A 117839-nucleotide genomic window follows, 5' to 3' on the forward strand; every position below is an offset into this window, starting at 1 on the left:
GGGGGGTGCGCGTAAACGATGTCACGGATGTTATTGTGCTCCCTGCAGAACTGATCCCCCGTGGAATCGAAATAGAAACTTCGGTCTTTCGCTGGGTCAGTTTTAAATAGGCCGGATACATAATTGGGCCTCAGCCATTCACGATATTTTCGCGGTACCCCCATAATGCCGATCGAGTGCTCACATGGTGAAAAGATCGAGGACAAAAACGCGTGTGACTTCTGAAGTCCCTCTATTCCAATTGTGACAGATTCGTAGAAGAATATTGCGAACGATATTATTTCTTGAAGTGTTAGTTTCAAGAGAGAAAGAGAATACAATTACCGTATTAGTTACATATGTTACATAAAAAGCAGCCTCTACTATACTTCCAAGATGTTATAAGATTTATTTTACAAGAATATTTTTGATTTCTCCAGATTTACAGATTCATTCGTCCCACAACTCGTAGGCTACGAGACGCAATTACACGAATCGAAAGTCACATTAAGAATATTAATAAAGTATTATCAACAAAAATTATTTTCTTGTAATAATAGATCAAATTAAAATATATATATGTGCAGTATCGACGCATTGAATTTATTCTAATAACCCGTTTAAAAAAAATGTCCAAATGTCTTGTTTTCCCGCCAACTGAATATGTGTAAACCGCGTGCATAGACAGGTAACTAGGATTGACTCCAACAGATTTTCATATGTCGAGTCATTCGAAATCCATTACGTTTTCCAATATCGAATGTTCCACGGATTGCAGAAATGCATAGGCAACGTGTGTAATAGGATTACAGATTGACTAGAAATATCAATGAGTGTATGATTGTATGGTCAGTGGAGATTACCTAAAACACCTAGCATGGACAAAGGGTTCTGTGGATCACTCTAGATAACTTGCAGTGAGCAAACAATAGCATATTACGAGAAAATAACGATAGAGTTGACTGGGTTTCATTTATACGAAGTGGAATTCTTGTATAGCAGCGGGAAGTACTATGAACAGCTAACTTTAAGTTAGCTGCTCCGAAACTTCTTTACTTACACGGGAGAGTCTCTATCATTTCGGACAATTTGGACTGAAAATGAATAGTGGTCCCATGTATTATGTACTTACTACTTACGCTTACTGTTTCTCTCTTCATTTGTCGACCATGTGATGTATAGGTTTCGTGCAATAATCGAAGTTCTACGAAATCTACTAAGCGTGAATTTTAATACCATGCACCCAACGCCTCCGTTACTTCATGAGTGTGTACCTCCAACAGCCATCGGAGTCCAGTATGGCTATCCTATAGGAAAGAGTATACCTTAAGACTTGATTCAAAAACTGGAATTTTTACATGCGAGCGTTTACGAAGTATACCGACGAAAGCGGAAGCTTCGATGAAACGACTATTCGATCCAGAGAATGCCAAAATATTGAGAGGCATTCCTCCAGCTCCTCCACGGAACACGCACCGAGGAAGACACAGAAAGGGCCTCCCCGCGATAAATGCGCCTGGCTAACCTCATTTTTCATACGTCCCATAAAAATCGTCGTCCATGTCTCTGCCGGTGAATGGGGCCCCCACTGAAAACCTTTCAGTGGTCCCCGGAGAGGCGAGAATCACTGAATGCCGCTATTGGCGGGCACAGGAGCGTAACATTATATTTATGTTGTCACCTTGCGTGTCAACGGCACGGCTACTGGGAGCTCGTGAGAGTAAGACGTGAAAGGTGAGAGGGGACGAAAAAAGGGCAAAGACGGAGGGGGCCTAACGGGGAGCCTAACTGGGCCTTGTCTGCAAACACTGCCATTGGCGTCCCTCCGATCATGCTACTCATGCCACGACCAGGACAATAGGCGGATCCTTTCGTTACCTGTTTACGAAAGCCAGTCATCGTAAAACCATCGAATCGAATCGCGAAGAAAGCACACCCGACGCGGTTTCCGAGATTCGCCCTTTTTCACTTTTCCGTCCTGTTGGTTTTTTACCCGGGACACCCGGAGAAGATGCTGTGCCTTTATAATCCCGCGATGATTCTCGAAGTATACTTTTAACGACCCTTTCGATAAGTTTGCTTTTTTAAACAAAAGTGTTTGTAGTTCTTCACGATCTACCCTATTTCGATTAGTTAAACGCAATTATTTGACATTCAAGGATCGGTTTAAAGATCAGTTTACCTATAGAGTGACCATTCGAGGTACTTGCACGAGTTGAGGCCCTGGCAGACGTAGATATCGCATGGGGTCCCTTCCGGTTGGTCGCGCGTGCCCCTTGTTGTCGCAACTGTCGCGAACAGTTGGCCCTCCAATGTTCTCGAAAATGTCTGCGAATCGTCAGTAAGGGTCGTCGCGTCAACAGCATCCGGTTCTACGATTCGTCGTCGGTCGTTCAGTCAAACCGCTAGGTCACACGGCTCTCTGGTCTCTTTTAAAGCTTTGACAAGCTTAACGACACCGACGGCTCGTGTCGCACGGACGGAAGTCTTAATTAATAGTCCGTTCGCAAAGTATTACTGAAAACCCAAAGACGTTTCGAAGTATAACAGATCGGGACACTTAACAGCGAAGCATTCGAATTCCCACTGGGAATCGTGGAATAATTTTAAGGGTAGAGAGCAAGGAATAGCGGTAGAAGGATCGATGAATATCGAGCAGGACTGTGTGCAAGGCCACGGAAGATTGTGCAACAGTCAATAACTGTCGTTCGTAGGCTGGCATAAGTCGTACGTGCTCGTGAACGTTATACGCGCGGACAACGCGTGCCAGTTTCCATCAGGAGTGACGGTAACAGCTGTTGCACGTCCATTTCGAAAGCTTTCTCCGTGGAAACTCTCCGGCGGGAAATTGGCGGCGCTGATCGTCGCGTAAACACAACCTAAAAGCAGTAGATCACTCGATTCCTCTTCGCGCGTTTCTAAACACGAGCTCGCTGATACGCAACGGCGGATCTATATATACGAGCCTCCTGCCAGTCTGAAATAGAACTGTCGATCGATTAGAACTTTTTTTCAGCGCCTACGTGACACCCATAAAAAGCGTATCTCTTCAGTCCAAGGGATTTGAATTCGTTCGAGCTTACCTCGTTTCAGTCAAAAGCCATTTGCATTTCTGGTTACGGCGCTGGACTCGCGTCGATAAATTCATGCTCATCTTCTAACGATGGGCAAAACGATTAAGTTAGAACTAAATCTCGAAATTAATTATATTTGTACTTTTAGAATCAGTTTTTACGAAGAGTTTTCCGAAAGGAATTTTCTTGTTTGTCTCGCAGTGTTTTGTGATTGTATATATTTTCTTAATTGGTTCCGCCATTTCTCAGGTAATTTCACGAAACTCAACTTGAAAACCTTCACGTGTTCCAACGTTTCCATGTTGAAGCACGAGTCATTTTTTCGGAGAATAACGGAAAATCACAAATAATCAATTCTTATTCGTTCTCTTAGATATCGTGCATCGTCATGCTTTTACTATCAAAACAATGTTGTTTTTCTATGCGAGATCTGTCACTTTGAAATAACGCCTTAGATTTTGACAAAATTTGGATACGTTGTAGTCTTATAGTTTTGGTTACCTATCATTTGATACAATTATAACTACTATAACCAATCAAGGAATGCAAGGAGCTTTCGCGAGCTTACAGCAAAGACATTAGACTACGTAATAAAAATAATTTCAGTTTAAACATTAATTTGTTCAACAATTTTTTGTTTTGATGTTATAAACATATGCCCCCTGGCTTTCGTGCCACGGACACTTTTAAAAATTCGAAAAGAAATGAGAATACCGTCAGTGATAGACCGTATTTTTGTTCGGCGAAGTGCGAAAGGGAGTTGGAGCAACAGTTCGCGCGACTCATTCATGAAAAATTCGTGGAGTTAGCAGCGCAGTTACATTTCAGTTCGACGGGCGTCAACTTTTTCTCAACGCGTTGGAAAAAAAAAAAAAAAAAAGAAAGTGACACGAACGAGCGCGAGAATTGATTCAAGTATTCCCTCCTCCGATCGCTGGGAGAGTGTCGTTTCATATTCGTCGAAGAGTAGCCAGTCAGAGACTCGAGATTGCAGGAGAAACGCAGGGCGGGTGTGGGGCTCGAAGGCGCGAGAGGGGCAGGGGGGGGGGGGTGAGGAGGAGGCTGGGGCCGGTAAATTTTCATTAAAATACAAGGGAAAACATTTCTACTCCGTTAGACGGTGGAATTTGCATGAATTAGAATTTCAAGTGTCGCGCGCGAAACCAAGGGGCGGCCGTGGCCGGCGCTTTGGAAGAAAAAGGAAATCGACGTATCCTGTTGGCGTGCATACGGGGGTGAAAAAAGCACGAAGAAAAAAACGAAGCGACGGGCGACCGGGCGGGACGGGGCGGGGCGAGAGGGGCAGGTTGAAAGCGCGGATATTATTTTTCAAACGGGGTGATATACGGCCGAACGACGATTTACGAAGTTACACCGATTGCTTCGTTTTTACGGTCGGCGCGAGGGGGGCGGGGGGCGGCGGGGGGTGGGGTGGGGATGAACAAAAAAGACAACTCGATCTTTTCTGCATTTTTTTCACGCTGTTTGCTCTCCTTGCTGTTCCTTTCCTGTAAAATTTTTTTTTTCTGCGCGTAAGCTCGTGTTATTCCTTCATTGGTTGTATTTTTTTCCTTTGCCCCTGTAACCGTGCGCGCTCGCGATTCTTTGGAGTTTAGGAAATTTTTTGCGAAGTTGGGCACGCGCAAAAAAAAAATAAAAGGAAAACGATCGAGGCAGCAAAGAAGAAAGCGTTAGAAGTTGGAAGGGGAACGAAGCGGCCGCAGGACAATGGGACTCGGTGCACCAACGACGCTTTTAATTTTTATGAGATTCTCTCGGGTTAAAAAGGCGCAGTGCGGCCCGTTTTTTCCTTCCGCCTTGCGCCTTCCTTCGTTTGGAGCGCTGACCGTCTCTGCGGCTGTTTTATTAGGATCGTAAAGTCCCTGCGGAAAGGAAATTTTTTTTTTTTCGGTTCCTCGTCAACGGGTCCTGTGCCAGGGATGGGTTCCAAATTTTGGGGCCTAGCGGCGACACGCGCGCGACGCGATGGAAAAACTCGCGGAAAAAGTAATGGAAAAACTCGCGGTTGAAAGGAGCCGCGGCAAAAAGCGCATAATGAACGCTGATGTCGTGATGTCTTGTCAGGCGACCCTACCGGTTGAGTGATAATCGACGCATTCCGGTGAAACCGCGACGGAAATTGCGTTCCTTGGTGTTTTGTTAAGGTTTCGCTGTAACGTTAAAGAGTACTTTCAAAAATGTAAATAATTGAAAAAGTGAACGAGGGAATGTGTCGACAATATCAGGTGGTCTTCTACATTACAGGGCATTCGTTTTCCTAATATACAATCAAAAACATTCGTAAAATTAATATAAAACTACTTTAAAAGGAGCCTTATTTTTAACATCTCTGAAAAAATGACGAGTAACCCCGGCCACCATCAAATCTAAGACTCACATCGTTATTTTGTGATGCAATTGTGATAATTGTGATACCGATATGAGCCATTTACATTCACGCAAGCCTCAAAGGCCTAACCTTTAGAAATATAGCGCTGAATCCAATCCTCGTCAAAAATTTCACTATAAATAATATACTGAGTTTTATTTCGAGACTCAGACATAGATGCTTTACGTGAATTTTCACGTTTTTTTTTATTGTTTATAGTAACTTCTTAGCACCTTTCCACTTTTCTATTAAATACTTCGTATATGGCAATAATATCAAAATTTTGCTTCCCCAAGTTCTTCTTCGGGGTGTAAGTCTATCGTCTTTTCGCAGCATTCGCGTGAGGCGACACAATTTTAAGTATGTCGCTAAATCCAATAAGAAAAGATAACGTAATGTGCGCGTGAATCATGTGCGTGTGCACAGACTGTTGGCGAGTCCTATTCAGTGCCATGTGTCTCCTTGTTTCGATTGGCAGAACCATATGAAATATCATGCGAATAACATTTATTAAAGGCTATTACCATAAGTAACTCTCGCGATAACAATTAAAAATCGTTGTTTTGCATGCAAATATTTTGAGGGGGAGTCTAAATTTTAAAAGAGCTTTTTTTTTTAATATTAAGGGGTGAGGGGAAGGCACCTTTTAAAATTAAAACTTGAAACGCAATAGTCAACCAAAAGTCGTTAATAGTTTCATAGACCAAGAGAAAACCTCACAAAAATTCCAAAACTCTACGGTTGTAATAAAAACCAGTACAAGTTTCTGCCCGTGATATTTCGACGAAATTCAAAATTTCGCGAATTCGTGGATCAATCCGTTTCATTGATCACTGGAGCGTAGGAATCTGGTGTAAAAATTGGAAATTTTTCCCCAGACCGCGGAAAATCTCTCTTTTGACGGTAGTCTATTTTGCGCGTCCTTCGGGAAGATCGGAACGGTCCAACGATAGCCGTTGCGTCGATATAGAAACGATGCGAAACAGAGGAAACACAGAAAGGCTGACCGATCGGTGTGCTCTCCGGCATTTCGCTCTGGTTGCGAATCAGTTGCTCGCTGGTTACGCGAGCCGAAAAAAAATCGACTATTCATGCGCAACGTCGATAAAATCTGAAAGCTGCTAAAAGCACACGCGATCGTATCGCCAATAATGTCGTTTCCGCGGCGGTAAATACAGAAGCAGAGCCGTATTTAAACCAGCTTCCTGCCGAAATTTAACAATCCTAGCACACAATAGACCACAGTGAATAACATAGCCATAGTACGACCAAGGATTTATACGTCTGGCTCATCGATCCATGATCTCCCTTCGTTTAGTGCTGCCTTCTTTATGTTGATTCGCATCCTATGGGTTCTTTGTGCCACTGATCTTCCACGCTAATAACTGTCACGTGTTTTTAACAGATATCATGGCCACCAGTGTTCTTTCGTATAACAACTTGTTTACTGGGAAGCAGAGTTTAAACATATATTGGGTATTCGAAAAAGTTCGTGGCGTTTCTCAACCATTTGCATGATTTCATCGCATCGTTCTGTGATTGGTCGACGAAAGCGTGATGCATCTTTGATATCAACATTTTGATAGAGCATTTTGTCCGTAAACACCACAAATTTGTTCACAAGCCTGCGTAGCATTCTCGCCTTGATCGAAGTGATATTGTAAAATGTAGCGAATTTTCGTATTACTTATCTCCACGTTCAAGACGTTATTACTGTTAAGCCAATAAACAAATTTGATACCTGTTTTTTTCTATCCATAATATAAACTGTAACCTTATAAATGGCATCTAGTATGTTCCAATAGGTTACGTGTAAACAAAAATATATGCTACGTTAAATCCATCTAGCGACAAAACGCCACGAACCTTTTTGAATACCCGTTATATGAAAACTACAACCTGAGTATTTGACTATCTCAAGAAATTAAACCTTACACCGCTATAAACCCTAACATTTTCAAAGATCTACACTTTGTAAAAGTGCTATGAAAAAGAGACTCGATATTTTCAAAGTTCTAGACTACAATACCCCTTTAAACTCCGAGCTACACGCCGAACCCTTTTCAGTTTTCATAATTCGCAACCCCCTAAACGTACACGCTGCAATTACCATCCGTTCTCGAGGGAAACAAACACAGAAAGAAGTACGGACACTCGCGTTGGAAGAAATTTTGAATGGGGGCTCAAATAAAGAAGAGAAAACGAAACACCAGGAGGGTAAATCCTTGTAATTACTCTCGATTCCGAGGCCCGTTGCGAAATTCGGTAGTTCCGGGCTGGGTTCCGCGCTCACCGAGAGGGAAAAAGATATCCGAAGATAGGATCTGAAAGCTGCTGAAAGCGCGTGATCGTATCGGCCGGTAATGCTATCCCCCAGCGACAGAATGGCGCAAAATCTGGCCCCCATTGTTGGCCCTAGGGCTCAGACCGGCGCGTTCCTTCGACAGGATGTGCTCTCGATTTTCTCGAATATCGTATAATGTAGTTTACGCCACCAAGAGCAGGACGGGGGAATGGGAGGGGGCCAAGACGCGTAAATCCGGCGATTTAGCGTACCGAGAGAGAGAGAAAAGAAAAAGTCTTCTGATCGGAGTAGGTGTGTTCTATTGAGGATCTGTTCTTGTTTGATCATGCTTTGAGAAGATGTGACAAAACTCTACGTTGTTGATATGTAGTTTTGATAAGTCCCTACTACAGAGACTGTTATAGTTTGGGGTGATAGTAGAGAAACGTGGCAATTGTGAGCTGAATTGCTTAATTTTGTAAGAAACTTTAAGGGTGATAACACGGCAAGACTGAAATCACCCGAAGGTTATAAATAAAAATTAATTTGGTTTTAAAAAAGAAGCTTTTTTAGTGAGTAATACACCTACTTGTACGTGATAAATGCGTTTTTTGTGGCAAGGTCGAATCCGACCCACCGTAAGGGAGGAGGGTTAAATATTTTAAAGAAATCGAATGATTCTCTGGGGTTGAACACCGAAAACATTTATCCTCCCCTTAATGGATTTATTTTAATTTATTTATTTAACTTCTACGGGAATCCGGCAATGAATTCAAAATAGGTAATAGCTTTATAGTTGAATGTAGTGGCGTCATCGGTGGCAGTCCTCCCAACTCTATGTATAACTCAACCTCTCGGTCGATAACGTATCGTTCAAGCATAAAAGTAATCAATTTATTACCTTGATAAATTATCCTCCTTACAATATTTTTAATCTATAATTATATTAAAAATGTATGAAAAGGCAAAATTCTATCTCCAGAAAGTTAAGTGAATAGCAGTTTTGAGTTAGTAAAAATAATAAAGATCAATTTAAATTATTATCAGTGATAATTTATCACATATCACTTATAAATTACTATTTACTAACATTTCAAATTACAAATTATTTTTAAATTGTATTTATATGAATAGAATTCAAATAGTTTATCCTTCTAATAATGAATTCTGAAACCACTGTATATTATTTAAGACATGATATTACCATAAATTTATTTATAATGGGAAATAAGATGAGAAAATCAAGAAGTATAACGGAGAATAACATTTATTCGAACAAATTTTATTTTACGAATAAAGATACCTGTTTTATCTGAAGAGTATTTCAGCCATCGGATAACTTTCCTATTTGTAACGGTAGATAACCACTGACAAGAGCGCGTTGGTGACTTTCATAGGGAACTGCCTTGTCGTTCTTGGAGCCAATACCCAAAATCAATCATACAGAAAGAGCAGGGCATCCTTGCAACATGCACTGTTGAATAAAAAAACAAACAAAATAAAAGAAAATAAACCAACCAACCATGTGTATTATGTTGTGATTGTGTGAACAAAAGAGAACATGATGGTTTGTTTTGATAGTTTAGTGATTATGATAATGTAAACTAAATGTACCTAAATGCGAATAATATAAAATGACGAAAACTTGTATAGTTTGCAAAAAACAACCTATTCCTGGTGATCACACTCGTAGTTTTCACAAGTAAGAATTATATGTACAATGTATTACAATAATTAAATATTTATATATTATGTTGCATCATGTAAATAATAATGTTAGGTTATGGTAGTTTTGCCAATCTTTATTTTTAATTATGACTATTTAAATAACTGATATATTCCTTAGATTCTTTATTAATTGCAATATTTTTATAAATTGTAGATTTCCTGCAAACAATGAACTGAAACAGAAGTGGATGCAAGCTATTGGAGTAACGGATATTAAGAAAATCTCAACTGTTTGTAGCGATCACTTTGAAGATGATGCATATCATCAAACTGATGGATATACAGTCACCAAAAGGCTGTTATCAACTGCAGTACCTATTCTCAATAAATGTTGTATAAAAAATATTACTAATAATATTGTGATACCATCTGTAGTAGAAGAGACTTGTGATAAGATTTGTAAGGAAGAGGTGGATGAATTTTCGTTCAATAATTCATTGGAGTTGTCAACAAATACAAATAATACGACTACAGTAGGAGAGATTTGCAATAAGATTTACAAGGAAGAGGTGGATGATCTTTCCTTTAATAATTCATTAGAGTCATCAAGAAATATAAATAATATTGTTACTGATTCAAGTATTCAAGATAATACTTACAGTAGTGTAAATGAAAGTGATTCATTGGAAGATTGTGATATAAAACCTGTAATAGAAAGTTCTTTTAATGACTCAACTTCACAACTGGAACATATTGAAAAGACTTCAAATGACAAGAACAGTACGAGTTCGAAAAGGTAAATATTTCTTAATATTTTGAATTATTAATATTAGCATTAATTATTTTATACTCAGAATTGTATATTTAAAAATATTTTCAGAAAACGAACAATAAATGAAGCTGAAAGTGATATACCAAATAAAAAATTTTGTTTTATGGATGGAGTTCAACCTTCTCATGTCTCAAAACAAGACTTTGTTTCAGATGAAGCATGGAGACGTTTTGTTAAATTGATGCTTTATAAAAATAGACAAATAGCAGGTGCTAGGAAAAAAAGTTGGAGAAGGAAGAAACAAATTGGTACTTTTAAAGAACTTATCAAGAGTTTACAAGATAAAAATGCTTTCTGTGGCTCTGAGTTTTTAGAGGTCGTTTTATAATATTTTCATATTTTTTAAACGACCATTTTAGTGTAGACATTATTGGTTATCAATTTTGTATTTATACAGTGATCCACGATCAGAAATTTTTATAGTAATTGTGATATTTGTAAAATAAGATTTCTATAGATATACAATTTATTGTATAATTTAATTTTAATTTTAATGCACAAGTGTGTAAAATGTGAATGCCCTAGATTAGTTAAGTTTTTATTATAAAAACTTTTATAATAAATTAGGTTTAGTTAACGAACGTACACACAGATGATATTTACATATCTCTGGATACCCCATGCTTATGATTTTTTCCCTTCTGCTCGCGAACATAAATTTATCTTTTATAATTAACTTACTTTCCGTTCTTGAAAGATACACTGATACATTAAAAGTATAAAATATTTCGTTAATGACGCTGCTAAAATGATTCATCTGTTTACTTTTTAAACTGTTTAGAGATAGCATGAACTTACCTTCGGAGACGACTGTATATCCGACAGTGAATTTTATATTAGGAACATATAAATCAATTAATCGTTTTCAATTTATTATTTTTTCTGTAAATTCAACATTTGTGCTTCATTGATGAATATATTCCTCTCCTGTTTGAACTTATTACATACCTTAAATTACGTTGCGAAGCATTGTGTACTTACGTTACATAGCAAACACAATAAAGCATGAAAAATAAAATGTTCAAACGTTTAGTTTTGAAATGAAAAATATCTTACTTTTTCGATAACAATCCTATGTCCTATACACAAATAATGAGTTGTAGCAAGTTTAAAATAATCCAAATAAAGTAATGTTTTATTATTTTGCACGTGTAAACGATTCGATGATTCCTTGATAATTTCTGGTTGCTCTAGTGTTCGATAAACGATTCTCAGTTTTAAATAAATTCGAAAAAGATCTATCTACGTGAGTCTGATTATTTTTGTAGGTATCATATTTACTTTTGTAAATATATCTTTACATAGTTTAGGGGGATCGCTCACGTGGAGCATTGGTTGCCAATTAACACTGGATATATTATGGAGAAAAAGGATTTTAGTAGTTCCTACTGCAAAGGTGGTATAGACCGGGGTTAAAAGTGACAGAGGGCGAAAGTAACAAGCTGAATGTTTGAAAATGTGTTATAGACGCGTACGCCAGCGTTGAGTGTAGAATAAAGAACAATAATTGCAGTTTGCAAAGTAACTTTTCAATGTCATCAAGTTTCTTTTTCATAGTAATTTACAAGGAACGTCAGCCAATAAATACTTCTGATTTTTTTTTTTTACTCAAAACTCCATTACATCTGACCTAGTATAGAGATCAATTGGAATATTTTCTTTCTCTTTGACTTTTCATTAATAATTTCGATTTTATTTACAGCAAGACTGAAATATCACGACTATGATGAAATTATTACTTTCGACCCCGGACCACGTTACGCAAGAATTTCGCTCGAATAACCCTTTGACTGCAGGGGGCGCATATATCCGCCCTCGAAAATTAGAATCAGAGAAGTTTTTAACTTCGTCAAAAGAATTTTTAAAAAGTATCACCTTGTAGAGAATGACAAGATAAAACATTTTATATTTATAATTTACTAGCTTTTTCGACGCTTTAACGATAACGATGCTTCTCATTTTCATCGATGTAAATGTAATCGGATTTCAGGAAAAAGGACTTTTAAGTTTTTAATATTTATTTTTGAAACTAAATGTCGTATGAATAAACTGCAAATATAAACATGTTTCATCCTATCATTCTCTATAAGGTGATATTTTTTAAAACTTCGACCGTTCGAGTGACGCGCCTTTTAGAATTTCCACAAAAATCGTCCCGTGGCCAAAGGGTTAAAACATTTTATCCGGTTTATGTGAGAATTGCAAAACACAAGCGTTCCTGTTTTTAAATTTCATTCTGTTTCAGTGCTCTGATACATTTTCTACATACTACGACCCCGGCGACGGTGCTATAACCAGACCTGGGTAAAACATGCTCGTCGATTGCTACATAGATTATTATATTTTTAAGATATTTCGTGTATTTCGAACGTTCCAATAATGAAAAGAAAAAGATTCGACGTTACGAAAGTGTAAACCGTAACGACGCCGTTTACTTGATTTTAGAAATCATCTTGTTCCGTCGATTTTACTTTTACCCAGCTCAGGTTGTAACGAACCGAAGTGCGTTCGACACTCGCTATTCAAAATTTGATTTATCGATTGTTCCGTTAGATTGTTTGCCGCGGTAAAGAGATCGATTCATGGGGTCGACGTACTGCGTGAAGTTGTCGCCAATAGCTGTCCGGTAAATTATTTTTGATTTTACGCGTTTAAATATTTTTCATCTTGAAAACACTTTTTTTTTATCGTTTCGTAACGACTATAGTTACAGTCGTTATAGTATTCTTTGTTTTATCCCTTATTCTGCCTTCGACTATTGGCCCACGGCAAGCACAGTGTTTTTTACGCTTAAAAAATTGCGTGCATCCCGGTCCTATGTTTTTATTCTATACATCAAAATCGCCATTCTTTCGTCCTCGTAATATCGTGAAAAATAATACGTACGTTTCGCAAGGTGGATCGCTCGCTTTACTAAAATCCCGAATCGAACGGAAAAAAAAAACGTCATTTCTCGATTCGTTAATTCGTCTTTTCTTCTTTTTTCCTTGTTTTTTTAATTTTTTTTTAATTTTTTTTTTTTTTTTTTTTTTTTTTTTGGTTCGGCTAGATTTTGTAACACGACAACGATAAGGTTAAGACCGCACCAGGCATTTCTTTGTCACAATTTTTGACAAAACGAATACAACGGAAACACCACTCGATGCAATCTTACGGAAACGTTTACTATTCCGAAACAATCACTCTAGAAATACAGTAGAGCAACCGTCGACTGGTACGAAGACAAAAATGTTCGGATACGAGAATTTGTACGTAACCGAACAAATGGTTAGCACATAATTTTACGAAATCAAACAGGAATTAAATGATCTGAATACGATATGTTTGTGGAAAACTTCATATATATAATGCAAAAGAAGAATGAAACAATATCGTGCAATCTTGTTTCTTTTTAATGAAATTAAAGAATTTTTCACGAGATTCTTTTACTCTCACACACACACACACACACACCCCTCCTCGAGACCCTTACGTAATTAATGAACGGCCCTTTACGATATACCAATAACATGCAATAAACATTTATTTTGTTCAGAATAACGTGTGTGTTTCTTTGAAAGAATTTAAATGGCCTTCCGAAGTGCTTTTATAGAACAATCTGGTTCCCCAAGATCCATTTTTCCCCCCAAAATTGGATTACGACGGTGATTAGAAATCTATGTTTGAGAAGTCGTGAAGTAAATAACTTTGAATATTGATACATTGCGAATATTGTATAAAAATTTCTAAATATTAATGTTACAAGTATCCCGCGCATGCGACATACAGCAAAAACAAATATTTCACAGGAAAATAGTAAATAATTTTAAATAATCCAAATAGCCTTTTTCTAAGAGTGTAATGTAGTTTCACAATATCATAAGTGAATAAATTATGAGTAATCATTTATTATCAATAAGTAAACGTTTTTCTCAAATGAAAAGAAAAAACTTATCGTTGTCAAAATATTAATTAAAAGTAGCTTGGAAATAACGAAATTTTCTTTGTTACTATTTATTAATGTTACAGAAAGCGAATTACAAAACAAACAAATAATTTGTCGTTAATGAAATGAAGAAGTAATTTAGAAAACTCATTCTAGAAGCAAGTATCGCATCGATATAAACAGGATAAGTATATATAAGAACATGAGAAATTTTTATAAATATTACATTTAATAATAACGTTTGGTTATGATATGAATTTGATGAAATATAGAGCGAAGAACAAAAAATAAATTCCAAGTAGCATTGGAAAACAGAAAACATCGTGTAATACTTACACTTCGAAACACCGTAATGTAATTATTTCGGCCAACTAACGTGTTCGAAAATTAACAAACTCGTAAGTTGATCAACAGCGTAGTTACGAGAAACTAGGTAAATGGTTGAAATAAAAAATTCACTACGCTTCCCATAAAGGTCGACAATCGTACCAAAGATCTCAATAATACGACGCTACTTGTATCACTGAATAAACAAACGTACTAAATGAATAAAATAATAAATAAAACTTCCGCAAGGTTGCATCGCTACGAAATTTTCCATGTTGCCCATCGCGGATTAAATTCAAACGCGCACCTCGGAGCGGTCCAACTAATCCTCAATAATATAAAACATGAACGTGATTGCCTGGTTCGAATTACGAAGAATGAACGGTGATGCGCATTGTCGCAGATTATAATATGTATCGTATTATTTATACGACCAGTCCGGCGATTCGTTTACCCTTCCATTGAATATTCTCCTAAACAGTGACGATGATTACAGTTAAAATGCGTTCGATAACTGTGTCGCTTTCTGTTTTTCTTTTTTTCTTTCTTTTTTTTTTTTTTTTCTTTCCGTAAAATCCCACTGCCAGAGAGCTCTCGACGACAATGATACGTTACGATCGGATTATATGTAATTATATCTGCGATTACGACGCATAAATTTCGATAAAGTCGAATCTCAGTTTAAAACTCGGGAATTCATTCAGCGCGGTACTTCGTTATTCACGATAAGAATATGTATATACAATTAATCAGCATAATTGGTTTATGTCAGTCGTTATTGAGCAGGACGTTATACTGATCCGACATTGTGCTATATCCAGGCATGTCCACGGCGGCGGGGTAGGGGCGGTAGGGGGCGGTAGGGGGCGGTTGGGGGAGGGGGGTGTGAGGTGCCCCTTATGATGGCTCCGTTTCCTTTTTCACGCGTCGCTGTCGAGAAACAAAAATCACCGAAGCTTGGAGATGGGCAAAATTCTCCTCTACATAAAAAATGTCGAATTATGAACGAATGATAAACTTTTAGTCTATTATTTGTTTCATACAAAGTGTCAAATAATAACGATTAGAAAATTAAATGGTGTTTCATACCGAACGAAAGCCATGAGAAGGCAGGACGTGCTCCCGGGCGCAGTATTAAAATTAAAGTAAATTAGATTATAGCCATGTTTTCTAGATAACATACTCTGACGTTTCACCAGCATTGTTGACAGCTTATTAAATGATCGGATGATTTTACTTTATGTTACAGTAACATTAACTCTTATGTTAAATAATAGCACAAATATCTCGTAAAAAATTAACGCAAATAATCTGTAACTGTAACATAATCGTTATGTTGATTACTTAGAATGTTTTATCATTACAGATAACATTACAAAAAATCAAAACTGATTAGTATAAATTAAAAAATATCTATTTAAATGTTGTAACATTTGATTCGAATTACGTCTAAACGTTATTGAGTCAAAGTAACACAATTTTTACATTGTAAAAACATAAAAATTAAATGTTACAAGTAATGCGTGAAAACTTTTTTATGTTAAACTAACGCAGACAATGTGTAATAAATTTAAACCAATTAACCAATGGAGTTTTATACGCAAGACTAGCGAAACGTCAGATGAGTATCTTCATTGTTAAAAATCGGACCGTGAGAGCCACAAAAATCATATCATTAGATCAATTACTGTAAGACTACATATTATGCATAAAATGATCTATTTTCCCAATAAAACGATTGTGGAAAACTATTTCTTGTTGCATTTTTATCTTAACAACTAATATTAAGATGTCGGTTCGTCGTTTATAACTGAAAACTGAAAGTTCAAGTTTTGTAAATTGTTGTCACAATTTCTCCTTATCTTCGAATTATTATATTATGTCGACGATAATAGACATGATCGCAAAAAATGGTTACACGTAATTCGATTTTTTATTCGAAAATTCCAGATAATGTAAACAATGCATATTTACGTATTTACTGCGAGAAGAACGTTTCATTGTCGTCCTGGGTTTCGAAATATCTATGCACGGCCCTGCGTTGAACAAATAATAGTTATCCGAATAACTGTTCGATCGAATAAAAATTGTAAATAAAGCGTTACACAGTTTTTATTTATGTTCTACTATTCGAATCAAATTTCGTTTAATAATCCGTTGAACATTTTGCTCGGTAAAATCAGAAACAGACAAAATTCTCATCTAGATAAAAACTTCTGATGGCGAATAAAAGATAAACCATCTTTAATTCGTTACTGGTTGAATGAAAATGAAAATTTTAATTACAGAGCGAAATTATATCTCGTATCGAAGGGATAAACATTTATCCGAGAAACGGTTCGATCGGATAAATTTTTATTTTTTTATTTACCACGAATAAATGTCCGTACAATGTTTTTATTCGTGATCTATTATTTCAATGAAATTTTGGCCATCTCTGGAAAAAATAAATGACGGTACCCTAATTTTGTTTGGAGACCTTGGAATTTGGCGCTCATCCTACATCGCGACATCGGAGATGGATAAAATTCTTATCTAGATAAAAATTTCGAATAACAAACAATAGATAAACAACCGTTTATCCGTTACTCGTCGAATAAAAATTAGAATATCAAATATGGAATGAAATATTTCACAATGTATAAACAAGAATGTAAACCGTTGAAAATTGTCCGATCGAATAAATGTCACGAATTTATTGCTATACGTTGGTTTTTTGGGTTATCTATCAAGGTTAGATTAATCTAATTGCACCTTGCCTTTTTCCCGAACGTATACTTATTTTTATTTCTATTCATTAATTTTCATTCTCTTCACTCCATACTAAATTTCTTAATGTATACAATCTTGGTACAATAAAGTCTTATTATTATTATTATTATTATTATTATAATTATGATTATTATTATTACCATTACCATTATTATTATTGTTATTATTATTAATATTAATATTAATATTATTATTATTACTATTCGAATAAAATGTTGCCCATCTTTAGCTGGCGTGTGGTATTATGGTAACGTGACAGAGTGGGGGGAGGTACCTAAGCTCCGGAACTAAAGTTTGGACATGCCTGTGCTATACGAACGAATCTGAGAATGAGCAAAATCAAAGGCGTGCGTATACAGCGTAAAAATGATGGTAAAATTAGCACAACATTTTCACGCAATAGTTGCACTATTACACGCTTGATATTTTTCTTCCGCCTCGTGTTGTTCTCTCGTCCCTTCGATCTAAGCTTCTATAAATCGAACTGGTAACGAATCGGTAGCGGTTTAACGACAAAAGATGAAACACGGAACGTCGAAGGATTCGGGAACTCGTTCTACAATCCTTCGTCAAATAAAATCTATTTGTGCTCGCTAACGTTCGATAGAAATTTCGTTCGCGCGAAAGACGGGAAAAAAAGGAGTAAAATGGATCCTCGTCGAATCCGCTGTAAAAAGAAGTACGCTCGACAGAGAATCTCGTTTGTCGAATCGTCGGGACTCGGCAATCGATATGACAACGATTAAACAAAGCACGCATGGATAAACTAAAACTATTTCCTTCGCTTCTTCCTCATACTTTGTTTGCTCCTTCGTAATTTGCAACATACTCTTTTTTTTTTTTTTTAATTTTTTTTCTGTTTACTTTTTTTTGGTTTCTTTCAAGGGTATTGACAACGCTCGCGATACACTTGCGCGGAAATAAAGTTCTATGCTCCGTGTCGGTGAATCGCTTTCGTTAGATCCGTTTCTTATTTTTTTTTTTTTTTTTTTTTTTTTATTTCTTCCAACTTATATACTTCACATTGAACGATATCCTCAGTCTCGACCGATCGATGAGCAATACGAGAGATCCCGGCTCAAACCGAGATCACGAAAAGTCCAGGGGATAGAGTACAACAAATTTTACTGTTTCGCGTGGTACCTACTACTGCTCGATCGCAAATTATTCCCTACGTGTACCATTCGTGATAATTGGTATCGCAATATCGGTTAATTGTGTACACTCGAGATCGTCGTTTACAATTTTCGTTTGATTTCGTTTCTGTTTTTTTTCTTCTTCTTTTTTTTACTCTTTTTTTGTTCATTTCACTTCAAATCAATGTTGATCCTTTAAGTGGAAAAAGTGTTTTAACGTTGACTTACTGTTACTGTAGACTGAGGACTTTTTTTATACACAGGAATCATTGTTGCATTAACGATTTACTTGTCAATTATATTACGTATAATATTTATAAATTTATTCGGATGTAGTTCGTTAACAGGCCGTGGCTATACAGGGCCCACTACATTGATTTTCATCCTGTGGCGCGCGGTCTTCCGATTATGTTACAGGTGTATATGAATGTGTGTGTATGTAATATGTTACGTGCTCGCTCGCTAAGAGTCGATTCCTTATACCATTTTCATCGCCATTTTTGTTCATTTTATATTAGTTTTTACCTGATATAGTTGAGGAATATATTAGGATGTTCCTTATTTCAATGATTTTTGAAATCTATGTAACGCACCCACTAAATACCTTGTAAATATATACAAAAAAAAACTTCTGGCAAAATTTGAGCTGTCAATTTTAACATTAATGATTTGAGATTTGGCAGAGTTATTACTTATAATAATAAAAACAAGCCCTAAAAATTTCAATTATTTATATTAATTATTTCCGTGTATTCCAGTTCTGTAAATATGGAACTACATATTTTCTCTACTTGAAATATTTTTGTAATATTACTTTAAATGTTTTAAATATGCACTTATCTATGATTTCTTATAAAAGTTCCACTAACAAATATTCTTTCATACGTAATTCAAAAATTTGACACATCCAAAATTCTTCAAATTGTTATTAAACAAAAAAAGTGAGAAATCATTTTAAATTAAACAATTTATATAATATTAATCAAATTCGTTTTACAGCACCGATTTAAAAAATAATCAAAATATTTAAAATAACATTACAATATTACATTTTTCATCAATTTCATATCATCAATTTTTACCGGAGTTATAAAAAAAGAAGGTAATCTCATGTATTCTCCATTTAAATCTTTCGGAGGGTTGAAGCACGTGTTAATGTTAAACTTGAGAGCTTTGATTTTCCAAACATTTTTTTTATATATATATTTGCAAGGTATTTAACGAGTCCGTAACAGAGATTTAAAAAATCATTGAAATAAGGACCACCGTAATATATATGTCAACTATTTCCGGCCATACAAAATGTTGTCATTTCATTGCGCTTTTTCGATCTTTACGATATTCGAACTTCGGACACAGATTATTGAAAAGTCTTTCGTCGAAATGCACGTTACTGTTGTTACATAGATGTGCAGGGTTTATACGGACCATGTTTCTTGTATCGATCGTAATACACGACACCGCGGTTACAAGACATGATCTTCCGCATTCTTTTCATCGTTATCGACAGTGGCGCCATTTCCATCGGATCTTGACCAAAGGGGATCCCAAACTCAAGTTTCACAATTCGATAACCGTATTATTAATTTAACCTTCTGACTACTGCGAAAGACCCATCGAGGACTCCGGTATGGTTATTCCTTTAACGATGTATTTGCTCAATTTAATTAGCACCTGCCGTTCCGGGTATATCTCTTTCGCATTCCTTTCAATTTTATACCATGATTACGTGTTTTTAAATTACTTCAAATCGACTGAAATTGAAAAATTTAAACCTAGGTTCGGTTACCAAAGATCGGACGCGATGCTGTCCCAGCAAAATTGTTAATTATATTTTTAGGAGGTAAATTAGGTAGATATGTATGTTTTCAGTTACTTTTTAACGATGCACATCAGAATTAAATATTGTTTGCTACTATAAGTAGTTTACAATATTATTTTCTTTAATAAACAATATTTATTAATGCGACATCTGCCTAGTAAATATACGAGTATTAATATTCGTCGACATTCTTGGGCAGATGACTTTTTTTATCGGGTGCCGTTATAGATCTCGTCGCATAGTTTACGTACAAGTATTTCGTACTACTACGTTAATTGAACGATTGCAAATAGATTTCATCCTATAGAAGGAAATATGTAAACACTTGTACGTTTATTTATATACAGTGTTCTATTAGAAAATGTATGGTTTGTGCAACATCATGTTCACATAACATTGATTCTACCGTAGTAAGTTCCAACGCTGACCTAACGAGATCATTTGCTGACATAAAGAATTAATTTAAAATGTTTAAATTCATCATGTATGCTAATTTAATCTGATAAGTACTTTACTGTATCTAGTTGATGCACGACGAAATGTTTCTTTGGTAATCGTGTACAACAGCTGTATATCGGCATTTGAAATTTTATACGTAATTAATGGACTGCCCTCGGCCTTCCTCACGAAGTCGGGGATGTTTTTCCAACGGTTTCTCCGACGAGGAAAAAGAAAAGAAAGAGATGTACCGCTGTATGGGACCACCGAAATTTCATTTCATTTTCAGCCTCGACGATGGTAGATCTACGCCACTGGTCTTTAAACGTGTCGTGGAAAAATAAGCAAAGAGATTATACAAATTGGGTAAAGATGTCATAGGAGACTCTGTAAGTGTAAATGTGAGATGGTAAGAATGAGAAAAGACATCGCAAGAGTATCTCTGTTTCTGTCTAAGTTTGCGTACGATCACTCGGCGACGACCAATCAGGATCGGGCAACGTTACTTCGTGACTTTGATTAGAGTGTCTCTACCTCTATTTATACAATCCCTTTGAAAATAACGGACAGAAGACACAAGAAACAAAGTTCGTTCGATACGAGCGACAAGACCTCGAAGTTAGATTCGAATGGAAGCGATTTCAATCGGGCGTTTCCCTGTCGGTACCCGAATCCATGGGACTCGGTCACGTTTACCGAAGCGATCGTCTATTTATTCAAGCCGACGTTTTCCTCACCTTGGAAAAGGTAGGTGGACCAGTAGCCGAGATTGAACATGATAAACGTGAGAGGGAAAGCGATCCGTGAGATGAAATCGATTCTCGCGCTACCCTTCGCCCGACAGGTGAACCATCTGCGAGGTAGAAGACCCCAACAGCACCTCTCGGAACGTGAGAATGACGGCAATCGTTGAAAATGGCGTAAGTCTTGAAGGGGGATCGTTCGCACGTTGGACGCGGGTGGCGAGGGTGTCACTCTACGCGACGTTGTAGGCGAGGGCGATGGCGAGGGTGACGGCGACGGCGACGGTGATGATCTCGCAGAACTTCTACGGGAGTGGCGTGCGCTTCTCGGCGAACATCTACCGCTTCCTTCGTTGTGCAAAGACGAAAAGGACGCCGATCGTGGCTGGCTTCGATGCGCGTGGTGCCGCTGATGCTGATGCTGATGCTGATGCTGATGTTGATGGCACTGCGATGGCAACGGTCGATGTTGCGGCTGCATCGCAACTAGATCGTTGTGTTGGTGATAGTGATGACGATGCCTATAACGATAGTGTTGCTGAAGAGGACGCGAACGATGCGATTTGGTGTGATATTGATGGGGATGGCCGCGTGCCACGTTCCTTGATCCGAGCGCTTCCTCGTCGACATTTACTCGTTTTCCTCTTCCTTCCGAAACAGGTACGTGGACCAGTACGCGAGGTTGAAGAACGCGAATACGATTGGGAAGAAGATCCGTGAGATGACGTCGATGCGCTTGGACCTCGTTGGGAACTTGGACAGCCACGACCTGCAGCAGTTTTTTTTTCGTGGTTGCATATGTAATTCGCAGTGCTGCATTCTATCCACCGACATGGTATCCTCCGGCTGTCGGACCAGAGGTTTCTGAAAAAATGATTACGATAGTGATCCGTTAGACGCGCGATCGTACCTTTCTACGGATGCCCTTTCATTGCTTCGTATAAACGGAGAAAAGAAAGCAAACCGTTCTTAAAATTACCACACAGTGACTCACAGACTTGATTCTGTGGCAATGTAGTTCTCGTCTCCGAGTATGCTTGCGTAAACAAAATTATCTGCGGATCGTTTCACGCCAAATTGATCACTTTTTCAAAAACGACTCGGGGAGTTTAGTTTGTTCAAACTATTGGGTCGAACATGAAGATTCAACAGAAACATATTTCATTGTTTATTCTGGAGTGTATTCGCCATCTACTTCAATTACTGATTCCCATTTGCTTGGCAGACGATCGATTCCACGGGCAAAGAAGTTGTTGTTCTTAGAGGCAATCCATGCTCTGACATCGGTCACCAAGTCATCCAAATAGTCGTAAATTTTATTCGCCTCGTAGTTTTTAGCGAGCGATGGACGTGGGAGCTTCGGTCGGTGAATGTGGCGTACGTGGGAACAGATCCCATCTCTTGTTGGCGATGGATTCCACGACACGATGCTCAACACGCGGACGTGCATCGCGGTGAAAGACAATATGGTTTTTTTTGCGCGATCTTTTCGTGTCGATTACTGCGTGTAGACGTTCGATGGGAAGCAGTAATCGAAGCATATGGCGAATACGCTCCAGAATAAACAGTTAAATATGTTTCTGTTGAATTTTTATGTTTCTTTTTCATAATAAAATTAAAAAAAGCAATGGCGGATAATTATGCACCAACCCAATAAAATACAGCGAGTCACAAATTTATCCTATTTAGTTTACTTTCCAAATACGAGCTTTTACCGTTTCGTTTGAATCGCGCAGGAAAGTCTTTCCAACCAATCTTTTGCTTTATTCGTAAGGTCGAAAATATTCAAAGTATTTTTGTTTCGCAACTTCAATTCTCAAGTGGCCTTTAAAAAACGTACAAAAATATTTCACAAGGAAAGTTTGGTAACTCGAAAATTCCGACTTTTTTTAAACTTTGCACGTTTGTTGGAGACCTAAAACAAAATTTTTAACCATGTTTGTCATCGGCCACAATTCGTTTCTTCGTGGTGAAAACACCTTCTATGTATTTCTCTTCTTTGTAGGCAAGAAAAAAAATGCAACTTCGTGCGCGTCTGGCATCCTTTATGTTCCGCGCACAACGTCTGGTAATATTTTTTTTGTTATTCACTAACGTGTTATTAACCGCTACAACAAAAATCAGCCATTTCAAAATGATGCGACCTCATTTTTTTCAAAATACGCCCATGCCTCGTTATTATACTTTTAGAAAGAAAAAATGCTATCATCGTTTTAAAGTAACGTAAGATTCGGCGGTGCGAACCGCTCTCCTTGGTCACACTCGAAAATTCCGATGTCGAAAATGAATACGTATAAATTAATTTTTGGAAAAAAAATATAATCGACTTCGAAAAATATTAAAACTGCACTAGAAAGTATGAAATAATTTCTAGCTAACTTATACGAATACTCACCAGCTCTAGATATAATTGCTTAAAAGTATGAGAAAATGCAGTGAAAAGTATGAAGTAATTTGTATTGAAACTGCATTATTACTCACCAGATCTTGATGAATTTGATTAAATTATCAAATACAGCATATTAAATACAATGCAACCTTCTCGGAGGCGGCGCGAAATTAAAATATTTTAATTCCGGCTTGGGTTAGTTTTGGGAAGGGGACGGATAATACGGAATGCTGTTAATGTACACATGTATACTGTCTACGTGGAAATACTGTCTGAGAGGGTTTCATGTATTTGGTTTGGCGAGGAGGGGGTGAGAGCAATATTGCATACAGGTAATGTGTATACCATCTATACGGAAATACTGTCTGAGCAGGTTTGGTCATTGGTATATGTCGCGTGTCTCGGTTCGGTTTAAGGTACCTGTGTTCATGTCACGGTTCATTGGCTACCGATCGCCAATATTGAATTATCAGTGTTTTATTTGGCACCTAAAGAAACTATAGTAGTTCTAAAATATTTCAGCACATAGCATTAATAATTCTTTCAAGCTACACCATTCGAAAAATATTAAAACAGAATTTATTTATACGACAAATTATACTATACGCAGTGTATGAAATATACGAGAAACGTGGCTATGGAAACAATGTAAGTACGTTCTATTCCGGCAGCCATACAGAAAGTGAGCAAGCCGAGCACTTGCTCAAGTTCAGTTAGATACGAAAGAAATAGGAACAAGCAAAATCGAGAGACACACCGCTTGAGACAATGTCCTTACTCTACATATGTACTTGATGCATTACTTTTAGTCAAAATAATCTGTGAGTCACTGTATCGTTTGAAAATATGTACATGCATAATCCTGAAGCTTGAAACAACTTTAGTAAAAAAAAGTTATGGAGCTTTATTCGTTGCGGCGTTATTGGATAATCTTCGACTGAACTTGGTTGCTTAATTGTTTGAATAATTAAAACGAGTCCAAGAATTGATTACCGAGGAGATTTAAAAGATCTACACTTAAGCTTTCATACTATACAAAAATTGACCGTACATCGTGAAAAAGTACATTTAATATGTAAAGCTGATTGCGGTGCAATTTTGCTTAAAATATATTGCATATTTTTGGTGATTTTTTGTCGAACTTTCGCGTACATAAATGCATTGCGATTTATATCGTGACTTTTATTACAGAGGAAATGTGTAAACATTAGGATAACATTCTAAGAGCAATATCGAATGGAAAAAAATGTCTTGTATGAATTTGCTTTCTTCACACTTACAGAAATCATGCAATGTGATACGTCGGTAGTGCCTATATTAACTACACGCACATCCAGCTTTGATCAACGATAATTGATAAAGTTAGGTATATGAAAACATCAGAAACTCATTTTAAGCGCATGAAATTCTAATGAGTCCATGTGTATTCGTTATAGACAGCTACAAAGAAATAAACATTCTACTCGGTTATATTACTTGCAGGAAACTCTTCAAGATTATAATCATAATTTTCTACTGTTGTGTTCCTACAGATGTTTATTTCTTTAAATATTCATAAAAAAGAACTACGAAGTCACCACTGAGTCTTGGTAGCTACATAATAATAATATTGAACGCACTCGTTATAATAACATACTATCGATGTGTGCGTTAATCTTTCATTACCCATTAAACTATATATATATATATATATATATATATATATATATATACGTAATAAATCTATAAATTTGTTTCTTATCGTCATCGAATGTTGAAACTCATATTACCGAATACGTAAATTAAATATAAGTAACTGGATTTTAAAGGGGATTATTTACCTGTAGAGAATGAAGTGGTCCATCATATCCGGTCTAGCAGTTTACAATAATAAAAATAAAATAGTAGAATGAATGTACGTTATAATAGCCATATTCAAGATTTTTGCAATGATACATTTTGGCTAACTATTTGACGAAATATGTAACGTGCTTCGCGTATAACGTCTGTAGTTGATGAAATGCTCGCGTATACGTTATACGGCGTTGGAACAATTACTAAATAAATGAAAAGCAAGCTCGAGACTGAAAAAGACTTGATTTTCTCTTACTCTCCCGTTTGAGCGTCGCATACGATTTAAACGAACGGAATAAACATTGCTTTTATCACTGACCAAAGATGAATGCTGCCAAAAGATAATGAACATTAAGCTGCGGTAATATCGTGGGATACTGACCATAGCGAAATTCGACGAGTTATCTTGCTCGACTTGATCGGATGATGGATCGATCGTTGATGATTGTTCCGTTTCAGACGGTGGATACTTTTTCTCTATATTATCACTGTGCATGTCGCTCCGCGATGCATAATTTACTAGGGCGAATTCGAGGAGAGCGCCGAATACGAAAGTCAAGCATACGCCTGTCCAAATATCAATAGCCTTTGTATAAGAGACTGGTGGCAGTGAGGCATTTATTCCTGACGTCTGCGTGGCCATCGTCAACAGTGTTGTCACGCCTGTTTTGAGAAAGTCATTCGTGTTACATTATTACAATCAAATGCATCTATGTAGGTATACAGGGTGTCCCAAGAATGTTGTAACACCTTGAAAGAGGTGGTTCGGGAGGCGATTTGAAACAACTTTTTCCTTAGCGAAAATGTTGTCCGAGGCTTCGTTAAGGAGATATTAACAGAAAACCCCAACCAATCAAAACGCGAGTATGCCGGTGGAGCGGCCGCAGCAGTGTAGGTTACGAGCTAGGCGGTCGTGCTCTGATTAGACGGGGTTTTCTGTTAATAATATCTCCTTAACGAAGCCTCAAGCTTCAAATCACCCGAATTTCAAATCACCTCGAACCACCCCTTTCAAGGACCTCTAACATTTTTGGGACACCCTGTATACCTGGTCAATCACACTGAATTACATTAAGACACGTGGTTAATTATTTCTTCTCCTAAAATTTACTAATGAAATAAATAGATGAAGTTTTATTTTGAATTTGTTAATTACACTGGCTCTATGGAGATTTTCGAATAATCACTTGAACGTTACCTAACGATACTCGAGCTGGTACAGCACTCTGATCGAGCCAGAATGATACCCAGGATACAATGACGAGCATGCAGCAGGGAATGTAGATTTGAATAAGATAGTAACTGAATTCTCTCTTGAAGAGCAAGTCCACCTTCAGACAGCTGTACTCTCCTGCAACCGAATTGGTTTGTTCGTTATAGAGGATTGATCAAACGCAGAAATAGGTAATTAAACGATTTACCGACCAGTATTTGTTTTGCTATTACAGTAATCGGTAAGAAATTTCTCCAATGTGAACCGAGGTAGGTGGAGGTTTTTAACAACTTGGACTGGATCACCTTCTTTCCACTCGAAAACCAAATCGTTGGTTGTCCAACCATCTGTAAAGATAATATCATGAAGTTATCCATTTAAGTTTATCCATTTATCCATTTAAGTCAGAACAACAGACAACTTTGTTCCCTTGTAAGTAAGTCTATAAATGATTATTATACATTTGGTACTTACAACTTGCCATACGCAATGAACAAATTTGTCGATCCAAAGGGTACAATTTCAAGTTCATTGGGCACGATAACGTGAGGGATATCCTACAATCCAAAGAATGAATATTATAATATTTAACACAAATTTACTAGACTTGATCTGCAATTTCTTATTTAAAATCGAGCGAATATTATTCTTATTTTGAAAAGTTTTATAGTTTACCGTATACTGTATAGAACGGAACCATCGGGGAAAATACGAATGTATACATTCGGCATAATAATATTGTGAAAATGTCCATCTTTCTCGTTCGAAAAGAACAAATCTGGCATCCAAACACGACTCCCATCCGTTAACGTTAAATATTTTAGACGACCTGTAACGTTACACACGAATCGTATAATAAAATATCATAGCATATTGCGCATTTTAAGACAGTAATACGTGTTGTGAACTTTTATTTTAAGTGAAACAAAATATCAAGTCTCAAGTATCAAGACGGATGATATAATAAATATTTCGTGTTTTAAGACGGCACTGCATAAAATGGCCCAAATAAACCGTGAAAAACGGGTACGGATTAAATACTATAACGGTTGATTTGATTTATTAACAATTATTTTGTAATCAGTATTGTAACATATCTTAACGTTATAATGTTAGTATAAATAAGATCAATGTTATAAATTTCACAAATTTATAATACCAGTAGGAAGAATATTACAAGTTATATTTACCATCAAGATCATCAAACTGTAATCGTTCATCCAGCCATTGTTCCCGGAATGTTAATTGTACAGAATATTCCTGCAGATGAAAAGAAACGGAAATAATTAAGTCGAGTAAATTAATTTTTATAATTATAAAGTGAATAGCAAATTAATTAGACTCAGAATGACTATTGGGAATCTCTATGAGAATAACCGAATGTAAGAGTTCGTTTCTGAGTCAGTATAGCAAAAAAATGGGCAATTGGAGGAATATTAAATGAAACGTTGGAAAGTTGAATCAGCGGGAATGTGGTAATAGTTCTATATTCTGAATAAAAATAATGAATAAACAATTGAACGTGATACTTTCATCAAACGATTTATAACAATTGTGAAAGAAATTTAATCGATGAAATGCTATCTTGCGTTCAACTTAAAATTCCTACGATCACTTCTAATTATAAACTTAATTTACGTAAATCGTTAAGGACATAAATTAACAGGGCTACAAAACAAATCGTTTACGCATTCTTAATGCTCTGTTTCCAAATAACGGAAGTGAATAAATAAAACTTGTGAAGTGAAGGTGAAAAGAAAAGTTAGCTAAGAACGAAATATACTTCTATAACCTTTTAGCAATTCTGTAATCATGTCTCGGCTATCCTACCTATTCAATTCTGACATATCCTATTACATCATCCGTTCAAGTTAAAGATGAAAAAATTTAACAGCGGATCGTTATATCATAGAAATTTCATCGATCGGTTGAGAAATGGTCGAAAAAGGAGACAACTCGTGTTTCTAGTCACCGACCGTTTATTTCTAATCGTTATAACACTTTTAACCTTATCATAAGTCTTCATCGGTAAATGTCTTTTCGATAAATTTATGAATGTAAACTTGAAGCGATATAAATATATAAATTGTACATATTTTTTCATGACTATTCTGAATTTCTTCTAAAACGTTTTAATACACGAGGGATATAATGTACTTCACAAAAGTTATACTACTTGATAGTAACGAATAATATTACAATTTATACACTGTATCCCACGAATTCGACAGCTGAATAGCTAAGTTATTTCGAATAATACGCGAAAATGTGTCGTGCAAAAGTTGTATGGTTTGAACAAACATATAATTTGAAATTAATGGTTTTCCTACAAGTATAAGTGTAAAAGAGTAGAGTCGAATTTTTTTTTTTTAAATAGTATGATCAACTTTTTATGGTCGATTTCGATAGAATGGCGTATTTTGTATAAAAAAAAAAAGTAGTAAAAGTGACAAAAGTGGACCTTTCAACTGTTGTATCGACCATTGTCTCGGATTGTTTGAAATAACGAAGATACTCAAAAGATCGCAGTCCTTGGGATACACTGTATGCAGAAATAGTAATTTGTATACATTATATTTGCCGCAATCGCGTTGTTCTGTATCTTCATCGTTACGTTGAACGGATAATAATAGCATTTTAAATGTAATAAGATACCTCGTTCAGTTCTTTAACGCTCCACAACTACTTAAAAATATGAATGCGATTAATATAAGACAAATTAATCGGCTACTTTCACTTTGCTGTGATTCGTTTTCGCGAGTATTACCCAAGCACACCATATTGTTATTTCTAAAATCCATATTTGCCACTGGCATATCATTACCAGATAAACTTCGATAATTAAACCACGTTGGAAAACCGAATGATGAGTGTTTTTCGTGACTTTCTTTTTTTATAGAGAAAAATTCTTTTAATTTTTTTTTTTTTTAAACTTCTTTAAACACTGATATCTTTTTAGCATATATTCCAGACATTTAAATTACGGAGATATACAGAAAGTTTGAAGGAGATCAATCGATTAGTTTTTCAGTTATCATATGCGGTGACCGATGCGGTAACCATTACGATGTCTCAAATATTCACAACAATATGGAAACTCGGGATTTCGTTTCGGGGGTCGTTTTTACTCGTCGGGTCGTCTCTCGTGATCGAAACGAAAAAATAGTTACGTTATTATCGTCACTTGAACTAGATTTCTGGAAAGTTTCAAACTTCTGCCGACCGTTGGAGTCGCCGAACTTCGAACCCTCGAATGCGCGAACGAGAACGAGACAAAGGGCCAATCGTTAAGGAAGCTATTCTTTCTCTCTTCTACGAGAGTCTACGAGATTGGTCGCAAAAAGATTAGCCGTGGAACCGTTTCGGAGTGTGGTTCAAGTGAAGTGCACACTTGCTGCTGCGAAAGGTCGCGGTTATTTATCCTGTTTTTTGTTTCTTGACCAGGGAGCGTTAAAGAACGAAGGCCGGTGTCGATATCTTGCTGAAATGAAAAGTCATGTTGCAAGGAACGGCTGAAATGTAAGTAACGAATTGTACGGTATATATTTATGTACACGCTGTGAAAGACAATGTAAAGAGTTCATGCAAGAAGCAACGTCGAAGCTAGCTACGTCTCTACAGAAACGATTCGAACTAGCAGAGCTAATAGTTGAAACTGGTGGTAAGATACACGCGCGCACACCCATTCGCGCACACACATGCGCGCACACACGTACACAGATATATGTATGTACATAGCAGTAAACGACTAGCATGCACGTTAGCTCACAGTTTTATTCTCCCAGCCTGGTTGGATTTGTCCACATCGACGGCATCCTGTTTTTGTTTTTATTTTGGGAGAGGGTGAGGGTTAAGGCAAGTGCTTCCATATCTGGTTTGGTATCTGTTTTAAATATTTTATCGATCGTCATCTCTGATAACCCATCCTTTATTCTTGGCAGGGTACAACTTCGACAACCGGAATAGTCGAAACCTAGCCTATCCTTTCGGTTTTGTTTGTTTAATAACGGGTTAGTTATTAAAGGCCAGTTCCTAGTCGCAAACAGTTACGATTGTCCACAAGAGTTTCTGAAAATTGAGCAACACGTCGCAAGAATGGAGACACTTTTCTGAAACCTTCAGCTGATCTTTTCGTTTTTGTCTCTTTTTCGAAATTTGTTTGCTCGCTAATCTCACGCCGAAATCGTACACCGTTTGCGTGAGTTTGTTCGTTTCCAAATTCGGTTTGATACACCGGATCGCAAAATATAGTGAGCGAAACGTGGCGAAAATGTTCCTCGTCCACTCAACATTCTCTTAGAAAACTGTAACTATGTATCTTCGGCAAGAAATAGATTCTACCGAAAAAACGATACACCAAAACGCTGAAGAATATTTCACGAAAGAAACGTGTAGTTGGTTCTATAGGTTGTACTATCAGACACTGTTATTTGATAATAAAAATACAAAATACCGCCATACTTATAGATCTCCTGTTTAACTTCTCCCAATGGATTGTATTATTTTTTAATGCGGTATTCTTCATTCGCAATTGTCCATGGAGGAAGATAATACTCGATTCATCGAACACGTTAATTCGTTCAGATTTAATCGTCGTTAACCATTAGACATTTTTCGAAACCTCATCATTTTACAATGTGGTATGCAGACGTTCTTTAATTTCAAAGATCTAACCGCTGAATTTGTTACCGAATAAAAATATGTGAAAAAGGCTTAAAGCACCGTTATTTTTATTATTATTGTTACTATTTTTATGGTAAAATTGTTTCGGTTTTTCTATTTATTTCACCTTTTCTCTAGAATGCATATAGCGCGCATTATGTATAAAATGTAAACAAATGATGACATAGCGCCTTGTAATGTAATTCATGGATGATACTTGATCGTTTAAAATCCCTGATCGACTTAACACAAAGCGATACCTTGTCGCTTCGTTCGGCTCGTTCGCTTTCACTTTCATGAATACATTACACTCGAGTAGTACACGACAGCTAATAATCAGCCTTCGGTAAAGATCGCATTTTAGAACATAAGAGATTTTATCAAGTCAACTTAAATGTTCGAGTTTTATAACTATCTTATCTTGAAATTTAATTATTAATAATTATAAAAGTTTTTTAGCAATTGCCGCTTGGTTCAAGCATTAATATTCGTAGTGATTGTGAAATATTATATCTTTACTTCGATCGGATATTGAAAATTGTTTCAACATTAATTAATAGATACACAGCGTTTTAAAACAATCGGTAGCATAGTTATTCACACAACAAAATTCCAAAGATTGCCTCAGTTTTCGCCCGCTAAACTAGCATAGCTCCTTAGTAGCCGATAGTGTATCTAAAGGTTTTATAGTCAATACTGGTAGTATTTCACTTTGGTAATAGTATTTGCAAGCTTTATTTAGAATTCTTTCGATTGTATATTTTCGGTCGCCTGCAATAATGAAAAATAATGATATAAATAATAATATATTTTACTTGATACCTGATCGTTTCGCACGGATTAGATCAAGCCTTGAAAATCTTCAGATTAGCTCCTACTATAGATTTTAGGGCTCGGAGGATCGAAACACAGTTTGATAGAAGTGCAGAATATGAACGTAAGTAGAGCTAACAATAAGTTAATGATCGCAGTTTATGCTTGATATACTTTTGTATATTTGTGTTATCCAAAACAGCTCCTAGATTCTAGAGCCTAGACGAACGAGATAAATAATTCGTTAAAATTTTAAAAGATGGGTAAAAACATGGCTAGGCAAATGATCAAAGTTAATACCGTAATTGACCTTTGGGAAAAGTGTTTCGACGAATTGCAATCATGGATCATTGGTCATCGAAACACCATTTGAAAACCCTGTATTAAATCCGCCGTTTTTAATTCCTGATTTTCAATTCGGATTCGCAATCATTTAAATCGACTCACTCTTCACATTTTGTTCGGTCACGTAGGATCCGGCACGTTGAATTTAGTAATTTTTAGTTCAAATTTAGAATCAACGCCCTCCAACATCTCTGTATACCGAGTTTCATAAAAAATCGTTTTAAAAGGCAAAATGCAGGTATATTTATACCTACCTCTTCTCATGAACTTTGATGGGTGGTTTCATCTTCTAGATATGAAAACGGGACAATATAAAAAAGATACACGTCAAATGTTTTTCGATGTTCTCCACACGTCCAAAATTTAAAAGATGCTGGAAGCGGACGCCGAAAGAACTTTCTTTGTAAACGAGAGATCGCCCAGTTGGGCTATCCACGACCAGTCGTATCTAGACTGCGGATTCTCATGCATTTATAGAAAATATTGATATGCAAGAAACAACAAAATGTACGCAATATGCGACAATATAAAAAAAATATTGAAAGCGAAGTTCATGTTATAATATTTTCAGAGTAAAATACATTTCTATTTAGGTTGAATTTTTATAGGTACCTTCGCAAAGATCTTACTTTGCATAAAGATCCACAGTCTAGGCATAGCAGGATAACAATCACGAACTACAAAATATTGTTTCATAAAAAAAATGTAATAGCCAAAACAGAAGGACACTTGCTTAGAAAACAAAGAAAATCATTAGAAATAATGAAACACCCGAATAACCTCGTAAACTACTGTAGGAGTCTAAACGAAAAATAAGGCACGGGGATTCGAGAACCCACGATCCTCGGATCCACAGTCGACCGCTTTACCTACGCGACCAATCCCGTATCCTACGTTTCGTGTTCTTATTTGACTCCTTATTGTTATGGGAGGCGCGGACATTACACTACTATCCCAGTTCTATTCGTAACACGTTTTTCCTTCAGTGTTTAATCGATGGCAAGTGGACTATGAGATCGAGCTGACCAATGATTCATGACGCGAACACCGAGACAGTAAGGGGGAAAACCACATTAAAAGCTTAAACATTAGGTGTTTCTCGTGATTTATTTTACGGTCAACAATTTTCTTAATTTTTGTTTAACTTCTTCTCTGTAAAAAACGTATTCCAAGAAACACTTAATACTTGGACTCATAATGGGGTTGGAGTCGTTTGACGCCTGTAAAAGCTAGTTGTAACGTTTCCGAAATCTCGGTACATGTTCCTGTAAAAATCATGAAATCCTTAAATAATAAGTAAAGTTTGCAAAGACTACTACCAAGACAAAGTTTAATTCCCTCTTGAGGCAGTTAGTTTGGTTATTATACGATTTTGACATCATAGATCGGATGATCTGCGCGATATTTCGTATTCATTTAAGTAAAGTGTGCGTCCTGTAAGTAAAGTGTATGTGTGCATGTGCATGTGTGTGTGTGTGTGTGTGTGTGTGCGTGTGTGTGTGGTAAGTATTAAAATGAAAGAAATAGAACGTGAAACAAAGACTGAAAGTAAGGAAAGAATATCGTTTCACTGAAATGAATGGTACATACCATGTTGTCCTTTTAAACGTCGAGGAAAACCATACGAAATGTTCCTGCATGGAAAAAGTGATTTTTTTCTATACATAATTACGGCCAAGCTTCTAGCAACGAGCTAAGCATATTTGCAGTGATTTTCCTTTTAGAGTTTCCTTCGCCATAAATAATTATCCACGTATCGCCAGACTGTCTTTGGTAATTCACGATGACAAACTAACCGTGAAATTCCCAAAATATCGCAAACGGTTCTTTAATATATTATAAATGACATCTCGAAAGTTGTCGTATCTTGTCATCGAAAGGAGTCTTGGTCCGAAACATTGCTTGGCCAGGTACCGCGTGTTATATTGATGTCGGAAAGTACCCCGACGATCGCGTAATTACTAATTACTATTCAAGACGTTTGCAAGTTTTACAATCGCGCTGAACACGTAACAAGAGTAGGTTATCGCCTCACGGACAACAATTTCGCTTCCTAAAGTAGCTCGAAGAGCAATCCCTCTGCCAATGAACGATATCGATGGTGCGATCGATACGCATTTCTACTAGGTTGAGTAAACGGTTCGTTCACGTTTTCCAGTTATTCGTATCACGTTCGTACGAATAACGAATATGCAAATACAGTGCCGTCTTAACGTGCGGGCAACGTTAAACACATTCGTGGCAGTATCGGTCGCTGCAATTTGTTACCATTTTCTCGCACTACGTCTACGTTCGTTCGACAAAATTATCGATGGCGGCCCTTCGGTCTTTTTTTTTTTCGCCTGCGATATCTGAACGAGACAAATTTAATAGGTGACCCCGTCAAGACGGCCCTGTGTGCAAATACAGTCTGACAACGATCCGTACTCGGTTCTGTTCCGCATTTCTTAGTCATGCTTAGCATTATTTCGTCGTAAACCCCAAGCAAGCATCTACGATTCGATTAACGCTAGGTTTACGGAGATTTCGTATCAGATTTCTGTTACTGAGCTAATGCTTTAATAAAATCAGGTCGATTTACTAAAATTAATTAGAAAGCTTGAACGAGAACAAATTCGGTACACGCTTGTCTCTTTGTATGGATAAAAGTCGGCATGAATGGCTGACGGATGACGTTAACGATTTCTGTAAAATCCTGTAAAATTTGAAATTGGTCAAAATGACCCGTGCTCCGTAAGCCTACTGTTAATTTAAAGACGATGCACCTACGATTGACAATCGAATATTCGAACGAACCTGTTTGCTCATCCCAAACGAGATTCGCAAGAAACACCGACCCTTTGCTTGTTGTTCCGTAAACAATTCCCACGATACGGTCACGCATCGCGTAGACCAGCCATGATCCTTTACCAGATGAGGCCTACACGATTTGGCTGATGGTTGAATGAAATTTGATACTCCCCACGACTGGATGCTATCCAATGATAAATGGACGACAGCGATACAGAGATAGACAGATAGAATGGCGCAAAAGAGAGAGAGAGAGAGAGAGAGGGGGGGTTGGGGGTGGGAAAGGGTTAAAGAAAAAACGGATGGTGAGAATGTATAAAGGGATTGATGAAAGGACAGGGCTGAGTGACTGGGATATACATACATATGTAGCATGCAGTTATAGAAAAAAAACGAATATGCATGATCTGTGATATGTTTCAATAACAATCATTTTCTGTCATCTGAAATATGTAGAATATTGACAGGATACGTTATCTACGCACATGGAGAGCGCAAGGACTTCGGGATCACTGATGTATAAGGTGTCCCAGAATTAGTGCAAGAACCAGAAAGAGAAGATAGCTGAAACGATTCTGAACGACAATTTCCTTTGCAAAAATATCGGATGGTGCTTCGTTTTTGAATTATTAACGATAAACCACCGACCAATCACAACGTTCGAGTAGCGCGCGCCCAGCCGCGGAAGCTTGGCTCGAACCAGGACCGAACGCAAGACTGAGCTACCTCCTCTTTCCGGTTTTTACATTAATTCTGGGATACCCTGTAGGTGAAACTTTGCGTACTGGTAGATTTCGCGATTCTTTTTACGAAAAAAGTAGCATATACGTAGACATTCGATACCTTTTTGGATATTTACGAAATATTAGGTTGTCTCGAAAGTTTCTTTCGCGAGTTGCACTCGATTATTTGATGTGGTCGTGTTTATATAAATAGACAATCTAATTTCGTAGATATTCGTGTTGTAACAATAATGGAGCAAAACGAATCGTGCACAATTTAGTAATGTAACATAAAACATAAACAATTGTGCATGTATTACTTATTAATAAAGCGAAAGAAACTTTTCGGACAACCTAATAATACCTTCTTGGGTATTTAAAAGCGATCGAAATTTCATTACTTCGTTAAAGTATGGTTCTTGTAAGAATAATTGCGAGGTATGATTGTGGAAATTGTACGTCGTAGGGTAGTGTTCGAAGCTTCAGCAGTTTATGTACCTGGAGCCTATAACTAGGCTTCTTAACTTCGGTACCCATCGATGTAGTCCACATACGAAGCTCAATTTGAGGTAAGGCTTTTGTTACACCTAGTAACAATACGTAGAAATTAACGTATCATTTATTATTAATATTTGCTAATGCAGAAATCCTCTTCTGAATTCGAAACTCTTTTTAAATGGAGTAGTTAAGGTGCAGTAGTTAAAGTGTTAATGTAGTAATGAAACTTCGTCCATAAATATCGAAAAAAAGTGTCGAGTTTCTATTCTCGTAGATAGTACTACGCTTTTGTAAAATTAAAGACAAAATTTAACGGTATGCACAGTTACAACTAAATAAATGACTCGAAGATTTGTTGCACTCTCCTTGTTAGACCTCGGTACATAAATATAAAACGTGTCTTGTCAGACTGTTCACGTTTCGACCACTCGGTGTGTGGTCCTCTTCGGGAACAATATCAAGTCTCGTATTAAATTTTCAATTTATATTAGTTTCATATATTAATTTTTAAGGGTTATCGTTTTGCTATCGTTCGCGAAGGGAAACACATCGAAATTGGATTCGAATAAAATTTTATTCGAACAAATTTCCATTCGAGCTGTTCCATTCGTCGCCAAGATCATTCGAAAAACAAATCGAATCGTATTCGAATAAATCTGGTTCGAATATGTATTCGTTATTATTCGTTCGTTATTCGAAACAAAATTTGCCCAACACCGGACGCATGCCAGTGTGATCGAAACGCGAACAGTTTAATAACGCGCGTTTCTATTCATGGTTGCTTTCGCGTCTAAAGTTAAATTACGTACAATGTCGACATATTGTTCGATAGTACATTCGAGTAAAAACGAAAAACTACAATTTCGAGTATATCAAATGTCGTCGATGGCAGCCGATATGTTGCACACTAGGCAAATCCATCGATCTAGCTGGACAAAACTTTGAATGAAGAATTTTCCTCTACTTAACGTTAATTTCGTATCAAATACGAATAATACGGATGTTTTCATAAACCTGAATTAATTCTTTCACTTATAGGTTACGTTTTAGTAATTTAGTTGTTCGTCGATTACTGGTATGGTCAATGTAAAGTAAGAAGAATGAGTGAAACTCGCGAGACATAATCCGAGTTATAATCCGACTAACGATTTCGTATTCAACACTACGAGAACTTGCTTTTCAGCATAAACTATATAACTCGTTGTAAATTAATCCGTGCAGCTCAATGCATAACTACACAAAAACCTATGCTAGCGCTTCCTATAAATTCATATTTTTCATTAAATTGACCAGTTTTCAGTCAATAAAAACATGTTTAACATGGAATATTGACAAAAAAGCGATGTATTTGATTACAATAGCGCCACTTCTATGTCTTGGTACCATTTCTATTCAGAGCATGTTATGCACTTGTCGATAGCTAATTTTCGAATAGTTTGTTATAGCCCTCTGTCCCAAAAATAACCGGAATTGCTTTAAAAATAACAGAACTAGCTAGAAAATCTTGACATAATCATTTTGTTTATTCAAAATATTCTCTCTCAGCCGAAATACAACGATTTGCATGTTCGAAGAGTAAGTAAGATTTTTAAATAGCATTAAATATTCTACATTGTTTCTGAAAGTAGGTTCCATTTTATAGAATTACAAAAGAACACTCCACTGAGATAATACGCGTTTGCAAACGAAACATACCTTTCTTGTACTCGGGATTCAAAATGATTATTATCAAGCAACGGTTACCATTGAAATAAATACCAATGAAAATATAACAAATGACACCTTGTTGTCTGGTTTTCTCCAAGTCCTATTATACCGACACCCAGCGGCCGTTTTTGAGTTTTTGTCCACCTAGATCGGCAGTTTTGTCCACTGCGCGCTGTTGAGAAAAAGGTGTTCACGCGACAGGTCACCGTTCCATCATGCTCTGCGATACGACGTTAGAGAAGCGAGGGCAAACGATCGAATCACCTTTGAAAAGAACACCACCGACGCGACGGTACGCGTTGGATGCGCGATGAAGTTGATTCTAACATCATCGCCGTCAGACTCAACCACATGTTTGCGATGTTATGGCAGCAAACGTTGAATTTCGTTCGTCGAGATCGCACGATGTTATCGAAATTATCAACAGAGAGGCTTGTCTACGTAAAATGATGAGGATCGATGTTTACTAGTCTCAACATAAGTGTCGAATAATGTTAAATGTTAAATTCGTCTCTTTGCTCTTTTTTTTTTTTAAAAAAAAAGATCTGATCCACGTATCAGTTGTGGGAAAAATATAGAAAAAGATTTAACTTTCAAAACAATCTAAACAGTTGCATTGAAGGAACCCTATCATCGAAATTGTGAAAAGAAAGGTGATATTTACGATTTTTTTTTTTTTTGTCGAGAAAAATATACGACACGAAGTAAAAAAAGCGTCTGACATTTAATCACAAAGTGTTAGAGAGCACAATTTTTTTTAATTAATGTTACTGAAATAGTACATTTTATAGGTGGCACTCAATCAACAGCTGTAAATGAAAGAAGCCTAAGCGATGAACATGATATCTCGATGCAGGATTATCTGAATTCAAAAATTGTATTTGTATTTGTATTTGTATTTGTATTTGTATTACACAAAAATGAATTAACTAAGAAGAAATTTTGCTATATTTCATATAGCTGTTCATATGTCGTTTATCACGGATATACATCGACTGTGGCGACAGGATAATAAATTCGAAGACACGAGAGGAGTAAAAATATTCGTTTGACAAACTAATACACCAGCACAAGGTGTGAAACGTTTAATTAATTCGACTGCGACACTTGTAAAACAAGAGTAAAATAACGTAATAAACGTTGATTGCGTGAATTTAGGAGTTCTTTACTTGTTTACAAGCCACTCTTTTGATATTTTCGAGATGGATAAAGATCGAGCAAATTGAGAGATCGTGTACATTGACGAGACGTGATTTCACACGTATCCTGACACCAGGACCATGATAAATGTTCACAAATTCAACAATAACGATTATACTTGCTCTAAATTAAAGATATAAATTAATAAATCGGTAAACGTGTACGACTGGTGTTTTCACTTTGAAAAACTACTGTAGCTGATAATAAAAAGAGCTCAAAGCTTCTCTTAGGGTGTCCAAAGAATCGGAATTTCGAAGCTGCCGAACATCCCTCGTCCTTCGTAACTTAAAACTAGCATTTTAAGTTCTATAATGTTCCAAAACGATTTCACCGACTCGGTTTTTCTGAAAATAATCGAGGTGATCATCTTTTTCACAAGGCTGCGGAGTTCATCCATATTTACGCATACGTTTATCGCAAAGGATATAGATTACGGGCTTTGTATTCCATCGCTGCCCCAGGCATGGTCCTGGCAGGAATGATCAAACGAATGTTGGAACAAGAAAGCATTCACGGGTCGAGTCTGTTTGCATCCGTTTAATTATCCGTCACGCCTCTTTTCTTTCCCGTTCTCTAGGCAAAGATATTCCAACAAGGCACAGAGAGACGAGGTTGCAACGCACAGTCAATCGAACGTTCGTACAGTCAACGTAACATAACAGAGAGACATATGCCGATTATGTAGAATAGTAACATGACAGTCAACGACATCGAGAAAATCAACGAGGTGCGACTTGATAGCACACATCCACTGTTCAGCGCGGCGTAATGGAGAATGTAGACATTTAGACGTATGCACGCGAAGCGTTTCGCGTACGTATACACGGGGTGTCCCATTTTGGCACGACCCATCTCGAAACTTTCCATTGCTTTCAACGGCACGAAAAAACGTCAGACGTAATCTTACGTCACCGTAAATCTACCCACTACCCGCTGCATACAAACTATATTCGCAGTTTCCTGGACGTTTTCATACTGTACAACTTTCGTCTAAACAATTTTGTTCTATCTGTTACCAAATACGAGATATTATGCAATATAGATACGTGTCCTGTAATGAATTTCTATTATTGCGATGGGAAACTGCGTGTCGTTGGATGAAGAATTTTTACAAAATATAAAATTATCGAAAGTGGCGATTTTGGATTGAAAGTTTTGTTCGTTGAAGACCTCATGGAACCCTATGGAAAATGTGCAGAAAGTTTTTCTCTAAAGTGAAAACTCGATTTTTTTAAAAATCAAAGAATGATCTTGATCAATATCTAAAATTTGGTGTCCTACTATAAACTTAATCTTATTGAACACGTATGGAACGAATTATCCAAACATCGATTACATCGATAAACGAATTTAAAAAAAAACGTTTCGAAGATAAGTGGAAAAAGATCAGCATTGATTATATAAAAAATTTTATTTTATATTTATTTATTACTATGCCCAAACATGACTATGTTTACGTCATGTCACCAAACATAAAGGACACCCAAGTAAATATTAGACCATCCTTCGTTACTATAGGTGTATGTATACAGGGTGTCCCAAAAGTCGGGGAGGAGCCGGAAATGGGGGAGGTAGCTGAGACGATTCTGAACAACAATTTCCTTTGCAAAAATGTCGGAGTTTTCGCTTAATATCTCCTTAACGAAGCCCCATCCGACATTTTTGCAAAGGAAATTGTTGTTCAGAATCGTCTCAGCTACCCCTCATTTCCGGCTCCTCCCCGACTTTTAGGACACCCTGTATAACTACACTACCACTGCATTAAAGTCTCTCATATTAATTATTCGAATATCAAATTTTACGCGTAGAATTCAAATATAAAAATGCAATTATCGACGACGAATATGTTATTATTTATGTATTTTTAATATAGAGCTGCATTTCAATTGTGTTGCATTTCAACCACGTTGTAATTCAATTACATACATGATTACGGTAATCAGCAATCGAGCTAATTGTCAAGTTTAAATGACGTAATTCGATAGCAACCTAATTGTAATGTGATTGAAATGTGAATGCGATTAAACCTCGTAAATTGTACACGTAATTGCGATTAGTTAATTTAATTAGAAGATATACAACTGCTGGCGTATCATATTTATCGCGAACAGGCATTAGCAATCACCATTTCGAGAATTTTCTCTCACCTATCACGATTACGTACACTTGTGTTCGCATGATCCTAGATTTTCCACGTTCAAGGTCATTCAAAGGTCATATCGCCACATTTAATTATTCTAATCCTGACGTCGATAACAACACCGCAGCGACAAACATGCGTAATCCTATTTGAAAAAAAAAACAAAAAAAAAAAAAAAAAGGAAAAGAAAAGATGGACAATCTGAAAATTTCGGAAAAGATGATTTTAAGGAAAATATTTGCCAATCGCAACATTCGCCATTTCCTCCTCCGAACATTTCTTCGTATCATCGAAAGCAACGGAATATATATTCAAGGCGCTCGAGTCAAGCCGGACACCCTGTACATACATATAGACACGTAATACAAATACAAGTACAAACAAGTGCAAGTCTTACGGCATCATATACACGTGACGTTAATAGATATACACAATGTGTGGATATACAGATCGTATATAGGCCTTGTTCATGATTACTTATATTGCACTCACCATCTTATAATCATCTATTTTGCTGATCGATCGGAGAAAGATGTTGACCATCACAATTGTCGGGAGATCTAATAGGTCGACCGGAACAGAACAAAACAAATCGATTAATTAAATCAGTTACCGTGTACCGAGATTTGCATAGTTTTATTTTTTGTAGTTCTTTTTTTTTTTTTTTTGCTGTGTTGTTTGTTTGTTTATCATTTTTCCTTTCACTGTTAAACCGGGATACACGGTACAGCCAGAGAGCCAGCGACGATTTTACTTGCGTCATTTTCATGTGAAAATAAGCTTTCTTTTTACGAAAGTATAACTGACGATCACGGAAACTTTCGTCTGGCAGTCGTTACAACGACGACATATTTCGAAGAAAGAACGGAAATTGTGTTCAAATGGCTGATTTTTGGTACGGTGATTAATTGCACGTTAGCGAATAAGAAAAAAATATTGCGGAACATAAGGACGTGCACGAAGTTACAGTATTTTGCGCGTCTGACGTCTCGTATGTTTCGTAATATTTTTTTCCTATTCGCTAACATGCAATTCATCACTATACAAAAAATCAGCCATTTCAAAATGTCGTGACTTCATTTTTTTTTTTCGAAATACGTCGTCGTTTTAACGACTGGCTGTCAGACGACGGTATTCGTGATCGTCAGTTATTATGCTAGGGTGTCTCAAAAGTTTCTTTCGTGACTCGCACTCAATCGTCTTGTGTGCCAGTCTTCTTATAAAGAGACAACCTTATCTGTTAGAAGTTGATGTTATACCAGTAATGAAGTTAAATGGATCGTGTACAGTTCATTGCTTCGACATGAAACATAAAATATTGCGTATGTACTACTTACTAATCAAATAAAATAAACATTTGAGACAACTTAATACTTTCATAAAAAGAGGGTTATTTTCACTTGAAAATGACGTAAGTAAAATCGTGACTGGTTTTTCGACTAGTATGGAGGAACTATGAACGAAGAGGGCGAGAGGCTTGGGATCGTGATATGGGGGGTTGAATTCTTCTGAGCGAATGTATAAGAAAAGTGTCACTGGGCTGGTCTCGCACGCTTCGCTGGTTCGCCGATCCCGCGAAAACGGGTTTTTTTTTGCTTATACGATAAACCCATTTGCGACGATTACGCTTCTCTGAAAACAAGCAACGAGTGAAGTTGGAAATGAGGAGTAACTTGTGGTGGTGACCGTAGGTTGTGGTAGATGTACAGAGTGTTCGGCAACAGTTGTCGGAAAAGATATTTTCATTCGGTATCCATTTTTTTTTACGTTTTATCACCCTTTGGAATTTCTGACAACTAACCGAAGCTTCCGGATGTAAGCCGTATCCTTTGGATAAGATTACTCCGCTGCACACTTCGTTAGCATTGCAGCTAACTTCTTAAAAAATATTGAAAATATTGCTGTAAAATGACATGCTAATGCACATACACTTTTACGGATAGCAATTATTTTACACATAACTGTAGTAAGTGAAGAGGTACCGATTATCAGCGGATCAAATGAAACATCATTTTTCAATAGTTTAGAAATATTACCGATACCATTAGCGAGTACCGAATTGTATTTTGATTTATTAAAAGCACACGAACGGAAATAAAAACTTTATTAATGTTGGCCTATCTCAAAACCTACAGTTAGGGATCAAATTAAGTAGTCACCCGTCCATTATGGAAAAAAAACGTTGTAATTTAGCCTTTTTGTTAAATTAACTTTTTTTTTTTTTTTAATTCAATCGTAGTTTAGAATAGAATAGAATATAGAATAATGGTATTTATTTTAAACAAGTGTCATTTCAAACAGTGTAGACAAAATTCAGTTGATACAAATATATTTTTCATATTTCACGCTTTTTATTTTCCTTTAATAATTGGTACTTTGGTAGTTTCTTGCGCATTCAAATTTCCTATAAGTACATAAAAATCTGAAGTATAATCACGACTGAGTTTTTATCCTGAGGTCAATTACTTAGCGCAGCTTATATACCCTTATAATGGGGACAATATTGTAGAAATTCGTATAAATGCAATGCCAAATTCAGCGTATCACCATTTCAGAGACAGGTATGTGTATAAATGTATAACGTGACCGACGAAATATGTATTACATTTTACGGTATTTGTAATGACATTTAAAGGTCAAACAGTTGCCGCGTAGCGTATAAAACTAATCTTTATTCCGTAGAGGCGCTTCGACGAAAAATCAATTATTGCGTTAGAATGAGAAATGACCTTTTTGATACAGTAGTCTCCCTTACTTTGGTACTAAACAGTATAATTGAAATAATTTGTCGATCTAAAATTTTGTTCAGTTATAAATAATTATTGATCCATCGAGTAATCGAGAACTGATATCGTCTGATTTTCGGCGGAATCAAATCTGCGCTTCGTTACTCTTTGTGAGCGATGCGAGTGCTAATTAATCGTTGAAACTCCTCGGACCGTGCAACGTGAATTTCATTGCTCTCGTAAACCCGCGAGATGGAGTTTTCGACCCCAAGTACATCCAACCAAAACGACGGTTGTCGAAAATGGAATGAAAAGGAAAGAAAACTCAAATACTCTGAACCAATGGATTCTAAACTTCCTGGAATGCGACCTTACCCTAAAAAAGAGACAATTTCTCCGCTTAAAATTTGTAAGCATAATATTATTAATTGAATTAATTAGAAAGTAATATTAATATTACTCTCTTTTTAATAATTAGACTCGATAAAATGTTTTACTCGTTGAATATAACATTTCTGAACAAAGTAAAAAGCCCGTTTCATTTTTCCTATTCAACGAAGAACTTTTGATTAGAATCAATTTCATTGATTCGCAACTACGATGTTTTTATTTGTTTTCGTTCATAAAACGTTTTACTCGTTGAATATAAAACCTGAATTCAAGGTAAACCTGCAGTGGAGTGAAATGCTTGCAGAACGTTCGTACTGATAAATAAATTATAGAACAATCCGATAGAGATACGCGCACAGAAACAATTACCAATAATGTAATGGAGCCTATTTTCCTTGATGGAAAATTAACAGGTCAACGACCAATTTCAAACAATATTGAATGATGTTTAATTTCAGTTGAGTATCCAGGCAATATAGCCGTTCGTCGGGGAAGTAATACAAGTCCATTTCTCTTTATTTCGAGATATAAAATGTTTACGTCCCAATCGGCGATGAAGTGTGATCAAAGCTTTTAACCTTTAGCATTTCGATGTCCTCTCTGGCAGTACAATAGTTTAGCAAACTTTGTTAGCGATTATACATGGTTTATTTTAGTTGTTATGTTCTGTTTTATTTTAGATGTTGTCCAACTTGGAAGATGGGGAGCAGCTAGAGTATTTGTAAAATTGAGAAATTGGGTGACACGTGCACAATTTAAATTTTGTTGAAAGCATTTTAATTTAGTGTCTCCAAATCCAAGGAAGATATTCACATGTTCTGTTTTAAGTGGTCCACTGTGTGTATTGTTTTTAACGTGATTTAACAGAAACGTGATTTATCCGCAAGTTTTGAACCAAATATTAATGAATAATTTTCGAGATAACGTATGGTTGTGCATCTTTAATTCAATAGTTTATTAACTCGATAATTATGGATTCTAATTGTGGTTATTCGACTGCGTGACATTGGCAACAATGTTCGTTAATTAACAGGATTCTATCGATGGATTGGAAAGCATTATGTTTTCTATTTTCGTTATATAAACTTTCCGTAAGGAAACAAGGTCGAACAGGGCACAAGTTTATATAAACTTTTCCATTGTTTTCGTGTCCCTAATCCATCGCAGAAGTAAGTTACGATATACCATGGATAAACAGTGTGTATTCGCGCGAGTATCAGAGCGAGGAGTAATTACAAAAATTTAACGCAACTTCTGCTGTAAACAAAGTATGTATAAAAAATTGGTGATGTCGGTAGAAAACCAAGGGGGAGTGACGATTACTTTCCGAAATTAAAGCATGAAGACTATATGGTATGCTGTAGTTGTTGAACGTTACGAAAAGGAATCTTTTTTGTGAAAACCTTTAAAAATTATTTAGTTTAATCTAATTACTTGCAATTTATTACCGAGTATAATCGATTCATTCCAAATCTTTCGTATTGTCTTTGAAATTTTCGTAAAAATTCGATCTTCTGTCATTGCAACGGACTTGATCGATATGTCAGTAATTTGGGTTTGCTAAAGTATGAAACTTTTTCGTGAAAGTTCCATAAGAAAAATTATGGTCTGAATGACATCAATAAATGTCTTTGCACTTGCGATGACTTTCGTTACTGTTCTATTCAATTTTGTTCGTCGTTACGATCGACAGGTGAGCTGGAGATTAGTTTTGTTCCTTATTTAATAAATTTAATCGTAAATATACTTCATAACGTAAACAAATATATCGAAAAGAGTGATCCTCAAGCGAACGTAAAGAAAGATTTAGAAAAATGTATCAACCTAAATTGATCAAAGTAAAGCTATTAAGATGTACGGTAATACCTACGAGACATTGTGCAATAAATATAAAGGTATGTTATAGTAAGAGCGTTAGCGAGCAAACAATTTTTTCAGGTACGAAGAAAAAGAAATTACAATGATTGTACAATGATTGAAATATCTACAAACGACAATAAAAAATATACTAGCTATGAAAGAGATAGGTGACGAATTTTACCCGATAACACACGATCGGGATGGGTGACCAGCGCCGAAAAATCCATTAACACTTTGGCTGGCAGCCTAAAATTCGTAAAAATATCTACAACGTTATTGCAGAAATATAAATACATTCGTGTTTATAGATTTAAAACATTTTCGTAATAAATATTTTTGTTATTCCTCTCGGCAACGGAGTTTAAGCTAACAAGTTCATGGACAAATATTGACTCAAATCTTGAACGATAACAAAAAATCTGTTTGCTGGGATAACCATTACGTTTTATCAAGGGGAAAAATAGCGTTTCATCGAGAGATCAATTTTATCTGGATTGGCGCTGGTTACCGGTTGAATTACTTTTTCCTGCATATATATATATATATATATATATATATATATACATATTATTATAAACATTTTGTTAAATACCATGGTATGAAAATATCGGTAAGCTGTATAGGTGAAAATGGCTAAGTGCGTGCGGAGCAGCTGGAACGAAACGCTGACGATAATACAAACCGCAAAGAGCTAAACATGGAGTGTATTGTTCGTTCTTCGAAAAAATCTGTGCATTCATCTGTGCAACAAAAAAATGTTTCAAACAAAATTCACTTGCTCTTTCCTGTATAATCTAAATATGTAACGTTTTATAGGGGGTTCCATTTAAAATTATAAAGGTACCCTCGCCCCGCCCCCCGTAAAGGGGAAGGGGGAGCCACTTCACGTTTACGTAGTTAGAAAGGCCCTTTAGATCCATGCAATTTATGACCAAGAACTTTAAAATCGATGGTATAGTTTCCGAGATATTGAGCTGTTAAGAGTTACGTGGGCCACCCTGTATAATAGATGACACTCTTTGCGATACTGACATAGACTGGATACATGTATGTGTAATATATATAGCAGCACGGAAGAGACATACCGCACATAATTGATTATGCAATAAGGGATTAAAGAATAAGTTAGCGGCCGAGTCTGTATAATACATTTGAGTGTGCGTTTGCGTGTTTCATGTGCGGAGGTAGGTGTGTGTGTGTGTGTGTGTGTGTGTGTTGGTCTCTGTGTGCAGTAAACGATAAAGAGGATAGAAACGAACAAGAATTTGTAATATAGTGTGCGAGTACCTTGGTACGTGTGGTTGCGTTCAGCCACGAGGCGAAAAACCTTTGATCACCTTAATGGTTCACATGTAAATGTAGTAAAAGTATGATAAAAAACGAGAAAATTCCATTAAATCAACTACGACACAATAGCGTGAGGCGACAATATGTGATGTGGTTTTACGATTACGGCCAGCACGACGTTCTGTGATTCGTTTCGATGCAGTACCAAGCGCTTACAGTAATTTCAGCTTACAAACGGACTCGAGGTTAGATCGAAAGCAGCACTTTAGCCCTCGTATTTTTACTTGAATTTTCAACATATTATTACATGTATTTATCTTACATATACACTCGGGTGTGTCATTTTAGAGCAATATGTTCTTTTTTTCAAGTGCTGGGTAAAAAACTTATAGCAGATGACGAAACAACAATTTTCGCGCAACATACAAATTTTTATCTCTTTGTTACCGTATTTCAAATGGAAAATACTATTTTTCAATAAGGACTGTACAAGATCACTCGCATTACGTTCGATGTTGATTATTATCAATCGAAATAAATCGTGTATATTCGTAAAATATGAATCAAGATATATGCGTGATCGCGTAAGAGAATTCCTCATGGATGCAAAGAAAAATATCGAAAAGAATTCCTGAAAATTGACAACTTTTGAGTAAAATACCCCCACGTTTTATTAGCGACTTATCAAGATTTTGTTAACAAGAACATAGATATATCTGTTACTTGATTTTACATATCTCTGTGCGTTAATTTTCATTCTATTCGCCCTATTCTGAATTTCATGAAGAATTTCCTGCTATCCTTCGAATAAAATTTTTCATATCTCTGATTTTGTAGAGAAAATTTAGTTTCGAATCGAAGCCAATTAAACATGAATTGGGGTTTCAAATCAAGATCAAAGTTTAACACGCAAACTACACTGTATTTCTGGAACAATTATAGTCATACAGACTTTCTTAGATTCATGTCGAACGAATAATTCTGTCATTTATGTTTTTTCTCAAAACGAAGCAAAAACGTGGTGCTGTTCGTAACATCCAAAGTTTCTTCTTAGGCATACAAAACATATGCTTGCTGAATATAACATACGGTAGGAATGTAATTAAAAAAGTTACGATAGTGGGCCTTAAATACGCACGAGAGCCTGTTACAAAAGGGAAAAAACAACACAAAGAGATAAAGAGAAAATTTGTACGTGTGTGTTCTTCTGTATATATCGTGAGACAAAGAACAGCATTATAGAATACTATAGTAGCGAATTAACAATAAACATGAGTGTGTGTATATATAATACATTGGTTAATGTGTATGTATTATCATACAACCACATAGTATATGATATCCATTGCACGTCTAGATACGATTCTTTGGATACTATTCGATCACTTATTTGCTGTTTACTAGAACTAAACGTTCAATGTCTATTCACATACTATTCGAGTTCGTACAGAATGCTCCGGCGATTTTTTTCAAAATATTTCCTTCCTTTCCATTTCTTTTAGAGTGCTTTGTCAAGCGAAAAGTACAATATGTACCGATTCGTGGACAATTTCTAACTCTAAAACCGATGGAACAGTTTGCAACGTCGTTCGAAAAAGTGAACGCGCCAATCGCACGAAAGATCGACGATAGATATATCTCTCTAAAAGAAAGAATCTACGCGGTGCTCGTTCGAAGGAACTCTACTTTTGATAATCGCGTGAACATTTTTGTGTAACACCCGCGTTGCATAACGATTTTCAATCTTGTTAGTACGTTACTTTTCTTGTTTCTTTATTCTCTGCTTCGGGGAGACTATAGCTAACCGATCGCATTTTCTGCTCTAAAAGATTACTCTGTATTTATAATACATACAGATTGTACGGTAACGAACACTCAGTATGTGTAGGCGTGTGTCTGTGATTTCGGGGCATTATATTTTTAACTTACCATAGTAACGTCATCTATTTTTGAGATACTTCGAACAAATATGTTGACGCGGACAATCGCGGGCCCATCTAACATAGCAAACAGAATAAATAAAATTAATCAATCGTTGAGTAACATGAGACGTATCGAGAGGTGTGTGTAATGGAAAAAGAAAGAAACGCTTCTCGAGTTATACTTCTGATAACTGGACAATAGGGACAAAACTTTTCTTTTAGTACAATTAATAGGTTCTGACGAACCGAATAGAAATCGTACATCCGGTTCAAATCGCTACTCGTTCCTTTATAATAAAGCTCGAATTCGTGGCGACCATTTCGTTTCTCTTGCGATGCGTCGATGTTCTTCGAAGAATTCGTGGCTGGAAACTAATAAGAAACGATCAAATGATTCAGAGAACGAAATCTTTGACGAGCGCGCGCGCTCAAAAATAAAGATACAGGATGATCCGCGCAATTCAGACCGAGCTGAATCTTTCAGGGATCGAAAGGAACGGTTAAATTCGAATTTCGATTCTCAAACGACAGCGTCGCTTCGAATATTCCACTCATCTTCGATGGATGTTTTTACCTTGAGGTTATCCGGTTCTCTTTCGCCGATAAGTGAAAAGAGTAAATATGTACACATACCTAATTGCTTACTTGTAAATTTTACTGTTTCATTATATTATATTATAAATAAAACTATTTCACTATATCTGTAGTGTATACATACAAATTTTATTTTATGATATCGAATAATAAAAGTGATCAAACTGAGAACTTCTTTCATATCGATAGATGAAATGTTTATTCCTGTTACACGTGAATATTTGAAAAACCCTATTCAAACTATAGTTTATATTTTCAACAACTTTTAGTCATATGTTTCTTAGATCTTGAAACCTCGTGAGAGCTTTTTTTAAGAAAAATCATTCCATTTAAACCGTTTAAACAGGACCTATTGAAAACATGCTACGACTCTTCGACCTCTGGTATTTTCCGTTTGATAGTAGAAACTGTCGAAGGAAAAAAATTGAATAGTATAAAAAGCTTTAACTTCGTACATCGTTTTCCGTTAATGCAGCGACGCATTCGTAGAGTGCACTTGCATTTTCTCTATAATTGAAATTTTTCCGAGTTTTTCTCAGAATTGCGTAAATTTTTAAAGCGTCGGAATGTGAATATTTCACGCGACATTTAACATTTTTTTAATGATGATATCGTTATTTACCTTTGAATAATTCACTCCGACTAGTTCCTTCGAGTCACGCTAACAGATAAGTACGAATACGTTAAATGTATGTTTCTGATGACTACGTAGAGAAATTCTGTCTCTTCGAAAAATTCGAAGTATTTTGTACAATTTACTTCGCTATGTATAGACCTCTATATTCTATATTCAAAAGATTTCGAACAACTTGAGCGGTTTGAATATGCACTCAAAAAAAATTTATTCAAGTAATAAATTCACTCGGATGAATTAAAGGAAAAAAAAAGTAAGGAGATATATTTGTGTACAATGTTTCGATTAAAATAAAAGTGAATAATTGGAATAAACTGCGAAGAATGATAGAAATAATTACGGAAAGAAAGAATTTGTATGTAAGAGTCAACGGAATTACGTGAATATTATTTTTGATTTTAAAACACTTAATCAATTTTCGTTTATTGCAATATTAATTTTCATATATTTATCGTTCATTTATGATAAATCCCAATTAAACAAAATAAAACGAAGTAAAATAAAGGCGTTCAGATAACATCAACCTATTAAAACGATTAAAATATAATTATAAATTACAAAGCGAATACAACCGTAACAAAGATTACAGAAATTAGTATTTATATCGCGTATCGTTCGAATTTCAAGAGCAAAAGAAAATAAACATTGTGATTTATTTATTACAGAACTCTTGAATAGTTCTCGATGTTGAAGCTGTTACGTTTTAGTAAAATTTCGTTTAATTATTTATTTGTCGTAGTCCGAACAAGCCAGGCGTATCGTCCTGAGCCATACAGAGTGTCTGGGTAACATTCCGCCCTACATGAACCAGGACAAGACGTCGGACACGTTGCTCCCGTTGACATCGTTGCATATCAACCATACTCGATGAAGGTACGAGTAGAAGGTACACGCATCAATATTATTGGCGTCATAAACTTTCCAGTAAACGAAATAAAACAACGTTGTACGAACGCGTTTTAAATGCATAAACGTGTTGATTATTTTATACAATTGAGTGTAAGCTCAACTAAAGGTGAATGAATTATTTGATTTCAACAAACATTAAAATAGTGAAAAATTGTAAATATAACAGATTGTAAATATAACAGAAACGGTTAAAATAATTGCAAGAATCTTTAAAAGGATATAAAATTTGATGCCATTTAGAATATCTTTTGTAACAAGTTGAAAGAATAGAAAGTGATTTTTATATCACTTTGATCATCCTCTAATATGTAAAATTGCTGTTTACTTTGAAACGATAAATCTGATCGTAAGCGCCAGTGTTGGCTCACGAATTATTTGTTTTAGTAAGCGCTACAAACGTCCTGCAAGTTTTAAGCCATCTTTCAAAAGCACCTGGTTTAGTTAATCGGCCCTACCAAACGTATGGGTTTCTACATAGAATAGAGATACACAACTGAGACGAAAATTCTACGCGTTTCTTTCCCCGACAGATATGAAAATCGCGGTGATGTAATGAGAAATTATCTAAGTATAACCCCGAAAACCGTCCATACCTTGGAAAGTATCAGGGGCCGTTCATTAATTACGTAACAAATATGCTAACGACAGTATTCTGGGTTTAAAATAATTTTATGGTCGGAACACAAAGCGTAAAATAATAATACGATATGTGTTTTACGTAGAAATACGCAGTTGTCATTATTAGCCACCGTTATTGTCATTGACATATGTTATTGTATGTACTAAAACAGTGGTAATGTTTTATTATTATTATTATTATCATTATTATTTTGTATATATTAAACGTATGACGTATGTATCTTGCATATTATATTCTTCGTAAATATATGCAAATAATAAGTTCATAAATAAAGCCCTATTTTCAGCGTTTTACTTGAGTGGCCTCCTTCAAAAGGCAACACTGATCGAGACTGAACGCGAACCACCCCATTGTTGCACAAAAAAAAAAAAAGTATACGAAACTGCACACGGACTTCTGGTTTGGTTATAAAATGACCGAGTCCACTCGTGTCACCTTACACCTTGAATTCATAGGATATAACAAGTTAACCCTTCGAGCGTTCAGTACTCTTGTCGAAGAGTTAAAACATATCTTAACTTGAAAATCAGTGAGTCTACATATTTGATCTTAATAAGTGTAGCAAAAAAAAAAAATATGTCAAACACTGATAATTGTATCTCAAGCCGGAAATCGAAATGATCGAGAAACGCATATATGCGTTCATAGCGCACGGGGGGTGGGGGGTGGGGGGTGGCACGAAAACTTCATTTTCTACGTGTTCGACGCGAGCGAGGCGTACCAATTATCAAGCGTTACGAGAAACTCTACCAAATCGCTAAGTAAATCGAACGAAATCTGTGAAACCAACCGCCAAATAATTGTCTGTTCTCAAATTTCGTTTTCCTTTTCCTTTTTTTTTCTGTTTTTTTTTTTTTTTTTTTTTTTTATTCATACCCCAATCCCTCTCCCTCTCTTTGTCTCGCTTTTTCCTTCGTTTCCTTCGTCCCGCTGCAACGTCTGTGTTCCTCTATGTAGCGGTATATAAAACGTGTATATACATATGTGAACATAGAAGCTATAATGCCACATGCCTGTATCTATGCTAGAATGCTAGTTTATTTGTGTGAGTTTAGTATAGAGATTAAGGAGTTATGTATACATAGATGAAACAAATAACTGCATGTCTCGGGGTAACGTGACAAACAGGATCAACAAAGTAGACGATTCGATGGGGGTGAGGGGTGGTGTGGTGGGTGGGTGGGTGGGTGGGTGAGTGGGGGGGGGGAGACATACAGACTTCAACAGAGCCTACAAAGGGGTCTATGGTGAGTATTGCGCAACACGGTGTTCCCAGATCAAAGGATTCGTTTCCGCACAAAGGATACACGAGGGCTAGAGTCATATCGAATAATCGTTACTTCCGATGCAATTAAAGCAAGTCGGAAAGGAATCCATTCCAACATGCACGAAAGCATCGAACAGGCGTCTTGCGATTAATTGTGTCAGAACTCGGTTCGGATGACTCTAACCTGAGACTGATGACAACAATCTCGTACGTTAGCTTCACGTTTTCTTCGGTAATTTCATGTTGGTACCGACGATATCCATATCGAGTCGTTTCACGGAAAATCGGACACTAAGTGGAGCAGCGTCTCAGATTTCGAATAAATTTGAGCACGTTGCAACCTCTAGCGATACTCAATCGTGTCTTAAAGGATTTTTAGAAATTTCAACATTTCTGGATGTCGCAGCAACAGGCTGTCCCAGAGTTAGTGTAAGAACCGGAAATGGGAGGTAGCTGAGACGATACTGAAGCACAATTTCCTTTGCAAAAATGTCGGATGGTGCTCCGTTTTTGAATTATTAACGAAAAACCGTCGACCAATCACACCGCCTGAGGTGCGCGCGCTGGCTGCGTCTTAACTCGAGCCAGCCTCTCGCGGCTGAGTGCGCGTTAATCGAGCCCTGTGATTGGTCGACGGTTTTTCGTTAATAATTCAAAAACGGAGCACCATCCGACATTTTTGCAAAGGAAATTCTGCTTTAGAATCGTCTCAGCAACCTCCAATTTCTGGTTCTTACACTAATTCTGGGACACCCTGTATACGATCCTCTGTCGGGCCGTGTTGTCTGTGCGAAACTACCAATTGGATCTGATACCACCGACGGGACAGATGGTGTTGATATACAAGAAAAATGTAAACGGAGAAAGGGACACAATGCTAGCCTGCTGCCATTGCTGTTGTTGCCGTTCTCGTTGGTGCTGTGGCCATCGTTTCTTTTGGTTTTCGGCTTTTGGTTTTTTCCTTTTGTATCTTTTTTTGGTTTCTTAACGAGGCTCTAATACCTACTTGCGCCTACGTTATCTTGCAAGCAACAGAAAAATAAGGAAAAAGTACCCGCCAAGAGAGAAATGGCATTGCACCGCGTTAAAGATTATTGGACTGGCTTACGTATACTTACCATCTTGATGTCACTAATTGTCGCAATGCTTCGCACAAACAGGTTTACCCGGACAATGGCCGGCCCATCTAAGGGCAAAAACAATAGAGCCCCCTTTTAGTCAGACTTACAATACTCTACTGGATATCATTTGTTTCTTTCGTTTTACACAATTTCCTTCAATGTTTCTATTTTGTTTTGTTTTGTTTTTTTTTTTTTTTTTTTTTTTTTTTGAGCAGCCGTTTTTGGGGATTGTTCGGGAACAGACAAGGTGCGGGGAACAAAAAAATCAACGGTTCGTAAACCAAAAATCGTTGCGTTTCGTTCGAAGCGTCTCGTAATCACGAGTCGTCGGGTGACGTAGACGACTGGAAGACCGACCTGAACCGTGGATTGCTAACGAATGGCCAATTGTTAACGAGAGGTACATTACGGGCATTTGACAAACGGACAGTGGTTACACACATACCGAGAAGTGAAAAAAATACACGATGTACAGGGAGTCAGAAAATTATTCGCTCGATCGAAAATGTAAGAAAAACAAATAAAGTAATCGGTCAACAAAGAGAATTTTAATATTCTTTTATTTAGAACTACATAACTTACAGACCAATATAATAAAAAGTGTGCAGAAAATTTGTAAAATTCTTGCTTATAATCACAGAGAAACGAGTTATAACACCTCTTTACACGTTTTTACGTGAAAATATCTGCGATACATTCTTAAATGTTTCGATATTGAATGACATTAAAATATGTAAACATTCTATTACAAACAAAACTGAGTTGCAAAAAGTAGACAGTAATTACTTAAAAACAATAATAGAATCGACGCCAAAAAAACTTTCAAAAATTGTACACTACATTACATAACGTTAATTTCGTTAGACACTAGTTTATACAATGTGAGCAAATAACTTCGTCGCATGGAAACATCGACAAAATTATTATAACTCGTTTTTCTGAAATCGTAAAGAAAAATCTTTCAAATCTTTTGCACGATTCTGTTATATTCAACTCTGAACCATCTCTTTTCAAATAATAGAATGCTGAAATACACTTTGTTGACTAATTATTTCGTTCGTTTCTTTTATATTTTCGACTGAGCGAATAATTCCGTAACGCACAGTACGTCTACCACAGAAGCGGAACGTTTAAATGCAAATTCGGAAGCTAAAGGTAAAGTGCTGTGACGATTTGTCATCGATCGTAGTAGTACGTGACACATAGATCAGGCGTAGAAATAGGTTTTTATAGAGACCATCTAATCATAGTCATGAAATAACGTTGCCCCATTCTGATTGGTCGCTGTCATTTTTCTACTTAGTAATAAATATAATCACACTACGCAAGTGTTTACGGTGTAAATATGCCTTACCTGTACATTTGACGTTGTATATTGGTAAAAGGCTACGAAATGTTGCGTTATGTCTGACGTCACGAAATAAAGTCTCAGTTTTCATCAAGAATGGTTTTTACGAATTATTTCTTTTTCGAAACATTTATCGGAAAATCGTTTAGAATAACATATTCAATTGTAGATACAGATAGATACGGAACAAACATTTAGAAAGTGAAGTTGAACAATATTTAGTCGCCAAAAAATGACCCAAGATTCAGCGTACAAACATTGCAGCACTCTATACTTTTCAAATTCAATTACGTGAAATTAGCCGAAAAATGGCGGAACCCGATCTAGCATTAACGTTATTTTGTTACTCTGATTAGAGAGAGGATCTCTAGGTTTTCGCATTAAGGAAGATATATTTGCAAAATATATATAGATATAGATATATGTATATATACAGACAAACACGCAAGATTGGTTCGAGGAAGTTGGTGACAAACTTCAGGAACACGTATTGCAGAGTTTTGCAGAATTGCAATTGAATTACTCCGTGAATTAACATTATAAAATATTTTCCGAACCACCCTATGTAATTTTAGCAATATTTAATATGTTATACAAAATTTGCCATTATGCACGAAACTTAACTGTCAGTGAAAATTGTCAGTGAAACTGTTGGCAACGCTGTAAAACTGAAGAATATCCTAAATTGCTTTGTCTCATATAATGCCTCGTTTTCAATAATGACGTAGAAAGGCTGGAATTTCAATTTTTCCCATTATTTTATCTAACTATGTAAAATGAGAAATACAAAATTACTTAATACGTTACAAGGAAGAAAAATTGGAAAATAATTTTTGTTGACCCTAATGTCAAATTATCTTCGTCTCTATAATGTCTTAATGTCTCTATAGGTAAACTGATGTAAACAATTGTAAACAATTGTAAAAGTAAATTCTCCATGTGACGATAAATAAGAAATGTAGAATACAGTTTTTATATACGAGTCTTATTCTCAAGAATCGAGTGTTTACATATAGACTCCTGCAAAAACAGTTTCATCCCGAATATTCGACTTATAATTTTTTTCAAAAAATCATCGAAAATAGGAGAGCCCAAAGGTGCGTACCACTATTTATGTCCAATACTGTAGAACTCGATATCGATCGTTTAGATTGTGGCTAAAAATTGTAGACGGTTTTCCATCAAACTGCCACTTGGTTTTTTTTTTTTAATTAGAAAACATGTCTTTGATGTTGCTAGAAATTAGAATGTCCCGAATGAAATATTCGAGCTCGTTCTCCGATAATTAAGAGAAAACACAACATAGCAGCGGTGTGTCTGAACTGAAAACGTTAGAAATTTCGTGTAATGAGTCCAACGTCAAGCTCCAGGCGCCACAAAGTCGGCTGTAATTATCGATGATACGTATTTTTTTCTGACCTATCGAACAATAGAAATTCGCGGTCTAATTTTCGGTGGCGTTCGATGGCATTGTGTAATTTTCTTCGTACAGCGAGAGTATTAGGCAGGTGTATCAGATGGAAAGTACACCAAGTACACTTTCCAAGTGCAGTTCCAAGAACCAGTTTCCAAGTGAAACTTGGAATTAGCAAAAGTAACCAGTAGCAATCTTCCCTTACGTCGATCGTTATTAATCATCAATATCATTATTAATATATTTATGACGACAAGAGTACATAGATACCTGCGTCGAAGAAATTAATACATATTTATAAAAGAAGAAACGCGGGCATTGAACAGATTCAATTGGAAAAGAAGCGATCGATCGGTCGATATCAAAACGCATCGAAGAGAGTTTCATAGCGATACCTGAAACCTTAGTTGTCGAATAAAAAGGAATTGAAACACAGCGATATCTAAAGAATCACCGCAACTTTTGATATCCGATTAAAAACTTGAACTGCGCTACCGTGTGACATTTTTCGTAAGATTATCGGATGCGGAGTGGCCGAATAAGATCAAATTCAACGTAAATCTCTAGGTAAATGTACGCCTGAATTACGTAATTGTATTTGCACGAATGAAAAAGTCAGCGATGGACAATACTTCGAATAGTAAATGTATAACAACTTGCTCGCAATAAAGCCTCGATTATTTTTCGAAGAAAAAAATAATAGCGGAAGCAAAGTTGTCCACCTAAGTTCACAATTATTCTGATCCTTCTTTTCTAATATGCTCGCACACCGGCGTACGCGTTTGTATGTTTTACGTATGTGCCAGTTTATGCGCATAGCATGTCTGTTCGTGGCACGAACAAATCGTGCCATCGTCATTACCAACCATTCGCTGCCACGGAATGACAGCGCGACGTGCCAGACGGTAGTTGATCATCGTTATCATCAAGCTCCATCGGGCAACGTGCTGCTTGAAAGCGCATTTCGTTTGTAAATTTCAAATGGCTGACAATTTATAGGCACATTGCCAACAAACTGCTAACTCGGACACCTTGTTCATTGAAACGCTCGTCAATAGAGTTACTTTACATGCTGGTTGGACGTGAGGCACGGATCCCCAAACCGCCGTTTCTTCGTCTTAGATTTATTTTTCCTAGTTGGGCAGGTACCGCTAACGATTGCGCAAACCAATGGATCGACGTTCAAAGAATCGAATCGAGAACTCTGCGGGGTCGCGATGGCGTCGACTTCCGAATTCGATTCCATGTACGCTTCATCATAACGCCGTACAAGTGTTTTCTCGTTATACAGGGCAAATCGTGAAAAACAGAACACCCAAATATCTCTGTTGAGTTCGAAGGTACGAACAGTGTTGCGAAAGGAATTGATGTTTTCGTGGAATAAACATAGTTGTCATACTTTTTATTCTCGAAAGTCGATCTTTCCTCGAGTTATCGGGGTCATTAATGTCTTTTTTTTATGGCAATTAAAACTTTGTCCCACTTAAAACATTTAATATTTACACCTCCTAAGTTGTTTCACTCCAAATTTCTATATTGAAAATCGTATCCCGTTACATGGTTCAATTCCTGTCGATGTCTGTTACAATATGCAAAGTCTAGATACCGCAGTTCCATTGGAAAAAGATATTTTATGACCGTAACAACTCAAGGAAAGTATAACTTTGGAGAATGAAAATATGACGACTATGTTCATCCCATAAAAACATCTTACATCCGTTCGAAACCTTTTTCATATCTTCGGAGCCAATAGAGAATAGAAGACATTCAGGTGTTCTGTTGCTCGTGACTCAGCCTGTATAACTACTACTACAATCACTACTTGATTGTATTAACATTGTCGGAATACCGTTCAAAAAAATGGCGAAAAAAAGAAAATCGTAATTATTCTTAAGTAACGAAAGTAACTTTAGGTTGAAGATTTTTCGGAATTGTTCGACGCTAAACGTTACAATTCGTGTTTGGGACAACTAATTTGTTAACCGACACCAGGGAACACCAATCGTTTTCCACAAAAGCGTTACCATTCGTCGTTATCATTATTCGAACGCTTAGTAACGGTTAACTACGTTCATCTGAAAATAATTGCATTAGTTGGACTCTTTCGTCGCGATGGAGGTCGACGCAAGGAATAATTTTAATTTCGAATCGGAGCAAGGAGTCTGAAATCGGAAAGATAATTTTTAATTCTCATGTTTGGGTTCAACGAAATTCTTCTTACCGCACTTGACGAGTAACGAATATAATTAAATAGTAATCCATCGGAGAATATTTAGTCGCGATCAAACTACACGTTAATCGTATCAGCGATTAATGGACCGTCCAATTAAAATATTATCGTATGCTGGAAAATTGGTTACCGTTACAATTTTCCTTACAACTAAACGTGAGTGCAGTTTTCGTTAACAACATGACTGGAAAGTGGATTATCTTTTACCGCTGTATCGAGCTTGGGCGAATTTCGCTTTTTCCTTGATCGTTATTCGATTTTTCACGATACGTAGGAACCAGTGGTCGGTTTTAATAAACAAGATTGGAAAGTATAACTGACGTAAAAAATCAAATTGTCCACATAATCACCTGTTGCATTTTCTCCGCTGGGCCGGATACGCGCGTCGTAACGTCCTGGTCCTAGAATGTTGTCTAATACCTCCTTCTCCTTCATCCGGAAGTTCACCACCTTTGCACCAGTAGCACATCTGCAACCACAGGTAATCGGTTTTGCGTAAAAATGTGTATTAGCATGAATTTTACTCGTACTTACTAATCTACAAGTAGATTCGTACTGTAGTTACAAAATTCCAGGACAAATTAAAGAGGTGTTCTGGTTTGAACGACCGAAACGTAACCGATCATCTTCTTTGTATTTTTTTCATTGACAATTGTTTTATAATAAATACGAATACAACTTCTATATAATACATAATAACTAAAAATAGAGAAACGTAAATAAATAATTTTATTATTGTTTCATTTACGCCGAAATGAATTGAAAATATTACTAAATGTACTTTAAAACATGTCTAAAATATTCTCAAAGTTGTAAAAACATTATGTAACATCATATAAATTCCTCTTTGTAAAACAAAATATCCCAAGAAACATTTAATACTTGAACTCGTAATGTGGTTTCCTTCCTTAACAAACAGAAATATATAATAGAAGAAAATATGTTGTCGTTTGTCGGGAGAAATATGCTGTCTAAGTAGATTTTCCAGTACAAGAAGGAGTCGAAACACGGGAGAAATGTGGTGAAAGGCTGGCTACGTACTAGAAACGTAGCAGCATCACCGTGGCCAGCTCAATCGACTGACCTAAATCATATCGAACACGTATTGAGCGAACTAGGAAGTAGCGTTAAAAGCACAAAGCTTAGCAAGGGAAACGAGTTGTTGTAGCCTTTAAAAGATGAACGGATAAAAATTCCGAATCAATACGTTTGACCGTCTTAACGAGTCATTGCCTCCGAGATGTGGAGCAGTGATTGCTACAAAGGGCATGGCGCCAAAGCGTCAAAGCTCAATCGTAGCTTCTATTATTAGTAAACCGGAATTCTGTGTTTCTACCGAGAGCTACTTGTTATTTCTACTTCTAATAACTACGGATGTACTGCAGACTACGGATGTTTATGCAAATTCATATTTTCACAGATAAGGAGCTGAAAACATGAAACCATGTCTTATCTTCTAAACAATATAACGTATGTATTTTTGACGGCTGATATTTCGTATATTTTTACACTTGTCAATATCCTCCTAGATTTTCCTTTATATTCGTCCCTATAAATTTTACATGCGAGCATTCGCTACCGACAGAAACGTTTAGAAACGTTACTATCAGTTTTTCTTTTTCTTTTTTTTTTTAAATTGAAAGTTACACTTAACATATGCTAAAGTATATGTAAAAAAGTATATGTACCTTGATTCGTGTATCAGGATTGTTAGTAACACCAGTAAGTTCAATACTCCAGGCCACATTGCGGCAGCCTGTAACCCAGAAACAAACATGCAATTAATGATCGATATACCATTCGTTGAAATAATGCATATATATTGCAAACGCTAGTCCGACACTGGTATTCAATTTTTGACGATAATGAAATCGAATCGTACTATTTTCACTTCTCCGTTACACGAATAATATAAATCCGTCACTCTTGTTCCAACGAACACGGAAACACGTTATCGATGGGCTACCATTGTTACTCGGTAAGCGCGCTGAGTGCGATTCCCATCGAGTTTTGTGAATATTTCTAATCCAACTGAGCGACTTTATAAACCACGCGACTAACCTTCGTTCTTGATGCTATGGAATTAGAACCAAACGATTCAGCGAAAAATAGAAACGAGGAAGTTTTGTCTAGTTGAAACAAAGCCAATGTGTACGTACATACGTATGCACAGAGCTAATATTAATACGTATGCTCGTATTAATATTCGGACATTATAGTACTTATTCGTCATTGTCGTCGTGTCGTCGCGTGGTTTGTGGCTGGTCACAACATGGACCACGACGGAAATTAAATGCGGACTGTCTTTACTTCTTTGTTGTGAATTGATTTATTTTTTCAATGCGAACAGGTTAACACGAAGGTTGTATGGTTTCTGTTTTGAGCGAAGATTAAATCGGTTCTTCCTCGATACGCGAAGAAATTCGTTCGAATGTTGGATCAGTTCTGTGTCTCGTCTAGATCACCACCTCCCTCTCGATACCCTAGACATAGCATTTAGAGAAAGACGGAGTACGACGTAAGAAGTTTCTAAGCCCAAAAAGTGGCAGAAACTTCTTCCAAATTAGTAGCCGTAGAGGTGTGAATTTAAAATATTGTTTATGTTATGAAACAAAGCTTACTCGTAAACCGTGTGTATTTCCCAAAAATGCTTACTCGTCAAAGGGTTAAACCTTGTTATACCTATTTCATCAAAGTTTAACGAAGCACCAATTTTTCAACTCGAGAAGCTGTTCGATATTTCCACGTACGCCTGGAAATGCTTTGACCTATTCTATTTTCCGCGTTATAATTAGCATGCTCGCACGGTTTGTTCGTGAAATAACTACCCTTTTATATGTGTACATTAACTTTGATCAAATTTAAAGCTCCCGATACTTATCGAAGGTGGGAGGCGTTATTTAACGTTACTAACAAGAAGAAAAATTCGTTCAACTTCGCCGATAGCGCGTGTGCCGTGTGACCAGTAAAAATTGACTTCGTAAATATTCAAACGAAATCACTTGACTTCAATAATTACGTGACGTTCTGCCACTCGAAGGTGACGGACAGATATGTGCATATTTAAGTGCGTGAAGTGGCTCTTTGTTTAGACGAACAACAAGCCAACCGATATTTTTAATTAGAACATCTAACAAGATTCTAACTTAACGAAGTATCATCAAATGGGGTTACTTGCAACACTTTTTCACTTTAAAGCTATACTGTATGAAATGTAACATATTTAAGTGAAAAGTGAATACATCAATATTACAGTTTTAACGATGAAATCATGCAAATGGTTGAGAAACGTCGCGAACTTTTTCGAATACCCGATATATTTATCGTTAGCAGGAAAAAGTATTTTGACATCCGAGCAACTTTCCTAAAGGTAACAATCGTTTTTAAGTAGCAGAAAAGAAGGAAGTAAGATAACTTATCATTTGATACAATATTTCAAACAACATTATTTTACAAGTGGCCAGATCTGTTATACGCTCGTTCCAAGAGTTTTCATTTTCACGTATGTTTTCCTTGAAAACGAAGCTTGGTAGAAAGAGATTGCGTGGAACGTTTCAATTACATTTTTTTCCACGAAGAATCACTCTCCGCCCGTAATTACACCATTTTGCAGAACACCTTGCACGTATCGACGCGTAAATCTAGCGGTATTTCGCTTGATTAAAATTAACGCCGACCGACGATGGGTGGGCGTAAGCAGGAAAAGTAATTACTTAAAAACGCGTTTGTATATCGAGGAATTGTTTGATAAAGCAATTTGTTCACTCTTTGCTCGAGCACTCTCGAGGAGTAAAAATACAAACACGTATTCCGCATGTATACGCCACCACCGACAAAACACCAGCGATGCCCATGAGACGAGATAAATCTCGATCTCGGTTCGATCTCGTCCCGATTTCGAGATGTGATTCGAGATCGAGATTACTTGTAACATTCAGACAGATATGGTCGATTGGTTCGAATATCGAAGAATATCTATTCAATCTTCGTATGATAATACGATTCATAGTCTTTTGGAAAGTAGTTGTTGGATTGGAGAGTCTAACAAAATTTGTTTTCTTTATGGGTGTCATTGTTGGTTGACGTTGGTTAAATTCAGTAAATAGAACAATATTCTGTATTACTTTGGCTACCTGCCATTTAATGAATTTTTTATTTGTCGCGTTTCTACTTAGAGGAAACGAAACAAAAATTCAATAAAAAAATTGTCAAGTAGCATGTGATCATCCATGGCACTAGACAAATAATTGTATCGGAAATAACGGTTCGAAATAAATTATTTTACACAGTCATTTCTTATTTTTATTTCAAATAAAATTGGCCCAGGCTGGCGTATACCTATGCGAGCGCGTCTGACCATTATCGACTATTTCTACTTCGAGCTGATGTTTGTAAACATCGACAGCGATATTATCTAACGTAACTGGTTCCGAGACAATCAAATCGAATAGTATCGCGAAACAATCAACTACAGACACGTAAAGTTGTATCTAAAATATTCAAAATCAATTTTCTCGAAAATAACACGCCGCCCGACAAAATTTTATTAGGGCGTTGTACTAACTCCGTTATATCTCATTCTTCGAAGAGCCCGTTGCTAACGTGTACCGATTTTTGACCTATATCGGATAAAAGTATGTCTCGTACTACGTAATAAGAACAAATATTTTTAATTCGCTGTATACGGTACGGCGGTTGAGTTAAAAAGATCGCAATTATTAAATTTGTAGCAGTACACCGAATGTATTTCTAATTATTCTAAAAGCTTTTGTTAATCCGAACACCCTTTGTCCGAAACATTTATAACAAAGATAAGACGATCAATGTAAGCATCAAGAAATGCTTATGTTGCGATGTTTTGAAGTGTTGTTTGGCTGTCGGTAAATCGATAAAACAACGTATAGAGAACGTAAATGGGAACGAAAGGTACATTCTCTTGGAGGATCGAATAAATTTGACTAAAAACGTACACTTTATAATAATAAATGGAAATATCGAATACTGTACTGAGTTAGGGTTTCTGAAGCACCGAATTTTTTTTAAATCACCATTTCCGATTTTTTATTTTACGAAAATAAATCAAATAGATCGTCGAGGTCAAGTTTTATTAAATATTTGGTAGTCAAATCGCAATAAATCCGTTGAAAACTCAAAATATAATAAAAGAAAAAGAAAAACAATTCATATCTTTTCAGATCTCTCTTAGCATCGAATAAAAAATTCGTCCTTTAGTGGAAGATCTTTCGTGTTGTTTACTGGACTAGTCGTTTCGAAATTAAATATGAGCAAACCATCGATGCATGATGGTACGAGATCGTCAATTGAACGTATTTCATATTTGAAATAAGTCGCGTATTCAGAGTTGTGATGCGAGTTGTTCAGTGAGAACGAAATTGAAATTCCATCGAATAATAGAAGCGTAAACCATACGTTATCGTTGAACGAGCACAAATACTAGCTTTCGCTTTGTACTTTTTTTTTTTTTTATAAGCCTTCAGAGATTATCTGAAAAGAGCTCTGAAAAATGCTGCCCGAGAAAGTCGAATAACTGTATGAATTTTTAATGAATTTTCATGCTCGGTTGTTTAGGATTTTTAAATACGAATGCTGGGTATACATCCTCCTGGGATGAGATACAGTAATGTGCAAAAGTCTTAAGCCGCTCGTAATATAGTATATTTTTTACCTACATTTTTATCGCTAAAGAGAGGGAACAAACGTCGATTTAGCTTATATATTTTATTTTACCAATATTATTGTACAGCGTACCATCTGAAATTAGATAAATCCTTAGAAATTAGATCCTCCTTAAAGAAGAAAATCTGCCTACTGGAAATCTGGCTATTTGAACACATGGACAATTTTCTGGTAATAAGTTTAAGAGCATTCGAAAGAAAGATATCTAATGCAATAGTCGTAATTTTTGTATGAAAAAAAAAAATATATATATCTTAAAGCACACGAACATAAATACAGATGTATATAAAGCACAATAACAAATGTACGTCGTATCCATTTCATCGAGATGGATCTGTCGAAGTGTAACGCAAGCTTCACACGATGGCCAAAGACTTTTGCGCGATACTGTAAACGTTGCCTTGCGATTTCCCAACTCCAAAGCGAATACGACAACACCGAATAAGTAAAATGCGTCGCAATTACTCGGAGCACGAGATGTATATAACATCACGGTGATATTTGTCGAAACACTCGGCGTGTCCTATAAATTCGCGTTTACGAATTCGACCGAGGCGAGACAGTTCGGTGGCGAAATAAAGCGGATGGTTCGCAACAACTGGGTAACCCAACTTTCATACGGAAGTCGAGGAATCCATATCTCTCGTTACATACGACACCCCCTCCGTCGCTCCTCCGGCAACGAGAAGCTCCATCTCATTTCGCCGCTCTATCATTTCCATCCGCATCCCCGTTCCATCTGTCGACCTATACCTCGACGTTACTACTCGACCGTGCGAACAAACTGGCCCCCGCTCGCCGATTTTCCTATCGATCCCGTTCCAGCCTATGGGCCTATCCTTTCACGAGATCCGCGAAACGACAGATATCCGCCTAACTGGAACATCTGACGCCACCCCGGCCGCATCTGCTCGCGAAACTCGATTAACACTCGTGTAACGAGCCGCGAGATTACCCTTTAATCCTGACCCCGTTCGCGGCGCAGTTCTGCATTTTGGTTTCCACGTACGTACGTGGGTGGTGGCCCGCGGAATCGTCGATGCGCGTAACGGGTTTCGAATAACCGTGGACGGCGGTAATCTAGGCCAAACGGAAAAACACGGGAAACGCGTGAACGGAAAGTGTTGTTACCTGGAGAAGCTGATAATCCTAATCAACGAGGGTTCCGTGGTGCAGTGATACTGGCATGGCGCTCTCCGGTACGACACTGGAGCTCTACTCGACTCGTCAAGTGTCCTGCCTCGGAAGGTTCGTCTCCTGGACTGCCACCGTTCAGAAACCTACATATACTCACACCTACTACCTGGTCGCTGGCACGCTATTGATCCTTGCCCAGACACCCGCCGACCCACGCAGACGCTCAGCGTTGCCGCGTCGCTTTAGCAACATGACGTCATTCCGCTACCCCGGACTCTCCACCGCGACGAGCTACCGTCCCTCGTCCTTTTCTTCCTTCGTTTCGTACCGTTACCACCAGTCGCCACCTCGACACTCCTACCGTCTCTCATCTACCAACTCGATCTACCTTTTCCTTACAAATACACACATTTCTTACTTCGCAATTATTATGTAATATGTCTCGCAGCTAATCGAACCATAGAGATATTGCAGACGTTTAGAGCAGGGTAGCCAGGCCAAAAGGGAGGGAAAACCGCGGTATCTTACCTGTCTCTGTTTTAAATCTTTTTCTATTAACGATAAATGGGTATCGTTTGTACTTTTAATGATTACATATATATTTTACATTAATATTAATAAAAGCACAGAGATGAATAGGTTACCATTTCCATTCTCTTTCTAATGGTAGGACATTTCCACTTACAGACGGGCCTGTGTCTCCCCTGATCTACCTATTGGGTTAGCCAAAAGCGAGACACGTCTCTCATCCTCCAACTCGATCGTCCTTTTCCTTATAAACACGCTGATTTCTTACTTTGCAATTATTGCTCGCAGCTGATCGAACCATAGAGATATTTAGAGATATATTGGATACGTTTAGAGTGGGGTAGCCAGACCAACGTTCAAAGAAAACCGTGATATTCTACCTGTCTCTGTCTACCAGCGCATTTTTATATATTTCTCTGTTAACACTTTAACGTCCGCTCACACAGTATGTGTGTGATGCTATCGCCAAAGATTATTGACCAGCACCGTACTATCTGTGTGATGATTTATGAATGTAAACAAGTGTGGATGCTGCTATTGGGTTCGTTTTTTTATTGTCTGTTTTTAATTTTAGATTTTTTTAAATAAACACTGTGCCGTCTAGGTACACTACAGTTGTGTGCCACGAAAATTATGGAGTTATTGTCGTTGTTTTTTGGTTTGTTTTATGTATATGTTCGCATATATTGAATTATTTCGTGAATTTACGTAAAACTTGTTTAAATTAATTCTTAAAAAATATTACCGAGTTTAATACAACTATAATTTCAAAATCAAATTCCTTCACTTATACAATAATAATTCAAGCTCTCGAGAGGACTTCTTACCCATAGCAGTCTGATCTACTATCCACCCTTGGTATTGAAATTAATACAATTATATGAAAAGCAGAGAGTGAGACATGGAATAATGATTCTGAGCCCGACTGGAGCTGAAAAAATAACGTGAATATATCCACCCTGATGAAGGCCTTAACGCAGTGTGGTGATTTTCATACATAATTAGACTTGAGAGCATCTATAAAACTATTAATAGAGTTTTCATAGTATTCTTTTTTTTAAAAACTTAGGAATTACTCTTAATGTACTTATAAGTAATTCAAATTTCGCGCGCTTTTTCTGAAATACAACCGTCGCCATCTAGTGGCAGAAAGGCCGAACTATATTTCGGAGTATGGTCAGCGCCTCTATCGGGAAAACGCTCAAGTTTGTCCTCGAATAGTTCTTTTTTTCACTTCTAGATGGCGCTTTTTTATGGTAATTACCGACACCTGTAATTACAAACTATTCGAGAACAAACTTGAGCGTTTTCCCGATAGAGGCGCTGACAAAACTTTGTAAAATAGTTCGGCCTTTCTACCACTAGATGGCAACTGCTGCTTAATGGAAAAGCGCGCGTAATTTAAATTATATAAGGTAGCAATTGTTTAAAAGATATTTTACTTAAATTACTTTATATATTTTTGTAGTTGTTATATGTAAATAGTAACTCATATAACTTTATTAAGATACTTTACTTTCAAATATTCTCGAAGTTAAAAAACATTAAACAAATTTGATGTCCGAATTTGTGAATTCAAAAACTTGTACGCTAAAAATTGGTATCCAAAGACGTCTTGAATTGTGAATATGATTTAATTCTACAGTTTCTTTAGGAAACAAACCAAATCATTATTGCAATTGATTTTTGTCAGTTATTTTTATAATAATAATATTTATCCTAACGTATTTAATAAGGGTAAATGAAACATCACAATAACAAAAGAAAAAAAGTACAAGAAAAAGTGCTGAGCAAATGCTCAAATATATTGTATTAAGGACAATAAATTTATACAGTATGTTTTAAGCGATACTGCTGGCATTTGATGCAATCCTGGGCCACAAATCTGCACATTCTTTCGCAACAGGTCCTGTAATAGCTGATCCTTTCATTTCACCTTTATTATTCACTATAACACCTGCATTGTCCTCGAAGTATATAAATACTCCGTCCTTCCTCCGAAATGGTTTCCGTTGCCTTATTACCACTGCAGGCATTACTGTGAAAGAGAATAATATACTTAGTACTAAGAAATTAGATAATTTAATAAACTGGAAAATTATAAAACTGATAAATAAATGTAAACCAAAAATGACATAAAACTGTTTAAATAAATGATTACTACTTTGTAATATCAGATTACAGTACCAAAAAGAAATATGTAGGAAATATGCCTATAGCTACATAAGTTGCAGAGTTGCTTGTGGTTGATAAATAAATTCACAAATAAAAGATAAATTACCCTTTTTTCTGAGTTCAGGTTTTCCCTTCTTCACAGTGGCAACAATCATGTCACCTGATCCTGCAGCTGGTAGGCGATTCAATCTGCCCTTAATTCCTTGAACTGCGATGACATATAAATTTTTCGCACCTGTAATAAAATTATTTGTTATATATATATAGATTCTATATTTTCTTATCTACATATTTAATAAAATCACCTCTATTACAGATACATGCACTTACTAATAGGTATACATCAAATTTGACTGATATTTAATATAGAAACAACTAAACTTAAGAATACTTAATCATGCAAAACTCAATTTATTAATATTTCATATACTAATAATTCCATTACTGACAGTACTGGAAAAATAAACAATAATACATTTTATTTTGTAACAAATGATTAAATTATTATTTTACCCTTATGGGAAGTAATATTATTTCACGCTTGAGAAGCAATTTCAGAAGTTTGTGTAATAAATGCTCCATATTAAATAATTCTAGTGCTCACGAATAACGTGTTTTCTTTCTATCAAATGCAAAAGGTGATTCATTTAAAATATTTTAGAAGAATGACAATCATCGTCCATGTGTTATTCTCAGCCATAACATGATTAGTTTTTGAGGTTATCCGTTACTTCCACGATTTTTAGAAACTACTTACCAGTATTATCGGCACAATTGATGACTGCGCCGACTGGCAAACCTAGCGATATCCTAAATTTCGCTCCAGCGGAACCACCACGTCCTTAAAGAATAATAATTTCATGTTAATCGTTGATATCGATGTACACGTATACGCGGATTTGTCTACCGACACAACAATATATTTTTCCATGTTGCATTATTATTAACAGAAAATTATTCCTGTTATTGCACATGGCAAACGTTCTTCCACTATTTGTATAACTCATTTTAAGCTTATAACGTATCTGTGGACGGATTTCTTTGGATTCTTTACGACCGGGAAAACCAACTTACCTCTCTTCGACATCTTGGCGTGTTTCAAAGAAAAAGAAACTGCTGTTTACAGCGCACTAGCCCTCGCGCAGATTTCGTTGAACGTTTCCGGCGCGGAAACACTTACTATATTCAAATCGATACTTTTTCGAATAATCGTAACGTAACCAGTGCTCATGTTACGTACTTATTCAATTTTTCTGTATTCAAATGTTCAAACGCTTTGGTGATTCGAATATTATGTGAATTGTATTCGAACATCAAACTCTTTAAGTCTATCCGTTTTTAAACTTTACTTATGATATTTTATTAATCGGATTTCTACTTTTATATTAATGTAGAGGAACTATGTGGTTTCATACATTTTTCGCCGATAAACCACTTTTTTCTTGGAATCACCATATTTATACTTAATCTAAATCTAATCGCAAATGTTTCATTGTACTTTTTGCAAGTATGAAAATTTATTCTAAAAAATTTATTTTATCGCGTATTTAAAAATTTTAATTTATAAATTTGAAACATATTCAACGAATTCAGTCAAAGTTACTAAATCGTAGTTCTTACATACGAAATTTTAAAGAAAAATTATAAAGTTAGAATATTAATTTTTCCAACTCATAGTTTCATGCTATAATGTTCATCGATTGAATATGGGAATATGCGACTTTGAAACAAAAAGTTGTAGAACAAAGAATCTGAAAAAATTTGTTTCTACATATTCTATTTCGCATAATTATTTAAAATCGTTTCGAATTTTCATTTATTATATGATGCTGTTAATAAACATATATATATATATATATATATATGAATGAATTGTGAATTGTAAGTTAATAATGCAGAAAGTATTAGCTATAAAGATTGAATTTTGGTATTCTAATTAAAGTAATTTCTTCAACAGTAATGTAATATGTTCTACAAATATTGATTTCATGACTGCAGTAAAAAGTTTCGATTGCGTTCGACACCATTCGACACTCCTTTGTTCTGTCCACCGAACTAATAGAAGAAAGTAAAATTTTCTATCGTTGTTAGTATCATATTCGATCAAATAAAATGCCCAATGCTCTGTTAAACGATTCTAGAAATTTGGAATTAGAAGGTAATTATTAATCCTATCCCGAAGTTTTTTTATTTCACCTTTCTAGTTTACGTGATACTTAACCTTTATCTGTCGAATAATATTGCTGTATTTTTTATTGATTTCCTGTTTAACATGTCTGTATATGAAACTAAAATAACTATACACAAAACTGTTATGCATTAGATAGTATTTACAATTTTTAAGTGTACGTCTTTGTTTTTTCGTTTTGAAACGCCAATTAAATTATATCTTCTTTTTTCATTTAGCTCAGGAGCCATGGCCTCAAACAATTACTTTATTTCAACCGTACGAAGTAGAACAAATACTGTTACCTGACAGTGCAAACTGTTTAGCTGTACAAGCTTATCTTAAAATGTGCGGTCTTGAATTTCAAATAGAACTAAGAAGCAACGCAGAATATATGTCACCATCTGGTCGAGTACCATTTATTAAATGTGGAGCATTTTATATATCCGAATTTGATAGTATCGTGTCGTTTATAGGAAATAAAGGCATAAGTTTGTCAGATCATCTATCTCCAATTGGCAAAGCAGATATGAGAGCTTATATATCGTTAGTGAATAATATATTTGTAAATGCTGAATTATATATTTGTTGGATCGACGAAATAACTTTAAATGAGGTAACCAAACCAAGGCATGGGAGCGTGTATCCTTGGCCCTTGAATCACTTTTTAAACTGGCAAAAAAGAAAAGAAATCATAAAGAAGCTCAAAGTACATGGATGGTATAATAAGAATTTAGAGGATGTATGTAGCGAAATCAAAAAGTGCTGTGGAGCATTATCCGAGAGACTCAAGGGTAATGAATATTTTTCTGGAAAAAAGTAAGTATAACATAACATAGAATTATTACAAAAGCATGGTTTATTTTGTATAAGTTAATAGGTATCTTGTATTAACTATCTAGTACTTAACTTTAACAATAAAGGAATACACCTTACTTTCTACTACCCTATTTGTGTTTTCAAATCAAAAAGGCCTAATGAAGTAGATGCTTTGGTGTTTGGTCATGTATACAAACTAATCAACTCCAACCTTGGTCCCACTATAGAAGAGATTGCTGCAACCATAAAACAATTTCCTACACTCATTGATCACATGAAAAAAGTTAAATATAACTACTTCCAGTTTGATTTGGCTGAATCTGTTGAAGATTTTGAAGTTATCAACAATCCTTCAAAAGACACCTTATGGAATTGTTCAGAATCTATTGAAACATTACCAACGCTATCAGAAGATTCCTTTATTAAATTATTATCACTTTAAAATCTGCAATATTTGTTGTCATTTTTTCGGTAGACTTGTACAAGTGCATGAAATATACTCTTACATTTTGACATTATTCATTTGTTTGGTTAAATATTCGTAACTGATCAGTTTATTATTCAATTGTATTTAGGACGCCTAATGAATTGGATGCCTTAGTCTTTGGACATATTTTTACAATAATTACAACACCTCTACCTGGTAACATACTGGCGAATATTGTCCAGAACTATCCACTGCTTGTGAATCTCTGCAAACGCATTGAAACTAGGTATTTTCAGCGTTCAGAAGAGTAGATGGAACTACACTCGAACTTCAGATACATTGAACTCAGGTATACTGATTGCACTGATATTAAGTTCTTGTGTTATCTAGGCACCGATGTTAAGAACAAAGGTACAAAACCAGAAATGTGCAGCATTCAATGACTTTGATTCCATTCAGAAAAATAAATTCTTTTATTTTAATTACGAGATTCATATTCAAGGAGTTATTTAGTTTAAAAGGGGGTTAATTCTCACTCTACAAGTTCCTAAAATAACGAAATTATTTTTCTTGCGTTTTCTAAAGCGTAGAGCGTCTAAAATAAATCTAAAAAAGTTATATTGGAAAATTTGTAAAATTGACAAAGTTCTAATATTATGAATAAGCCTGAAGTTACATTGTCCGCATTGTCGTATAACGAAGCGTACAATCTAATCACAGCTTAAGGTAATGCGTTAATCGAAAGTTGAAAAATTATTATTTACAAATAATTTTCAATATTTTAAGAATTTTATGTAAATCATAAGCAGACATCAATTTATAGCTTTAGGCTGTTTATTTTCCGTGAGAGTGCATGCAATGAAGTCACTTCTTCTTTGGTAACTCTAATGGTATATGAGATATAACTATATAAATATATGATAATAATATTGTTGCAGCAACAATAAATAATTACTCGATGTATCTGAGGTCCGAGTTTGGAGAGATAGTAAATTGTATAGTGAATAAGAAAGTGTTAATAGTTACTTGCTATAAGTGTTAACTATAGAAATTATATTAGCGTTGAACACGAAATAACATTATTTTAAGTACGTAATACTGCACGTGACATTTTTCAGCATTTTTTCTCCTCAAGCGATAGGGGTCAAATAAAGTAGCAAAATGTTGAAGGCGAGAAGTAAGTAACACGATTTTGGACATTTTCAAACGTATGTTTTTGGATAACTGCAAGAATACATAACCGAGAAAAGGTATCTCTAAACTTGACATTTCACAGAATGACTTGTCGGAAGTAATGGTAAATGATCGTTATATGACTAGTGTCCATTTTCAACATAGCTGTTAGCAGCATTTATCTCTAATTTAACAGAATCATACTAAAGAATCATCAATACAATATCATTTTGATGTTGAATATGGTTACATAGCGTTAATCGACAATAAGAAGTTTTCCAATCATAGACTTTGTATATATTTTACGTAGATAATGATAATACATTTATCTCTCTTTATATTTTAGATCGTTCCTTTTTTTTATATTTTTGATGAACTTATAAACTCTTATAATTTTTCAATTTACACTAAACCCTGTAGAAAATATATATAATTCTCTATTAATGTGTATCAATTTTTAATGTACATTTATCTTATACAGAATATCTTGACATTATATAATGAAATTTTATTATGTTTCTAGTCAGTTCTTATATGGATTTCTATGATCTATGTAATTGTACTATACGCTTAGAAATTGTATTTAAAATAACATAATGGTGTATTATATGATAATGTCCAATTTAAGTTAAATATAAGTTATTGGAGTAATGTTCAAATGATTTTATATCGTAAAAAGCGAAATTTGAAAATAAATATTTAATACCGATACAACTTTACATTACTGTACGTTAGTATTTGTAATTATTATACTAAGTCTGTTACATACTTCTTGTCTCCAGCGTTTAATTGCAATAAACACCAGTTATAATCCTCATTACATTTTAATTAATCAAACATCTACACAATTAAACATTTGTGTACTAAATGTAAAATTACTCTGTTTTATCTCAACATGTTAAATGTTCTTTGTAATTTAATGTTTGAATATATTCATCGTTTAATGACGAATAAAAGAATCAATAACATAGACACCTGTTCCATACATAACAAGCATGTATTTTTCTTGTACAATCTCCCTACTTTTATTATTTCTATTTCTTGATAGTATCTTTCAGTAACAAATATTACGCCTGAAAGTTGCTATTACAGTGTACACAGAAATATAATTTTACTATTCTAAACAGAAGTGTAAGCGACTTGTGATTTGTTATTCGTTAAAATTGAAGCAATAAAATCATTGCATGAAATAACAAAGTATACGCAAACTTATAGCGATAAAGTTGAACACCGAATCCATTTTCATTTTCGTACAACACTCGTACAAAATTATAACAATCGTTTTGAATTAGTTTCGTTCTATAAATTTATAGCATAGATTTTTTATCAGGTTAATGAAACTTAGTGAAAAATATTCAATATAGAAAATTTAAGCATTTCCACATTTTCTTAATATAAGATTGATCTTACACATCTGTATATTCGTGGTGCGAACGTACATGTGATCTTGAAGTATAGCAAGAACTACAAGATATAAATTCTTATGTTACTTTTGCTAAATTATTTTGCATGGTTGTTTCATTTTGATATAGATCTTCGACTATGAATTACACGCATTTCTATAATCTTATTAAGAGTAGGTATAATGATATAATATCACACACATGTCCATTCAGAACATACATATTATGTATTTGTAATTGAGAAATTACGAATATAAATATATATGCACTCAACTAACCTGTAATCTATACTGATTTATGCTTGTAGTGCTCAACTAAAGCTTCAACAATTATAATTTTAATACACGAATTAAAGATAATCAGACTGAGATCATATTCTTCTACAATGACTAAGTTTGAATCGAAGACTTCGTATTTATTTAGAGATATTTTTAAATGCGCATACTTACATTGCAGTAAATAAATATAGCGTAAAATCACGATAGAAACACAAAAGTACAATCGTTATTATTATCATTTGTAAAATTAATTAATTTATTCAAGAAGGTTTCGAACTTTTCAATATATCACTGTAACACCAAGCTAATTCCTTGTGCAGATGTATTTTTTTAATACACAAAATTGAAATAATTATAAATCAACAATCCCTCGATAAAACGCTGAACATCGGGTCTGCTCGAAATGTTTATAAGAGTGAAGGTATAGAATTTTGTTTTTACAAGGAAAACGAATAGGAATTAATACAACAGCTAGCGCATCTCGAAGCAGAGAAGTTGTTGAGATTAAAAACAATGTGAGCATTTTACAGCAAATTAATGTCATGTGCCTGTTTTAATAGAGAAATTAACTTGTAGAACTATTAGTAATTGTGTACAAATTCATTCACCGAATAACGTCTTCATTTACACAATTCGGAAAAATCCGGCTAACGTAGCATTAAACACAGTCCGAATGTAGTCGTATTTATTCATTTCATATTCTGCGAAAAAACTTCATGGATGGTCTGATAATATTTCCATAGTTACATATTATGTTGTTAGAAATAAATTTTCTAGCTGCGTAAAATTTTGATTTATAGAATTCTGAAGTCATTTATTAAGTTGAAATAAACAATACCAGAGAATTTTACCCATACATTCCCTTCATAGTCATCTATACCAATTCCTGAAATTACTATCTCGAAGTAATCTTCGACTCTGCTTTAAAAAAACGTCTCAAGTTTCGAAAGAGCTTTCATCTTTAGTTAAGCAGCAATACTGGACCTCGAGAAAATAATGAGAATAAGAACATTACTGTATGTAGATGTGACTTTATTTTCGCTATGTATGTACTATGCGTAAAAATAAAAACGTTGTGCGATCAGAAATTACATGTACCTGGAAATTTGCTCTATGTTCGTTTTTTTTATTTGTATCTATTCTACGAGTATATTTGCTTTACATCCGATGAACTTTATTGTTTTTTGTTTGTAATCTATTGCAATAATTTCACATCGCGAGCATTAGCTTTCTTAAGTTACGCTTGTAAATAGATAAATGCATTAAGTGCTTTGTGTGTTTTTCAAATCAATTTTTAAACAATTTCACATAAAACGGTATGCGCTGTATTTACCCGCGTAACGCTCTAATAGTTATTAATATTAAATTTCGATTGGTCTGTATGTAAATTACAAACTTTTTTATTAGATATCGTTTCAATTAATTGGTACCTGCCCAAAGTTTCATAGATGTACATTCTAATACTTACTATATTGTGATACTTCTTCACAATAATTTTTTCAATTTTTATGCATTAAAACCTTAATCTTCAAATGCACTTTTATATTTTAAAACTTATCTTAGAACAAAATCAATTTAAGAAAACGTTATTTGTGCATGTGTAGACAAATTTTTTTTGAAGTGAATACGATCTAGAATACAATGCAATACAAAATTTGATACGTTTAATCGATAAATGAACTTTACTTGAAATTTCATGAAAATTACAGTTGAACAGTAATGTAAACGTTTACATAAGTAGTTTGTGTTTTGGACTTGAATCATTTTTATATTTCTTCACCGGACATACTTATTAATAAGATATTATTGCAAATTATATCATTTTTTTTTTTTTTGGCGTGTATTATTGCACGCTTTGTATTAATATCTTACATTTATCTACTCAATATTTTTAAGATATACATACATGTATATACCGACGTAAGCTGGTACTTCCACATTAATTTTGTGCTTACTACTTAAATTAATCTGGTGGTAAAAAACTAAAAAGTCGAAACTGTTCTCTAATGCGTGGCCTAACGTCCCCTCCCTGCAATAAAATAATTATTTATTTAATTTCTAACGGATATTTTGCATTATTCGATGTAAACGTAAATACTTACCCAGTTTACTAAGTTTTCTAAAAAAGGTAACAACTTCATTAATTCATTATCTGAACGATCAGCAAACCAACTTTCTATTGGGATACCATTTTCCAACTGTAACAGAAATATTTTTTAAGAACAAAGAATGGTTCGTGACATTTCCTTTTATTTTTCTAGATATCAATTTACCTGGTATCCAAATGCTTGCGGACTATTATCAATAATAACAGTTTTAGATAAATCTCTACCCAATATAGACAGATCCTTTATATAGTTTCCATTAACGCAAACACAGTGTTCTCTGAACAGACGGTATTTAATCAACTTCCTTGTAGGATCTAACAGATTCATTAATTTGTTGGCGTAAACTCGTTTACTCGCGGTAAAAAGAATTACTTCATACAGTGACGAAACATGTTCTAAAAATTCACGAAAATATGGCCGTGTTCTGACGAACACTGTGTACGTTACATCTTGAAAGACGACTGGAAAACGAAATGCAGCATCCGAAAGTTCTTGTAAACTGCAGTGAACTAACGTTTCATCCTATGCAACAAAATATCTTGTTATATACTTATACATATGTCCATTTATTCTGTGATGCATTCCACAATCAAATTAAATTTTAAATTTTATTGGTGTTTTTTCTTTTTAATTTTTCATTATCTATTGTTTTATTATCTCAGTTAAATGTGAACATACCAAATCTAATACTAGACTGAATTCTGGACTGCTACGTGTTTTGAGTGGAAGAGCAGGACATCTGGCTCTCATTGCTGGAGTTAAAGGTGGTAAGTGCTTAATGAAGACATACGGGTCGAATGGTTCCCAGTCTTCTTGCACATGAGTAACCATATTTTCCACATCACAACTTTCTACTATTTCTTCGCTACCAACTTCCATGTATTCAACATTGTGGTAATCGCTAACAATGTCATCGGAATTATATTTTTCAGTAACATTTCCATTGGTATCAGGTGAATGGTGATGACTTATGCTGTACATGGTTGATGTACTGTACTTTGTAGTAGTAAAACTTGATTCATATTTTGATGAATGACTGTCAAGAGAATATTGATTTTTCGATAAACTACTGTTATTTTCATTATTGTTGCAAAGTGCGTATTTTCCACTTAAAAAATGCTTTTCTGGTAAGAAAGCACGAGCTCCATACATGGATGTAGAATGTATTAAACTATAGCATTCTTCGGATGTTTCTGTTTCTGTGCAGGAGGAAGCAGAATAATACAGTGAACTGGTATCTGCAATAAAGCAAAATTTCATTAGAATATGTTACATGGAGCGAAAGAAATTAGTATTTAATTTTGCTAAATACATTTACCATTATTCTTAGGATCTTCATTGTCTAATACATATGAAAGGTCTGAATGCGATCCTATAGATGCTGGAGGCATTAGATTTGTCAAGGGTGATACGTTCGGAATGGAAGGCTTAAAGTCATTTATAGTAGATATGGAGGAACAACATGAATCTGTATTTAATATGGATGAGTATAGAGATAAAATAGTTGTATTCCAGTTTTCTTTAGAATCGTCAGTAACTTTAGATACTGTTGTGCATTTTGATGGCTAAAAAAAATTTAAACGATGTATTTTTGACATTCAAAAGTTAAATAATTTACGAAGACTTACAGGAATTGCATCTTTTGCAGATGATCGATGTAATGGAGTTGAAGTAACCATTGACCGTTTTATGCATTTTCTTCTACGAGGTCCTCTCTCTCGTCTAATAGGCGCAGACTTCGCAAAATGTAAAACATTTTCTTTACAAGCCTACGAAGATAATAATCTTTTTAACAAAACTGAATTGAAGTCCTTATATTAACCAAATGGCTTCGATTGTAGTTCTAAGAAATCTAATTGCATAATCATCCTTGCGAGTTAGTCAGTCACTCATTAACCATTAATCGCTGATTAGTTAGAAAGTTTTTTTCGTTTTAAGAAACAGTGAAGTTTGCTTTAATAAATGACCTGCAAAGATCATTTACAGTAAGCTAACAACAATAATACACTTTGAAATATTATAATTGAATAGTAAGGTCTTGGATGGTAACAAGAAAGAATGTACTATGTGTAAAACACGTATATCAAATTTAAAACTTAAACAAAATTTAGTGCTGACCTCTTTCAAAAAATGTGTGCATCTATGCCTCCAACGTGTTAGCCTGCCACATTTGTTTGGCGAGTTAATGCGATGGTTATTATTACTGATAGATGGAAGTTTTCGCAAACTGCCAACTTGTACTCGATGGTTGGAAACTTTGGATCTGGGTACAGTGCTTAAAGTAAAACGACCACGCAGTCTTCTACCAACATGTTCACTTCGTAACCACATTTCAAAGGAATATTTAATTATCCTGAAACAATGTACAAGTATAGAATATTATTTCATAAAAAGATTGTGATAAAAATTAGTATAATTTCTTTCGCTGAATATGTAAAAATGGAAAATATTGAATGCAGAAGATATAACTTTTGTTTCATAAATATAATTATCTAATGAATTCCAAACGTATGTATCTAAAACATTAAACATTAAAAACTGAGTGATATACAGGGTGGAACAGAGAAAGATATAGAAATGTATTTCATTATCTAACAGAGGTTTATTTTTTCATACTATGTAAACGAATTTTTAAATTAGTCCCTGTAAACCCAAGCGATACCAAAGTGAATAAATATATTACTCGTGTTCAGAGAAGTTAATTGTATTTTCTACATCTCAGTGTTGTTTCAAAGATTTATAATAAAAATATTGAATTACAATAAATGGAAAGTCTCATTAAAAGAGACGAGATTATCATTGAAGCGAGGAAGTTGAAAAATTAAGTGAATTTCGGTTCGATGTTATCAATTATTGACGTTTTGTCGTGTCTTAGAAATTGCGCGGGAAAGAAATTCGATCGTATTGTAAAAAGGGGCGTTCCTGATCCACGGTTCCTTGTCGTACCTGTATATACACCTACGTTTAAGCGTCACGTACACAAACACGCCTATGTACACACACTAGTATGTATATATCGATTTATATGCGGTGTGATACCCGGTTACGTTTTCGAACGTTTTCACAGAAACGGTATGTCGTTCTAAAGCGGAATCGAACGATCATCGAGAAGCATGATAAAAGTCGCGTTGGAGGACAAGCCGTACGCGATGCCCGTTTTGCTTTACGTTCTTTGCATCGGCTACAAATCGATCGAAAGTTTGAAAGTGCAATGTTGCGCCGCGGTAGCGGCGGCGGCACCCAACAACAATCGTAACACCTGAAAATTCGCGCGAAAACTATCCTTCGCGAATAGACACTTAATCCATGTTTTAACTACTGTTACCGCTTACCATATCTCTCAATTAACAGACACACTCGTTAAACACTGAAATAACTTAGTACGTTACGATCACACGCGTTTCATTCAAATCCCTCGTCGCGTTAGCTTTTCATCCCCCCCGAAACTAAACAATCATGGCTGCGGCGTCGCTCGAAAATACACCATGAGTCAAATTCAACACTTCTTTAGCGACGTATATTTCGAAACGATCGAATATACGTAAAATTTCGCGAATTTATTCGATATCCAGTACAAGAAATTATACGATAAAGACAATTCCGCGATTTGTTTTCGATGGAAACCTGATTAACTTTTACAAGTTTTCCGGTTACCGATGGCGACATCTACGTTTCCAAGATGGTTACTTTCAATTCTTGCAATGACGCTTGTCCACTAAAAGAAATCGAACGAAGTACCGCCATTCGCATGCCATTTATGCCATTTATACCATTGTAAACCAGAACATTGTACAACAAAACAAAATATGAAGCTAAAAACCTGCGAAGACACGATTTCTGTACAAAAATAGCAATAAATATTTCAAACTTTTATTGATTTTCCGTGTAGCTATTTACATCGTTATATCATAGTTTCTCCAGTATTGTATCACTGTAATAGTGAATAGTAATTTTATATTATTTATAAAATCGTCTTATACTGTATATTCTACTAGTTACGATTAGTTCAATATTTACAATATGTATTAGAAAAGCCAACGTGTACATAAACTATGTACAGTAGCACGACATGTATATAAATTTAAATTGTAGTTATTAATCAATTTGCACTTATGGAATAGATATTTAAACTCCTGTATACTTGCTTCGACTTCCTAAGACTACATTTTCTTGTGTGCTATTTCAGTTAAATACGATAGACCACATATTACTTCAGCTTTTACTCATTATAAATAGTAATATTACATAAACAAAAAATTGTATGCAGCTTTATGTATAAATATCACGGCATACATAGCACATTTTTCATTATATCAAGGTCATTTTTTTTTTAATTAAAAAAAGTCTTAAATTTCGAGGTCAGTTTTGTACAATCATAAATATTTGATAGAATAGAAGTTCTGAAATGTTTGAATGAGAAACTAAACCGAAGCATTTTTACAGTATTATTATTAAACTACTAATTAAAACTATCACTCTATTATAAATCTATTGCAATTTACAAAATAAAAATCTTTACACTTCAAAAAAGATGAGAATTAAATTTGTTTACCTTTGTTACATGATAACGAAGAACTTATAATGCCGAGCGCAAAACTTTTCGATACATGTGTAAATAATAGATTTCCAGCAGTACTTCACCTTGGATGATTCGCTTTGTACGTGTAAGTGGGAGTAAAAATTTTGTAACGTAATTTATTATACATGTAACCGTAGTTACGAAATGTTTACTATTTAGCAGTGTAGCAAACGTTACTATTTCGAGTTAGAAGTAAAGTATGCATTGGTCAAACACCGTTTGATGTTGTGGAACTGTGAATCGGTGGCCTTAATAGATCGTGGTATTGCAACAAGGCTTCCCGTAACGATCTTGAAACTTGTCCCGATGCTGTAGCAATTGTGCACTCCACTAAACAAGGATATAATCCGATCAGTTGTTCCCACACTGACTTTTCAACTGAAAAATAAAAAATGAATTTAGATACGATAATAAATTCATCGGCAATCGATACCACAATGAAATTCAAATATGAGATAAGAAAACACGTTTATGCAAATGGTTAAAAAGTAATAGAAATATATTAATAGATTCATGTCTTCTTTTATACAGTTTAATGTACAATTACCTTTATTTGGAGGTGCTTTTTTCAACGACACTACAAGTGTTGCAACAGCTTTCAAAACAAATGAGATTTCAGATAATCTGTATCTAGAAAAAGTTCACATAATAAATACTTAAAAATTAGTGCATTAATTACATTTTATCATTAGTTTTGTTAAGCAGTAAACCAAGGAGCGGATCCAACAGCGTTGCTTTGGTGAAAGAAAAGACAAGATATATAAAAGTATATTTTTGAATATTCTTTTCCACGATTTGAAATTTCGGTCATAATTTAAGTTTAGTATTTTTATCTAACAGCCTAAATAATTAAATGAGAGAACTCTCCATTAAGAATTAGAAAAGTAATTGGATCCGCCTCTGAAAAAACGATGAAGTATGTTCATATTTTTGATCGGACTTGAATAAAAGATAACAAAAAAATCAGTAACAAAACTGTTACCTAGGTAATGGACACTTTCCGCTTCGCCTTTCATTCTCTATGTATCGTCGTAATACTTCTTGGAACCTATGAAGAAGAGCGGTGACTGCCAATCGTCCAGCTACGCCACCTTCGTCATTTTCAGGATTCTTGGATGTATCGTGCTCCGATTCGTTATTTAATCCGTCCAAAAGAGAAAATTGTAGCAATGTTTCAAAACATGTCTTCGCGAATTCTTCTCTTAATTTGGTTTCATTGCCATTTTCTACAACAGTAAACAGAAAATTATCATTTTAAGCACTTGCAAATCAGGCAGTTCTCTAAGAACAATTTATACTTCTTACCAATATTTGTTGTTGTCGCTGAATGTATGGAACCCTTGTTTAAAAGCATTACTACTCGTAAGATAAATTGATGAGGTATGTGTTGAGAATGTGGTAAGACTTCGTCGCGTAAAAGCTCCATCACTTGACAATCCACGGCTTCGTCAGCTTGAATTTCCTCAACACCTCGTTCCACGTTCAGTACGCTACAATTAAGGGGAACAGTAACACATAATTCTTCATGAAAACAGACACCATTTACAATTACCTTTTTGGAAATAAAAAATCATCTAGGGTATTCGCTAGTTCCGGCCACATACTTTGAAACTGTTCTGGATATTTTCTAGCTAGAGGCAACCCGGTGTGTAGCACAGCGAGTAGGCTAGTAACAGCTAATTTCCAAGTTGTCGATGATGGACAAGTATACTTCATCGACAAAGGCACGTGTAACGCTTCTATAATGTGCTTTAAAACTTGTCCATCTATTACTGCCATTTCGTGTGCTGTCTTTTGATACAACGTTACGACCATCGATAAGGCTTTTTCTCCGAAAGGAACATAATTCATGATCACCCAATCAGCCTAAATAAGTAAGAGATACTGAAGAATAACCGTTTAGTGATAATACACGGTCAAGTATCTAAAGTACAAATACGCACAGATACACCTCTAACTTGAGAAATGTGTTTGGTTGGTATTTTACCATACGTAGGTGCTTCGCAAGCCAACTTTGAAAAGCTTAACAGCTGAAGAAATATTAAAACAATCATTGTTCGCAAATTGTCAGGCCCGTTTAATGCTTCCTGCAAAAAATGTAATAAAATTAATTCAGTATGGAGAAAATAATAATGTCGTCCATGACATTAATTACACCGTCTAATAAGAATTTTGTTTTCCAATATCTACTGGGTATGTATGATTGCAAAACATGAACAAAAGTTTTATTTCTTCAACAATGATACCTTTTGCAGAAGCTCCATGGAATGAAGTACACCATCCTGTAAATGAGTAAGAACGACATCTGGCATTGTAGGTAAAATATATGGTGTTGATTCACCGTGCACCGGAACTGCGACTGCATTTTTTAGCACAATACAAAGTTTTTGTAAATCTGATCCGGTAAATCTGTTAAAAAAAAAAACAATACAATTAAAATTATTTTTTATTCCCATTGTAAGTGTCACATCCACAAATCAGCAAGATTCACGAAATTCATTTCTCTAGATAAAGAATTGAATTTCTCGAAAAATACCAATAAACGTACTTGTTTCTGATGTGTTGGAAAACAGCTGGAAATATGTGAACCAGCGCCGTTAAAAATGCTTGCGAAGGTATGTAAGGTTCTCTTTCGCTTTCTTGAGGTGGCGACGTACTTTCCATTCCGATATTAAGCCATACACGCCATGCAACAATCCACAATGCTTCGGAGTCATTTGACTGAATCACTTCGTTATTATCGCTTCCTTTTTGAAGATAAAGTATTTCTTGAAATGATTTTAAAGCTGCCAATGATACCTGTTGATTTGAAGTAATATAGCAAATAAGATTGTTACATATTTTTACTTTTATTCATGATATAATAAAAATTGTTCATGTGCACCTCGTTATTTTTACTAAGCGCTGAATTTTCGATGAATTCTAATAAAAGAGACCAAGCTCTAGGAAAATCTCCCAACATTTGTAAAAGTTGTCGTTTCGTGTTAAACACTCTTCCAACTCCACTCAATGTCAAAACCTGCAAAATAACTTCATAAAAGTTGCTTCTTGAAACATTCATGCTGATTTCTTGATTTTTTTTATTTAAATGTATATAGAAATTATTACCTGTGTTTCGGCCCATTGCTTCTGCGCTGTGTTTCTGCTGTGATGAATAAGAATATTTCCGCTAGTGTCAACCTTCTCACTACTTGCTGAATTAGACAAACTTCTTACTTTATCTAATAATGGAAAGAGGACCTGCCAAAGCACAGCCTGCCATGTTGGTTGATGTAGCAGACTACCATGAGCAGATATCGTAGAAAACAAAGTCTGACTGGCTGATTTACGCACTGCGGGTCGAGAATCGACGCATAAGTCTCCTGAAAAATGTAATAATAAGACAATAAGTTAGTTAAAACTAAAATTGAATATGTTCAAATAAATATGATAATGAATAATTATCATACAAATAAAAATCAACATCAGTTTATCCTGGGTTTGGAAGTCCTTTACCTGTCCTTAACCCTATCATTTCATTTGTTCAGGCCTTTTAAAAGATTACATCATCAATCGATTCGTGTAAAACAATTACATACTTCTATTAACAAATAAGTATTTACTGCACTTGCATTGTTGCAACAGGTAAAAATATTATAAATCAAAAGATATTTTTCATTGAAAGATTCAACCGTTCGTTGCATGAATTTTTCGTATCTGTGCTTAAAAAAGTGCCATAGCTTGTCCTAATTTCTGGAATTATTATGCATACTATTATATTTAAAAATTCTGTATTACCTAATCTCGCGTATAGGCACATCCAAAGTTTATCAAACGCTGGCATATTCGTTGTACCAGGAAAGTCCGGAAATACGGATGACGAATCTCCTTTTAACGACACGCAAAGTTTTTCTTGATTTTGATAAAAATAATCGCTTATATTCCACTGAAAAAGGAAATAAAAATATAAATACATTGATTTAATTACCAACCTCTATAAGTTACATTATCAATTATATATGAATCTAATTTAAAGTATTATATTCTGTACACGCAATAATAAGTATTATTGTAATAACATGTTCATAATAAATTGTAACTGCCTGATTGCCTTGATATTAATTTCATTCGTTCAAGTACTTTTGCATCAAACTTTAATAACTTTAGGTGTTTCTATGTCTTCTAGAATTGAACGTATGTACGCAATTTTTACCATGACTTTCTTCTGTAATCGAATGTTTTAACCAAGAGTCATCAAATTCGCGCCGCATAACTTCCGATCTCTTGTAAGATTGTTTTAGAAAGAAACATACAAGTCAAGATTAACACACAAAGACAAACGTTGAATATTGGAAACCACTATCAGACGCATATCATTCTTACCATTAACCCAACAGCAGTAAGCGAAATATTCAATTCCTGCGTTTGCGAACCAAACTTGGCAGCTGTATCAACGCAAAGTGGTAGGCACCGCCAAGGCATCACTGGTAGAAAATCAGTTACTACCAATTGTAAGCACTGAAAAGCTATTCTAACTAAAGCTTCTCTGTAAAATGTACAAAAATATAATACAGATTACAAAAAGACATTGGTCAACATCATTAAATTACATTAAATTATGATACTGATGAGACTAAGTGTGAGATGTTTGTGCAATAGCATCAATTGAAAATAACTAAACATGAAGTTATGAAAATGTTCTGGTGCTTTCCAAGTGGGTTTGAGTTCAGCAAACATATTTTACAATTGATTACAAACTTTAATCCCACACGAAATACATACAATTTAGCTAGTTTGATTTGATAAAACATGATAAACCCATTTCACTAAACCCAGATTATGTTATTGGTAGTAGTAATATTTACCCATGGTGATCTGATACTGCTCCAATGATACCAAGTACTAAGGGCCAGCCATGATACAATGTCTCTCCAGCACCATGTAACACTTGTAAAACACACTCCAATTGACGTTGTCTTACATCACCATGGCGTACTGATGATAATTCCGATAATGGTCCTAGCAGTAATGTCTGCAATTTCTAATAGACAAATGCATAAAATTCTTACCAATTAATTCTCTAGAATGTAATTCTAATTTTAATAAATAGACAATAAACGTACTTGGTTATCCCGTAAAGGTTGAGGATACTTATGCTGGAGTGCCATTTTAACAAGGTATGTAATAGCTTCCACTCCCCATTCTCTCATACGAATGTGTGGATGTTGACAAACTTCTAGCAAATGATTTGTTAGTGGCCTCCATAAAACTTCTACTCTGGGTAAATTTACCAAACCAGTTTCTAATAGTTTTGCCACAGCAAACAGTGATGGTTCCTAATAGAAGATTGCTAAGTTTTTATAGGATACTTCCTTTGGACGAAAATATAACGACTTCTTTTTAAGGGAGTATTCTTATTTAAAATTTCATATTTCGGTTAACTTTTAGGATTTAATATAACAAAGACAATATAAGATCTAGACATTTGACATACTTAGTTCGATATTTTTTGCAGTTGATATTTCAACAAATCTTATAAGCGACTGTATTTGTATTTTCTGCATTAAAAATTCTCACAAAACACCTTCTCCTACTTGCCAACAAGAATACTTCCTTATTTTATTATTATGATATAGAAGAATTCTTGACACTTACCCTGTTAGAATACGCTAACTCCATGGCTTCATGGCTTAATTTGCAAAGCGCATCTATTAGATGATGTAAAGCTACATCATCTAAATGTTGGCTACTTTCGAATAGTCTGCTGAGCATAGCGCTAAGTACAGGTAGGTCTGCCATAACAGCATTTGTTAATACTGCGTTCGGATCAGCAGCAGTTCTACCAGCTTTCAAGGATCCTCCTGTAGAAGGTTTTAAACCGAGTATCCAGACAAGATGCTGCAATGTCGTAAGTACTAAATGCCATGCTCCACCGAGTATACTTCCATGGCAATGAGCAAGCGAAAGTAACGCTCGCATACACTGCAAATTCTTTGCTGTTAACATGACAGGTCCTTGATGTGCACCTGCATAAGCATAATTTTATATTAAACAAATCGCAAATATTGTCAATATTTGTTAAATATAATTATTAAATATAATTAACATTATAAGTAAATAGCTTAATTTTAATGTTTCTTATTCACATTCCTTACTGCTTACTGTAAGCTTTGTAATGAAAACTCAACTATAAATAGTAATGCTTTACTAAAATCATTTTACTTATGAGTTTCTTCTACACACCAAGTGGTAAAGATGCAGTAGGCAATGGAGTGCCAACAGCTACCACCTGCTGTCGATAATCCGGTTCTCCAATAGTCAAATTGTATTGTGCGGAATCTTGTTGTCTTGCGCTTGGTATACCTTGGGGAGCATTGTACAATACGGTCAGTGCGTAGTGAGGAGGTAACGAAGCTTTACAGATTGCCGTAATAAACGCGTCACGTGGAGTCTGTAGCTCTAGTTGTCCACACAGAGATGCAAAAGTTTGAATTGCTTTTAATACGTTTTCCGTCGCAGATTCATCGGTACTAGTAATTATAAGGAAAAAGAAATTATTTTCGTGTACTATAGAAATTATACTGAATACAAAATGAAATAATCAATAGGAATATTCATACTTCTTACCTCGCATCTATAAGAGGACTCAACGCTGCTAACAATCCACACCAGCTAGAATTGACGAGCTGGGTGTGAAGCTTTCGTTCAGATTCGCTTGGTTTGTAAGACTGATTTCCAGTTACAACTTCACCGTAGCCATTAATGGCAAAGGAAATGGAACGTATAATATCTAATAAACATGCGTAGGCTATACTGATTCCATAACCAACTGGTATTTGTGGTGGTTCAACTTTATCAAGCATATCCAAACTAAAAATTATTATTTTAGTTATTTGTATAAGGAATCTTATTTTCGCAGTAATATTTCACTTCTTTACGCAGTATAAAAATCGCGTGGTTATCTAACAGTTGAAAAATTAACATTTATGTGAAACATTACATTATAAATAGTGCCAATATACTTACTAGGTAGATTTAGCTTGACCACTTGTAAATGTCGCAACTACTGGCAGCCATATTCCACGCGAATAAAAACCAGGCTGAGGTGAGACACCAGGGCCTATTGGCATTCCCGTGAATAACGGAGAAGTATTCTGTGACGTCGTTGTACCTGTTGCTGTATTATAAACGCGTTAATCCAACTTTATTTAATGTTTTATGATTATCAATGACACTACATTTACCCATATTGGTTTGATTCATCATTTGCGGATTAACGAAAAGACTATGTACATAGGCACCCAAACTATTGACAATGTCTTGAAAAATATTAGTTGCATGAGGTTTTAAATCGTAGCATTCACAGAAATTTGTGAGAAGATCCGCTTGAACTGTCATCTTGTGTAAAACTTCCAATGCTAAAGCTCTTTGCCAAGTCGGTTTATCGGGATCCAAAAATTTAACAATTAAAGATAAAAATATTTCACATTCTGTCACCTGAAAACATAAAAAAAGCTGTGACTTAATTTAAGCATACAATCTCATAAAACAAGAACTGTACGAATACTTGTTACATGTCCTACCAATTATTAAATTTTTATTTATTTTATTTTCTAAAAAAATTACTTTATATTATACCTAGCATCTTACATACGTCTTACTTCTCAGAAATATTCCGAACTACTAAAACTATAATACTTACCAAAAGAGAATGATACTTTTGTATTAAAATAGAAACAACTCGGAGAAGTCTCATGCTAATAGGAAAGTAAGGTTTATCCAGAGGTGTTGCTTGTTGTAATGATGCCGGAACGGAATTACGATATTTTATATTAGGTGAAAAGAGTTTAATTACAAGGGCACAAACTCTTTCTTTTAGCAAAAAGCTAAATTCTGGATGCTGAAAAAATATAAAATTGAAAATTCATAGTTCATACTTGAAGTAGCTGTATTCATTATGTATCTACCTTAAAAAATACTGATGAAAAATTTGTTAGAACAGATTCTAACAATTCTAACCCAAATGTACGTGTCATTTCGGTAATACCAATTAACCAGTATGGTTGATCTGCATTTACTAATTGCACTAAGTCCTAGAACAAATATACATTAATTTAATAATTGAATTTTATTTGGTAATTTAATGTTATAGTTAAATACACTCACTTGAAACATTAAATATGCATCAGCAGCACATGGACCTAAACCTTTGGGTGCCTGATTATTCGGAATTTTTAATTCCTCTAAATTTATCTCATCAAAATCTTCGTTATCAGGACTCTGTTCATCTTCTGCAACAACACGCTCGAACACTAAGGACACTAATTGCCTCACTGTGGCTCCTGCTGTATTAATTGTTGTAGAATCTTTTGTAAAGTGTAAACGAAAGCAAAGAACCAGATTCTGAAAATGATATGCTACATTTCATAACTTACAATTAGATGAGATGAATACAAAAGAATTAAATTTTTTCTGACCATTATTAATTGTTTAGACATTATGAAAGCTTTTAATTTCCTACACAATACAAATAATTACCCTTGCAAGAGTTTCACCATGAACAATAGTATTGCTTGTAAGTAACAAAGTGACAGTTTGTAAAACTTTAACTTCTTCTGTTCCTGTTTCCATCAACATCCAAAGTGTGTCCGTAATATAACGAGCACCTTTTTGATCAACAACTTGTTGAGTGATTAATTTCTGCATTATACTTAAACAAACCTAAAATAAAGACAAAATGGTAGAATTAGAACAATGAGATTATAATGATGAACAAAATGAAGTGATGAAAAGTATGTAACTTGATATATACCTTAATAATTTTTACATCTTTACTTTCACAGCCTTGAACCAAAGGATATAAAATTTGATTAACAATATAATAAATAGGAGCACCTGAAGCATTTGCAGCTGATCTTATTTTTGCAATTCCTTCCTCGCATGACTGCAACAAAGTATATATAAGTTAATACCAATAATCATATCTAAAAATTTAATATTGTTGTCTTCTTTTACAAAAAACTATTATAATAATACAAATCAAAGTTTTACATAAAAAAATTATTTATTAATATCATTCTGTGTATTTGGAACATGTTATTTGTATACGTATTAATAAAATAAAGAAAGAACAAGAATAATATTATATATACCAATTACAAAAATATGTTGTACATACATAGTCTTTTTAAAACAATGTTTATTGAAGCAATGACAGCAGTTTAATTGTAATAAAAATTACTTTGCTCATCAATGTTTGCAAAAATACACTTCAAGATAGGAAACTAACCTAATTGCTACACTTAATGTTAAAGTAGTGTAATAAATATTTATTCATTAAAAAGAACGATAAAAAAAAACATACTTCTTTGATTTGTGGATATTTCTTCTTCGTTTCAGAAGCAAGGGACTTAAAATCAGATTGCAATGTTTCCAGAAATTTGGAATTATTTTCCGGGTTAGCTCCGATAGCTGCGTTCGCCATCGTATTGTATTCCTTTTTTACAGGCTTACCATCAAAATTTATCTCATTATAAATTATAAACAATCACTGGATAAACACATACTGTTGCAAGAGAATTCGTATCTAGCTGATAGTAGGTGAGTTGGCACGTCCCATGCCGATTATCAGAAATGACAACGGGCAGGTGACAATCCATTCAGTTTGTCCTCAAACATTTTTTAACTTACGCTATTATGAGAATGTTATTTATTACAAGAATAACTTAAAAGTGCTACTGATTTTTTGATTAAAATTTGTTAAAAATCGTGTTCTTACACAATTATAAATTATTCGCATTTTAGTTGCAAACACGTTCAGGTAATAATAAACCGTAACATGCAATGGTGTGCAATGGCGCTGATACTCATATATGATCGTACATCACATCAACTTAGACTATCTCATGGACTAGAGTGGAGGCTCGTGCAGTAATCCAAGGTTCTGTAATATAAAATTGCATTGAATTAGAGTAGATTAGTCTCTAGAATAGATAAGCTAGAAATGTCATTCCTAGTATAGAAAAAGATAAATTGATACAGCCAATTTAAATGTCCATTTAACAATGATCGGTACACTTCGGTGATAATCGGCAAGCTACGCTAGAATTTCAATTTGTAAGCGCGCGTTTACACCGACACAAGTACAGGGTGTCTCAAAAATATTGTAACATCTTGAAATGGGTGTTTCAAATCACCTCCTGAACCACCCCTTTCAAGGTGTTACAATATTTTTGGGACACCCTGTATACGAGTGGCGCGATCTCATTGTCTAGTGACTGCTAGTGACTAGTAGAGACCAGTAGAGCAGTGATGAGCAAAACCCTAGGATTCGAATAAATCTGAAGTCTGTCGATATGTTTGTCTCTTTTCCTCTTTCGAACATTTCCCAGAGAAAGAAACGAGACAAACACATCGGCAAACTTCAGATTTATTCGAAGCCTAGGGTTTTGCCCATTTCTGCAGTAGAGTCTCCTGGTTGACAGAGATAGTTCTCCGAGGGGTTATGTATACATTTAGTACAGTCCATTGATTCTTTTGAGATCTTTGAGTGTATATTTATTACTCCTATTAGAAAGATCAGTTTAATGATTAATAAAAAAATGATGCATATACTAAAGAAGCAGGTGTTGAGGCATTTTATAAAGCACAGAGGTGTTAATACATGGTCTCCTCTTGCAACAGCATTTAACTCCATTACCAAAGAAAAATATGAATTTGACCTGTCGAAAAATGAAATTGTAAGTAAGCATGGTTATTCTTATTGCTGAATTTTTCACTTTGTAAAGTTTTTAAAAAATGTTATAGGGTTTATTTGGTATACCAGAATTAAAAACTCCAGAAGGATTTAACATTTTAAAAGATCGAGCAATGATCCAAACAGATATGCTGATAGCAGAAGCTACCAGTGAAAATAGGGTACGGAAGATGGTACAAATTTTTGATGATATGTCTGATACATTATGCAAAGTTGCAGACTTGGCTGAATTTGTTAGAATTGCCCACCCAGACAGACAGTTTGTTAAAGCTGCAGAAAATGCTTGTATATTTATCAGTGGTATAGTAGAAAAGTAAATATTTTTTTTTGTTAGAATGTTAGAATGATAGGTAGTAACAAAAAATAATTTGTAAATCTCATCAGGTTAAATACTCATTGTGAACTATATAATGCATTACAACATGTTGTAAATAATGGAGACATTCAAGAAACATCTATTGTAGATGATCATGTTGCAAAACTGTTCTTGTTTGATTTCGAACAATCTGGCATACATTTACCAGAATCTAAAAGGGAGAATGTTGTACAGTTGAATGATTACATTTTACAAGTATGTAGTTCAGTTTTATTTATATACCTAGTAAGTTTAACAGTGCTTAAAGATATAATACTTTCATAACACAGATAGGTCAAAAATTCATGGCAGGTGCAGGTAATGCACGAGTAGTAGATGCTAACATTCTTCCACCAGGTATAAGAGAACAGTAAGTATTGTATCTGAGTGATCTTTGGAAAAACACCCTATTTGAATAGTTTATATTCTCTCATTAGGAAATTTTGTAATATACAGGATTTGGAAGGTACTTCATTGAACTTTCTTAAATGCATTTCACAGTTTCACAATGAAGGATAATCAGATAATAGTGCAAGGACTTTATGTAGATTCTTCTAATAATTTGGTACGAGAAGCAGCATATCGTGTTTTTTTATATCCAGATAGTGAACAAGAATATCTCTTGCACGAACTTTTAAACTCTAGGCATGACTTGGCCAAATTATGTGGATTTCCATCATACGCTCATCGGTAAATTCTCCGTAAAAATTGAATTATAAATTAAAAATAAATATTGTTTATATTTTTATATGTACAAATAAGAAATCATTTTCAGAGCTGTGAGGGGAAGTACAGTAGAAACACCAGAAGTAATATATGATTTTCTTAACATCTTAAATGATAATTTGAAGTTCAAAGCAGCACAGGATTTCAAAGAAATGCAAAGGTTGAAAGATGCAGAGTCAATGACAAAACAGGTTTATAAAACTTGTTGAATTTGTAAAATTCTAAAAGCATTTTTATTAACTGCATTTTTCGTTGCCTAGGATCTAATGCCATGGGATACAGCATACTTTATGGGAAAAGCAAAAAGAAGTTGGTTAAATATGTCTAGTACTGAATTTACTCCATATTTTTCTCTTGGTGCTTGTATGGATGGAATAAACATTTTAACACGAGCACTATATGGAATTCGACTGGAGTCTATGCCAGTTTTATTAGGCGAAATTTGGGCAAATAATGTACATAAAATTGCTGTCATAGACGAAAATGAAACAATTTTGGGGCATATATACTGTGATTTTTTTGAGAGAGAAGGGAAACCTAATCAAGACTGCCATTTTACTATTAGGGGTGGAAGACAATTATCTGATGGATCTTATCAAGTATGAATTACATGTGATATATAACTCAATTTTATAGAAATGAGGTCTTTCTATAAATATTTCTTTTTAGAATCCAATAGCAGTATTAATGTTGTCATTGCCATCACCAAAGTGGTCTAATCCGTGTTTGTTGAGCCCTGCATCTGTAGAGAATTTGTTCCATGAAATGGGTCATGCATTACACTCTATGCTAGGTAGAACAAAGTATCAACATGTAACTGGTACTAGGTGCAGTACAGACTTTGCAGAGGTTCCAAGTGTATTAATGGAATATTTTGCAAGCGACCCAAGAGTAATTATAATAATAATAATAATAATAATAATAATACTTAAGTTATAGAACTCACAATTGCCTTACAATTTAATATGTATTATCAGGTTGTGTCTACATTTGCAAAACACTTTCAAACATTGGAGCCAATACCAACAGTTTTATTAGAAAAATTACACGCCTCCAAAAATATATTCTGTGCTTCTGAATTACAAAATCAAGTATGCTACAGTATGTTAGATCAAGTTTATCACAGTGGAAAGTTAGAGAAATCGTCAACTGATGTTTTAAAAGAGATACAGGGGAAATACTATGGACTCCCTTATGTTGAAAATACAGTATGTATTCTTCATTTTAGCGATGAAAAGACATATCGTGTACTAGAAATGATGGGAACTGATAATGGTTAATAGAAATATTAAAATGTACAAATGTTTACAGGCATGGCATTTAAGATTCTCGCACTTAGTCGGATATGGTGCGAAATATTACTCTTACTTAATTTCTCGAGCAATTGCATCTTGGATATGGCAAACTTATTTTCAAGCAGATCCTTTCAATCGAACGGCTGGTGATCGATATCGGAAAGAATGTTTAGCACACGGAGGTGGCAAACCATCTTCTAAATTAGTGTCTGATTTTTTGGATAAAGAAGCCAATGCCAACAATTTTGCAAAATCTTTACTTAACGAAATCGATATGAGGACTGATCAAGTCCAAAAAGTAAAAAGATAAGCCATGCAAAGGCAATGTCTAAAATAATTACTTAGAAGACATTATTACTACGGATAAACAAATTTTATAATAAAGAACAAATACAAAAAGAGAGTAATCCATTTATGATAAATATTGTACAGATATCGATATTTCAATTTTAACTATAAAAAAACATAAATAATTTTATAATCAGATATATACTTTGTAAATAAAATGTCAATAATTCTAATTAATGTATTATGAACAAAAGATAATTTGAGTTTTTTGTTTTATTTTATTACAAGTACGGAAACCTTACCCTATTTACAATTTTGACAAATCTATAAACGGTTACACAAAAATAAGATTTTTAGTGTAATACAGACAAAACGCAGTATAAGGTAATTTATGAGAATTATTTTTATAATCTAGCTTCATTTCTTGAAGTGTTTTGTTACTCTACTCTACGTGGTAAAATAAAGCTATTGTTTTATTCTTACAAAAATGAAATATTGTACCAAAACTTTAACATTTCAAATTACTTTGAGCATGACATAACCTACCATGTACTGCGTTTAGGATTGTTTTAATTTGTATTAAAACTCTCCGTCAGGGCTTCCATTAAAATTGGCTAATGATTTATCAACAACATGTTTCCTTGCGTTTATACAAAATTCCATTAATAAGCTATTTAATAATTACACTGACATAAAACGACTGAACAAGCCACTGAATGATTCATTTCCAAATCTTATCAATAGCATTAATAATACATGTATATTTTTTTTAATAACAATCGGTTCCTACGTTACGAGAATTTCTGCTTATTTCTTCGAAAAGTTTTTGTTGTCCTTACATATTTTATGGCATAGAACTAGACGTTTGTATTCACAAAAAAGCACTGGACATTTTTTTTTTACAATAGTCTCTTGTCTTCGTTTTTAGATTACACTAAAAGTGATTATAACAAATTGTGTTTCATCTAATATGTAGTTACAGCAATTTAAGATTTATTTATTTTCATTTCAGTACTGCATCGTTATCTTCCTTAAGTTTCATTTTGCACAGCATTCATACCAGCAATTGTTTTTGTTTAAATAATTATTTGTAAAATAACCTTGTAATACAGAGTCACTAAAAAAAAAGTAGTTATAGCGCAAATATTATATTTGCCATGTCTTTCGAAATATTCATAGAATGTAATGTACTTTTATTACATATTACGTCTATAATTTCGATTGCGGTTGTAATATATGCATATAGAGTCAATGCAGGATTAATACATAATTTAAAAAAAAATTTTATTTTAAATTGTTTTTTCAATACCAGTGCAATTGTAATTAATTTCAATATTTTATAATACATACAAAATAAAAATGACAACTATCCAAAATCAGTTTATATTACATACTTTTTAATTTGTAAATAACGACATATAAGATACATACATTTTTATAAACTTGTACTCTTGACAAGTTACACTTTACTCAAACGATATACAAAAAGTAATTAAATAAATATGATATTATTTATATTTGTGTTTAATCTTAATATTGTAATTTTGTAGTGAAAATCGTAAAGCTAATGGCAGAGTATTTTCATCATATAATAATATGAAACACTTCTATTACATTTTGTAATTAATAATTTTATTATTATAATATCGTAAAAACTAATAATGTGTAATTTTAAAAGACATGTAGAAATTATCTATTTGTACATAAAACCCTATCAGACAATATCGTTTACAGTATAAATAGTTTACGAATTCCGCGATATTTAAAAAGTGCTTCATATTATTTTTAAAGTCATCATAACCTTACATGTATTGCTTTACTATTGTTTTGATGAAAATGGATCTTATTTGTACAACATTTCTTATTATTTATAAACTCTGTATTATAAGGTAATATACACAAATTTATTACAGAAATACATATTATATCTCCGATAAGATTTCTTAAACTTTGTGGCTTTCATATTTTTTTAGAATGCGCGTATGACGTTGCACGTCTTTTTTCGGAAACATTAAAAAAATTCTGGGACAAAATAAATATTTTCCGTATATCAGAATGATAATTAAATACACAAACCTTTACTTCGTAATGTGTTTTCCGTTTGTTCAACATGGTTTTGGTAATCACTAGATTCTATATCCACAATATACTATTTTATATTTGCCATAAGTAATGGATTCTTGTTCACTTTCAATCAAACGATACATTGTATTTTTATTCTTAGAATATCCTTACTACATTATCTTCTTAAATTTTTAATATGCTGTGAAAAACTGTTCTGGATAAAAAATTGATATATTTTAAATGCTGTACCATTGAAGACATTTTGCACATGGTCCTTTTTAGCGAAATCCAGAAACAACACAAGAATAACAGTAAAGCACTGTTTAAAGGAGATCTTATTAATCCAGTGTCCATTACGCACTACAAAAACCAAAACAATGAGGTCCACTCTAACTCTTTTTTTTTTTTTTGAATCAACTGATCTGCATGCTGCAACATTATGCTGACAGTCAATCAGTTAAAAGTTCCTCGTTTCTTCTCTTCAATATGTCACATTCACAGTAGGCAAATACCAAAACAAATTGGTTCCTTTTGCTACAAAACATAGCATCAACCCAGTCTGAAATGACTTCGACGTTTGGTTCAGGTTACGCAACATAGTTATACTCGTTTGCATTATCTTTATCTCGCTCCATGTAATCCCTATCTATAAGAGATTCAATTCTCTTTTTTAAATCAGCAGGCTGGAATAAAATTTTGGTTACATAATTATACTCATTCGATTTGAGGTATTTAAAATGTAACGCGTTTTAGATCGATAACGCACCTTTACGGGGAACTTTAATTGATTGTATAGTTCGCTAATCAACAGATTGTGCGTGAGTGTTTTCCTCATTTTCATAATTCTTACAATAGCTGCATCTATTTGGTACTGTCTATCTTGATAGACTCTCTCTTCCGTAGCTTTCTGTTCTTCGTTCTGAAAAACAATTGAATCATTATTACATAGAACGTACTTTTTTATTATGTAGATCGTTAATATTTAAAGAATATATTTTACCGTTTCTTTCATTTGAATTTGATTTATTTTAATTCTAAACAACTTGTTTGTAAAGTCTGCGTTAAACACAAATCTATCATTGTCTGCAACATCCCTTCCTCGTGGATTTTTTTGCAATACTCTAGCTTTCCCACAAGCCAAAGACTGTAAAGTTCTCCTAAGTTCGCCGTCTTCTATATTTGTTGCTGCCTTTATATCTTCCAAAGATAAATTGTCAGAATCGTTAAACATAATTAACACCAATGCTTGAAACAACGACACTTGAAGCTCCTTGTTACCCTATTTTCAAATCGGTATAAAATAGTATATATTATTTTTCATAAACATATATCGAAGTAATTCAAGTATTTATTATTTGACATACCTGATTAAACCAAGCTTTCAATACACAATGACCCAGTGTAGGTTGCCATTGCAATTTCCTACCACTGTGCTTTCCCAAATAAAATTTATTAAATACATCTTGGTACTGAACCATTTCTGGTGGTAATGTTACTTCCATTACAGGATATGTTGGCCAGTAACCCATTGTAAGTATTGAAACAGTTAAATCCAAATTACTAGCAGACAATTCATTTTGTAGATTTCCTGCGTACTAATTCATGAAGAAAGAATTTTATGATCGAAAAAATAAAGAAAACATACATTCAAATTATAGTTTAGTAAACATCAAAAGTCGAGTAGAATATGTATACGTACTTGTTTAAAAGCAATATTAATATCTTTGCTGAGTTCCATATCTTTAAACATTCCTTCTAATTTACTGGTGAATCCACCTCCACATTCTTGTTTTAATTTGGATAACATGGATTTTTCAGAGTCAACGGAAGCCGATTTACCCACTAATAAACGTTTGGCCAAATCTTTTTTATAAAAAGCTTCAAATACATCTTTTCCATGTATAAATCTAAACAGTACCATAATTTTATCTAATAATCTCTCTAATTCTTCTTCTGTCGCTTCTTTGTTACCTGCTCTCAATTTGCAGTCGACAAACTTTGCTGTAATTACAATAGCACGCATTAATTCGCTATCATCGGGAATAGTAAAGGTACACTTTTAGTAAGCGAAGATATTAATGTTACCTATTAATTCAGCTGGTTTATTTGCTCGTTGATTAATAAAAGCTTCAAAAGCTTCTTTTAAACTATTTGCAAACTTTTCATTTCTATGAAAACACGTATTAACTATATTGTCCATTTTGTCTTTGAAATCTAGAAGCTCCTGAACCATAGTCTTATCTTTTTCTGGATCTATGACTATGGTTTTACCTTTTTTCTGTAGAAACAATAGACAAATATAACTGTAATTTAAATTATAAAATATTCATTATCGAACTCATTAAGTACATATGAAGCATACCTTTATATACGAATTAAAATTCAAACAAAGTTCTACAAGGCCATTTTTCACTCGACTATATAAATTATAAAGTAAAGATAAATCACTAATTCTATTTTCATCCAATAGACCACTTAATCCTTTCTGTAAAATGCTGCTAATATGTTCAGACAGTAATTGTTTTTCTACTGTGTGTATTAGTGACCACCTATAACATTAAATTGGCATACATATTACATAGCATAGAAGAAATATACCACAATAATCTATACAGAAATTATTAATACAGTATTTACTTTGTAGATGCGTCAAGGTAGTGTAACAATCGTTCATTTTCTTCCTGTAACCGTTTGTCCACGTGTGCTAAGTACTCAGGAACATCGTGTTCGTTCATCAATCGCTGACCTTCAGCAGCATACAGTCTTTCCGTGGCTACCAGAAATCTACAAAAAGAAGTCAATAACAGAAACACAAGAATAAATTGTTTTAACGCATATCAATATATAACACACTCATACTTAGTTTCAAAGGCATCTTGGTAAATTTGTAAATCTGATAACATCCGTAATAATGATTTAAGAAGCGTTCTGTCTACTGTGTCGCCTTGCCGCTCTTTTTCTATGAGCATAAGTAGTCCTTCTACTGTACGTGTTTGAACTAAATTGTTTAGAACAATATATACTCTAAACAAGTGCAATCCCATATCCCTGAAATGCCATGCACAATAACATGAGATACTAGTGAATAAAAAAATTCATACATAGAAATAAAACACTAACCATATGGATAAAATACTTGGATTTTGTAATACATATGTCCTATCCAGGTATAGAAAAATACTCCTAATCATAATCATTTGTCTACAATGCGACTGCCAGCATTCGTTCATTTTTTTCAAGAATATATGCCTGTCCATGGATTCTGCTAAGAACTGTTCTATGTTAGCCTGGACATGGGCTTCTGTTAACCTTGTGAGTTTTGTGTATAACGTAGATGCCATTTTATGATTACACATATTTTCAACTGCCTGATAAAGTTCTTCTAATGAATAACGGATACTCTTGCTGGTTTGTATCGCGATTACAGCCTCTTGCAATTTCTCCCATGTTTGCTCCTGATAATTTTCTGGTAATTTTGGTTTATCTATATAGAATACAATACATTAATAACTATGTATTCCTATTTTATTGTATAAAAAAATCTGAGTTTTAAATAAGAATTATCAGTATAATGAATTTATAACAATGACAATATAAAAATAATATACAGAACAATTTCATTTACAGTTTTAATGAAATTGTTGATACAGTTGTATCCTTTATGAAACTATATATTAAAATTATACGTGGATTCCAATAATCTCGTGTTTCACAATTATGTATTTATTAGATAAATACAAAAAGAACGTAAATACTTTGAGTAAAAATTGAGAGCATGCATCCATTTAAAGATTGTCACACAATAATTACTAAAATTTTTCAGTCATATTTATTTTCCATTAGTCATTCGGAGCAATTAAAAATCTTAACTCGTACCGTTACATTTCACAATCGATAGACACGAATCTTCTGGAAACCATAGAAAAAGCAAATAAATATGTACGTATTAAAGACGTTTATCCGTTTTCAGTTATCCTTTGGTGTCAGATTAGGTTATGTCAGTCTCATATTATTAATCGCAGTAAGAACCAATTCGTCCTTGGACGGATAATCGCGGGTCGAGGGTGCCGCAAAACTCGTAAAGTCGTATTTCGAAAAGAATGTCGCAATGTTCGAAGGCACATTGCCAACCATAAATTACATACACCAACTCGCGTATTAGTACCAGCTGATTTTGAGGTTATGTAGCCCTATGGTCTTGCTTACTTTTGAAGTTTTTGATGACGAGCTTTCTAGCTGTGCCTGGTTTCGCACTCGCCAAACTCGATGATATCTTGTTGACGCCGTTCGGATTGCCGATGGTCAATGCCGAGAAATTGGCTCTCTTCTGAGTATCAGTGGTGGCCGCGGCCGTATCCGTCATGTTTTCGATCTCGTTGATCTCCGTGACCGCAACGGCGGACAGCTTGCTGCGCTTTGCAGCACCGAAGTTTACCACCGCTGCGTGATCAGCGGCCGTTCTCTTCACCTGTACTGTGGCCAGAACCTGAGTTCCTCCGAGCCTAGACATATGCGTGCATCACTCGGCCGCCGGCCCTCAGCACACGGAAAAACAGTTTTCTACCAAGAAATCCAATGAATTCTCCCTCTCCTGTTCTACCTTTGTCCCTGCGTGCTCGACGAGCGGAAAAAGTTATTTATCTCCAGACTCTACTTGTGACGAGACTCGCGAACAATTGGCAATGTCCGCACATGCGCGATACGCGTACCCCGGTGCGCCCCGCGTGTTTGCCGCGCATCTTTAACCGTTACTTTCTTCTTAACATTCCTCCTCCTTTTAAAACGGTTGCAAAGTCGCTAAAATCATTACAAATAATGTTTTGAATTGAAAGAAAATCGAATGTTCTACCAGTAGGTTAGAAATTTTATTTTATCCAGATGTACATTCATTTCTCTTTGTAAAATATTTACAATTTAATAATGATACAACGTGAATAGGCAGAAATATTGTACCAGAATATATTTAGATTACTTTGATTTACGGAAAATAGATTTTTCATCTACAATTGTGTTTCGTTTATAGCCGTTTGTAAAACCTTTTTTCTTTTTCAGAATATACATATAAGCGTAATAATACGTTCGGTGCATTAACAATACAATTCGTTAAAATATTTGTTATTTTATATTCACACCTTTTTACCAGTATGAGATTCGTTAAATTATAAAATGTTAAAGGTAATACATGTGCGTGTAAAACGTGTAAATGAGACATTTTATTCTAATTATTTTTTTTATATCTAAATTCCAAATCCTTTATGCTAAATCGCATATGCTAAATTCATAAAACAAATTTCCTGTAAAATTCAGTTATTTACATTTATACTTCTTCATCTAAAAATGTCTCAGTTATCGTAACAATGTTCGAAAATATTTGTCTTGTATTAAAAGTTGCTAGTTATAAACTTTAATACAAAAGTGCAAGAAATGGCGTGTATATTTTATGCAAAAAAATTTACATAAATGTTTAGACATATATACGTTTCAAAAATAAACAAAGTAGAAATCGATAAAAAATATTTGTAATAACAGTAATTAAACAAACAAATGTTCTCTGTTGTTCATTATATACAAATACGTTGCTCCCCTCACCTAGTTAAATGACTTACTTATGTGTCACAATATCACCAAGCTCAATCTATTAATAAAGTGTGTGCATTTGTCCTATTAATTTATAATACTTTCCTTTATGAACTTACAGTATAACTTGCAACTAAATCAATGCAACAATGTTTGCATTGTTTTCCCTTTCTTACATTCCCTGTTTGGTGTTCTGTACATTGCTTGATCAAAAAAATACGTACCATACGAACTATGTATTCCTAACCACGTAAATTGCTTTTAAATTGAAAATTGTACATTTACAATGCTATAGCTTTTCTAAAATTACCATAATACTAAGATATAACATTTCCCATTAACTACAAGTTGCCTTTTCACTTACAAGAGAAGAATGATCTGGAACATTTTCATTTCTTAAAAGAACCGACTAAAGAAACTTTTCTTTTGCTCTGCTGGTTTAACCGTTCTTGAAAATATACGATCGATATCTTTGAAGACATTTTTACTTGATTGAGCAGCATTAATGTAATAGTGAATTCCTTGTATAGCATAATAATCAACTAATGGTTGAGTTTGTGTATGATATGTTACTAAACGTTTTTTCAATGCTTCTGCATTATCATCTGATCTTTTGATCAATGGTTCTCCAGTGATCTATAAACAGAGAACTATATTTTTGCAATACTATCTAGCAATTGCATTATGTCTTAACAATCATAATTATTACTTACATCGTCTTTCATAGGGACCTTGGGTGGAGCAAATTCTTCATGATATGATCTACCACTTGCAGGATGTATCAGACGACCTGTGATTCTCTTTATCAACAAATTATCATCAATTCCAAACTCTATTACAGCATCCAATTTAGTATTCCTCTTCTTTAACATGTCATCAAGCTGTGTAAGTATAAAAATATATTAAAAATATACTTTATACTAATTACTAATACTAATTTAATTAATTCAAGGTAGAATGTTTTTAAGACTGTTCTACTTTGATTTACTCAATGTCATTTCAAGGTCAAGTAGTTTTTACAAATAATAAAGAAATACATAGAGATAATGATTAATGAGGGTAACATTGAATTATTTAAATATCAACAAGAATCAAATCGAAATGATAATTAGATAAGAAAGTGATAATTGAATATTAAACTTTCATTATGAACTTACTTTTTGAGCTTGTGGAACACTTCTTGGAAAACCATCCAACAAGAAACCCCGTTTGCATTCAGGCTTGTCCAAATTATGATCAATCATGCTAACAACAAGATCATCATTGACCAATTTACCTTCATCCATTATTTTCTTAATCTCTGTTCCGATAGCAGATCCAGAGGTAATCTCTGCTCTGAGCATATCGCCTGTAGATAAATGACATACGCAATATCGTTCCTTTAATAATGGAGCCTAAAATATAAATATGTAATTAACAAATCTGTGAAAATAGTTCCAGAAAGGTTAGAAATTACAATGTGAAACTTTTGAATATTTTGACTGAAACAAGTGTAATCTTAATATTTATGTAAAAGAAATAAACTTTACCTGTGTACCTTTACCGCAACCAGGTGGTCCCAATAAAACCGCATTAATACCTTTATTCGGTCTTTCTTTCGGTAAATCGGCATGTTCCTTTGGTACTGCTTCCGTTCGCGGAGCCATTTTTATTTATCAATACTTTCTTTAAGAGCAACTGAAAAAAGACGACTTTTCCAAAAAACGCTTATGTCAAAGTTCACTATCAAGAGTACATATCACTGTTACGAACAGCGCGATTATCAAGCACCATTAATTCCCACTCACGGTCTCCGTTGAAATAACGCAACAAAATAATTTCTGGTATGGATCCACACTTACCTCATCTAGCGTTCCTTTTTTAAATTAATATCGAATCGACACGCCAAAGATTTAAATTTGAATTCCAAATACGATGAAATCACTTAAACGTTAGATCATTACATTTTACATTACTTTAATTCAGATTTAATACATTTATACTACACAAAAGCTGGAATAAGAAAGGATATGTAAATAGAAGAACCTTTTTTTGCAATTCGTATGTATTTTTATCATATTATATCGTTTTATATCGAACAAAATACAATATTAATTAGATCATGTACTTAACTATGTAATACATTTCAGGGTTTCAAATAATCATTAAATACTAATGACTTGTATCGTACTATCACTAACTTAAGCGCAATTATTACAACATCATTCATAATTTTATTATTCAACTTTCATTAGTACTCGTAACTTAATCGGAATCAAAAAGCGAATTCCATATTTAAAATAAACAAGAATGCGTCACCTGCGTTTCTTCTTCGTTAAAAAGTTTTAAAATTTGTCTCGGATAATTTAACTTTCTCATAAATAGAAGAGAGATTAGGGTCCATATTATTCTTACGTGTAAAAATAAATTTTATTAAATTTACTTTAAAGGAACAACATAAGGAACCTTTCATTAAAAACTTGTAGTTAACTTTTTAATTACTTTTTAAATTAATGCATTGTTTAATGATTCAAACACAAGGCCCACATTTTGAATAATCTTATACCGCAACGTTATACATATTGCACAGAACGAACATTTTTTCAGTGACAATCTGTTACTGATTTAATTTCTAAACGGAAGTATATTAACAGTGTCTTACTTATGTCCAAAATTATTAGTATATCTGTAATATGTATATTCAAATGGAACTATTTCACAACAGGCGTGTGTTTATTGTCTATATATTAATTTAATGTTGTCTACACAAGATTCTAAATGCCTGAATGTTTTTTCAATCGCTTATCCTAGGTTATATGTGTCGACACATAAAGGAATAATCTAAATTTTAAAGTAAAATTTAAAGCTATACTGTTTCTTTTACATTCAAACAAATAATTTATCGTATTTCGTAGATTGTATATTTGTATAATTGCATGACATATCGAGTACTGTAAAGTACCGCGTTATTTTCATTTTGTATGAAAAGGATGATTAATCGAATACAGTTTAAAAGCGCTTTTTGCAAATATGTAACAATATTCGATTTTTATTATCACTCAATATTGCTGTTTTTCAATACACATAAAACCTTATAATATGTTTCAAACAAATTGTCGATGTATAAATTAAATGGTAAACGTAAAACAATTAAATTTTGTCTGATTAAATCCTATAACTAGTTAGTATCAGGACGGCGTGAAGGTGGATAAAAATGATAAATTCTAATTAATTACAAAATTTAAATAATCACATTAATTACAAATATTCACAACTATAAATTAATAGTTTCTCCAGCTTTATCTTACCAAAGAAAAGTATAAAATTTTCTTTGGCTAAAAATTCACAAGTTCTTCTAATCAAACATTAACAACATAATTAAAACTTGTATACTTTAATTATGCAGACGCATTTATTACGGCGTTCAAGTTTAAACATTATAACATGAATTTATTTTAATAATATTCATAGTATTAAAATAAATTATTTGTACTCAATATGTATATCTCGTAATCACAATAGAATTTTGCTATGTATAAATAATATATAAATTACACTTAAATAACACTTGTATAAGTAATATAAATTATGCGATGAAATATTGATCATTTTCGATTATAAGGTAAACATAATTATTGCATTCTATACCTATACAAAAAAAAATGTTAATTCTTAACAATTTCTTAGTTCTTCTGTGTTCATATAAACTTTTAGTACAAATTACATTATTATACATGTTTCATTATTATTCAATGCTTAAGAAATTGGTTGATTATTAACTTTGCTAAAATCGAAATTGCATCTTTTACTAAAATGTTACATTCTAAAGTTTATTACAATCAGTGTTAAATATTGCACAATGCTTGGTGTTAAATTTTTAACCTCTAAAAAACTTTTGTATATGTTACTTAACTCCTTGTTATCGTTTGTTTCATCTTTACTCAAATATTTTAAATACGTTATTTATTATTTACTAAAATAATACTAATATCAAGCTGTTTGGTCGCAAAGACTTATTAGCAATATAATTTCTATCCTAGCTACACTAATGTGCCAACAAAGTAGTTCTATTTTTCTATATTTCAGTTACAGAAGCATCAAATAAATGTTTGATCTCCTGTTTCTATTTCAAGGACTCTTTGACCAATTTCCGATAGTTTGCAAATATTCTAAATTCACGCACGATAAAACATCGTGAAAGTTATATTTTATGTTGTACTGTATTAGTTGTAAAAATAAATAAATTCATATTCGCATAGAATCTTCGTATATATCTAAACCTTGCGTCATACATGGTCGTGATTTCACTAGAAAATAGATAATAAATATAACGCAGATGCATTAGATTTCTTTCTGTACCTGTACACAAGTTTTTACTATACAAAACGTATTATACTAAATAAAATCATCTCAAGTTTTATATCGTATGAACTTTGGAATATTTGCACACGGCCGAATTTTATGCAGCTTATAAGTACAGGTAAGTTTAATCCTTTATATTACTATGGAAATTTTTAAGGAAGTAGCAACTGAATGATTGTATTTCATTATAGTAATTTTCTTATCAGTAGGACAATATGTAACGTTAAATACAAATCTGTATTATTTATAGCAATTTTAAATCATGTTAATGTAAATCTGCTTATATGCTTGCACATGATTTTAATTCGCTAGCGAAACATATTTTGTACAATTCTATAAATGTTATTCTCTTTGTAAGAATAAATCTAATTAATAGTATATTTGTTTAGTAAATGCAAATTCTATTTTTTCTGCATAAAGTACTTTCACCAACAAATGGTTTCGAGCACAATTTATGTAACCAAAACTTCATACATTCTTCTATTCCCTGACTTCTTTGTAAAAGATTACGTGATCAGATTCTTCTTTCAAATTCATTTTCATCTGATTTTAGTTTCAAAAATTACATGTAATTATAACTGCTCACTGATTAATTATATTAATCAAGCGCATATTGCTGTATTATATAGTTTACAGAATTAGAAATCTAATATGATGTATTTATATTATGAGTTGAATTTTATGCAAAATTTCCAAAGTCTTGTCCATACCTTTATATTACAAAAGCCTCCATATGCGATTTTTAATACTACTCTTTAACAACTGTTACTCATTAACGACATGGTATAAACCTAACACACCAGAAAAACCTAGTGTGTTAGACGCCTGTTTCACATGGTTTCTTGACTGTTGACCGACTGTGAGCTGCGCGACGTTTTTCGATTAATTGGTTCCAAGTAAGCTGCAGGTGCCCATCCTTCTATTCCAGTACCTATTAATTTTACAAACCACCAACCAGCACAACCAACCTTAAGAAGTTCTAGATTGTCTCCTTCACGCATAGTAACTTCAGACTGTCCAACTGCACAATAATCAGCTAATGCTACGTATCTTCCACCCTAATTGGATACAATTTCGGGTACGGTGTTAACTTCATCTAACTAATGGTTAAGCATTCAAGACGAAAGAAACTTACGGGAGCTGGACCAGGGTTTTCACTGAAAGCATCTTCATCATCAGTATTACTGTTTTCCGAACTCCAAGCGACATCGTCTTCCGTTGATTGCGAGACATCTGTAATGTGTGATATAACGCTGCTACCATCAACTGAAAGAGTCCGTAGAGATCCAGACACGCTGCCTTGTGCTTCCCACGAAATTGTTTGTCGTAGAGGTCTGCAAGCATTTTTGTAATAAAAAGAAGTTGCATTATCGTTATCAGAATTTTAAATTTAGCGCCCAATTACAAGTACATGTACGACATACTTATGGTTGGTCTTTCCAAGAGCAGAGTTTTGTTTTCCTTTAAGTTCGGCTAATTGGGACATTAAAACGCCTTTAATTTGGCGGACCCAAGATTGTTTGACGTCAACGGTAGATGCCTGTATTGTATGGACTTCAGCCCGACCTTGAAGCCAAATTTCAAAACGCCTGGCATCACCTTTAACTGATTCAGTCAGTCCAATTTGCGACATCTGACAAAGATAATATATCATACATTGAAGACACACATAAAATTCAATAGAAATATAAGAAATCGTAAAAAGTTACCTTCAAATATCTCTTAAAGTGATAGGTAGCTTTATTGTGAGCTTGGGGTTTACTGTGTTTACAAAATATAAGAGCCTTTTCATACAAGAAAATATGGCGTTGAGATGGCTTTAACCTGAGAAGTCGTTCTCGTTTACTGCTACTCCATACACTGAAAGAGCCTTGTAACAAGAGCTCACCTTGTGCATTTAAATCTCCCTAAAAATAAAAATATAACAGAACATCATTAAATATGATGAAGCGATAATAATAATAAAAAAAAATTGTGTAAGCACTTACACCGAATCCAGTAATCGCAGTCTGATGCATACTATCGTTGACGCATTTTAATACAACTAGCATACAGTCCAAAGCTTCTTGTAATTCAGTGCAACACGATGGTTCGTCGCTATATTTTAAAAGATCTTTTAGCAACAATTGGTATTTTGTTATACGTTGTACAGGTTTAAGAAGGTATGCAGCAAGAGGTAATTTATGACCAAGTCTCTGTTGACAAGTGGAGAGAAACTGTGGTTCATTTTGTATCTGTTCTCGTAATCTTTCCGATCTTTGAATATTTTGACAATAATAACTATATAATCTGAAGAATACTTCACGCTAGAAATAAAAAGATTTTATGTTAGAATGATTTATACAATTTATTAGAGACATATGTAGACAACACTTACTCTTTGTACAAAACATAATGCAACAAGTTCGGTATTTGAAATACAGTTCTCTAAATCTCTTAAAAACATCTCTCCGTGAAAACTGTAAATATCTTCTAGGTTACCAAATAAAATATCTCCTTTGCCTACTAATGCTGCCGGTATTAAATGTGCCATTGCCTCATTTGTTAATTCCATTTTGTACCCTTTAATTATAGAACCTAACTCGGCAACATAAATTCGTTCAGTTTCAACAAGTTCCGCCAACACGTGTCCACGTTTTAAACGTAAAGCTTCTACATCTTTGGACTCACTTTCCGGCGATGAAGATTCCCCCTCTATAGGGCTCATCTCCATCTAAAAAAACGTATACAGTTAAAGTAATTTATAATGCAATATATATTAAACCGCAAAATATAATATTTTACCTTTGGCATAGTGTTAGCTTTTTTCAGAATTCTTCCAGGTTTGACAGTCTGAGGCAGTGATTGCAGTGGCTTAACTGGTTCAGGTGTTACAGTTTGAACTGGTCTCGCTGGTTTAATCAATTGCTGCTTGAGTGTCATTATTCTTTTATCACACATTAAAGACACATCTTCTATTCTTTGCAAAACCTAATAAACCAAATCAAAAGACATACCAAGCCAAATCATGAAGATAAAAATGAATTGCTATGCAAATGATTTGTCATACTTGTGTAATAAGAGCTTTAGTTTCAGGCATTACAGAGTCTTGAAAAATACATCTGGGATGGTGAAATTCTTCTGCAGCTTCTATCAATTCTTGTAATTCTTGAAGCGCTTGGTCGGGTGGTGTAATATTATTTTGTGATGCAAGTAATTCTACTCCACGTGTGCACCACGTATTTGCCTATGCGTACAAGCGGAAGATTATTAGAAATTTCTATCTTAAATATTTTCTTAACTTGTAAGGGTTACCTTATCTATTCGTTCCATAAGTTCTCTGCATTTGGATAACATATGTAGTCGCCTTTCCAATCTTTGACTTAGAATAGTACAAATTCTCTGTAACTCTACGCATTTAGGTTCTACGACGTCCGTCGGACATTGGTGCCTACCAGACAACAGTTGCTGACCAGCCGATATCACTTCCTCTGCTCGTTCTATATCTCCCTATAAATGTATGTAACTTTATTTATGTTTAGCAAATGTTGAAATCACATTAACAAGAAAACTACAAACAGTCATTGAACTTTTTTTCATCAAATGTTCATTATTCGTCTAAAAAAAGTAATTAAAAAAAAAGGTGCTATCTTACGTGCAGTGCAAAGTGAGAAATAACAATGATATTCATTCTCAAAGACCCATCATGCCAGTACAAAGCATGAATTAAATCCCTATTTTTTTTTTTATTTCGGAATGTACGATTTTTGAACTTACAACATATACATATATATGCATCTATCGAGAGAATACCTTTGATAGAGATTTAATTCACAAACCCATAAAGAAACTGCTAAGAGTAATTCGTTTCTTATTTTATTTCGAAATATAATAAGTACAGAATTTAATATTTCAAGTACTAAATTATTGTCACTGTGTTTAAAAATGTAAATCTATTACAAAATATATGTATTTTGTTGAGTGGACTGCTTACCAAGACCCAAATCCACATGGTATGCAACAAATAGGACTATCGACAAAATGAGGAAAGCGGTGCAAAGTAACATTTGTGCATGATGTGCATTATATGTATGTGTGACAGTTTATCCAAAGTATCCAAACCAGAATTTGTATTATACATGAAATTTATTAACAATATCTAATACAAATTTATTACATGTAATATCGGATCAAACGATATGTTATACTGGTTTGGATATTGCATCATGTTGCTTTAAGTGCATTATGAACATTCTCAAACTTAAAGCCATTAATATTCTATTACTTTGATTTCTTTAATTATATGATTTCATTAACTGTGTATGATTGAGAATGATACATGTATAGTAATTTACATGTGGTAATAACTGTTTAATGGGTACTAAATATATATCATATGAATGTTATCCTTTCTTGTTTATGAAAATATCTATTTAGGCTGACGTTAATCTTATGTACTTTTGTTGCTTTGCATCATAAATTTGAACAGGTGTTTTTATTGAACAATATAGAATGATGCAGATGTATATAAAATAGAGGTACATACTCTACATATTCGTTGAAACGCCGATGTGTCGCAAAGTAACTGTTCAACTCGTGCTTGAGTTTCTCCTACTTCCGTCATATCTTCTATAGTTTTTAAATGTTGGTCCAATGTTGCTTGTAATTCTCTAAAGTCAGCTTCGAATTGTCTCAAAGCTAGGCAGTGCCTTAAACGAGAACTGTGATGCGACCAAAACAAGTCAAAAGTGCGTTCTGTTTCTTCCAGTTGAACAAGCAATCTGAAAACGATTCCAATACATCTCTATTTATACTTAGGAACTACGCGATATATCAATTTATTCTTAAATTAAATTATCTCGCACCTTTCTACCGCCGCAACATTTCCTAGTCTATCAGCTGTTCCCTTGCCAGTTACTTGTCGTACACTGTCTAAAAGTGCTTCACCATGTCTTGCAGCACTAAGGATTTCTTCTTTTAATTCATTGTATTCGACTTGTTGCTGGGATAACAAAGATGTGGTTGCAACGGTGTTGTTGGGAAATTCAATCTCGGCTAACCGCCGTGTAAAAGAATCCAATGCAAAAGATACGTCTTGTGTCATTGATGAAAATTTTTCTAAACTCTATAGGAAATATGAATAAAATTAGAATGTCGCAACACATATTTCTATACTATTTTTTTTCTGTCTTATAGATAAAAATCTTACGATTCTGTTTTGTATCCAAGTATGATGACAGTATGATAGACTGCCACCAAGTTGCTCGGTTAGCTGATCTTTATCTATAAACTCATGAAGTTCAACAATGTTTGCTAAAAATATAACCCTGAACTTGAAATCTTCTCGAAATAATCTATTTGACACTTCAGATATAGTTTTTTGTAAAAATCCAGCTGGACGAAGAACATATGCTACATGCACTAAACCAGGAAAGAAACCCTGAAGAATAAAATAATTACATTATAATATCTAGTCTTATTATTTTACCTCTTGTTAAACCATAATATTTGTCAATATGCATACTTACAGAGATTTTTAATAAGACAGTTTTCACAGAGTTCCACTTATCATTTCTTCTATCAATTATTAAATGGAACCCAAGATCAGCTTCTTGTAAACTGAAAATCACCATTAACACTTTCAAATAACCGAAGTTTATAGACAACAATAATAACAACATAAGAGTTAAGATCTCACGTTGGCACAGAAGTAAGATACAGCATGAGACGTTGATAATCCAAGTCAGATAAATTATGAAAGTTACCATTATCAGGAAAGGTAATTATTGGACAACCCTCTCGAGTTTTTCCTCCTATGAGTACATGCAAAATGTAAATGAAAATCAGAAACTAATGATTAAAAAGTAATCTTATACAATACTAGTTAATGTAGACTTTAATTACCTGCTATAATAGCATACTGTGATTGAAGAAGGTCTGCAACATCTCGGATTGCCAAATCTCCATTTTCAATCTCACCAGTCATACTCTCTACATCTTCTGTGTAAAACAAATTTGATTATATTATATAGATTTAAACAACTTACATGATTGTAAAGATAAATGTACATAAGGGGTACATATGATGCTAAACAATTTAAATATCGTAGTTTAAAACATTTACACTTATAGTACTTAAAGCTTATATTATTTACATAATTTATAGTACTGTTATGTATAATTAATTAAATTACCATCATCTTGTGGTTGATTGAACTTTGATATTGTTAACTTTGCACAGTAAATTAATGTATAAACTTTGTAAGCTTCTTTTAGCATACGTAACTCTTACAATACATCATTGCTAAAAATATATTACTGTTCTAAAAAATGACTTCAACCATGATGTGGTTTTATGTTATTACAGTTTGTATTGATGATCACTTATGCAATATTTACTGTATATGACTGAGACCTCAGAGTGCACCCATATGACCTTGCTGACTCTAACTGAAGCAGTTCCCTGTTGTACCAACAACATTTCTGCTGTAACTGTAAAACAAGAGGCTCTCAAACTTGAACTGAATGAATAATAAGATGTAATGCATTTGAAAACAAAAAACTATATATATATATACCAAGTTACTAGGTAAATATCAAATAAACATGGTTCTATATATTAATAATTGGTATATTATAAAAAGATAGAAACAGCATTTTAATTTGTGACCTGTTGATTCATTCTTAAATGATTTGTGAGCCACTGTACGAAGATTCTTCAGTTCCTTGATTTACATACTTGGAGTTTAACTATGATATCAAGTGATTTAAATTTTTGGATTTGGTCGTTATTATATTTAAATTTATCATTCAAATAACAATTATGTGCTTAAAATATAAAAGAATAAAACAAAAAAAACTTATTCATATATTGAAAAAATACAAATTATTTATTGCTCAATTATTTATTACACATTTGTGTTGTATAAAATGTAAACATTAACATAATACAATCAGATCGAATTCTTAACTTTTGTAAATACTTATTTTACATGTTTGACTGTAGATATTGATTTTTATTAGAATAAGATATTTTATATAAGAGATTATAAATATATATAAATCAGTTATAATATGGGCTATATTTAAGTATTTATATTTATTTTTACATTAAAATATGGGGTATGAATTTGCATTAAATTATTCTAATACACATAATAAAAACTTGTGTAACCTACATACACCATCTACATAACATAATGATACCATTATATCACTAAATGGTTATACATTCCAAATACTTGTCTATTAAACAAACATTTGTCTCTCTTTAACAGTTTTTTTTTCTTAGGTAGTTAATACTGCGTTTCAATATTTTCAATATAGAATACTTATTAATATTTTTTGTACATAATCGGGATAAATTATCATGCCATAAAACATGAGATTCTTAATGAATATAGTTGCATAAAAGCTCTTAAACCAAGAAAACCCTTATTTTTTATAATGTCAACCATAAAATCATTTTGTCAAGATAAAATTTGATGTTTAAAATATCACTTAAATATTTATTTTTTGTGTAAGTATATAAATATATTATTACATATATTATTTTATATATAAAAATTTTTATTTTTAAATAGCGTTTACTTTAGTTAAAGTGATGGGCAATGCTGGTTTATTGACTAGAAGCCCACTTGTAGTTATCTGATAACTTATACCATCTTGTAATTTGCTGACTGGTGTCAAAAAATAAGTATCGCTTTGTCCCGTTTCACTAGCAATTAATAAAGGTAATAAGGCACCATCCTCTGTTATTAAGTTTGCTGACTCGGATAATTTTTCATCCGCGAGATCCTTCTTCTCCAAATCTGTTTTGCTACACCCTTGACTTTGTACACTTTGATTTCTAACTACAAATTCTAATTTTGCAAACTTTACTTGCGGAAATTGAACTTTCATAAATCTCCTAAATGTCGAATATCCCATTATTTTAATATTAGGTGATAGTTTCCTACAATATTGTATATACGAATCATATACTACTTTACGCGTAATATCAGACGGAAGATGTAACTGTGCATGTTTAGCAACTTTAGTTTTTTGTTTTGCTTCCTGAAGTTCCATAAAATTTTTTAAAAATTCTGTGGCAATTTTATAAATATCTAAGGAAAACGTGTTGTGTGGAATTTTTCCGTGATTTCCATGAACCCGCGGTGTCACGCCATGAGTCATTAAATGTTTCCTAATTCTTTTTATTTGGTAATGCGTACAGTTCTCTAAGTATAAAAAAGCATCTAAACAAACTCTTCGACCTTGATACACATACTGTGCTCGCAATCTACGCCGCTCTGTATGTCTTGCTGTTTCATATGGATTTGTCAAGCATGCCATGGTAACACCCATTAAATACATATCATGTTCAGCCTTTGTTAATTCTGCAATGTTCAGTCTGTGCCGGTATACAGTTTCAGAATTTAGACCTTTAAAGCACTGATCATCCTGACATTCACATCCACGTTTAAATCGCTCTAATACTTGCGCTGGACTATCTTCTAACTTTGTAGAATCATAACTTGATTCCCGCTCAAGTTTAGGTTTTTTTACTTTAATTTTAGACAAACTTTTCTTTAGCTTGGAAGGAATGTTTGTTGCATCTATGTGTAATGCCTGCAATGAAATGTACTTGTATACACATTATAGAAATTAATATTAAATTTTAATTATTTTAAAACATTTTTTTATGCATGATAGAAGGTGGATATTCACTTACCTTTCCTTTTGTTTGTGTATATGTCAATTCATCATTGACTATACATTGACAATTAGATACTTCTGTTTTCTCATTTTTGTCACATGATATGTCTTGGAATGTAACAACACCTGCTTGCACTAGCATTTCATTTTTTTCACATAAATTAGCATCCATGTCCACCAAACTTTATACAAGGATGTGCTTTTTAACACTTTCTGGTAAAAATTAATATTACAATGATAAAAATGCATATTAACAAAAGATAACTCAAGTTATAAATAAAGTATTATGCTTTAATGAAACACTCTACAATAAGAATTTCAAATGGAAACATTCTAAACAAAGGATCAGCTGATTACAATGTCACTTATACATACATGGCAATTATAACATTTTTTGTGAAATTAAAAATCTACGAATAACAAAATACAATAATAAATAAAATTATTGCGAAGAACGTTACACGGATAGAAAATAAACGTGTTTCTACAAGTTATCATGTAAAGACGAAAAGGAGTAAGAAATATATTCGTTTGACACCAACAAAGTTGAGAATCGCTATCTATGACGACGGTTTTCCAACTTTGATCTTTATGGTACGTGGCAAGTCAAAGTTTACTTACCTTTTATCGGCTTAACTTTGTGATTATCTCCGTAAAATCAATTGCAGTATATTTCGAAAGGTACCACATTTGCAAATGCGTATTATCCCGATACAGATTGTTCGTGATTCTCGATATACCGGTTGATATAGTGAAGCACCACGCTCAATGATATGGCGAACGTAATCGTAATACCGCATGGAGGGGATAACACGTCCAGTACCGTACATAGAGGACAGTTCTACGTTGCATTCGGGCGAATAAAGGGTGCTACTAAAACGTTCAACCAAACTTTATCGATGTATTCTATTAATTGTAAGAAAAAGTGTCGAGCGACCAGACGTCTACGAATAAACTTATTTTGGAAACAAATGTTTAGTTTGCTGTTGGAATTTTTGAATACAGGGTGTCCCAGAAATGTTGTAACACCTTGAAAGAGGTGGTTCGGGGGGTGATTTGAAACAACTTTTTCCTTAGCGAAAATGTTGTCCGAGGTTTCGTTGAGGAGATATTAACGGAAAACACTGACCAATCAGAGCGCGAGGATGCCGATGGAGCGCTTGCAGTAGCGTATGAGCGCTGCCGCCTAGCGCGTAGCCTACGCTCCATCGGCATCCTCGCGCTCTGATTGGTCAGTGTTTTCCGTTA

General features: G+C 34.4%; 11 protein-coding genes and 1 long non-coding RNA gene across 32 annotated transcripts in view; 3 read left to right on the top strand and 9 right to left on the bottom strand.

Moving 5' to 3' along the window:
* Window positions 1–9186: 9186 nt before the first annotated feature.
* On the top strand, window positions 9187–10650 carry LOC128885902 (uncharacterized). Its single transcript, XM_054140261.1, has 3 exons — window positions 9187–9428; window positions 9609–10190; window positions 10275–10650. The coding sequence occupies exons 1-3, from the start codon at window positions 9361–9363 to the stop codon at window positions 10552–10554; spliced, it is 930 nt and encodes a 309-aa protein (XP_053996236.1). The 5' UTR covers window positions 9187–9360; the 3' UTR covers window positions 10555–10650.
* An 8913-nt stretch (window positions 10651–19563) lies between these two features.
* Window positions 19564–67159, bottom strand: LOC128885897 (glutamate-gated chloride channel). Of its 9 annotated transcripts, none has more exons than XM_054140235.1 (12): window positions 66872–67159; window positions 61732–61799; window positions 60394–60512; window positions 42194–42261; window positions 28015–28084; window positions 27500–27653; window positions 27299–27381; window positions 27037–27171; window positions 26810–26962; window positions 25994–26274; window positions 25599–25631; window positions 19564–22253 (listed from the first exon to the last, which is right to left on the bottom strand). In XM_054140235.1, the coding sequence occupies exons 2-12, from the start codon at window positions 61788–61790 to the stop codon at window positions 22020–22022; spliced, it is 1389 nt and encodes a 462-aa protein (XP_053996210.1). In that variant the 5' UTR covers window positions 61791–61799; window positions 66872–67159; the 3' UTR covers window positions 19564–22019. The 9 variants fall into 9 exon arrangements, with proteins under 9 accessions (XP_053996210.1, XP_053996211.1, XP_053996209.1 ...); XM_054140236.1 differs by lacking the exon at window positions 42194–42261 and adding an exon at window positions 49894–49961; XM_054140234.1 differs by lacking the exon at window positions 42194–42261 and adding an exon at window positions 55049–55116 and having other exon boundaries at window positions 66872–67156.
* Window positions 43814–47108, bottom strand: LOC128885908 (uncharacterized). The gene is made up of 2 exons (XR_008459692.1): window positions 45187–47108; window positions 43814–44803 (listed from the first exon to the last, which is right to left on the bottom strand). It is a non-coding gene; the product is annotated as an uncharacterized LOC128885908 (long non-coding RNA).
* A 2018-nt stretch (window positions 67160–69177) lies between the features above and the next one.
* On the bottom strand, window positions 69178–70727 carry LOC128885907 (60S ribosomal protein L23). Its single transcript, XM_054140273.1, has 4 exons — window positions 70655–70727; window positions 70338–70421; window positions 69687–69815; window positions 69178–69443 (listed from the first exon to the last, which is right to left on the bottom strand). The coding sequence occupies exons 1-4, from the start codon at window positions 70665–70667 to the stop codon at window positions 69247–69249; spliced, it is 423 nt and encodes a 140-aa protein (XP_053996248.1). The 5' UTR covers window positions 70668–70727; the 3' UTR covers window positions 69178–69246.
* An 806-nt stretch (window positions 70728–71533) lies between these two features.
* LOC128885903 (metaxin-2-like) lies at window positions 71534–78722 on the top strand. Of its 6 annotated transcripts, none has more exons than XM_054140264.1 (4): window positions 71534–71738; window positions 71987–72154; window positions 72224–72566; window positions 72720–73133. In XM_054140264.1, the coding sequence occupies exons 1-4, from the start codon at window positions 71693–71695 to the stop codon at window positions 73006–73008; spliced, it is 846 nt and encodes a 281-aa protein (XP_053996239.1). In that variant the 5' UTR covers window positions 71534–71692; the 3' UTR covers window positions 73009–73133. The 6 variants fall into 6 exon arrangements, with proteins under 6 accessions (XP_053996239.1, XP_053996238.1, XP_053996243.1 ...); XM_054140267.1 differs by lacking the exon at window positions 72720–73133 and adding exons at window positions 73142–73279; window positions 78618–78722 and having other exon boundaries at window positions 71558–71738; window positions 71987–72566; XM_054140265.1 differs by lacking the exon at window positions 72720–73133 and adding exons at window positions 73142–73279; window positions 74112–74880 and having other exon boundaries at window positions 71558–71738; window positions 71987–72566.
* Window positions 76867–81467, bottom strand: LOC128885896 (CTD small phosphatase-like protein 2). Of its 3 annotated transcripts, none has more exons than XM_054140230.1 (8): window positions 81288–81467; window positions 80074–80308; window positions 79584–79724; window positions 79274–79520; window positions 78634–79193; window positions 78121–78477; window positions 77950–78045; window positions 76867–77876 (listed from the first exon to the last, which is right to left on the bottom strand). In XM_054140230.1, the coding sequence occupies exons 2-8, from the start codon at window positions 80284–80286 to the stop codon at window positions 77811–77813; spliced, it is 1680 nt and encodes a 559-aa protein (XP_053996205.1). In that variant the 5' UTR covers window positions 80287–80308; window positions 81288–81467; the 3' UTR covers window positions 76867–77810. The 3 variants fall into 3 exon arrangements, with proteins under 3 accessions (XP_053996205.1, XP_053996206.1, XP_053996208.1); XM_054140231.1 differs by lacking the exon at window positions 81288–81467 and adding an exon at window positions 80902–81260; XM_054140233.1 differs by lacking the exon at window positions 81288–81467 and having other exon boundaries at window positions 79584–79922; window positions 80074–80211.
* Window positions 81468–82425: 958 nt separating this feature from the next.
* On the bottom strand, window positions 82426–92438 carry LOC128885884 (protein MON2 homolog). 2 transcript variants are annotated; one of them, XM_054140207.1, is made up of 26 exons: window positions 92292–92438; window positions 91878–92204; window positions 91326–91457; window positions 91052–91234; window positions 90680–90916; window positions 90481–90606; window positions 90216–90413; window positions 89758–90010; window positions 89540–89690; window positions 89141–89383; window positions 88757–89043; window positions 88169–88539; window positions 87637–87849; window positions 87379–87554; window positions 86897–87059; window positions 86312–86459; window positions 85643–85896; window positions 85419–85553; window positions 85083–85333; window positions 84781–84943; window positions 84478–84621; window positions 84087–84400; window positions 83840–84024; window positions 83517–83760; window positions 83082–83164; window positions 82426–82912 (listed from the first exon to the last, which is right to left on the bottom strand). In XM_054140207.1, the coding sequence occupies exons 2-26, from the start codon at window positions 91995–91997 to the stop codon at window positions 82743–82745; spliced, it is 4944 nt and encodes a 1647-aa protein (XP_053996182.1). In that variant the 5' UTR covers window positions 91998–92204; window positions 92292–92438; the 3' UTR covers window positions 82426–82742. The 2 variants fall into 2 exon arrangements, with proteins under 2 accessions (XP_053996182.1, XP_053996183.1); XM_054140208.1 differs by having other exon boundaries at window positions 83082–83158; window positions 91878–92436.
* Window positions 92439–92965: 527 nt separating this feature from the next.
* Window positions 92966–97293, top strand: LOC128885891 (mitochondrial intermediate peptidase). 2 transcript variants are annotated; one of them, XM_054140223.1, is made up of 10 exons: window positions 92966–93252; window positions 93320–93582; window positions 93654–93840; window positions 93915–93994; window positions 94126–94314; window positions 94400–94541; window positions 94611–94949; window positions 95020–95241; window positions 95328–95558; window positions 95662–97293. In XM_054140223.1, exons 1-10 carry the CDS (start codon window positions 93100–93102, stop codon window positions 95953–95955), a joined length of 2100 nt encoding a protein of 699 aa, XP_053996198.1. In that variant the 5' UTR covers window positions 92966–93099; the 3' UTR covers window positions 95956–97293. The 2 variants fall into 2 exon arrangements, with proteins under 2 accessions (XP_053996198.1, XP_053996199.1); XM_054140224.1 differs by having other exon boundaries at window positions 93112–93252; window positions 93339–93582.
* Window positions 97294–97440: 147 nt separating this feature from the next.
* On the bottom strand, window positions 97441–102699 carry LOC128885889 (cullin-4B). 2 transcript variants are annotated; one of them, XM_054140218.1, is made up of 11 exons: window positions 102204–102699; window positions 101118–101481; window positions 100857–101045; window positions 100635–100781; window positions 100360–100546; window positions 100083–100275; window positions 99697–99998; window positions 99362–99592; window positions 98998–99276; window positions 98764–98916; window positions 97441–98680 (listed from the first exon to the last, which is right to left on the bottom strand). In XM_054140218.1, exons 1-11 carry the CDS (start codon window positions 102505–102507, stop codon window positions 98585–98587), a joined length of 2445 nt encoding a protein of 814 aa, XP_053996193.1. In that variant the 5' UTR covers window positions 102508–102699; the 3' UTR covers window positions 97441–98584. The 2 variants fall into 2 exon arrangements, with proteins under 2 accessions (XP_053996193.1, XP_053996194.1); XM_054140219.1 differs by lacking the exon at window positions 102204–102699 and adding an exon at window positions 101874–102175.
* Window positions 102700–102840: 141 nt separating this feature from the next.
* Window positions 102841–105395, bottom strand: LOC128885904 (adenylate kinase). Its single transcript, XM_054140269.1, has 4 exons — window positions 105104–105395; window positions 104732–104968; window positions 104288–104455; window positions 102841–104210 (listed from the first exon to the last, which is right to left on the bottom strand). The coding sequence occupies exons 1-4, from the start codon at window positions 105218–105220 to the stop codon at window positions 103971–103973; spliced, it is 762 nt and encodes a 253-aa protein (XP_053996244.1). The 5' UTR covers window positions 105221–105395; the 3' UTR covers window positions 102841–103970.
* Window positions 105396–105606: 211 nt separating this feature from the next.
* Window positions 105607–117839, bottom strand: part of LOC128885887 (guanine nucleotide exchange factor DBS-like) — a 14861-nt gene continuing 2628 nt past the window's right edge. For 2 of the 3 annotated variants that reach the window (XM_054140212.1, XM_054140215.1), the window contains exons 2-16: window positions 113799–113894; window positions 113593–113707; window positions 113423–113513; window positions 113104–113334; window positions 112760–113019; window positions 112441–112675; window positions 111210–111404; window positions 110965–111141; window positions 110700–110885; window positions 110293–110628; window positions 109904–110221; window positions 109625–109822; window positions 109340–109548; window positions 109051–109249; window positions 105607–108973 (exon numbers count right to left, since the gene is read on the bottom strand). In XM_054140212.1, the coding sequence (XP_053996187.1) occupies window positions 108746–108973; window positions 109051–109249; window positions 109340–109548; window positions 109625–109822; window positions 109904–110221; window positions 110293–110628; window positions 110700–110885; window positions 110965–111141; window positions 111210–111404; window positions 112441–112675; window positions 112760–113019; window positions 113104–113334; window positions 113423–113513; window positions 113593–113707; window positions 113799–113894 (3074 nt within the window). In that variant the 3' untranslated portion in view covers window positions 105607–108745. Of the gene's footprint in view, window positions 108974–109050; window positions 109250–109339; window positions 109549–109624; window positions 109823–109903; window positions 110222–110292; window positions 110629–110699; window positions 110886–110964; window positions 111142–111209; window positions 111405–112440; window positions 112676–112759; window positions 113020–113103; window positions 113335–113422; window positions 113514–113592; window positions 113708–113798; window positions 113895–114088; window positions 114326–117839 lie in introns of those variants that run through there. The other variant, XM_054140213.1, reaches the window with a different exon arrangement.
* On the bottom strand, window positions 115439–117798 carry LOC128885900 (uncharacterized). The gene is made up of 3 exons (XM_054140259.1): window positions 117213–117798; window positions 116608–116804; window positions 115439–116504 (listed from the first exon to the last, which is right to left on the bottom strand). Exons 2-3 carry the CDS (start codon window positions 116761–116763, stop codon window positions 115470–115472), a joined length of 1191 nt encoding a protein of 396 aa, XP_053996234.1. The 5' UTR covers window positions 116764–116804; window positions 117213–117798; the 3' UTR covers window positions 115439–115469.

The sequence above is a fragment of the Hylaeus anthracinus genome, unplaced genomic scaffold (assembly GCF_026225885.1).
Source record: "Hylaeus anthracinus isolate JK02 unplaced genomic scaffold, UHH_iyHylAnth1.0_haploid 11982, whole genome shotgun sequence".
Lineage (NCBI taxonomy): Eukaryota > Metazoa > Arthropoda > Insecta > Hymenoptera > Colletidae > Hylaeus > Hylaeus anthracinus.

Excerpts from the sequence above, each read along its gene's own strand:
- LOC128885907 (XM_054140273.1), bottom strand. Across the intron at positions 69,816-70,337 it reads CAATTGTGCCGATAATACTG|GTGCGAAAAATTTATATGTC; the intron begins GTAAGTAGTTTC and ends ATTTTATTACAG. Across the intron at positions 69,444-69,686 it reads ACCTGAACTCAGAAAAAAGG|TAATGCCTGCAGTGGTAATA; the intron begins GTAATTTATCTT and ends TCTCTTTCACAG.
- LOC128885904 (XM_054140269.1), bottom strand. The coding sequence starts at position 105,220 with ATGGCTCCGCGAACGGAAGCAGTACCAAAGGAACATGCCGATTTACCG. Across the intron at positions 104,969-105,103 it reads GTTGCGGTAAAGGTACACAG|GCTCCATTATTAAAGGAACG; the intron begins GTAAAGTTTATT and ends TTTATATTTTAG. Across the intron at positions 104,211-104,287 it reads AGGTCCCTATGAAAGACGAT|ATCACTGGAGAACCATTGAT; the intron begins GTAAGTAATAAT and ends CTCTGTTTATAG.
- LOC128885884 (XM_054140207.1), bottom strand. The coding sequence starts at position 91,997 with ATGGCGAACGCAGCTATCGGAGCTAACCCGGAAAATAATTCCAAATTT. Across the intron at positions 86,460-86,896 it reads TTACTGCTGTTGGGTTAATG|TGGAATATAAGCGATTATTT; the intron begins GTAAGAATGATA and ends TTCCTTTTTCAG. Across the intron at positions 84,944-85,082 it reads TTCCAACACATCAGAAACAA|ATTTACCGGATCAGATTTAC; the intron begins GTACGTTTATTG and ends TTTTTTTAACAG.
- LOC128885900 (XM_054140259.1), bottom strand. The coding sequence starts at position 116,763 with ATGGATGCTAATTTATGTGAAAAAAATGAAATGCTAGTGCAAGCAGGT. Across the intron at positions 116,505-116,607 it reads ATACACAAACAAAAGGAAAG|GCATTACACATAGATGCAAC; the intron begins GTAAGTGAATAT and ends ATTTCATTGCAG.
- LOC128885897 (XM_054140235.1), bottom strand. The coding sequence starts at position 61,790 with ATGTGGCCTGGAGTATTGAACTTACTGGTGTTACTAACAATCCTGATA. Across the intron at positions 60,513-61,731 it reads ATCCTGATACACGAATCAAG|ATGTGCTACTGGTGCAAAGG; the intron begins GTACATATACTT and ends CTGTGGTTGCAG. Across the intron at positions 28,085-42,193 it reads AAATAGATGATTATAAGATG|GAATATTCTGTACAATTAAC; the intron begins GTGAGTGCAATA and ends TTTCATCTGCAG.
- LOC128885891 (XM_054140223.1), top strand. The coding sequence starts at position 93,100 with ATGATTAATAAAAAAATGATGCATATACTAAAGAAGCAGGTGTTGAGG. Across the intron at positions 93,841-93,914 it reads TGAATGATTACATTTTACAA|ATAGGTCAAAAATTCATGGC; the intron begins GTATGTAGTTCA and ends TTCATAACACAG. Across the intron at positions 95,242-95,327 it reads ATTTTGCAAGCGACCCAAGA|GTTGTGTCTACATTTGCAAA; the intron begins GTAATTATAATA and ends ATGTATTATCAG.
- LOC128885903 (XM_054140263.1), top strand. The coding sequence starts at position 71,693 with ATGCCCAATGCTCTGTTAAACGATTCTAGAAATTTGGAATTAGAAG. Across the intron at positions 71,739-71,986 it reads TAGAAATTTGGAATTAGAAG|CTCAGGAGCCATGGCCTCAA; the intron begins GTAATTATTAAT and ends TTTTTCATTTAG. Across the intron at positions 72,567-72,719 it reads GAATATTTTTCTGGAAAAAA|GCCTAATGAAGTAGATGCTT; the intron begins GTAAGTATAACA and ends CAAATCAAAAAG.
- LOC128885896 (XM_054140230.1), bottom strand. The coding sequence starts at position 80,286 with ATGTGGTTACGAAGTGAACATGTTGGTAGAAGACTGCGTGGTCGTTTT. Across the intron at positions 79,725-80,073 it reads GCACACATTTTTTGAAAGAG|GCTTGTAAAGAAAATGTTTT; the intron begins GTCAGCACTAAA and ends TTATCTTCGTAG. Across the intron at positions 78,046-78,120 it reads CGCAAGCATTTGGATACCAG|TTGGAAAATGGTATCCCAAT; the intron begins GTAAATTGATAT and ends TTTCTGTTACAG.
- LOC128885902 (XM_054140261.1), top strand. The coding sequence starts at position 9,361 with ATGACGAAAACTTGTATAGTTTGCAAAAAACAACCTATTCCTGGTGAT. Across the intron at positions 9,429-9,608 it reads CACACTCGTAGTTTTCACAA|ATTTCCTGCAAACAATGAAC; the intron begins GTAAGAATTATA and ends TATAAATTGTAG. Across the intron at positions 10,191-10,274 it reads AACAGTACGAGTTCGAAAAG|AAAACGAACAATAAATGAAG; the intron begins GTAAATATTTCT and ends AAATATTTTCAG.
- LOC128885889 (XM_054140218.1), bottom strand. The coding sequence starts at position 102,507 with ATGTCTAGGCTCGGAGGAACTCAGGTTCTGGCCACAGTACAGGTGAAG. Across the intron at positions 99,277-99,361 it reads TGAAAGCTTGGTTTAATCAG|GGTAACAAGGAGCTTCAAGT; the intron begins GTATGTCAAATA and ends ATTTGAAAATAG. Across the intron at positions 98,681-98,763 it reads AATTAAAGTTCCCCGTAAAG|CCTGCTGATTTAAAAAAGAG; the intron begins GTGCGTTATCGA and ends ATTTTATTCCAG.